Raw genomic sequence first — 130,759 nt, 5'->3', positions numbered from 1 at the left:
TAGGCTCCTGAGAGGCCAGGGTCTGGCTCCCGGGCTCAGGGCAGGCACCCTGCCCTCCCGGGTCAGGAACAGGTCCTCTCAGACCCCCCATCTGCCTGTCCCCCTGAGACCCAGGGAGCAGCGCCTGGTCTGCCAGGACTGGGCAACTCAGCGCTCAGTGGGTGCCAGGAGGAGCCTCACCACCCCCATGTCCAGCACATACCCACCACCTGGAGGGCAGAGATGGCCCAGCCGGCACTGCTGACCACACGCAGGGCCAAGCTCAGAGCAGAGCGGAGGGGTGCAGAGGGCACAGAGGGGTTCCTGGTGCCTGTGGGATGCCCCCTCTTGCTCCCGTCCCCAGCCTACGTCCTGCACAGCCCCAGGGGAAGGGAAGAAAGGGGCAGAAATCTTGCAGGAGATGCCAGCAATGGCCCATCCCTACCTGGACCTGGCAAAAGGTGAATCATCGGCCCTTGGGGGGCTGATGCCAGGTGTCCCCATCAATAGGCCTCTCAGGGGGACCCCTCCTCCACCTGCCGGGCCCAGCAGCTGCCCAGGCACCCACTTCCTGGGCCCTGAAATCGTGCCCTGGATCCTCTGCAGCTGGGCCAGGCCCAAGCCCCCACTCAACCCCAGTCTGCTCAGGGTCCCCTGGAGCCCGAGTTCCAGGAGGACTGGGTAAGGGGCTGCAGGGGCACCTGAGGGAGAGCCCGGGAGGGAGGGAGGAGTCCAGGGCCCCAGCCTCAGCCCAGCCCTGCCCACGGAAGGCCCCATCGCTGCAAAGGGGTTCCCAGGGCAGCCCAGGGGCAGTGCAAGGTCCAGGCAGCCGTCCCCACTCCTGCCTGCTCTGAGGGACTGTCCCCGCACAGCCTAGAGCATGAACAGTGCCTGAGGGGAGGGAGCTGACGGGAGGCCAAGCCAGAGGGGCGGGGGTCTCAGGCCCGCCTCCGCCCCCTGCCCTGCACCGTTGCCCTCCTTACCTCCCCCCCATCCCCCATCACACTACCCCCCCCACAGGTGCCTCCTAGCTCTCTCTGCCCCACCCCTTCATGTTGGCCTCTTCCTGGTACCCCAAAGGCTCCCACAGCCCCAGCACCAGTGAGAAAGCAGGAGACCCTCTGCACGGCACTGCCCACCCAGCGGATCCCCCAGGCAGCCCTGCTGATGGAGCTCCCTGGTGCCCCCACTCCAGGAAACCCGAGTCTGTGCTCCCAGACCCCTGGGCCACTGGGGAGGGGCGACAAAGGGCGGTACACGCCGGCCTCACAGCCCCAGCGAGGGGTCCAGCCAGGGCTGAGGTGCAGGCACCCTGACCTCACCAGGACCCCCGTGGGCCTAACGCCCACCCTCCTGCCCCCACTAGGTGGGTGGCAGGGCCCATGCTGGTCCCATTCAGGCAGTTGACCTGACCCACACCTCCCCCTGGATTATTTCCGGCCAGCCTTGGGGCCATTCCAAAGCCCGAGGCCAGGGCTGCCAAGAATCCAGCTCCCGGGCGGAAGGTGCCAGGCGCTGGGACAGGAGCCTGCACCCTGCAGGGAGCTGGGCCTGTGTCTGGGGATGACCAGCCCCTGTCCCCTCACTGGCCACAGCTGCGTCCCCTCTGTGTCTGCACCACACACGGGACCTCCTTCCCCAGCTTCATCCCTCCCAACCCGTACCCCAGATACTCGCACCCACCCCACTCACCGTTGCTCAGAGACGTTGACCCCACTCAGTCCTGTGCTGAGGCCCCGGCTGGCCTGGCGTGGCCTTGGACAGGACCAGGGGGACAGGTGACACTTGCCAGATTTGAACAGGGCCCGGGACCCCATCAACCCAGAGAGGCCTCTGAAGGGAGGCGGCCCTCTCTGTAAGGTGGGCAGGTACGCTCTCATCCACTGCCACTGGGGGAGGTACCAGCCTCAGCACCCCAGGTAACAGGACTGGCTGAGCTCCACAGGGTGGGCGGGACTGGTGCAGGCGGGGATGCGCAGTGCGGGGGATGGGCCTACACCCAAGGCCAGAGGGGCCCTGGGCTGAAAGAGGTGCCCAGGGGGCCCTCAGCCAGAGCCCCGACAGCTGGCCATTGGGGGAAGCTGTGCCCAGCGCACCTGGCCCTCGGTCTCTGCTTCGGAGGCAGATTTGGCTTCTTTATCTTGGCCCAAGTTTCCCGTCGCCCCCGGGCCTGCTGGGCCTTTCAGGATCAAACTCATAGAGTGCAAACGGGGCCTCGCTTCCCCTCCCAGCGTCACCAGGCTTGGAGACAGAACAGTGGTAGGGCTTCAGGGGCGGCGGGGGGGTTCCCAGTCCCCGGTGGGAAGTGACCAGAGGCCCCAGAGGCAGGGCAGCACCGAGGCTCTTGCCCCCTGCCCCCATCCAGGCTGCTGCGGCGGGTCTTTCTGGGACTGGAAAAAGGACCAGCCACGCAGGGGCCTCTGACTGCCCACCCCCGCTCACCCTGCTGGGGCAGCGCCCAGGCCTGTCGTAGTCAGTGCCTCTTACATAAGCAGCCCTGTGGGGGGCTCAGCTGCCGCTGGGCTCAGCTGCCCTGTCCTGCCCCCAGCATCACGAGCCTCCAGTGGGCTGTCCTTGTGCCCTGGGTGGAGGCCAAGCCAGGCCCATAAATAGGGGTCTCCCCGGTGGCCTCCGCGCCTCCTGCCCGCCTCTCTGCCTGCACTGCCTGCTCGGCTCTGGGAGAATGGCCGCTCTGAACATGCTGTGGACAGGGCTGGCCCTGCTGGGGATCCTGGGGGTCCTGCCGATTCCAACCCAGGCCCAGGCCGCCCTGCAGCCCGACTTCCAAGAGGACAAGGTGAGGGGCTCCTTGCCTGGTCCCCAGGGCGGGGCAGGGCCGTGTAGGGAGCAGGGTGCTCCCTGGGGCCCAACTTTCTCCCTGGGAAGGGGGTGCTGAAGGGAAGGAGGGCTGGACCGGCAGGAGGAGGCTGACCATGAGAGGCCTTCCCGGGCAATTCGCCAACCAAGATCTGGGTACATTACCCCCGACTGGCAGGGAAGAACCTGTGTCCGCGAGCGCCCACACGGCACATGCAGACATGCGGATCACCTGCGTGCCCGTCATCCCTGACCCAACATCTTTAGCCCAACGAGCTCACGATGCCCAGGGAAAACAGGCACACCTTCCACACCTGGGTCCTAGGACACACCTCCGTGCGCGAGAGCGAAGATGGGGATGCTGCACAGGGCGGCGCCAGGGGATGGCCACAGCAACCGAGCGCGCGCATTCGCCACCCTCCCTTCCACTCCCCGCGCGCGCACGCGCACGCACACACACAGCCACACACAGCCACACACACACACACACACACACACAGCCGGCGGCGCGCTCCCCCTCAGGGGGCTGCGGGAACAGTCAGAGTGGGTCTCCCAGCCCCGCGCCCTGCTCAGACCCCTCCAGGGAAGGCCCCAGCGCCCTCTGGTGCCAGCTCCTCGGCCAGGCAAGGCCGGACCCAGCGGAGGGGGCGGGGCCAGGCTGGAGGGGAGGGGAGGGGGAGGGGAGGGGAAGGGAGGGGAGGGGGGAGGGGAGGGGAGGGGAGGGGGAGGGGAGGGGGAGGGGAGGGGGGAGGGGAGGGGGAGGGGAGGGGGAGGGGAGGGGAGGGGAGGGGAGGGGAGGGGAGGGGGAGGGGGAGGAGGAGGGGGCGCCCACCATGACGCGTCCGGGAGGGTCCCGGCTGACCAGGGTGGGGGCCGTTCGCCGCAGTTCCTGGGGCTCTGGTTCACCTCGGGCCTCGCCTCCAACTCGAGCTGGTTCCTGGAGAAGAAGAAGGTGCTGTCCATGTGCAAGTCGGTGGTGGCCCCCGCGGCGGACGGTGGCCTCAATCTCACGTCTACCTTCCTCAGGTGGGCGGCGGGGCGGGCTTACTGGGGCCGAGAGCTCCCTGCCCATGGTCGCGGTCTAGGGACAGCCCCCACCCCCGCCTGACCCCTGACCCGAGGGTGACCTACCCACAGGAAAGACCAGTGTGAGACCCGGACTCTGCTGCTGCGTCCTGCAGGCCCCCCAGGCTGCTACAGCTATACCAGTCCCCGTGAGTGGGGCCCCTCGCCAGACCCAGGGTCAACTCAGGAGTGACACCTGCTGGTCGGGGACTCTGGGTGACCCCCTGCCCAGCACTATATGGTGGGGGGGGTGACGGCTGCTCTGCCAGGGTCGGCCTGGATCTGCCCCGGGATGGAATCTCCCCAGCTGTCTCCTGATGCCCCCGCGGCTTCCCCCACACCCTCCGCAGCTCTCCGCCCCGGGACCTTGGCCCTCCTCACTCCCTTCCCGGGAACGACCTCCCCACTGCGAATCTCTCCTCCTCCCGAGAGGAGTTTGGCTGCAGAGTTTGTGGCTGTCCCATGAACTCCCGATTTTCTGAGCCTGTGTGTTTGCTGGGCCCCCAGGACTTCTGGTTTGGGGACTCTGGACTGTGTGAGGGCTGTGCTGACAGGAAGCAGGGGGCTGGGGAGGGGCAGGGAAGGCAGCTAGACAGAGGGTGGAGCATCCAGGGCCCCCTCCCACGCCAGCCCACAGAGGGCGCCCCTCCCCAAGGGTCCCCGACCAACCAGGGTTGTCTCCTGGGCTCCCAGACTGGAGCAGCAACCACGAGGTGTCGGTGGTGGAGACCGACTACGAGGCCTACGCCCTGCTCTACACCGAGAGCTTCCGAGGCCCGGGCCAGGACTTCTGCATGGCCACGCTCTACAGTATGTGCCCCACGCCAGCTCCCACCGCCCAGCCTGAGGCCTGACCCACGGGGCAGCTCGGGGACTCCCCAAGCCTCGGGGGTGGGGGCCGAGCAGGGGTCTCCCAGATGGAGGCCAGCGGCTTCTCCTTCTGCCCCAGGCCGCACCCAGGCCCCCAAAGCTGAGATCAAGGAGAAATTCGCCACCTTCGCCAAGGCCCAGGGCTTCACAGAGGATGGCATTGTCTTCCTGCCACAGACTGGTGAGGGGCTGCTAATCTGACGGGAGGGGATTAAGGTCAGATTAGAGGCAGACACACAGTCTCCTGATTCGGGGGTGGCTGAGGCCTGGGTTTCATCCGGCCGACTGCCCACTGACCAGTACACAGCCTCCAGAGTGTGGGTGGTCTGTCCTCAACACCATGACCTTGGCCTGCAGCCCCTGGGCCGGGCACAAGAAGGTACTCCTCCAGGAAACACCCCCTCCCCGGGTTCACCATGCACCCACTGTGTGCCAGGCCCCGGGTCGGCCCCCAGGATACATAGGTCCCCAGCCTGGTGTGTGGCAAGCCCTAGAAATAAAACCCGCGGGGTGGGTGTGCCCATGGGGACACAGGGACAAGCGCACTGGGGCTCAGCACGGGCTCCCCAAAGTCTCAGCACCCACAGCCTCCCTGGGGCAGGCAGCCTGCTCTGGACCCAGGGAGAGACGGGACCCCCTCTTTGTTTGGAGGAGCAGGGTGGGGGTGGGTGTGATGCCATCAGCAGTTTGAGGGTCAACCAAGACGCTCTCCAGGGCTGCAGGGGTTAGCGACAGGTGGGGCAGGGGAGGTGGCCCGGCCTGGGGCACTGACCGCCGTCCCGGGCTTTTCTTGGCAGACAAGTGCATGGAGGAGCACACGTAGGTGAGTGGGGAGCTGGGGGCTGCCTTCACCCAGCAGTGCCCACCCATACGTTCCTTCACTCACTTGGTCACTCGGTGCACGCTCACCACAGCCCCGCCCACCATGCAAGGCTGGTCCAGGCCCACGGGGCTGCTCCGAGGAGGAGGGGGCTCCACCGGGGTTCCGCGAGGTCGCTGGGGTAGGAGGGGCTGGCGGCTGGGACAGGAACCGGGAGGGGAGGGGAGGGCAGGGCGGGGAGGCCCCCATCAGGGGGTGGGGCCCTGGGGCGGCCATTCCCCTGTGGCCTGCAGCCGGAGGGGCCTGGGGGCCTGGGACCGGGAGTGCGGTGTTGCCTGTCACACCGACAGGTCCTGCTCTCTTGGCAGGTGACCCCAGCCCTCAGGACCTGGCCATGCTGCCCTGCTTGCCTTTTCCTTCAACACCCCCAAGACCCCAGCCCCGGTTCCTGCGCCACTGGCCCTGCCCCCTCGGGCTTTATCCCAGCTCTGAGAATAAACTCCGGAAGCAAGTCAGCAGCCTGGCCTCTGTCTGTCTGTCCTGCAGTCATTGCCCACCTGGGCCTGGCTTTGGCAGGCCCCTGGGGACCTGACCGCCGCCCTCTTGGGTCTCCCTTCCCCCTCTGTAAAATTTTGGAGGCTGGCTCTACATGACACCCCCAAGGGGTGAGCAAGGGCCCGCTAGCCTTGCTCGTGGTGGAGTGGAAGACACGGCTGTGTCAGAAGCCAGGACAGCTCAGGGGAAGCGCCGACGCGTCCCTCACCCACTCCACTCGGGGCCCTGATCTCACCACAGCCCCTCAAGGCCCAGCGGCAGCTGAGCCGGTTCTGGTCAGGTGCCCACAGCCTGCCCCTGCCCCCCATCCAGGAGAGGCCCGAGGCCCAGGGCAGTTTTTGAAGGCGTGGGATTAGTGCACTCAGGCTGGGCAGAGATACGGCTTTGTGGGGACAAAGAGGAAGGTGGCCGGAGTGTCCGTGCCCCCCTGGACTGAGACAGACTGACTGAGTGGGCTGGAGACAGGCCACCCTCCCATCTCCCATGGCTACCTGAGAGCCCCCAGTCCCCTGGCCTCTGGCCTGAGCCTCAAGGGCACGGCCCTGCCCGTTCGCCAGGCCTCTGGCACCAAAGCTGAGCCAGAGCCCCGGAGCATGGTCTCCCCTCCCCACAGTCCCTCACCTTCTGCTAGCCCCCGGATTCCCGGCCGGCGTGGCCATTCTCAGGCCCCTGTCCTGGGCCCTCCTGGCTCACAATGTGCAGTGCCCACTGCAGCCTGCCCACCAGGCCCCACCCAGGCAGACCTCAGCCAGGCCCTGCCCAGGCACCAAGGGTTGTGAGGCTCAGAGGTGAGGGTGAACTTCTGGGACGCTTCCTGGAGGAGGGGGCCTGAGGCTGTGCCTCGGCCAAGGACTGGGGGCCACGTCCCAGAGGGCCTGCCGGGCCTTTGCCTCCCCTTGCTTCGGGGCATACGGCCCCTCCCCAGGAGGAAACACCTGGGCTGGCCAGGTTGGCCGGAGGCCACTGGGCCAAGGTGCTTCAGGGTGCACCCCGATCGTGAGCCCATCACAGCAGGCTCTGTCCCAGCATGCCAGCGCCCCAGGGTGTCTTGGGGGCCTAAAGGCTCAGTGGGAGAGGCCACCTCAACTCTCCTCCCCTGTCCCTGAGCCCGTGCAGTCGACGAGAGACACCCCACCACGCTGCAGATGCTGCTGATTGGCCGGACCCTCGCGCTGCTCGCGGCATCCCCAGGCCGGGCCCAGGTCCCCACCCAGGCCAACTTTGACACCAGCCAGGTGTGTCCAGACTTCCCTAGGCCAGACCTGTTCCTCACAGACAGCCTCTTTCTGGCTGCGTTCTACCCAGAGAGGCCAGAGGGCTGGGGTAGCCCAGCCCAGCCCTGCCCATACCCTCTCTGGCCCAAGCTTAGCTCAAGTCTGGGGACAGGGAACAGAGCTCGCGTCCGTCTGCTCGTCCAGCTTGGGGTGGGTGTGCTGTGGAGGACAGCAGGCCCCTCAGCCCCGCCTCTGGGTTGTGCTCACTGCCAACCCCAAGGCCTCAGACCAGATGAGTGGCAGCTGCCCCCACCCCCCGATTCCAGGTCAGGGAGGCTGTGGCATAGGGGCTGCCCCCCAGCTCTCCCTGTCCCCTCCCTGCAGTTCCAGGGTATCTGGTACACGGTTGGGGCGGTGTCAGGTGACCAGGGCTTCCTGGACTCCAAGGACAGCATGAAGATGCCCGTGGTCTTGGTGACCCCCTTGGCCAACAGTGACCTGGGCCTCAAGTTTGGGTACCCCGTGTAAGGGATCCCAGGAGCCCCACCTTGGACTGGCTGTAGTCCCGGCCAGCGTGAGGTCAGATGTGAGCCAGGAGGAGCCAGAGGTGTCCCTGACCCGTCAGGGAGCCAGAGCCAGGCCCGACCCTGGTCCTGCGCCAGGCTGCCAGGGCTGTTAAAGCAGCAGCTGCAGCTCGCCTGATCCCCAGAGGGGCCTAACTGAGGCCTGGGCGTGGAGGAGCAGCGTCCTTGTGCGCGTGTGCGTGTGCGTGCGTGCGTGCGTGCGTGCGTGTGTGCGTGCGTGTGAGCGTGTGTGTGTGTCTGGAGGGGAGACCGGAAGGCCCCACAGACCCCGCAACCCCTGGCTGTGTCCCCTTGCCCCCCAGGGTGTCTCCTGACCTGCAAGTGAATTATAAAGCACCTGTGTGATTAAGCATCGATGTGAAGGCGGGGACAGGTGGACACCACGGCCCATGCGTGGCCGTCAGCAGCACCTAAGTGGCAGCCGTTTGTGTCATGGTCGGGCAGCGTCCTCAGGGGCTGGGGGCTGGCCCGGACCCTCCCCCTCAGGGGGCCCAGCGGGGCCACAGCGGCCTGGCAGGGGCTGCTGGCGGGTGCCAGAAGATGGACGCGACCTTCCCCAAGGCTGCTGTGGACGGGCAGTTCAGCAGTGCAGCTGAGGAGGGCAGTGCCGGGAGGGAGACAGAGGGTGGGCAGCGGCAGGTCTGGCTCGGCCAGGGCCGTGCAGAGGGGACGGGGCGTCCTGCGCCGGCGCCCAGCTCAGCAGGCTCTCGCTTCCCCAGCCACGGCCCAGCCACGGCCCAGACCAACATCTGGGTGGCTTTCACCAACTACAAACACTTCGCCGTGTTGTACTCCGAGACGCAGAAGGGGGATGTTAGGAACGTCTGGCTGCAGCTCTACAGTGGGTGATGGGTGGAGGGTGACCCAGCTTGAGGGGCAGCACTCCTGACGCGCCCCTCAGCCCATCACGGCCTTCTCTGGGGGCCAGGTGCAGTTTGGTCTGTAGTGCCCACGTGCCCTTCGCAGCAAGCTCTGACTTGGTGGCAGGTGGAACCACCATCTCCCAGTGTCTCCTTGGGGTCCCTCCCCACCCCTTGCTCCCCACTCCCCCCCCCCACCTCCCAGCCCTGCCCCTCCGCTCACCGGCCCTCCCTGCTCTCAGCCCGGGCCCCAGAGCTATTTCCTGAAGATGCCCAAAAGATGCAGCACCTGGCACCCCAAGTGGGCTTGAACCCCAGCCAGGGCGCCCTGCTGCCCATGTCAGGTGAGCACTGTCCCCACTCCGGCTCAGGGCTGCAGGAGCTGAAAGACCCTAGACCCTGACGGGGGGGTCGGGGGGAGCCAGGTCCCAAGCCTCACTCCACTGGCCCCGGACCCAGAACAGGAGGACCACGGGAGGGTGGGCGGTGCCCTTGCCGGTGCCCCTCAGGAGGGGGTCACAGGCCAGGAGGCTTGGCTACTCCGGGGAGGGTGTGGAGCCTCCGGCCGGGGAGGGGGCACTGGGTGTTTCCTCGGGCCCTGCTCTCTTCCACAGACCAGTGTGCCGGCGCCCTCGCCTAGGTGAGTGCATGGGGCTGGCCCGGACCCAGCGCCCTGCTGACCCAGGGAGGCCCCTCCCGGCCAGAGGGCTGCACTCTGGGGGTCCTCCGTCCTGGGGCAGCGGCGGGGAGGGACAGAGTGGGGCCCCGGGGCACGGGCCCAGGGAGGGCGGGAGGAGGTGAGAGGAGCCTGCCCCCCCCCCACAAATGCTGCCCCGTTGGTGTGCAGTGAGGGACCCAGCCGAGGGGTTGGAGCAGAGGGACGTGATGCCGGGGCTCCGGGTACCCAGCCCTCCTCAGGAGGGTTCAGAGCGGCAGCCTCCCTCCACCCCCAGGCCCCAGCACCATAAACTGTCTCGAAAAGCCAGCGCTGTGCTTTTCTTGGGTGGGGTCAGGAATAGGGGGATGGGGCAAAGGAGCCGTGTGGACCGGGGCAGGGGCGCTCTGGGTCCCCCTGAGGCCTGGGACCCGCCTGGAGAGGGACAGTGCGGGGCTCAGGCTCCAACCCCACAGGGCGGCCCCTCCATGGCCGGTTCCGGGGACCCAGAGGGACTGGAGCGGAACCCCTCGCCAGGACAACGCTGCCCGGCCACCCAGGCAGGCGTTAGGCCTGGGAGGGGCCGAGGCTTAGCCCCACGGGTGGTAGGATCCTCCATCGGTCGGACAGGGCATCACAGTGGCTCCCCTGGGACCCCCGCTGACCCCGGGCGCCAGGCCAGGGGTGCTGCCCTCGCTCCGCGGCACAGACCTGCGTGCAGTTGCCCGACAGAGCCGTGCCCGACCCACACCCAGCGCGCGCCTGGGCTCCAAAGGCCTTGGGGTCCTCCCAAACCGCAGCCCGAGGGGGGTCTGCGCCGCTTCCCACCCCAGGCGGCCTTCCAGCACCCCTTCTCCCTTGACCTCCCCCCGCCAGGCAGAGCTCTGTCCTGCCGTTGTGTTTATGAGGGAAATAGCGCAGTCCTTCAAGAACTGGTCCTGAAGAATTTGAGGGTAAAATGGCATAATATCTCACGTAACTAGTTCAGAAAAAAATCATACCAGATGTAAATACGTCAAAATGTTGATCATGGTTCCATCTGGGTGATGGTTTGTTATACTATCATTTCTGCTCTTCAGTTGGTTAGACAGCTTTCCTTAGAAACACAGCCCTGTCCTAGCAGACGGCGAGGTCACCGGGATAAAGAGCCCCGCATCCCAGGGACCGCAGACAGCCCCTCCACACCTGCACCCAACACCTGGAGGCCCTGCCGCCGCCCCTGCCGCCTGGCCCACCTGCCAGCCTCTGGCCCTCTGTAGACACTACAAGGGCAGGGTCTCCCCCCTCCCCCGAGCCTGACACCAGTCCCACTATGTGGTAGCAGGTGGGAAGGCCCAGAGGTCCAGCACCTCCCACCCAAGATGCCACCTGCCAACCAGCAGAGGCATCCGCAGAGAGAAACTGGTGATGAACCATTCATCCAGTCAACTTGCTTTTTTTTTTCTGCCCTTGGCAGCGCCGTGTGGCTTGTGGGATCTCTCTTCCCCAACCAGGTATCAAAGCGGGGGCCCCCGGCAGTGCAAGTGCCGAGTCCTAACCACTGGACCGCCAGGGAATTCCCAGTTGATCTATTGATCAACTGATCTATCGGTTGTCATTCAGCTTCCACGTGGAACAAGAGAAGACGTGGTGGAAATTGCCCAAGAGCAGGGATCTAAGGCGGGGCGGGGTGGGGGGAAGACTCTCCAGCAGGCTCTTGGCCCCTTCCTTCCCCACTAACTCGTCCCTCCCATGTCCCCTGGGAAGGATCTGGAGTGAGGAGATGCAGTTTTCCCTGCACGGCCCATTGGGGTGCAGCCCCCCAGGGCCCCTCTGGACCCAGGAAGGGTCATGCCCCTGGCAGCTGCGGATCAGCCCAGTCCTGCATGCCCTGCTCCGGCCACACGGGGGCAGACTTCAGCCAGTTCTCCACCCGGAAGCCCAGGGCAGCTTGTGTTAAGATCTGTCAGCTGGCACCCTCCTCTGCTCACAATTGCTCCAGTGGGTCCCATCTCACTGAGAGTAAAAGCCAAAGTCCTTAGGTGGCCAACAAAGTCCCCCCGATCGGCCTTCTTCTGACCCCACCACTATGACTGCAAAGAGCAGGGTCACTGGAAAAAAGATTGTCCCAAACCCAGGTGCTTCCGGTGCCTTCAGCCCGCGGACCAGCCTTTCCAACGCCCTCCTGACCCCCAGAGACGGGGCTCCGAGGAACCACGGGGTCTCTTCCCAAACCCCCCCCCCCTTTTTTTTTTCTTAAACTGTGTCTTTCTTTCCAACCCTCCCTCTTAATCAGCTGAGGTTGGTTACTGATTATTTACATTGACGAGAGGAAGAGACAAGTTTTGTTTGAGCTAAACTGAGGACTGCAGAGCAGGAGACCCAGATTCAAGAAGCACTTGAACTGTGTTCCCCAGGCTACAAAATGGGGGAGGCTTATACAAGCAAAAACTGCAAAGTTACATAAATTGTCAAGAATTAGGACTGGAGCTGGCAATGAGAAAGGTGCTTATAAAGCAAGAATTTCTTGGGCTCCAAAATGCAGTTACCAGGAGGGATCTTGAGATCATACGGCTGCTGGTGGCAGCAACTAGCAGATACTATTTTGAGAACAGTTGGTCATGACCTTGTGTCTGATACAGTTTAGAAAATTCAAGTTCCCAGTGATGCAGGAACTGTCTGAAACCACATCCACAATGGCCACCCGGCTCCAATTTGGATGCCTGAACCACAGTTTAATATCTTGTCAGAACAACAAACATCAAACACGACAAGGGTCCATTTCTTCAAGTTTTCAAAACAGATTAGCAGGTACACAGCAGGTCAGCATGACCTTGGCGTCTGGGAAGGGAATCTCATCTTCGAAGGAATATTGGCATTGGTGTTGCTGGGGAGGGAGCAGCAGGCAGCATTTATCCCTGTATTCAAAGTGGACATTCTAAGCAATCAGGTAATGCATTTTTCTCCTTTTCCTCCTTATTTTTATTTATTTATTTATTTATTTTTCCTTCCATACGTGGGCCTCTCACTGTTGTGGCCTCTCCCGTTGCAGAGCGCAGGCTCCGGACACACAGGCTCAGAGGCCATGGCTCACGGGCCCAGCAGCTCCACGGCATGTGGGATCTTCCCGGACTGGGGCACGAACCCGTGTCCCCTGCTTCGGCAGGTGGACTCTCAACCACTGCGCCACCAGGGAAGCCCTTCTCCTTATTTTTTAATGGTTAAAGCAGATATACAGTTTATGTTTGACAGGCCATAAGACAGACTGTTCTAATTAGCATAAAGTTCAAGCCAAAGTATGTATAATCCAGAATAACTTCCCCATACCGTAATATGTGAAAATTTCTTTCATCAACTGTGTCTTCCCAAAGTGCTTGTTTAATTCTTCCTGTGTTGAGTGTGCTCTTGCTGTTTTCGCTGTTCTAAGACACAAACCTTAGATGGGAAATTCCTGAGAGATCTCTCTCCTACCCCGCCTTGTTACGTGAATGTGACCTCAGTAGGTTTCCAATATGTGCACTCTCCCTTCCACATGGGACAGGACACACCCAGGAAAGGCCCTCCCTGGCATCAAGGGACAAAAGTTGCTGAATCTGTAAAAAAAACCTGACCATTGATCAGCAATGTTTTTAGAGAAAGCATGTAAAGATTAATAAACAGAAACCTTATTTAAAATAGAGTCAGGAGGCCACAAGGGGGAGACCTCACCCCCTACTGTGCAGCCTCAGTTGCAGACCAACAGGAAGGTTACTACTTACTACCCAGCAGGAGGAAGGAAGATTTTTTCTTCCGACCCAGCAACAGCCCAGCCAATGAGAGACCAGCACAGTTCAGCCAATGAAAAAGCCACCACACTTCCAACTCCCAGTTTCTTCCAATGGACTCTTAGTTTAGAACACCCCCACCATTCCCTTTTCTCCTCTATAAAAGAGTTTCCTGTCGTTTGTTCTTCATATTTGCCTGTGGTTTCCCCTAGATTGCGTGTGCTGAATTGTGATTCTTTGCTGTTCCCAAATAAACCCACTTTGCTGGCAAAATAACTGGCTGTTTTATCGTTTTAGGTCAACACATACAAGATAACACTCACAAGTCCAGGGATTAAGGACCTGATATCTTTAGAGGTCATTATTCAGGCTACCACATTCTACCTAGAAAGAACTTCCTAGAGCCTGAGCACTGTGCCTGGAGGGACTAATGTTTAAGGCTGTCCCAGGGGCTGGTGACTCCACACTCACATCTCTGGGCCTGATCCTCTAGACTAGAGTCTTGTGTACACAACAGCTTTCATTCATCTCCATCAGACATACAGCCATATCAAGAACTCCTAAGACAAAGGAGAGGCCCCCATGTCCTCTCCAATCCTGCCTTAGCCCAATCATCTTCGAAAGGGCACTTCTTTTTTTTTTTTTTTTTTTGGCTGCATCAGGTCTTAGTTGCAGCACGCGGATCTTTCTTTGCAGCACATGGGCTTCTCTCTAGCTGTGGCATGCGGGTTTTCTCTCTAGTTGTGGCGCATGGGCTTAGTTGCCCCTCAGCATGTGGGATCTTAGTTCCCCAACCAGGGATCGAACCCGCATCCCCTGCATTGGAAGGTGGATTCTTTACCACTTGAGCACTGGGGAAGTCCCGGGAAGGGCATTTCTACTCTTTCTAAATGCAGGGGTCATCCCTGATCCCTTCCCTCCTCCCCCGCACCTCTCTCCAACTCCACTCTGAGCCCCTGGCACAGCCTTCATCAGCTCCGTCCTGAGGAACTCAGCAGCCCTCTACTATTCTCCCTGCCCCCCTGACCTCCACTCCCACAGCCCTTCATCCCCTCACCTCATGGCATTCAACATGGGCTTTATACACATAAATCAGAAGTGCCACTCCCCACCCCACCCCCACTTAAACCCTCCAAAGGCTCCCCACTCTGCATTCATTCCCTTACATATTTATTGAATATCTCTATGTGCCAGCCACTGTTTAGACACTGAGGATACCGTGGCAAATCAAACAGACAGAATGTCCTGCCCTTGTGGGCCTCGTGGGGAACATTGGCGATAAACAGGATAAATCACTGTATTCGTCACCCACTGCTGAAGACCAGATTACCCCAACACTCAGTGGCTTAGAACAACAGCATGTATTGTCTCCCGGCGTCTGAGGGTCAGGAATCCGGTCCTGGGTGCTCTGGACCCTCTGGCACAAAGTCCCTCGTGGGACTGCAGGCGAGCCGCCGGCTGGGGCTGTGTCCTCATCAGAAGGCTCAGCTGGGAAGGGGTCTGTGTCTCAGCTCCCTCACTGGGTGCTGGCCAGGCCTTGGTCCAAGCCGCTGGCTCGGCCCAGCCCACACTCAGAGGGGGGCAACACAGAGGTGCGGACGCAGGAGGCACCTGCTTGGGGCCATCCTAGAGGCTGCTATCCCAACACGTAAATCAGAATGTACCGTATAGAGTGACAAGCTGGGAAACAGACAGATAAAAGAGGAGAGGGGACATGAGGTGTGGGGCAGGGTGCTGAAACCGGATATAAAACAATAGGGAAGGCCTCACCGAGAAGGTGGCTTTTGAGTAAAGACCTGAAGGGAGTGAGTGACTCTGGGGAAAGGGAGTGCCGGGCAGAGACAACAGCGAATGCAGAGGTCCTGAGGCAGGAGCCTCGTGGGAAGGGGGCTGAGGGCTGTCGAATAGTAGAAAGTAGGCGACGAGGCAGGCCTGGCTGCAGCCATACTTGAAATACATTAGCACTGCCTACAAACCCACCTGCCGCCCTCCTACGCCGCGGCGCGGGCACCCTGGCCTTCTTGCAAAGCCCTGAGAAGAACTGCTCTGTGTCCACCATGGGGCTTCTGCAGAGGCGGCCCCCTCTGCCTGGTACCCTTTCCTGGCATGCTCCATCCCTCTCTTCTTCCAGGTCACAGGCACTTGGCACGACCTGAGGATTGCATGTTTTGTTTGTTTGTTTGTCCATCCCATGAGCTCTCACAAGCTCCAGGAAATCGGAGACTTTGTCTCTTGATCAAGGTGTGCCCAAGGCCTGGGACAACACGAGGCAAAGAAGAGGTGCTGGGTAAACACTGTGGAATGCATGAACGAGTGGCGGAAGCCTGTTGCACCGGTTACCGTACTTTATTCACTTTTGTATTTTGACTTGTTTCACTTGACAATAGGAAGCTGGGTGCGAGGGGGAGGCCGCAGCGATCAGCGAGGGGGTCAAAGCAGTCTGAGGCCAGAGCAGTGGCCGGCGCGGCCTGCGCCCAGTCAGGGTTTGTTTGCGCGAAGGGGGGAAACCCCGGACTCAGCGGGGACAGCGCAGGGTGTAAGGCTCAAAGAGAACCCCAAGTGTGCGCGGGGTCCCGAGTCCCGGACCGCGCTGCACAGCCCTTGTCCCGGAAAACAACGCTCAGGACACGCCAGCCCAGCCCGGGAGCCCCGCCCTACGCACGAAGCTCCGCCCCCACGGGTGCAGGCACCGTCCCTTGACTAAGCCCCGCCCCGCGCAGGCCCCTTGGGCACTGCTCGGCTCTGCCCCCCACCTCCAGCCCGCCCACTGGCACGGGCCCCGTCCCCGCTCCGGAAGCCTTCCGCCCGCGCAGGCGCCCTAGGTCCCGAGGCGGCCCTAGGTTTCGAGGCGGTCCTAGGTCCCGAGGCGGCCCTGGGTCCGCCTGGTCCCTCCGCCTGCCGAGGTGCCATGGTGCCGCCGCCGCTGTCGCCGCCGCTCTGCACGCTGCCGCCCGGCCCCGGACCCCCGCGCTTCGTGTGTTACTGCGAGGGGGAGGGCAGTGGGACGTGGGAACGCGGCGGCTTCAACCTCTAGTGAGTAGCGGGTCCGCAGGGCTGCGAGGGGCGCGGGCGGCTCTGCGGGCGGTCCTGCCTGACAGCCCCTCCCCCGCAGTGTGACGGACGCCGCGGAGCTTTGGAGCACCTGCTTCACGCCGGACAGCCTGGCGGCCTTCGTGGGTAACAGGGCTCCTGGGCGGCCGGCAGCCTCCAGCACCCCACGCCTGCAGCGCGGACCACGCGTGGGATCGAAGGGGGCGGCCTGGGATTCCCCGGAAGGGTCAAGACACCCTTCCCACGGCTCTGTAGCTGTCGTCCTAAGATTGGCCCCGGGTGGCTCTGGGTCGGGCAGGTTTGGGGTGTCCCCAGTAGTCCTAGGGTGTCAGGCACCTGGTGACCAGTCCCTGTGCCCTGTAGAAAGCCCGTTTTGGCCTGAGTGCGGCTGAAGACATCACCCCCCGCTTCAGGTGAGCCCCTGAGCAGGGAGGCAGGAGGGATGGGGAGCGAGCGGCGAGTGGGTCTGGTCACAGCGCTCAGCCCGCCTCCTTTCCCAGGGCAGCCTGCCAGCAGCAAGCTGTGACTCTCACCCTGCAGGAGGACAGAGCATCCCTGACCCTTTCGGGGGGGCCCTCTGCGCTGGAATTTGACCTCTCCAAGGTGCCGGGCCCAGAGGCAGCCTCCAGGTTGCAGGCAGTGACACTGGGCCTGGCAGAGCGCGTGTGCAGCTTGGAGCGGCGACTGGCAGGTAGGGTGGGGGTAGGCATCTCACACCCTCCCTGGGGTCCCCCTGCTGGGGCCTCCATTCCTGCTTTCTCCGCAGCTGCTGCAGAGGAGACAGCTGCCAGCCCCAGAAAGAGCTCCCGGCAGGTGGTCCCTCTGCTCTTCTTACCGGGTAAGGCCTGTCACCTGTGACTTGGGTTGGGTGACTCGGTTTCCCCAGAACAAGCCTCAAGCTCCAGAGAGAGGATCTGTCTGTGTGGAGAAGGGGTTGTGGCCCTGCTAGATTCAGGAGCCCCCCGCCCTCATCCTGTTTTCCCCAGACCCGGATCCTCAGAGAGGTGGCCCTGGACCTGGGGTCAAGAGGCGGTGTCCGGGAGAGTCTCTCATCAACCCTGGCTTCAAGAGGTGCCCACCCCCTCCCCCTCCCTCTTGTGCCCAGGATCCATCCCTGGACCCTGCCCGCCCTTCCACACCCCCATGGTGTCATTCCCTCTTCTCTCCCAGCAAGAAACCAGCTGGTGGTGTAGACTTCGACGACCCCTGAAGGTGCAGCAAAAAGTGTGACCGTCGGGAGGCTGCTTGCCAGGGGAGGGGCAGCCCCTGGGACCCTCCCACTGGCACCTGCCCATCCCGCTGCCAGGCAGGAACAAGCCTGCTCCTCCAGCCCCTTCCCCATCAAATAAACATCTTCCTCTGGCGGAGGTCACAGAGGTCACGGCCAGGCTCTGGTTCCTGGGGGCTGGCTCCAGGAGAGGGGGCTCGGGGATTGCCAGGCCTACGGTCTGGGTGGGCGTGGGGCTGCATCCGGCTCTGCCCTCCATGGTGGAGCTGCCCGGCTCTCCCGACCCGCCCAGCTGTCCCTGCCTGGCCAGCCCAGGAGCCAAGAAGGTTGTGTGAGCTGGGGCTGGGGCTGGGGCTCTGAGAGGCTAGAACTCTTCTCCTGTCCCTCCGGGCACACGCCTCCCTTGTGCAAACCCCACGTGATGACCAGGGAGATGGGGGTGGCCTGCCTGCCACCTGGGGCAGAGCTGAGGCATGTGGGCCCGTCCTCCGGCCCGGAGACCCGAGTTGCCCACACGGGGCTCTGCCCCCCACCCTCCCCAGCCATCCTGCCACCCCGCCCTGGCCTGAGTGGTTTGGGAGCCCAATCCAGTCCCGCCATCCCTGAGGAGTGGGGGGATGGACCGCGCCCCGCCCACTGGGCTATCATCTGGAGCTGAGCGTCTCACGGTAGGAGTTTGGGGGTGGCACAAATTGCGGGGCCTCTGGTCCTCGGATGTCCGTACCCGCTCACTGGGGCTGCAGACGAGCGGGCCGGTGGCGGGGGAGGCGGGCACGCTAGTGGGGGCACACGGCGGGCTAGGCCGCCAGGATCTCGGCGCTGTGTGGACACGTGTAGTTTTGTTTTTAATTTATTTATTTATTTATCTTTGGCTGCGTTGAGTCTTCTTTGCTGCGCGCAGGCTTTCTCTAGTTGCAGCGAGCGGGGGCTACTCTTTTTTTTTTTTTTTGGCTGTGTTGGGTCTTCATTTCTGTGCGAGGGCTTTCGCTAGTTGCGGCGAGCGGGGGCCACTTTTCATCGCGGTGCGCGGGCCTCTTACCGTCGCGGCCTCTCTCGTTGCGGAGCACAGGCTCCAGACGCGCAGGCTCAGTGGTTGTGGCGCACGGGCTTAGTTGCTCCGCGGCATGTGGGAGCTTCCCAGACCAGGGCTCGAACCCGTGTCCCCTGCATTGGTAGGCGGATTCTCAACCACTGCGCCACCAGGGAAGCCCGACACGTGTAGTTGAACTCGTCTCCTGCAGGGCGTTGTCCAGGTAGAGGCGGACGCAGCGCAGCTCAGCGGGGATGGGCGCCTGGCGGAAGTGCGCGCACACCGTCTACGGGCGAGGGGCGCGGTCGGGGTCTCCTCGAGGGTCCGCCTTGCCCCGCCCGGCCCGGCGCTCACGTTCACGACGTGCAGCGTGGGCAGCAGCCCGCAATCAGCCAGCGTGAGCTGGTCGCCGTCCACACAGCGGCGGCGTCACTCGCGCAGCTGCGGCTCCCGCGCCAGCTCGTGCTCCAGGGGCGCGCGCAGGTAGCTGTCCGGCTTGGCGAGGGCGCGCAGCAGATGCTGCTACAGGGCTGGGGGCGGGGAGCGCGGTGAGGAGCCGGCCGGGGGCGCCACTCCCCCCAGCCTCGCCGCGTCTCCGGACCCTCCTCACCATCGTTCAGCGCGGGCACCGGGTTCTTGATGAAGGCTGAGAATCTGTGAAAGACGTCATTGCCCGCCGCGGTGGACTCCCTGTATCTGGACGCTAGGCTGGGGAATCTGAGGGTGGAGGGGTTTGGGGTCAGACCCTTGCTGCCCCCTGCGGGGCCCCGGGTTCTGTCCTGGGGGTGTCCTGCCTGAGGGCCCCATCTTGCTCCTCCCACCGCACCCGGCCGTCACTCGGGGGGCCCAGCGTCTCCTCCAGAAACTCCTCAATCTGCAGCGTGTCCGTTTTGGCGCCGCCGTCATAGAGCAGGATGGGCAGCTTCGAGCCCGGGGCAAAGTCCTTCAGCACATCTGGGGACCTGTGGGCACAAGGCAGGGGGCAAGCGGCTGGCCCGAGGAGGGCCAAAGTCAGCGAGGGGTTCCCAGGACGGGTTCCCGGGGCAGGGGCTCACCTGCGGGGGTCCGCGGGGGCGAGTGTGAAGGACATGCCCTTGAGAAGCAGGATCGTGGGGCCTCTGACGAGAAGGGCGGTGACCCACGCTCTCACTGTCCTCGCTCGCCCGGGTGGGAGGAGAAGAGGGGCGTCGGAGCAGGGAGCACACCCAGGAGCCCCGCGGCCTCCCACTGCCAAGAGGTTGGAGCAAGGCCAGGGCTCCAACTCAGTTGGGCACGGCCTGGACAAGCGGCCGCGAGGGCCCTTCACTCGGTCCCTGGGAGGCGGGGAGGGCTGCAGCGCTGCTGAGAGCCTGGAGGCTGGGCCAGGGCACCGCGGTGAGGGGTGCAGAGGCGGGAGCCTGGCTCTGGAGCTTGGTCCCTCGGCCCGTATCTTCAGAGCCTGGGCTGAGGCCATGCCCCTGGGCACCAGGCCCTGCAGGCTGGTCACAAGGGTGGAGTGGGACAAGTCAGCTGTTTTCGGAGTGATTCACCTTGCTGCACCGGGTACCTCGCTGCCCCGGGCTTCAAGGGTGGGAGGAGGCCAGGCCCTAGCAGCCCCTCACTGGGGTCGGCAGATCTAGGCACGGAGGGCTGCCTGGCACAGCTCCTCTTCTGATTTATTGAGCCCAGCCTCCACCGGGCTTCGGCCACTGCTCCTTGCCTGCTACATCCCCCCTGCCCCCCAGGGGCTTTTCCTTCAGGAGGGCTGGGCTGTGCCGGGGAGTCAAGGCTGGGAGTCAGGGTGAGGCCACCCCAAGCCCTTTGGGAATGGTTCACTGGCGCTCCCCCCTTCGCTGCCCCAAAGGACAGCCCGAGCCCAGCGCAGGGCAAGGGGTGTGGACCCTGCCGCAGAGACCCACCCTTCAGACGTCCCCGCAGCCCGGCCAGCCCGGCACCTTGACAAACAGCTGGAGCTTGGCGGTCTCAGCCATGGTGGGGAGCTTCGGGCGGCGTCAGGGCCTGGGCGGGGACCTGCGGAGCTCCCTTTAAGGTTCCCTGAGCGCCCCACCCTCCCAGGCCCGGGAGCCCACCCTGTGGAGTCACCTAGGTGGCGCACAGGCAGCCAGGGCTTAGTGCCAGCGTGAGGGTGTGACCGTGGAAAACTGCTCGGAGCTGGAGCGGGGGCGCCACGGCTCAGGGGGTGGAGTGGTGGAGGAGGCCAGTGCACTGGCAGTCGGGGAAAGAGGGGTGCCGACCTGGGAGGGGGCAGCTCTGGATCAGGACCACCCCCACCGTGAGCCCAACAGCCCTCCCTGCAGTGGACACCCCCACCGCCTGTGAGGGTTCCCAGCCCAGAAAGCCGAGGAGCGGGAGGAGATGAACAGCCCGGCCACAGCCTGTTTCCGCATCTGCCGACCAGGGCACTACAGGAGTGATAAACCGCTTGGGAGGGAAGCCCCCTTCCCACCTACTGATCTCCGTTAGATAGACCCCCCCCCCAGGGCAGGGCCCACATTCCAAACGTGCCCAAAGGGGACGGGCCGGGCTCAGGTGTCTTTACCCGGCCGACCCCACATCCCTGCTCCTCCGTTGTGGGCTCAGGGCGGGTTTCTCCCTGCTCTTAACCTTTAAAAGAAAGAACGCTTGGGGTTAGAAGTCACAGTCTTCTGAGCCACGGGGACCTACCCCGCCACACACACCTCCCCACCCTGGACTGGAAGGAGGCCAGAGGAGGCTGGGGGAGTTGGCAGCCTCACAGGTGTGCGCCTGCCGTCCCGCCCCGATAGGGGCCACTCACCGGACGTCCCCCACTGGGGCCCAGCGCCTGGGGTGAGGGGGGCTTAGGGAGGAGCCATCGTGGTGCAGCGCCACCTAGTGGCAGCCAGTGGGATCTGCACGGCGCCTTCCACTCCAAGCCCAGGGCCTCGTTCCCCCCACCCCACCCCACCCCACCCCACCCCGGTCCAGGCCCCCAGCCCAACAGACCCTCTCCGGAAGCAACAGTGGTCAGGGCTCCTGGCAGAGGCCCCCTGAGCCTGGGGCTGACCTCGACATACTGTGGAGTTGGGGCCTGGGCCTCCGGACCACCTGCCACCACCACGGGGCTGCTCCTCAACAACTGGGGGGGGGGTCACCCCGCTCCCTTCCTGCTTCCCTGCCACACAAACTGCCACCCTGGAGAAAGGCTGAGGCCCCTCCACACCTGCGCCTGTTCACCAGATGTCCTGTGTGTAAAGGCACCCTTACATGTCCGTTAGAAAAATGGTGACATGGACAAATGAACAGGTGGTTCAGAAAAAAGGAAATAAAACACCAACAGAATACATGACAGTGTGTTTCATTGTACACGTATTCCAAGAACAAATGAGAATAACATACATATGGTTTGTGGTTACAACGGGCAGAAATGTGGCAACCATATTCTTGGCAAGTGTGTGGGGAAACGCACTCTGGGGGCGTCCCTGGTAAACAGCAGCTGCCATCGAGTCGTCCCCGTAAGTACACAAGGGACAAATGGGTGTGCAGTCCCCCAGGGCGTGGCAGAGTCCTGGTGCGTCCACAGGAGCGGACGGAGGAGGTGGGTCTCACTAGCCTGAGATTTACTGGTGTTACGGGCTGAACTGTGTCCCCTCCAAATTCATATGAAGTCCTCCTCCCCAAGCCCCCACTCCTCAGAATGTGACCATATTTGGAGATGGGGTCTTTACAGAAGTAATCAAGTTAAGATGAGGTCATTACGATGGGCCCTAACCCAACATGACTGTCCTTATAAAAAGGGGAGGGACTTACCTGGTGGTCCAGTGGTTAAGAATCTGCCTTCCAAAGGAGGGGACGCGGGTTCGATCCCTGGTCGGGGAACTAAGATCCCACATGCTGCGGGGCAACTAAGCCTGTGCGCCACAACTACTAAGCATGCAGGCCACAACTAGAGAGAAGCACACGCACTGCAACGGAGACCCCGAATACCGCAACTAAGACTCGACACAGCCAAAAATAAATAAATGTTTTAAATATATATATATACATATAAAAAAGGGGGAGATGTGGACACACACACACACACACAGAGGGAGAGCCCTGTGTGGAGGCGGAGGCAGAGATGGGGGTGATGCTTCCAAAGCCAGAGGCCCCAAAGAAAACCACCAGCACCTGGGAGGGCAGGGAGCAGACCGTCCCTCACAGCCTCGGGAGGCTCCAACCTGCCGACACCTCGATCTTGGACTTCTGACCTCCAGACGGTGAGAGTAAATGTCCGGTGTTTAAGGCACCCCGGTTGTGGTACTTTTGTTATGGCAGCCCTAGCAAACCAGGCCAAGTGGGAGAGAGAAACCCAGCAAACTGAAAAACTACCCATTAGTGTATGTCCCTCTGAGCCTATGCTTGTGTGTACCCTGCAGGCTGACCTCTGACGTGTACAAACACAGACATTCAATTTGTGTTTTCTATCCACTTGCACTGTATGAAATTTCCACCGTTTCAAAAATGTTTTTAAAGTGAGAACAAACCTATGGTCACCAACATTAACCAGACCACACCTACCCCAGCCACTTGGATTGTCCCTAACCAACCCTCCCCACCGCCCCTGCCATATCCACAGAGCAGCCCCCGGAGGGCCCTTGGGGGCTGCCCGCCCTCCTCCACAGTCCCTGCGGGGCGGGCTCGGCCCAAGGTCCCAGGGCTGCTGTCCTTGACCTCATCCCTGTGTTGGAAACTCTTCTCTCCTGAGCCCCCGGCCTGCAGGGGGAGGAGCCCACCCCTCCTCCAGGCTGACCCAGTCACCCTCCCCCACCCTGAGCCCGGCCTACGGGGCAGGGGCTGTACCTTGGCATCCAGCGGGCCCACCTTCACCCCACACCCCACCCTACACACGCAAGCTGGCGTGAACTTCTTTGTTTATTTATTTAAAACAAACATCTGTGCGCTCCGTACGGGTCTGGCTCCCGGGTGGGCGGGCAGGGGGCCAAGCTGGGTGGGAGAGCAATGGCAGCTGGAGGGGGTGGGGAGGGGGTCCGGCCCCTCACCTGGCCGGTGGGGCCAGCTTCTCCATTCCTGCTACCCAGCCCGCTGCCCCGTGACAGCCCCCTCCCCGGCCCACGACAACGGCTCCCTGTGGGAAACCAGGGTGACGAGGCTCGTCCTAAAGCAAAATGAACAGGTGCCTTGGGTGGGACCTAACCCCGCCCCACAGTCCCAGGCTGGCAGCAGCCACATCCAAACTGGGTGTAAGAGAACAGCCCATTGAGGAGGGCAGGGGTCACCAGGAGAAGTCGGGCGGTACCTGGCAGCCCGGGTCACCCCGTGGCCCTGGGGGTGGTGGGCAGAGCTGGGCAGGGGCAAGGGGCTGGCCAGACCCCAAGGCTTTAAGGCAGAGCAGGGTGAGGGTGTGCGCAGCCCGGGGCCGGGCCAGCCTTTGGCACAGTGAGAGGAGGGCGGGGCTGGCGGGGCCTGACGCCCTTGGTCCTGGACCTCCCACTCCAGGGCCCTGGCAGGCGGGCACTGGGGGCACAGGGTGGGGCCTCAGCCACCGCCCGACTTCCGTTCCCACAGCATGACCTTGACCCACTCCGGCAGTCAGCAGAGCGTGTCCGTGTTGAAGGAGAGCTGGGCCTGGGGGACAGGGACAGGCCTGGCTCGGGCGTCTGGCCCCGCGCCTGCCCCAGGCCGGCCCGCACGCAGGCTCTCCCACCTCTGTCCGCCCTGAGCTTCCTCTCAGTGGTCAGCTCCCCGCGTGGCCTGTCTCTGCCAGGCCGGTGGCTGCTGTCCCCAGGCTGTGCTCCCCCCCACCTCCACTCTGCCTGTCTCTGAAACGCCCTCCGTTTCCAAGCTGTTCTGGGGTCTGTGTGGGTCTGTCTCCTCTGCCTGTGCTCGGGCCTCCTGTGTCCGCTACGGTCCTGAGCATCAGGCGAGTCCCTCTGTTCCCGTGAGCTCAGGACAGCAGGGGTGCCGGGGCCACCCCCCAGCCGCACCCCCAGCCCGAGCCTGGGCTCTCCGGCCGGCTTGGCTGCCCTGACTCTAGGACCCTGCTCACCCTCTCCTCCTCGAAGCTGATGAGGCCCTCGTCCTCCGTGTCCAGGTCCTCGGGCTCGTCGGCCACGAGCGCCCGCAGCTCAGTGGTGGGGGGCCGAGGCCGGAACAAGCTGAGCAGGCGGCCCAGCGGAGACTGCAGCGCCGAGGGGGGCTCTGTCTCCTGCGGCTCCAGGTTGTCACTCTGCTTCTTGGCGAAGTTCACGAACACCTGGCGGGGAAGGGACAGGGGGGTGGGTGTGGGCCAGCCCAGGTGGGCCTGGCGGCCCCGGCCCGGGCACTCACGTTGTCCAGGGTGGTCTGGCTGACGGAGTAGTCCTCGAGGCCCAGCACGCCCACCACCTGCTCCATCTTGCCGAACACCTGCGCCAGCGAGACGTGCTCCGACTTGAGCTGGTACTGCACCTTTGTGTGGTGTCGCTCCTGGCGGGGCACAGAAGTCAGGGGCTGCTCAGGCAGGGCTGCCACTCCCCTGCCCCGCGCCCCGGGGCCCCGCCCACCTTGAGCACGGCCTCTGGGAAGTTCCTGTTGAAGAACCGCACCACGTCCTTCACGTTCTGGCTGCTCTTGGTCCTCACCGTGATCATGTAGCCATCCCCGAACCTGTGGGACAGGCCCTTGGCCCCAGCCCGGCCGCCAGGGGAGCCCAGCTTCCACCCGCCGCGGCCCACAGCCCACCATCCCTGCCGCCCCTGCTGCTCACCGGTTCTTCAGATGCTGGATGCTGCCCAGACAGCGCAGGCGCCCGTTCACCATGATGGCCAGCCGCGTGCACAGTGCCTCGCACTCCTCCATGCTGAGGGCGAGACGCACAGGCTGGCACGGGAGGTGGGGAGGGCCCGATGTGTGGGGGCGGGGGGGGGGGCGTGGGGGCGAGCGGACCTGTGCGAAGTCAGCACCACCGAGCGCCCTGTCTTGATGAGGTCCAAAATGAGGTTCCAGAGGAAGCGCCGAGCCTTAGGGTCCATGCCTGTGGTGGGCTCGTCCTGGGGGCGGTGCCAGGCTCAGCTGCTGTGCCCGTTCACCCAGCTACCCCGCCAGCTGCTTCCTGCCCGGCCCCCCAGAAAAACAAAGGCGGGGCACCCGACCCCCATCCCACCCCCGGGCTCACCAGGAAGACAAAGGCGGGGCACCTGACCCCCATCCCACCCCCGGGCTCACCAGGAAGATGAAGGCGGGGCCCTGACCCCCATCCCACCCCCGGGCCCCCCAGAAAGATAAAGGTAGGGCACTTGACCCCCATCCCACCCCCGGGCTCACCAGGAAGATGAAGGCGGGGCCCTGACCCCCATCCCACCCCCAGGCGCCCCAGAAAAACAAAGGCGGGGCACTTGACCCCCACCCCACCCCGCGGCTCACCAGGAAGATGAAGGCAGGGTACCCGATGAGGGCAATGGCTGTCGACAGCTTCCGCTTGTTGCCTCCGCTGTAGGTGCCGGCAGGCTTGTCAGCGTACTTGGTCAGCTCCAGCTTCTCCAGGGCCCACTTCACCACCTGGGAGGGAGAACGATGTCAGGGGCCCACGCTACACACCAGCCCCTCCCCCACCGGGCGACCCTCACCCGGGCCTCATCCTTCCAGGGGATGCCGCGGAGCCGCGTGTACAGCTGCAGGTGCTCCCGGGCCGTGAGCTCATCGAACAGGGCGTCGAACTGTGGGCAGTAGCCCAGGCTCTGCTGCACCTGGAGCAGCTCCTTGAGCACACTGGGGACACAGCGCCGTCAGCACCAGTCACTGCCGTCGCCCCGCCCACCCAGACACCGCCCGCCCACACCTGTGCCCCACACCTGTGCCCACACCTGTGCCCGTTGACAAAGGCCTCGCCCCCCGTCGTGCTCTCGTCGCCCGTCAGCATCTTGAAGGTGCTGGTCTTGCCCGCGCCATTGACACCCAGGAGGCCAAAGCACTCGCCAGGACGCACGCCCAGGCACAGGCGGTCCACGGCCAGGATGCGTCCGATCTTCCGCGACTTGTACACCTGGCAGAGGTGAGGGGGTGGCCCACTCAGCGGGGCAGGCGGGCCGGCCACCCGGCCCCTGGGCCCCACCCTACCCCGAGCCCCACCCCCGCCCGCCCAGGGCCCACCTTGGTCAGGTTCTCGATTTTGACCATGTCGTTGTCAGCATCCCCCCGCAGCACTCGCTGCCGCTCGCTGGCCACGTCCACGTCGTCCTCCACGGGCTTCGTCGACACGGGCATGCGCCTGGGAGGACAAGGAGGGCAGTGCCCGGCCGGGACCCCCGCCATCGCCCAGTGCTCCCCCCCACCGTGAGTTGCCCGGCGCGCCCCCACTCACTGCGGCTGCCGCAGGAAGTTGTACTGGCACATGATGGTGAGGAGGAAGCCCACGAAGCCCTCGACCGTCATGGCCACCAGGCCCCTGGTGACAATGTCCCACTCGAACGGGGACTTCATCTTGTCAAACTGGCCTGTGGTGTGGGGCAGCTGGTTCAGGGCTGGGCCTGGGGCCTCAGGAGCCCCCGTTCGCTCCCAGGCCTGGAAGCCCCCTCTGCCTCCCCACCCAGGAGCGCACGCTGTCGCCCCCCACCGGCCTCACCGATCTTGGCGTAGTACTCATTGATGTACTCGTTGTAGGCCATCTCCATGAGTCCGTGGCCCAGGTTGTAGTTGGGGAAGATGAGGAAGCAGCTTTTCAGGTAACTGTTGACAACCTTCAGGTCCTGGAGGGTCACGGGGGTCAGGGCACAGCCTCAGCCCCGCTGCGCCGCCCTCCCATCACCCTGCCGTCCCGCCCCACCTTGTCACGCTCAAAGAGCTGCAGTAGGAAGGTGGCCACGGTGGCCGTGATGCCGATGAAAAGGTTGATGACAATAAGAAACACATAGGCCGAGCTGGGGACCTCGAACCAGAAGGAGGCCGGGTACATGATGGGGGTGATGGACCACCTGCGGGTGGCAGGCGGGCAGAGGTCACTGGGTGGCCCGAGCCTGCCCTGCGCCCACTCCCCCCACCCACCCACTCCCCCTTACCCGTAGAGCAGGAAGAGGGAGAGCACGGCGGGGAAGTTGGTGGGTGACGTGTAGGCCGGCAAGTCAAACACAAATAGGATGATGACGCAGCAGGTGGCCGGGACCAGGTAGTTGAGCTACCAGAGCAGGGGTGGCAGGTGAGGGGCCAGGGAGGGGGTGAGGCCTGGGGGTGGGGGGCCCGGGGGCAGAACCGGGGGCCCAGCAGGGGGCGGGGGGACGGGACAGCCAGGGGTCTGGGGGCACACCATGTCCCACACGTAGTTAGCCAGCCAGTAGATGACAGGGTTGCAGCCGCTGACGAACTGCAGGTGCTTGGCCTTGGTGGACTTCTCGGCCACCAGAAAGACCACGAAGCTGGCCGGCACGAAGGACATGGCCACGATGATGAAGATGGCGATGACCACATCCGTGCCCTGCAGCCTGGGGGCAAGGCGGCCCTCAGCCCTGCGCAGCACGCAGTCCCACAGCGGCCCCCCCGCCCCCGCCCGCCCCGGCACCTACAGGTAATCCAGGGAGAGGCTAGCGCTCGTCTTGTTCATGGGGTGGTTGGTGACGGTGATGCCTGCGGCACAGGGAGGGCAGCCTCAGGGGCCTGCTCTGCGCCCGGCCTGGCCCGCCCCCCGCCCCGGCTCACCCACCATAGGCCGCAGGGCTGCCCTTGCTCTTCGGCAGGTTGGCACGCAGGATGGCATTGTTGAGGCTGTTGAGGTAGGTGGGCATGCTGTGGTAGCCCTTGTTGTTATAGAAGACCTGCGGGGAGTACACAGAGACCCCGAGAGCCACGTCGGTCCCTGCAGACCCTGGGCGAGGGCCGGAAGGGACGGGGCCCGGGGCTAAGTGCCGCTCACCTGGGCTGCCCGCCGCACCGCGATCCTCCGCACCATGGCCGGGGCCCGGGCGCCAAACGAGGCTGGGATGGACTTCTGGACGTTGCCGAAGGTGATGGCCCCGTACCTGGGCAGCAAGCCGAGGACCGGTGAGCCAGGCGGGGGACGGGTGTCTGCTCCTTGCCCACGGCCGGCGCGCCCCTCCCGCCCGGCTCACCGGTGCAGCCGGAAGCGGTCGGAAGTGAAGAGCAGGTACTCAGAGACGTTATGGCCGGTGATGTCGGTCAGGATGTCACCCGTGACCACCCGCATCTGGGGCGGGTGCCCGCCCACACTGCCGGGGCAGGAGAAGCCGGTGCCCTGCCCAGAGCAGGTGCAGCGGACGGGCTCCCGCACCAGGCGTGGCAGGGAGGGTGCCGACGTCCAGTTCTCTGTGGGCACAGCGGGCAGAGTCAGCCCAGCCCGTGCTGCCCCGAGCCCCTGGCATCCCCACCAGCCAGTACCTGGAGAGGAGGTGGGCGGCAGGGAGGTGTTCCAGGCCTGCGGCGGGTCCTCGTCCAGGGACACGGGGGAGTCAGACGGGGCAGGCGAGGGTGGGGGCGGCACGAAGTTGGACAGCGGCAGCCCCTGCGTGAAGGACTCTAGGCACATGCTGTCGAAGAACCGCGTGGCCAGCAGGCGCGACTCACCGCTGCTCAGGTTCAGCGTGGGCCCCAGCGAGCCGTTAGCCGGAGACTTAAGCACACACGTGGCGCCCACGCCTGACGGCAGCCGGAAAGTACTCACCAGCTGCTGGGGGCCGGCGTCGGGGGACAGCCGCAATCTGGGAGAGCACAGAGCCAGTCTGGGTTCGGGGACGGGACCCCCCACTCCCAGCTCTCGCACCGGCCCCCGTCCCGCAGGGCAGCCCGTCCCACGGCCTCACCGGTACTCCCGGCGCTCCTCGTTGGCATAGGGTATGAAGTTGCCGCGGGGCTGGGTGTAGTTGTGGTACTGGGAGGGGGACAGGACCAGTGGGGGCAGGTCACCTGGTGGGGTGCACGGGGAAGCCTGAGCAGGTTCCTATGGCCTGCCAGCATCTCCCAGGCCCGGGTCCCCTCTTCCCAATACCCACAGGGCCCAAGCTTGGGGTCTGGACCCCAAGGAGGCAGGAATCCCAGATGAGCCTAGGAGCATGCCCGCCAGCCTCAGGCGCAGCGCCCAGGGCCAGAGCAAGTGCGGGTTCCCCCCATGGCTCCCAAGCAGGGCGGACATCCTGATGCCTGGCCGGGCGGCCGTACCGATCTCTGGGACGGAGAGTGCCACCGTCATAGCCACGCAGACAAAGAAGGCAGGGAGCAGGATCTGAGAGGATAGCGCCTTGGAGTTGCGTCGAGCACAGTGGAAGCGCTTCACCAGGAGCCCGTGGAACTGGCGCACCTTCAGCCACCAGCCCTCCAGCTTGCGGCTGCCCTGGCCGACCCGCAAGAGGGTCTCCGCCTCGGCCTCTGCACGGGAGGGGTTGCTGAGCAGGGGGCCCTAACCACCCTCCAGGGACCCTGCGGCCCCACTTGGACGCCTCCCACCTTGCAAGCTGACGTTGTCAGGGTCCTGCAAGTTGTCACAGAGGGGGCGGTAGTCGCCACAGACGTCGGTGTAGCCGGTCCCCTCGTCACCACGGGCAGAGCCCACCGAGGATGCAGACTGCAGCGACACCTGTGACTGTGCCAGCTCTGCGCACCGGGCCAGGTTGCCAGCGTGACCGTCCCTCGACAATGAGTCCACGGCCCCAGGCAGCACATCTTTCCTGGACTCTTTCACGTCTGCAGCAGCAGAGAAGCCACGGAAGGGGATATGGGGCTCAAGGCTGCCTGCCACCTGCAGGCCTGTTGGGGACCCCAGCCTCCACACTCACCCACCCACACAGGGCCCCAGATCCAGTCTGACCCTGGGGAGATCTGGATCCTTATTCCCACCTAAAACCCTTGGCCCCCACAGACAGAGGAAGAGGGAGGCCCAACTTCGGACCCGGTGGAGTAGGGTGGTGGGGGCGGGGGCAGAGCTGGTCAGTAGCTCCAGAGCCTCTCACCGGCCTCGCTGTTCTCCAGCGACTGGTCCTCCTCCGATACCTTAAGGAACACCTCCTCCAGTGTCGTGTCCATCAGCCCAAAGCTGCTCAGGTGCAGGGCATCCAGACTGCGCTCCAGGTGCTGTGAAAGAGCTGGGTGAGGCCCACCTCAGGGTGGGAGGGGGGACCCCACAGGGAGGGTTGGGCCCACCTCCCCTTCAGCCCCGCCTCCTCCACTGGCCCCACCCCTGAGCCCAGCCCCGCCTCCTCCAACAGTCCCACCTCCTCTTCAGCCCCGCCTCCTCCACTGGTCCCACCCCTGAGCCCAGCCCCGCCTCCTCCAACAGTCCCACCTCCTCTTCAGCCCCGCCTCCTCCCCTGGTCCCACCCCTGAGCCCAGCCCCGCCTCCTCCAACAGTCCCACCTCCTCTTCAGCCCCGCCTCCTCCACTGGCCCCACCACTGAACCCAGCCCCGCCTCCTCCAACAGTCCCACCTCCTCTTCAGCCCCGCCTCCTCCACTGGCCCCACCCCTGAGCCCAGCCCCGCCTCCTCCAACAGTCCCACCTCCTCTTCAGCCCCGCCTCCTCCACTGGCCCCACCCCTGAGCCCAGCCCCGCCTCCTCCAACAGTCCCACCTCCTCTTCAGCCCCGCCTCCTCCATTGGCCCCCCCACTGAGCCCAGGCCCGCCTCCTCCAACAGTCCCACCTCCTCTTCAGCCCCGCCTCCTCCATTGGCCCCCCCACTGAGCCCAGGCCCGCCTCCTCCAGCACTCCCACTTCACCCTGCAGCCCCACCTCTGCTGGCCCTGCCCCTGAGCCCTACCCCGGCTCCGCCTCCTCTACCAGCCCCACGTCCTCTGCTGAACACACCTCCTGGGCAGCTCCACCTCCTACACTGACCTCTCCCCTGAGCCCCACCCCCTCCACCAGCCCAGCCCCACCCCCACACCTGAAAGAGGCGCTCAAAGGCTCCCTTCTTGGCGGCCTCGCTGGGCAGGATGTAAGAGAGCTCGGTGCTGGTGTCCGAGACCAGCAGGCAGGAGGCCACATGTTTGCGGATGAACTGGGAAACCTGGGGCTCGGAGCAGCTGCTCAGCTGGGCCCGACCTGGGGGGCTGGCTGTTGGCCCTGGCTCTGGGAGGGTAGGGAGGGCTTCACTCAGGGGCTGGCGGAGAGTGTGAGCCAGGCCCAACCAGCACCCTGGGCCCACTGGGGCAGCGGTGAGGGCCCAGCCCCTCAACCTCACTGGTCTTGGGAAGGGGTCCGGGGTAGGCAGCCTCAGCACAGACCTTGGGGGTCCCCGGGCTCGGCAGGCTGCTTGACCAGCGTGAGGCGGTAGCCGTCCCCGTAAGCACCCTTGAGAAAGAGCGGGGAGCCACAGCACTTGAGCTTCCCGTGGGAGATGATGGCGATACGGTCCCCAAGCAGGTCGGCCTCGTCCATGTGGTGGGTGGACAGGAGGATGGTGCGGCCTGCGGGAGGTCAAGATTGGGGTCGGGGGGGCGGCAGGGCTGGGCACGGGGCTGCTCACACCCACCCCGCGCCCCGCTCACCTGGCTTGTACTTCAGGATGAGGTCCCAGATGGCGCGGCGTGCGTAGGGGTCCACGCCGGCCGTGGGCTCATCCAGGATGATGGCACGGGAGCCGCCCACGAAGGCGATGGCCACGGAGAGCTTGCGTTTCATGCCGCCGGACAGCGTCTGCACCAGCGAGTGCCGCTTGTTGGAGAGCTCCAGGTCCTCGATCATCCTGAGGGCAGGACAGGGGGTCGGAGCAGCCCGCGGGGAGCCAGCGCCTCTGCCTGCGGCCTCGCCTCCCACCCGAGCCCCACCCACTTGTCCATCTCCTTGCGGATCTCCTCCTGGGCCATGCTCTTGAGCCTCGAGTAGAACCAGAGGTGCTCCTCCACCGTAAGCCGGTCGAAGAGCACGTTGTGCTGGGGACACATGCCCAGGTTCTTGCGGATCTCGTCCATCTCCGTGCGGATGTCGTGCCCGTAGATGGTGGCCGAACCCGATGTCGGTGGGAACAGGCCGGTGAGGATAGACCTGGGCGGGGAGGCGGGGTCACGGTCCCCACCTCCTGCAGGGAGCCCTCCCTGCCGCCCGCTCCGCAGGAGCTCCGGGCCGCGACCCCCCCATACTCACATGGTAGTGGTCTTGCCAGCCCCGTTGTGGCCCAGGAAGGACACCACCTGGTTCTCATAGAGGTTCAGGCTCAGCCTGTTCAAGGCCAGCTTTTTGTCGTTCTTGTAGACCTTGGTAAGCTTGTCCACGCAGACCACCAGCGGCAGGTGGGTGGGCTCCTCTTCCATGCCCCGCGTCTCCTCTGCACCAGGGCCGAGGGTCAGCGCCAGGGGTGCCTCCGGCCGCTGAAGCTCAGCCACTGCCCGTCCCCGCCTTGGTGCCCACTCACCCAAGCGCCGGCTCTCCATGGCACAGGCCTGGTCCTCCTCCATGACGCTGAGGCGGGGCGCGCGAGCCCACGGCCAGCTCCACTCCCACGCTTCTGTCCGCCCGCTGCCCAGCCAGTAGGACTTCTGCAGTGGGAAGTACCAGGGCCGGGGCAGCCCGTACATGCCTATCGGGTAGAGGGGAGGCTGACCCAGGGTCTGGGGTCGCTGTCTACCCCAGGCCATGGGTCCCCCTAGAGACAGCCTCCTCCTCCCCTCCCCCACCCCTCCAAAGGGCTGGTACCTGGGTGCACGGCCTCAATGTACCACGTGAGCACACCGTAGATGACTGCGTCTGCCATCAGCATGGTGACAGCCAGGAGCAGGTTGAAGTCATCCCCTTCCACGGGCGACTGGCTAAACGTGTGCCACTGGATGCCCACGCCTGCCACCTCGTACAGGGCGAAGTACTTGGAGCCCAGGCCAAAGGCTGTCGTGGACATCAGGGACTGAGGAGAACACGGTGGTGTCAGTGGGGGAGAGGAGGCTGGACATCCCCAACCCTGGCCCACCCCCCATGACCCTCACCGCGATGCACTTCTCGAAGGCGGTGATCTTGTCGTGGGCCACCTCCTCACGGATCGCCACGTACATGTAGGGCACGTAGCTCAGGAAGTAGATGATGCCGCCGCAGGCCGAGGCCAGCTTGGCCTTGGAGTACAGCACGGACACCAGGAAACTGGGGGCACGCAGGGCCACAGGCTGTCAGCCACACCTGAAATCTCAGAGCCACACTCGAGGCCCACCCTCCAGCCCGCTGCCAGCCACACAACGCTCACCAGAACATGATGGTGGCCACGGCGTAGACGGCCAGGAAGAGCCAGATGATGATTACGTGGCTGTGCATGAGGACCTTGCCGTACTTGAGGATGGCGGTCAGCGCCGTCACCGAGATGGAGAGCTGCACGAAGCCCGTGATGAACCAGGCCACCCAGTGCACAGCATTGTTCAGGCCCATGGTCTTCATCACCTGTGGGCAGGTGGGGGGGGCATGAGGCCTTGGGACAGGGGCACCAGGAAGGAACACCCTGCCCCTGCCTTGCCAGCCCAGGTCCGGGGAGGGAGGGCTGCCCACAGCTACCCCCCTCACCTAGTCCTCCCCCTTCTCTAACCTCTATCTTTTTTTTTTTTTTTTTTTTTGCGGTATGCGGGCCTCTCACTGTTGTGGCCTCTCCCGTTGTGGAGCACAGGCTCCAGACGCGCAGGCTCAGCGGCCATGGCTCACGGGCCCAGCCGCTCCGCGGCATGTGGGACCTTCCCGGACCGGGGCACGAACCCGCGTCCTCTGCATCGGCAGGTGGACTCTCAACCACTGCGCCACCAGGGAAGCCCTAACCTCTGTCTTTATCGCCCCCATTCCCCACCTCCATCCCTTCTCTCTTCTCCCCTCCCCCATCTCCCCCCTCCATCCCTTTCCCCTCCCCATCTCCCCCACCCCTTCCCCCTCCTTCTCCATGTCTCCTTGCTTGCATCCCTCCCTCCTCCCCCCTCCATCCCTCCCCTCTTCTCCCTCTCCTTCATCTCTTCCGCTCCAACCCCCCACCTCCTTCAGCCGATGCTCCTTCTCCGCCACAATGTGCTGGATGGTCATGGCCACAGAGTAGACCCAGGAAATCACCATGCAGAGCGGCATCATGTGCTCGATGACAAACAGAAAGCTGGGGAGGGGGAGGGGAGGGGCGTGAGGGTGGGGCTCCGCGCCAGCCCCAGGCACCCAGCACTTGGTCCACACTCACTCGTCCCGTGTGTAGCAGGGGTAGGGGAACATCTGCACGTAGTTGCCTGGCTCCACCACGTCGTGGCCCACGAAGGTGTCGATGATGGCACGCTCCATCATGTCTGCAGTGGGCGGCAGTGGTCAGCGGAGGCCGCGCCCCTCCCCCCACGGCCCCAGGGCCGGCCCTCACCCTGGATCCAGACGAAGCCATACAGGAAGTAGAAGCGGCCGCCGGTGTTGGGCCCCGGCCGCCAGTAGGCCCGGCGGATCTCATTGGTTTTCTCGGTGAAGCTGGAGTTCTGGCGGATCTTGTAGTGCACGTGGGGCGGCAGGGAGCCGTCCTTTCGGGTCTGGAAGATCACGCCTGGGACGAGGGGCGGGGCCGAGGAAGGGGACAGGTGAGGGGCGGGGCCGAGGCCCGGGGGCCAAGGGGTGTGGGGCGGGGAGGGACTAGGGAGGGGGGAGGCGGAGGAGCAGGGCCGGGACCTGCCCAGGGGACTGGCTCACTGGCGAACACAGTGACGTTGTCCTGGTAAGCCTGGTTGAGGGTGTAGTTGACAATGCTCTCCTCATCGGGAAAACCCTTGAAGATGTCCACGCTCACCTGCGGGGAGGGAAGGGGCATCCTCAGAGCCCACCCCAGGCACCAGCGGACCGCGGGGCTCGCCCACTCACCTTGGACATGAACTGGATCCAGCCGCAGGCCGCGTTGTCGATGGTGTCCAGCTGCTGCAGGAGGACCGAGCCATTGGGCAGGGAGAAGTTGTCCTGGCGCAGGGCAGGCGGCAGCTCCTCTGGCGACAGGCTCAGTGCCTCCGGGTGCAGCCGCAGCTCTGCCACATACTGGGGGGTGAAGGAGGCCAGCTCAGAGGGTGGCCTGAGGACGGAGTGGGCTCCGGGCCACCCCCACCCCAGCCCAGCACCCCCAGCACCTGCTGCAGCCAGCGCAGGTGTTGCTGCAGCCGGCCCTGCTCCAGGTAGCTGCGGATCTCAGCTGAGATGTTGAGCCAGACCTGGGCGTAGTGAGTCACGTTGCCTACAAGGGCGAAGGTCTCGTTGGCCTGCAGAGGGTGAGGGCAGAGCATGGGACTCGTTCAAGGACCCCGGCCAGCAAGGAGGTTCTTACTCCTTGCCTCCTCCCATGGCTGGGGGCCAGCCACTGGCCAGTCCCCACCAAGCACTAATCTTGGTCTGGCCAGATTCTACCTGGAAGCTCCAAGCCCTCCCCCTCCAGGCCTCTCTTCAGCGCCTCCCCTGAAAGCCCCTCTGCCCAGCTACCAGAGAAGCACGGCCTCCGGTTCCCCCCCAACATACCTTCCCTGCTCCTTTGGGGGACCCCCTCCACGCATCTCTTGGGCAGCCCTGACACTTGGTCCTCATCTTCCCCCATGGTCATCCTAGGGACCCCCTCCACAGCCTCTCCCCTTCCTGGGCCATTTCCAGCCCTGGTTTCTACTACTTCCAGACAGGACCTCTACCCTGGGATGGCCACAGACACCATGCTCTCAGCTGGCCCCAAACCACCCAGCTGCCCCACCCAAATCTCACCCACTGGATGCTGCTCTGGACGGTTTCTGCATGCGGCCCCTCCTCTATCCTCACCAGCACTGCCTGGCCCTGGCCATGTCCAGCCAGGCCAGGACCCTGCACCACACCAGCCATCCAGCGCCTCCCCAAGGCAGCCTCCAAAATGTCCCTGCACCTTGAACCTGCCTACAGGTCCCCTCCCCCACAGAGCCAAGCTGGAGCTGGAGAGCCAGGGCTGCACCCCTCCCATGCCAATTCTACGAACCACACCACCTGCCCCCTTCTGCTCAGGGGTCCCCGGCCTGCAGAACCCTCTGCCCAACTCCTCCAGTTCCTGTTCCAGACGACACATGCAGGCCAAGTACATCACACAGTGGATGCACGCACCTTGAGGATGACGCGATCTGCCTCGGAGCCCGCCGGCGCGTACAGGATCTTGGGGTTGCTGGTCATGAGGTGCACGAGGAGGCCCAGGTTCCGCTGCTCCTTGCTCGTGAAGCCCAGGGAGCTCATGTTGCCCCTCCGCAGCGCCTCAGGCTCGATGGTGCTGGGTGGGTGGTGGGTGAGACCTCAGGGTGGAGCGGGGCGTTGGCGGGGAGGGGCGTGGGGCGGGGCTTCAGAGCAGGTCTGAGTGTCAGTTGACGGAGGTGGAGTGGGGGCAGTGGACCGAGCCCAGGGAGGGGGCGTCAGAAGCAGGCCTGGGGTCAGGCCCCGCCCCCACCTGTCTTCCTCCCAACCCCCCCTTCTCCTGCCACCCACCTACCGGTTGTTGCCACACAGGATGGGCTGCAGGCCCGCCCAGAGCTGCACAAAGGCTGAGCACTGGCCCTGCAGCACGTCCGAGGAGGAGGCCGTGGCTGCAGCGGACGGGGCACCCTCCTCGGACGTGGTGTTGGCGCCCAGGCCTGCCCCAGCCCCGGTGCCGTTGGCCGCCCCGCCAGGGCCGTTGGCCTGGGGCCCAGGAGGCCGGCCCGTGCAGGCACCCTGGGGCAGCAGCAGGGCCAGGGCCGAGAGCACGTCCACGTCCTGCAGAACCGTTTGGGCGTCCAACAGGTCTTCCAGCAGCACCTGCAGCCGCCGGGGAGGGGCTGGCTGCGGCTGGGGGGCCGAGCCGTTGGGGGCATCCAGGCCCAGCTGAGGGGAAACGGGGCAAGTGGGGAAACACAGGCCCAGGGAAGGGAACAGCGTCTGGGGGCTGATCTGCAGATGCGTGACTGAGGTCAGGGTAGACTGAGGAGGACACCCTCAGGGGACACGAGCTGGGAGGAGGGGAGCAGCCTGGGGGGCAGGGGAGCACTGGCCAGGGGCCAGGAGACAGACCGGGGCGAAGGCCTGGAGCAGGGCAGGGGGCACAAGGCACAGCATTCGTAGGGCCACCCACGCACAGCCTCAGGCCAAGGGGTGCCCTGTGACGCCGAGGAGCCCTGGCACCTCCTCCAGCCCAGGCAGCAGATCTGTGGGCCAGCTGGCAGGCAGGGCCTCACCTGCTGGGCGATCTTGGCCACATCCAGTTGGTTCCGGAGCTCAGCGGCCAGCCCAGAAAAGTGCTGGGCACGCACTGCAGCCTGACCTCTGCAGATGGCGTCCCGGTAGCCCTGCAGCACTGTCTCCTGACCCTGGGGCACCGTGAGGATCCGGCCCAACTCCCTGGAGCCTGGCGTGCAAGTGAGCTGCTCCAGGAGGGCAGGGGTCAACAGCAGCTCCTGGGGCAGGGCGCAGGGGAACAGCTGAGAAGGAGCCCCAACCAAGAGGAAACCAAGGGCCTAGCCCAAGATGGGGACCTTGCCCCACCCACTGTGCCAGGTCTGAGACCACCCAGGTTCTACAACAACAGGCTGGGGGTGGGGGGGCGGGTGGGTAGGGATGGAGACGCATCACCATCCCCTCCCCGTGCCAACCACAAACTCCTGGGGACTCTCCCTCACCCCCAAGGGGGCCCCTATCTTACCCACCCAAGCAGAGACACTCACCCAGAAGCAGGCAACGTGTCTCCCATCCCACTAAAACTCCCCCTCACCTCCATCCGGAATAGGGGATTGCTGCCCCGGCGGCTCCAGGGCTCCGGATCCCTGGGGATGCCTGACCCCGCATCCAGGGCAGGTGAAGAGCCAAAAAGCAGGCGATACACCTAGAGCGTGCGGGGGTCATGGCTCAGGCTGGGGGCTCAGGCTGGGGGCCCTGCATTCCCCACCCGAAACCAGGGGAGGGCAGAGCGGAGCGGCCAGGGCTGGGAGCTTCCCCAGGAGCAGACACCTCACCTCGGGCAGGTCCACCTGGGCGGCCAGGAGAGCCTGGGCTGTGCCATCAGGCAGCGACAGGTTCTGTGTCAGGAAATGCCAGAGCTCCCGTGGGTCCCTGACCACCGAGTCCAGAGAGAAGGAGGACACTGGACAGGTAGAAGGATGGAGCTGAAGGCCAGCCCTGCCTGGGGCCGAGGTGCCCTGGACAGCCTCAGAGTTGAGCTCCCGGCACCACAGCTTGGTCACAGTGGCGGGCGGCTCGCCAGGCCCCAAGCACGTGCACCCTGAGAACTCAGAGCCAGCGTGTAGGTAGCAGGACCCGAGGCACACGCAGGCCCAGGGCAGGAAGTGAACGAGCTGGGCTTCAAACCCAGCTGACACTAGAGCTCGGCGCTTGGCTGCCCCCAGCACACGCACTGCCCCACCCACCCAGGGCGCACCTGCAGGTCGATCCAGGTGGCTCTCCCAGGTGTCCAGGCCGGATCTGAGGGCCTCCAGGTGCTGGCGCAGCGCCTCGAGCTCCGAGCCCAGGCTGGGCCTCGCGGGGTCAAACAGGTTGCCCTCCTCCACCACGCGGTTGAGACGCTCCAACAGCTGCGTGACCCTGCACCGCCACCACTGGACGTCATCCGCAGGTCACCAGGCCTGGGATGGGGGGCAGCCGGGGTCCGGGGGGACACTCACGTGGAGTTGGCGTACTGAAGGAAGCCGAACTCGTCCCGCTGGCCATCCGGGCACAGCGACTGCATGACGGGCAGGATGCCGGCGGAGGTGAGGGGTGCTGCTGTGTAGAAGGCTGGGGGGGCCAGGCAGGTGAGAGGGCCCAGGGCGGGGTGGGGGGGAGAGAGGGAGGAATCAAGAAGGGGGAGGGAGACAGAGGCCAAGAAAAGAGATTTAGAGAAAGTCAGGAAGGTAAAGCAGCTTCAGGCAGCAGACGAGAAACAGAGGGCCAAGAGTTCTAGTGCAAATGACCCAGCAGGTCAGAGGTCAAAGGGCATCTCACCATCCCTTCCTGACAACTCCCAGAGCGCCCCCCTTCCCTCAGCCAGTCAAGGCCAAAATGCTCTGACACCTTTCCCGAGAATTCGGATGCGGCACTGCCCACAGGGCCCAGGGGGAGCACGGCGGCCCCTCCTGGGCAGCGACCTCTGACCTCTCTGGCCAGCTGGTTAGCAGAGTGAATGCAGGCGCCCACAAGGGTCTGAGTGGAGAGTGGCCAGGCGCCCCAGCCCAGCAAGGCGGGACCAGGCAACCCCACAGACAGAGGGTTGACCCCGAGGAGCTTGACCTGGGAGCCACTGTGGTCCAGGGGCCTCCACCCTTGACCTCCCCCCACCCCCACCCACCGAGAGCCAGCCGCTCCTGACAGCGGGCAGGGGGCCCTGCAGGACCCAGCTGGCCAGGAGGGGCTGTTAATGCAAGCGAGCGCGTGGGGGAGGGCTCAAGCCGCACCAGGAGGCCCCGCAGGGCTCCCGTGGCTGCCGCCCGGGCCAGCCAGGAGGCGGCGGCCGCGCACTTACAGACTGCATGCAGGCCCGGGAGGAGGACACAGACCGTGCGGGGGAGGGGCAGAACAGAACAGAGGAGAACAGTGAGAAACGGGCGCCTCGGTCACCTCGCAGGTCACCTCGCAGCCGCGTGGCCAGCCACGTCCTCCAGCCCGGCCAGGAGGCATGGCCAGGGCCTGCGCCGGGGGACGGGCACTCAGACTGCACCGGGACGAGCTGTGGGAGCCGGCTGACGCGCGTGCGGTCACGTGCACACGGGACATGCGTGTGTGCTGCAGTGAGGGCCTGCCCTCCCCGCCCATCCGGATGTGCCCGGGCCCCTCCCCCTCCCCCCCAGGACCCTCACCTTCCTTCACAGAGATGGTTGGCTTCTTCTGCCGAAGCCCCAGCAGGATGAAGAAGAGGACCAGAGGGATGAAAATCTCGAAGGCCAAGACCCACTGGAAAGGGCAGGCTGAGTGAGGCCACCTGCCCAGGGCTGGACAGGACAAAGCCAAACCCTCCTCTCCCTACCAGACAGACGTCACCCTCCCCGCAGGGCCAGCCCAGCCCAGCCCGGACCCTCCATGCTCCCCCAGGGGCCACAGAAGGTCAAGCCAGGCCCCCCCAGGGCCACAGAGATCACAGCCCCTTCTTTCCAGGACCTCTTTGAAGAGTGAGAGGGTCAGTGTCATCCGGCTCAAGCAAATCAGGTCTCCCACCCCCAGCCCAGATGCTGCTTGTCACGCTGAAGGCCAGCAGAGACAAATCAGCCAGCTTGTGGTCCACTCGGACCCATGTGTCTGCCCAGCTCATCTTCTCTCCCATCTGCAGGGGCTCCTGGGGAAGATCTCGAGGCAGTCTCTGGACTGGCCTGCAGCTCCCACACTCCCCCAGGGTCAGCCCTCCTTCCCGCCACTATGGTGCCATCACACCCCCACGCAAGGGCCTAGGGGGTGAGGCCTGGCGGCGGGGGAGGCCTGGCTGTAGCCCAGGGCCCCGAGCCTCCCGGAGGACCTGGTCAGGGGTCTGACAGCCCCCAGACCCTGAGGCACAGGTCCCTCCTTCTGCCCTGGCCCCTCTCCCTCAGCCCAGGTGGCTCAGGCGGGCGCGGCGGCCCTGCCTGCCTGGGGCATCAGCTCAGGGCTCCCAGGGCAGTTCCTGCTGCTCCAGGCTGGGTACCAAGGTGAGCCCTGCTCGGAGCTGCTCGGAGTGGCAGAGAAGTACCAGGGTTCCCAGGGGCCCAGACTTCTCTCTGTCTCACTTGGAAAATGGAAGGACTTCGCCATTCTTACCTCCACCTCTCCTGGCTCGGGCAGGGAGGAGTGCAAGGGGGAGGAGGACTTCGGGCCGGCTGCTCTTTGGGGGACCACCCCCCCACCCAACTCTTCCCAGAAGCACCAGTGTTGCTTCACCCTCACCCCCCACCCCAAACAGACTTCAGAGCCCCCAGTCAGTGGCGTTCCCTCTGGCCCAGGGCCCGAGCCCCGGTGCCCCGGGATGGGGGCAGCTGCTGCCCTGTTTACTGGGCTTTGACAATAGAGCTCTGTGGTCTGGAACACCCCGCTGTGTGTCTGCGCCCCACGCCCGCGCCAGCCCGCACCAGCCTCCACCCCCACCCGGAGCCAGGATCCAGCCCAGGGCCAGCCAAGGAGGCACTGTGGACTGGGAGAGGCGCCTGCCACACACACACAGCGCGAGGGTGGCTGTGTGCAAGCGGCACGCGGGAGGCCAGGGTCATGGCCGCGGGGCCAGCCCCAGCTGCACCCGCCCTGCCACCGGGCACCTCCACCAGTAACTGCAGCAACAGGCCTCACTGCCTCCTCATTGCTATAGCAACGGCCGCGCACGCGCTGCTGGGAGGAGGGAGGCCTGCTTGGCGGGCGGGCGGGCAGCCAGAAGGGCATCTGGTTACGGCAGGCAGTACAGGTTCAGCCCCACCTGGGCGCCCCACCCAGCGGCCTGCAAGGTGGTCAAACCCCTGTTCCGCCATGCTGTCCCGCTCTGGGCCCCTCCTCCTGCGTCAAGGGGAGAATAGGTGAGGCCTGAGGGTGGAGGTGCTACCTCCCACTCCAGGGACTTGGTGACAGTGATCTGGTCCCCCCACCAGGAGTAGCCTATGGCCCCAGGGTAGAACGATGTCCGGCTAAGAGGGCACAGGCCACACGGACAGATGGAGAAACCGAGGCACAGAGCTTGGGAAGAGGGAGCAAGCAGGGCACAGAGATCCTTGGTTTCTACTCTCCAGACCAAGCTTTCCACAGGATACAACCCCTCCTCAGCAAGGCACACAGCACGCAGGGTAAAACCTCTGCCAGCCAAGCCCAGGGGTCCAAGTGTGAAGCCCAAGACCCTCCCAGAAAAGTGGGGGACGGTGTCCGACATCTAGCCGGCCCCAGCCCATGGCGTGGGCCCAGCAAGGCCTCAGCCACCCTGGAGGAGGAATTTCTGGTTTGCTGTGGCCACACACCGAGAAGCTCCAGACGCCTAACCATGCCCTGGGAGTGCTGCGGGGCAGGGGCGAGGAAAGTTCTGGGGGAGGTCCAACCTGGCATGCGGGGACGACTCCTGGGTGTAGGTCAGTGGGCACCTCCCACCTGCTTGCCAGGTACCCAAGGAGCCACTCCTCCCTTCCCTGAGCCTTGGGGTCCCCAGTGGACGCTGGGGCCATCACTGGAGCCTCTGCTCCCAGCCCCCAGGGGTGCTTCCTGCCAAGAACTCTGGGGCTGATGCTAGTGCATGCCCGTGTCCCAATGCCCCTTCATCCCCGGATCCCTGCCCCGCTTGTCCCCAGTGACCCAGAACCTGAGGTGGAGGAAGCTGCGCCAGAGGCTGCCCGAGGCTGCAGGACTGATCCATGGAACCCGGTGCCAGGCAGCCCCAGGCGCCCGGGGCAGGGAGCGTACACAACCCTGGCTCCCTGCCAGGGCCAGGTGCCCAGGGGAATCCTGCCAGGCCATGGTGACGATGGCCACCCTGCCCATCTGCAGGCCTGGGTTTCCCACTGTGCACTTCAGAACCCCTCTCAAGGAGGGACCCAGGCAGGAGCTGGTCAGCCCAAGGGGTCCCGGGGCCAGGGGGGACAGGAGCCTCCCAGACCCCAGACGGGCAAGAGGATGCCTCCGCCTCAAGCTCCATCTCCAGACCCTGACCTGCTCTGGGCCCCAGCCTGGAAAATCCCCAGGGCCCAGTCAGGAACCCGAGCTGCCCAGGCCTCTCTGGTGTGTGGCTGCTGCCGGTTGGGCAGGCCAGCAGGAGAGGCCCCGTCCTTCCCAGGGCCAGAGCAGTGACGGTCAGCATGATGACATCCATACCACCCGGCACCGCTCCTCACGGGGGCTTCTGCCCCCGACAGCTGCTATGCCCTGCAACTTCAGGCAGAGGGGAGAGAGCTGGGGTGGTCACAGCTCCAAACAGCAGGGCCCAGTCCCCAGAGGAGGTTGGGTGGGGGAGATCAGAGAGCGCACTAGCTTCAGGGAGGATGGCCCCAAAGGACAAAAGGATGCAGGGACTCGGACTGGCTGAGGCTAGCACAGCAAGGACACTGCCGGTGGTGAGAAAGCAGGAGCAAGGGCTACTGGATGTGGGCGGGGGGGGGGGGGCGGGGGGGGCGGGGAGGTGCCTGCCGAAGGACAGAGGGCTGCTGCACGGAGGGGAGGGACAGGGTCCCTGCAGGGGCGCCAGGGGGCTGGGCCCAGAGACCACAAAGCCTCTGCCCCGGATCCATACACCCAGCCAGCCCTCTGCCCCGGGAAGCAGGGCCTCTCAAGACCCCAGGGTCCCAGGGCCACCTCCCACCCCCGAAGCAGGCCCCGGAGAGCGCGTTGTGGAGGACGCCCGCCCCGTGACTCATCCGAGCACCACGAATGTCAGCGGACGCGGGCGGCGGGCCGGGCACTGCCGAGCCCCCTCCCCGGAGGCCGGAGCGCGACCAGGGGCGGGGGCGGGTGAGGGGTCTCCGGCCCTCCGCCCCGCCTGTCTGGGGTCTGCGCGTGCCCGGCCGGGCCGCCGCACGTGCTCGCAGGGAGCGCGCCGCTGGCCCCGGTGCGCGCAGCCTCCCGCTCCCGCAGGCCCGCGGCGCGCGGGGTCGCTCACCGGGCTCCGGCGCTTCAGCGTCACGTTCTTCCAGAGCAGCAGCTGCAGCTGGTGCAGGAAGCCCATGGCGGGGCCGCGCTCCGGCCGCCTCCGCGCCGCGGCCCGCTCCTCTGCGCGCCCCGCCGCCCGCCACCCGCCGCGCTGCTCGGCATCGCCCGCGCGGGGCGGCGTCTCGGGCGTCCGGGACCGGTTCGGCGCTGGCTCCGCCCCGGCGGCCGTGGCGACAGCCGCTCGCGCCCGCCCCCCTCCTGCGGCGCCCCCGCTTAAAGGGGCCGCCCGGTGCCCGCCGCTCGGGTCCCCCGCCCGCCCCCGTCCGGGCCGTTCCTGGATCTCTGACCCGCCAAGAGTGGCTTTCTGGTCGCCCCCCACCTCGCTAGGCGTTGAAGTGACGCGCCCAAGAGCCCACATCTAAACCGAGACCCCCGACTCACTCCCTTCCAGGGCGCTCTTCTCCCAGGGGCGCCAGGCCCGCGCGCAGCGCCCCACCCCCTTGAAACCCTCCTCCCACAGAGGCACCCCAAGGTCGTCACTGGCCCTGGCCGAGGGCGCCCTGAGGGGATGCTGGGAGCGGTCGTCCCCCACCAGGTCCCCACCTCTACCTTGCCCTCCCCGCAGAAGGGCTGATGGCAGGAATTTCATCTGGACCCAAGAGACAGGTCCCAGTGCCCAGGGCACTTGGGGCCTGGAGGGAGGCAGCCGCCCACCCTTGGGGAGGGGAGCTCCGCCTTGCATGCAGATCCCACCTGTGCACAGGGCGGGCCTTGCTCTCACCGCTTCAAGACTCAGTTTTCCTGCCCCACTGGGTGCAGCCCCGACCTGCACCCCTTACGAGGGGGTGGGGCTGGTGAGAGGGGCTGCAGGTGGGCTGCCCTACCCCTGTAAGAGTCTCCTGCGTTCCTTGTGAATGAGCCGCTTGGTGACCAAGTAGCAGGACTGGCCTGGCTGGGCTCGGCCGGGGCTGCAGCTCCCTGGGCCCAGCGAGGAAGGGAAGGGACCCAGAGAGAGAACTGCTCCCTGCAGCCAGGGTAGGCCGGAGTTCGGGGAGACAGAGGCTGCTCCCTCTGTGAGTGGCTCATTTTTCTCCCTATATGCGAGAGTGAGTCTGGCCTCTGCACAGGGAGTCTGGGGTCCAGTGAATTCCCCAGAGGTGGTTTGGTGCCTGCCAGAGCCAAGCGGCGGGACAGACGACGGCCGGGTCTGAGCCGGGTGGGGAGGTCCATTCCCAGGGAGGCCAGCAGAGGGCAGGCCAGCCCCTGCGGGGAACGGAGGCCTGGCGGTGGGTTCTGATGGCTCTTCCCAGCCTCAGTTTTCCAACTTGGGAACGGGAGGGGCAAGCTGAGTGGTGTCCAGTGTCTGGGCTGCACAGAGAAGTCGCATCCTAAACTGAGTGGCAGATCTGGGGGGCCGCACCTCCCCACCCCGTCCCAGCTCCTTCCTTACAGTTCGAGGAGAAGCAGTCCCAGGAAGAGGGGCAGATCACAATCCCCCAACCACTCCACCCTGCAGCCTGAGGACACTTCCTTCTCCTCGGCCAGTACCAGGGCTAGGGCAGGGCAGGAAGTCACCGGTGGGCCTTTCCCACAAGCCACTGCCAAGGGGGCGGGCAGCTTCCTGCCTCCACCTGCTGCCCACCCCACCTGGGGCAGGGGCGAATGCGCTCCTGGGGCCCTGTCAGCACCACCCAGAGGCTCACGGTCAGCCTCCCCTCCCCCCGCACAGCCTGCCACAAGGGCTTCCTTGGCTGCAGCAGTAACCTTGGCACCTCCTCGAGGCCCATGCTGCCACCAGCCACCAGACAGAGGGAACCACACATCAAAAACCTCGTCACACCCCAGACACCCTGCAGCCTGAGAGTGAAATCCCAAGGCCTTCGACATGGGGCACCTTCCCCCGCCCCAGCCGCGTTTCTGTCCTTGGCCGCTGCTCTCCGCCCCTCGGCCTTTGTGGGGTCGGGGAAGGCTCTCTGCTGCGGTGCCATTCAGTGTGGCTGAAGGAAGCTGGGAGGACAGAGGCCTGGGATGGAGAGGGCGGGATGCGGCCAGGACAAAGGCCTGTGTGGCCAGGGTGGCAGGGGGAAGCAGACTCGACACGTGTCATGCCATTCGTGCCCTTTGTTTCTTTATTGATTGGTGTCCCTTCCCCCAGGGGACTGACTGCAGGCTGTCAAAAGCCCAAGAAGCTGGTTGGCTGTCTCGGGTCCGGGCCACACAGGTCTGTACGCGGGGCTCCATCCTGCACATTCCAGACGAGGGGACCGTGGCTACAGAGGTCGGGGGCCCAGGTTTTGCCCCCACAGACCTCAGGAGGACAGCCTTGACCGGCCCAAGATATGATCAAGGTGGGGAGGGAGGGCCTCTGTAGCCTCTCATCTCTGATGGGCCCCAGCGACATGCACCCCCATTGCTCCCTCCCTGCTCGCACCTCTGCCCCCAAATAGTGGCTCCAGTGCCCACCCGCCTCCACCTCCGGGCAGCCTGCCAAGGCTACCCCTGCTTCCTGGCCTCCGTCCCCAGCACCCAAGTCAGCCTGTGGGTTGCCCATGGGGGTTGGTCGGATGCCGGTGGGTTGGATTTCAACACCCAGGCCTCTGCCCACACCTCCGGCTCCCAGCCACCCTCCCCTGCCTCCTCCAGCCGGCAGAGTTCAGGCCTGGAACCAGCCCTCGAGGTCCTGGTAGGCCTGGCCACGGGGCAGGTGGGGGTAGCGGGCGCAGATGGCGCAGAAGCGTTCCCGCCAGTCGCCGAACAGCCGCACTCGGAGCCGGTCTCTCCAGGCGAAGTAGCGCCGATAGCGGGTCTCGTTCATGCCGGCGAGGAAGGCGGCCAGCTCGTGGGCCGAGCCGAAGTCGTCCACGTGCACAAAGGCATCAGGTGGGGCAAAGGCCTCGTAGGTGACCCTCGAGGGGCCCAGGACCACGGGCACCGTGCCGGCCAGCAGCGCGTTGCGCCAGAACTTCTCAGTGATGTAGTCTCGGTGCTGGGAGTTCTCGAAGGACAGGTAGAAGAGGTACCGGGCCACGGTGGGCAGCAGGCAGTCGGCACACAGGGGCTGCTTGCTGGCACGGCCGAACACATCCACCGGCAGGTGGGGCACCAGCTGCCGGTACAGCTGCACGCGCCGCTGCCGCTCCTGGAAGTTGCTGACCACCCAGGCGGCCACCCTGCTCTTGGCCGGCAGCGGCGGTGCAGGCCCCTCACGGGGCTCCAGGCGGCCATACGGCACGAAGATGTCTGAGTCACGCCGGTAGCTCAGCACCCAGTTGAAGACCCCACGGAGGCGGCCGAGGCCGCGGGTGTGGCTGGGCGACTCCATGGAGGCCCACACCCAGGGCTGCCCTTGCGGCCGCTCGGCCAGGGGCAGGCGGGCCTGCCGGGTCTGCAGCTCTCGGTGGTGGAAGACCACGGCGTTGGCGCTGGCCAGCAGGCTGCGGTTGGTGGTCAGGTGGCAGTGGGCCACACCGTAGCTGGTGCAGGTATTGCTGGGCAGCTCTGGGGGCTGGCTGGCGAAGGGCCAGTGCCAGATGAGGATGGTGATCGTGGGCTGGGGTGCCGGAGCTCCCGCAGGGGCCGACCTGAGCAGCCACAGGAGCCAGAGGGCCGAGAAAAGAGCCGCTACCGCCAGGCCCCCCAAAGCCCGAAGCCTCGGAGTGGGGCTGACCCCTGCACAGGACACAGGAAGAGAGGCTGTCTCCTCGGGCTCGCCCCAGGCCCCATCCTCCCAGCCCAAGCTTCCCCGAAGACCACACACTCACCGGCATTATGCATTGGCAGCTCCCAGATTAATTACTCGAGAGGCTGGAGGTTCTCAAATCACAGCTGCGGCTGCACGGGGATGCCCTGAAATCACGGCTGCGCCCCTGCACCCAGCCCCACCTGGAAACGCTGTCCTTTCATCTGCTCAGGAGGAGGGCAACCAGGGTACCTTCCCGCTCCTGTCCCGCCCTCGCCCCCGCCCTGAGGTGACCTTTGGCATCACCGCCATCCTCACCCCGCCTCCCCCTCTGGCTGCTGAGGGGAGGCGGCTACAGGAAGGGTGCCCAGCCAGGGTCCAGGACCGTGTCCCCCACCCCTGCTGGCCTCTGGAAAGGCCTGGAGGTGACGCACGGGGCAGGCATGGGAGGCAGGAGGAGGAGAGGGCCCGCGTGACCTCAGGGAAAGGGAGGCCATCCTGAGCGGAGGTGGCCCCTGCCCCAGAAGGGTGGCCCAGCCATTGAGCACCCAGCTATTGCCTGCTGCCCAGGCTTGGGGTGCCCGTGGAGAGCAGGCATGCTTCCCTCGGAGGCCAGCCGAGCCCAGGCCAGCACCACCTCCCCCAGTGCTGTGTCATCACCCACTTCCCCTGCTCACCGCCCGCTCAACTCCGCCGTGGGCTCCCAGACCCTCTTGCCGCAGATGTGCTGCACTCAGCTGTTTGCCAGGAGGCTGAAGTCTCTCCTATTCTTTGCTTCTAATTGGGCCACTCCACCCCACCCCACCCCACCCCTGCTGTCTCTAGGACACCTTTGTCCCGGAGCCCAGATTCCCAGAGAGGGGTTCCGTCCAGGGGTCCTAGGAGTGTCTGCACACACAAGGCCCCAGCACATGTCCATGGTGGGCAGGTGCCAGGCTGGGCCTGGCCCCGGGGTGGGCTGTGGGGCTGCCACGCCTTCTTTCCCCTCCCAAGGACCCGTGTCTGCGGAAGCCCCGGCTGAGGGGCCCCAGGTTCTGGCCGGCCGGGAAGAGCTGCAGGAACCTGGGGTGGGAGGCCTGCTCTTGGGGGCTCCAGGTCTCTTCTTCCAGGTCCCACAGCCCAGGGTGGGAGTGGGGGCAGGGAGGGGGCTTTCCAGGCTGGAAAGGGAAGGAGTCGCTCTGTCCCTGACGTGGGCAGGGGGCTGGCACCCGCTCCAGGAAAAGGAAGGCTGAAGTCCAGAGTCCCTCTCCTCCCCCGCCGTCCGGCCAGCCCTGGAGGCCCAGGCATGGAGGTCCAGTTCCTTCCCCTTTTGCTCTGGTTCCTCGGAGCTGGACAGCCCTGGCTCCGGCCTGTACCCTGTGCTCAGCCATCAGCTTCCTTCAACGTGGCTGGACGTGGCTGGGCGAGGCCCAGCCCTCATGCTAGTGTCCTAAAGGCCTCAAGCCAGTCCAGTGTTTGGAGGCTGCGGGCTGGGTGTCGTGGAAGGAACAGCAACCAGGAACCGTTGGTTGGATCTGCCGCCCACGCCGTCCTGGGCGCCTCCCATCACCCCGAAGTCCCTGTCCTGTTCCACTCGGGCTCCCGGGGCTGCTGGCCTCCCCCAACTCCTGCCCTCCAGTGAGGACCAGACTGCCCTCAGGGCAGGAACTGGGGAGCTGGCAGCAAACCCGTGGAGGGGGACAGAGGCAAGTCCAGGAGAAGGGGGGCACTTTGGCCCCTCTGAGGCTCCCCACCCCCTGCATAACCTCTGAGCTGCGGTGAGGCCTTGTGCAACATCGGCGGGGGGGCGGAGCGGGGGCTGCGGGATCTGTCGGAAGCCATCTGGTGGCCTAAGGTGTGGATGCAGCCGCCAGGCCTGGCTCCCAGGGGCCAGCAACGTCAGGCCCTGACCGGAGCGGACAGCTGCTGCCACCCCACCCTTCCGGCACCCAGCATTTAGGGGGAGGACCACAGTGGCACTGGGCCTTTGGTCCCATGCAGGCATCTCTTCCCTGGCACGGGGGCCCTGGAGGAGACCACCCCCTCTCCCTGTGGCAGGCGCCCCTTGGGCGGCGGGGGAGAGCAGGAAGGAGCTGATCCTACCACAGCCTGCTAGTGACCTGGCTCCTGGCTGCCAGAGCCTCTGCCCTTCCTGTTTGCACTGCCAGGCTGGCTGGGGCCCTGCCACCCGTCTCACCCACACCCGCAGCCCGCTCCCTTCCTGGGTGGACTTGAACCTCCCCCACCCTTACGCGAGGTCTGCTGCTCCTAGGGGCCCCTGGCATGCCTGCCAGTCGCTGGGGCCCCCCTCTTCGTGAGAACCTGCTGGCTGGGAAATGGGGCTCCAAGGTTGGCCCAGAGATGGGTCAGAACGAGAGGTTCTCAGAGGAAAAAAGAAAAGGTGAGAGAGTCTGAGTCAAAGGGAAAGTGGGGCCTCCTCCTGCCAGCTCAGCCCTGGGCCTCGGAGTCACTGGGATGCAGGCGGGCACCCACCTCCAGCTTAGCAGCCCGTGAGCATCTGGGACCCAGGAACACAGGCTCACTCCCGCAGCTGAGCACAGGGCTGCTCCATGGCCAGCCTCCTGGCAGGCACCGATTGAAGGGCCCCCCACCTGTCCCCAGGGTCCCTGCTTCCCACTGCCCAGGGCCCAAGAGAAGAGGATCCCCCCTCCGGTGGCCTCCGCTATGAGATAGGGGCCAGCGGACTGGGTCAGGGAAGGGGGGGCAGGGGCTTGGGGTCCCCCAGGGAGGAGGGCCTCCCTCAGCCCACTCACCGGGCGCAAGGCCCCGAGGAGTTCCATGCCCGCTCCCCATCTGGCTTTTTGACTTCCACTGGCCCCAGGCGAGCTCAGCAGAGCCGGCCCCTGCTCTTGGTCAAATCCTCAACCACCCTTCCTTTCACAGGCCCTGGGGTGCAGGGGGCTGCCCTGGGGCTGGAGCTGCTGCTCCCGTCCCCAGCCCAGGTGCCCTGCCCACGAGCACTTTTCCTGGCCACCCCACCAGGAGCCCTGAGCCCACCTGGGACTCTCGCAGGCCCCGCCTCTGGCAGCCCTCAACCCACCTCCACCCAGTTCTCACTAGGGGGGGGGGGCGGGGCCGGTGATGCATGTGTGTCTCCGCTCTTAGGAAGCTTCCCTGGCCTGGTGTCCTCCCGAGTGTAGGTGCCAGAGGGTGACACCGCCACAGCCCAGCATAGACCCTGGGGCTAAGATGGTGCTTGGCACAGACCGCGGGGTGGGGTGGCCCCCTAGTCAAGAGCCTAGGCAGTGGGAACCTCCCCAGCTGCAGACCCCAGGAGGAGATGTCCTCCCGCTGCTGCTCAGATTGGTCCTCCTGCCAGCCTGGGTGGCTGGGATGCTCCGGGGTTCCGAGTCCCCATCCTGCACCCCCCACCCAGGGCCCTGGAGGAGCCCCCAGCAGGTCCTGGAGCTTCCCCTGGACAGGATGTGGCCATGCTCCCCAGCCTGGGCAGGAAGGGAAGGAGGGCTGGAGGGGCTGGTGGCCTCCAGGTGGTCCACGGGGAGGCTGAAGGCTGCCGCCTGCTGTGACTGCCCTCCGGCACTGCCCTCGTGCTGTTCCCGCAGCTGCACCCCCAACCTGGGGTGCCCTTGGCCACCTGCCAGCCTGGGCACCCACCTTCCCAAAGGCACTCCCTGAGCCCTTGCCTCACCCTCTCTCTGGGAGTAAAGGCTGTGCGGGCTCCCTCTGCTGCCTTCAGCCCGCTCCTGCAAGAGCCGGTGGCTGGGAGCATGGCCACCAGGGGGCCTTCTGGGCACGTGTCTGGACTTGGCTCTGCTCAGGCCCACCCTTGGGGCAGACAGCTGCGCAGCCAGGCTCTGGCCCTCTCTCCCTGAGGCGCCCCTCGGGCTGGGGCTGCGTGCTCCCCACTCCTGCTGCCTAGGTGCTGTCGTCTGGAAGGTGACAGTGGTCAGCATGTAGGGTGGCTGCTCTCTGCCCAGGTCAGGTCAGCACGAGGTGGGAAAGCAAAGTGCCAGGAGCCCAGGGACTGACCCCAGGGCTCCAGGGGAACCGCTGGCCCTGGGTCTGCAGGGTCCAGCTGGCGAGACAGACTGGCCTGGGCCGGATCAGCCTGGGTGCCTTGCCCTTGAGTGAGAATTTAATCTCTCTGCCCCCCAGTTTTCTTCGTGGCTACTTCCCCTCATGATATAGATTAAACGACAGTGGACGGCGGTACTCGTCGCCCTGCCTGCATCCCACCCTACCTTCATTCCCAGCTCCCTGTACCCGGCCCATTTCATCTCCCACACCAGTGCATCAAAGGAAAACTGAGGCTTCCTGCTGAGGGCCAGCCCAAGGCCACAGCCCAGGAGTCAGGGGTGGGCTCTAGCCCCAGAAACATACCGCTTTAGGACAAGCCATTAGCTCTAAGCAGAGCCAACCCCATTTCCCCGGCCCAGCCCCACCTCAGGGATCTGACTGTCCTCCCCATTCACGGCTGCCCCCATCCATCTAGGAGCCAGAGGTCCAGCATTCTCTGGACGCCCCACCCCTAGGAATCACTAAGGGGCTTCTGAACCCAACCCATCCCTCATCCCCAGCCTTGGTGAGGCAGACAGGTCTGATACCCACACCCTGTGTGCACCAGGCCCCCACTGCCCCTGGACCCCAGAAACCCCTCTGCCAGGCCCAGTCCTGGCACTTCTGACCATGAAGTTCGGCCACCACTCTGGGCCTTCAGCTGGAGGTCACCCTCCCCCTCCACTGGCCTCCTTGCTCCTTGGCGGGGGATTGGGGTGGACCAAGACCCAGCTCCTGACACTCAGGGCCCCTGCCACCTCTGTCCCCTAACCTGGTCCACCCACCTGTGTGCAGCCTGTGTCCCTCTGCCTGGCATGCCCCCCACATAGGCTGCAGGGGCCCACAGTCAAGTCCTGCATGCCGTCCCTCCCCGCCCTCCAGCCCACGTGGACACAGGGCAGGAATGGAGGCCTGGGGTGCCCGCTCCCAGCCCTTTTTATCACACAAGAGGACGGGGTCTTGGGGGAGGGGCACCAACTTCAGACTGGCCTGGCCCTGCGCCGCACTCCTCCCCTCCCCGGCTCTGGGGCACAAGTGTTGGTGGGGGGAGGCCTGGAGGAGAAAGAGGTTAGGGTGGTCCTGTCTAGGAAAAATAAAGCATCCCTTCCCCAGCAGGCGGTGACAGGGTCTTCCCACGAAGGGCACAGAGATCCCACCTCTCTAGGGGTGCGGAAGGAAGCCTGAGGCCCACTCCAGGGTCCCTCCACCTTGGCCCCCAGTTGGGGGGAGGGGGAGGTCAGTCTCCAGCACACCCAGCCAAAGTTTTGAAATGTACTTTAATTGGCTTGTCTCCGGGATTCCCAATCCATGCCTTGTCTCTCGGGTTGTCTTCCTCCCCTCGACTGGGGGTGTCCAGATGTGAGGGGGCGTCCAGATGTGAGGGGTCAGACGCAAGGAGGAGCAGAGAAGGTCCCTGGCAGCAGGGCGAGTCTCCCCGCAAGGGGTTCCCAGCCGCCCCGGGGCCCCAGCCACAAGCACACGAGTGTCAGGACACAGTCTCTTTAATGGGAAAGGCTGGGCCCTGCCCCGCCCCACCCGTGGGCGGCGCGTCCACGAGAGGGTGGGCATCAGCCTTCGGGTCACTGCAGCGGGGGCGCGGACAGCGAGGCGTGGTCGAACAGTGGGTTCCGCACCTCCATCTCTCCAGTCTGCGAACGCTGGCGTTAGGTGGGTCCAGGGCAGGGGAGGGACACCCGCCGCCCACCCCCGCACTCACCGGGGCCAGGCCGGGGCACTCGTACACCGTAAAGTCGCCGTCTTCGTTCTCTTCGTCGGAGGAGGCAGAGGCCAGCTCCTTGGGGGGCTCCTTATGCCTGGGTGGGCGCAGGGTCGTCGGGTCCTCCCTCACCCTCCAGGGGCCAGTGGCTCGGGATAGGGGCGGGAGCAGCGGGCCGGGGTAGGGGTGGCTGGGCCTGGGGTGGGCGGGGCGGGTGGGGCTTCTCACCGCTCCAGGCACCGCATCTGCTGCCTCTGGTGCTGGTAGTGGTACATCTCCGCGCTGTGCGCCAGCCGCTGGTCCCCGGGCTGCTGCGGGAGTGGGGAGTCAGGGTCAGGCCGAGGCAGAGGGGCGGAGCGGGACGGGGCGGGCGGGGCGGGGCCGGGCGCGGTCACACACCGAGATCCTGGGCGTGGCTGGGGAGCTGGGCGCCTGCGGGGCCGCGTAGTCGGCTTTCTGGGTCAGGCGAACGTCTCGCTGCAGCCTGCGGGGGGAGTGGAGACACCACACCTGAGACCCGCGGGGTCGCCACCCGGCCGCCCGGCCGCCCGGCCGCCCCCAGCCCGGCCCCATGCTCACCGACACCAGCAGAGAATGGCCACGGCAAGGGCGGCCGCGCCGGCCACGGAGCACGCCACGATCAGCACTGCAGGGAGGGGGCGCAGTGAGGGCAGCCTTTCGGGCAGGACCCTCCCTCCCCGCCCGGCCAGACTTACGGAGGGCAAGGCCGTCACCGCGCCCGCCCCGCGGCTCCAGCGGGGACATGTGCACAGGCCCAGATGACACGGTGGAGCGCAGGGAGGAGGTTCGGGGCGTGGGCGCTCCCCGCGTGGAGGGGAGGCCCAGGTTGGGGCCCCGGCCACGCTCTGAGAGCCCCAGGGTGGATGCTGCAGAGGGAAGGCAAGTTAAACAGCAAGACCAGGCTGGGGTCAAGGGTGGTGGGGAGCTGGACAGGGGAAGGGGGCGGGGTCTCACCAGCCTCCGGGAGCCTCTGTCGCCCCTCAGGCTGGGGTGCGGCCGTGAGCCTGGAGTGCCCCGCCTCCTGCCGGGCTAGCTCCTGGGCCAGGAAGTCGATCTCATCTTCCAGTCTGGGCTGGGGCAAGCCCTCCCCTGGGGAGGGTGAAGGGCCATCAGGTGGAGAGGCCCCCAGCCCCTCCCTGGCAACACCAGCTACAGGGAGCCTTCCGAGAGGGAGAGAGGGAGAGGCCCATCTGGGAGCCAGTCCCCAGGCCGAGGCCTCCTTCTCCATCCAGGCTCCTCCCAGGCACCTGTAGCCAGAGGACCAGGTACCAGCCTGCCTGCTCCTGGCCATCCCGGTTGCCATGGTGACAAATAAGGGAGCTCTGTGTGAGCACCAGCGTTCCCAGGAGAGCGGGCAGGGGGTGGAGGTGCTATGGGAACGTGCAGAGGCCAGGAGGAGAAGGGCAGGGGTCCTGCCCCACACCCCGCGCATTACCCACAAAGCAGTGGGAGGAGCACAGCACGGGGACAATGCGTCACCTGGCCCACCGCCTCCGCTGTCAAGACGAGCAGGACCCCCCAAGGAATGCGGAGAAGGCCCATTCTGTACCCCCGCCCCCACCAGGTCATCAGGAGGAAGGGAGGGCAGCTGCTGGGGCGGGGCCGTGGCTGGGTCCCCCTCGTCCCTGCTGTGGGCACCACAGTCCGGACAGAGGCTCCAAGTAGACACCCCCGCTCAGCACCCAGAGCGCAGAGCATGCGCCTTCTGCAGCAGGCCCCCGCCCCACTCGCTGCCAGGAACATGCTCCTCCAGGAAGCCCCTCCCAGCCCACCCGACTCTTCAGCCCCCAGAGCACCCTCTGCAATGCCCCATCACACCTGGAGTCACTCTGGCTGGCACCATCCCGACAGACTCTGGGTTCAGGCCGGCGGGCAGGGCACCGCCAGCGCAATCAAGCAGACAGGACAGGTGAGTGATGGAGAGAGAGGGGTCGCTGGGCAAGGAGCAGGGGCGGCCCAGCGGGTGGAGAAGTGGGTGCCTGAGGGGTTTGGGACCAACCCTGCGGAGACCCAAGCCTGGGGAACTCTGAGCCTGCCTCTCCCAGAATCACCCCAGCACACTGGATACCTCTTGCCCTGGGAGGGACTAACTGCCCCAGGCCTCAGCCCACCACCCAGCTCTGGGCTGGTGCCATCTGGAAAGGATCACCAGGCCACTTGGAGGGTGACTTGAGAGTCCCTGGCACCCCACAAAGCGCAGGAGACCTGAGAGCTGAGGCTGGGGTCAAATGTACCAGGTGGGGGAGGGAGGAAGCCATACCCAGAGGCTGGTGCATCCTGGGCACACAGAGCCCCTGCTGGTCCTCCTGGAAGGGCTGAAGGCAAGGCCCACAGACACGTGTACCCGGTGGGCACCGCGCCCGCCTCTTCAGGGCACAGTCCAGGCTCCCAGGACAGACGGCTGCATCTGAGAAGAAAGCAGAGGCAGAACAGGGTCACGGCCAGCCTGACTCAGCCCCTGCACAGTAAGTAGGACTGTCCTGGCCACCCCAACCCCTCCCTACAGAGCTGGCCAAGCCTGGCTCCGGCCATTGTTCTGGGTAGGCCCTTCCTCCCCTGCACCGGGGATCAGAACCAGGAAGACAAACAGTCCTAACACTTATCGGAACTCTCTTGCCTCACCCCCTCCCCAGAGTCCACTTCCCAGACCTGAGCCAGCTCTCCGCACAGGAACTGTCCCCTACCATCCAGAGAACACTGAGCTCTCCGGGTTAGGGCCTTGCAGCGCTCCAAGTCCCATCTCCAGTCTCAACCTGTCCTAGAGCGAGTCTCTCACCCCTGCCCAACCTGGGAGCCCCAAAGCGGGGGCCCAGGTCGCTCCCTCCCACCACCTCGGGGCTGTCTCCTATTTCAGGGCTGCCCCCCCCACACACCACAAACCTCATCATGACATCCTACAGCCCTAGAGGGCCAAGCTGGGAGACAGCAGAGGTCGAGTCACTGCCCCCACATCTAACCTCTGGCTTGTCCCCAGGGCACAGCCGAGCCGCTGGGGCTAGGGATACTTGGGACGGAGTCTGCCAGTCTCACTTGCTTCGGAAACAGAAACCAGGCCCGGGTCACTCCTGCAGCCACCACTGCCAGGGACTGGGGAGGGCCTGGGACTACAGGCCAGGCCATTTCTAATTTGGGGCTCAGACCTCAGTGTCCTGTACACGTGACCAAGGCTCCCATCTTGATGCTGGGGGGTGGAGGGTGGTGGCCCTCTCTGCCTCAGTTTCCTCTCTGCATGCAGCAGGTGAGTTGCCTCAAAGCTGGGGAATGTCTTGGGCTTCCCTAGTGGTGCAGTGGTTGAGGGTCTGCCTGCCGATGCAGGGGACACGGGTTCGTGCCCCGGTCTGGGAAGATCCCACATGCCGCGGAGCAGCTGGGCCCGTGAGCCATGGCCGCTGAGCCTGCACGTTCGGAGACTATGCTCCGCAACGGGAGAGGTCACAACAGTGAGAGGCCTGAGTATCACAAAAAAAAAAAAAAAAAAAAAAAAAAGCCGGGGAATGTCTCAAGACCTGGGACACTAGCCCCATTCACGGGACAGCAGAGCCAGTGGAGCCAGGGGGAGACCCAGCAGAACCGTCAGTGGTGTCTGGGGAGGTGGGGGTGGGCGCATCTCGGAGAACCAGGACCAGTCCCTGCTGCAGGAGGGTGACATGGGGCATCCGGGAATGCCGGCTCTGTCCTTCTCCAGACTTTGGCTGGCCTGGCTTGGTTTCCTTGGTAACCTGACACCCACAGCCTCTTGGCTGTAGGCATCCCTTCAAGGAAGTTCCAGCAGCTCCTACAGCAGGTGGGCAAGTGGGCTGAGATTCCCATCCCAGGGATCCCCCCTCCAGCACAACCTGGGTTGGCAGGCACCCATATCAGTGAGCTGGGCCCAGGGCTTGGGCTAGTTAAACATTAAGCCTGTGCCAGCTGGTCCGTCTGGACCCTACCCGCCAGCCGGGCACCTGGGGAGCCATGCAGTCCCGGCACCTAGTGCAGAGAACCCAGAGTGTGCCAGAGCAAGGGTAGGGGCCTGAGTTCCAGAGCTGGCTCTGGGTTCTGGGTTCCAGGGGCCTCCCGCCACTCCCAGTCCCCCACCCCGGGAGGATGTGGCTGCTGCCCATTTAGCCCTGGGAAGGCCCCTGCTCCAGACTCAGGGTGAGGGAGGAGGTCCCAGGAACAGCAGCAGCTGGAGAGTGCCTGGCACCCTGCCCCGCATCTGGGCGCACACAAAGCTGATGAGCAGCTGGGGCGGCACCTGCCCACCCCAGAGGCTCAGTACAGGGACTATAATCCATTTCCTCAGGAGGCCCCACCCTGTATGCCCTGGAGCCAGGCCATCAGCAGGCAGCCCCCACCATCCCTGGCCAGCCATGCTCTGGCGCTTAGGCCTCCTTGGGAGCCTCCCCTAGTGGTGCCAGGCCTCTGTCCAGGGGTGCTGTGGCCAGGAGGACGCCTGCCCTGCTCTGGCCTCTTGAGGTCACACATGCAGACCACACGCACTGCCCAGGTTAGCATCCCAGCGGCATCATACAGTGGTCAATTCTCTGTGCCTCAGTTTCCTCATCTGTAAAATGGGCTAAGAACACTTCTCCTATGGGGCTGCCAGGAAAAATGGGTGAAGTCATGGGTACGAAGTCTCCCAATTCTGCCACCTGGCAGAGTGCATTTTGGGTTCTGGGTTCCTGCAGACCTTTGGAACCTCAGTGCCCACCTGGGGAGCCAGGAGCATCTCCCAGAACCCTGGGCTCATCCCTCTCTGCCTCAGTCTACCTTGGGGGGTGCCCTCCAACCCCAAGCACAGAAGACAGAATGGAGGGGCCCTGCAGAGCAGAGGGTGAGTGTGGAAGCAGAGACTGTAAGCTCCTCCTGTCCCCACTGAGGCCAGAGCAAAACCCTAAGCCTGGGACAAGCTGTCAGATGCCCAAGAAAACTTCAGACCCCACCATGGCAGCAAAGCAAGGCGCATGTCCACCACCCGAGGCATAGGGACCGACCAGCACTGCGACTCCGACTCCAGGACGGACACCGGCAGTAAGGCCGGCAGGCACCCAGGGCCGGGCCCACACCCGCGATGCCCGAGACGCGCACACACAGAAACGCCCACGGGGCAGACTCCAGGCCGCGGGGCGACGCAGAGAGAGCCCTCCTGAGAAACCGACCCACCAGGCTCACGGACCCAGACAAAGACAAGAATCGAATCAACTTCAGGCTCGCCTCCAAGAAGCCGGGAGAAGCCCCATCCAGTGGACCCCTCGGCGGCCCGGTGCCGCGCCCTCCCCTCTAGGCCTGTTTACCCGGCTCTCGAGAGGCGGGGCCGGCGCGGTGGCTCGCGGGCTGGGCCTGCGGGGCCTGCGGGGCCTGCGAGGCCTGAGGGCCCTGGCGAGGGCGGCGAGGGCGACTGCGGCGCCGCGCGGCCGGACCCCCGCCCAGCGATCCCCGGCCCCGGGGCGCCCCGCGCGCGCAGCCTGCGCCCAGTGCACTCGCTCACCCGGGCGGCGGGCGGCCGCACCACGCAAGGCCGCGCCGAGGACGAGGCCAGAGAGCAGCAGCCGCAGCAGCCGCAGGTGCCGCGGGGAGGGTGGAGGGACAGGCGTCGCCATCCTTCAGCGCCGCCGCCGGGGCAGCATGGCACCGCGCGGCCCGGGGCTGGGCACAGGCTCCGGGCGCCGCGTCGGGGGAGGGGGAGGCGGCGGCGGCGGAGGAGGAGGAAGAGGAGGCAGAGGCCGAGGAGGCGGAGGATGAGGAAAAGAGGCGGCGGCGGCGCTGACGCTGCGGCAAAGGATCCGGGACGGAGGCTAGGCAGCGAGAGGCGCGCGTGCCGGGAGTGCGCCTGCGCGCTCCACCTGCGGGGGCGGGACGGCGCCGGGAGGCTGCGCCCCCTCTCCCTCCCTCCAGTTCTGCTCCCCCTTCCACCCACCCATCCAGCCAGTCCTCCGGGTGCCTCAACCACTGCCGCCTGTGCTGCCGGGGATCTTCTCTAGGCTAGGGACTGGTTGGGGATGGGTTTCCCCTGGACGCGCTTCCCCCGGGCCCCGTCCCTCTCGGGCTGCCAACTCCCACCCCACCCCCACCCTCCTGGAAAGGAGGACCTGCCTGGACCTGGAAGGACACCAGGCGCACACAGCTGGACAGGTGCACAGAGATGCCCAGGTATGCGCAAAGACCCACCAGGCATTCAGACACACTGTGAAGGCAAACACACACGCACAGAACTAGGTCGGTGCCGGTGGCCACTGTGGTTGCAGTGGGACGGCCGCTCTCAGTGAGGCCACCAGGGGGCAAGAGTGACCTGGAGGTACTGATGACAGCCAGCTGAGAGCTGTCCACGGTGCCCAGGTGACAGCCTTTTAGCTCCGGGGTGACCCACGACAGCAAGCACTGTGATGCCCCCTCTTACCCCCCACCGGCTGCCTCCTGAGAGCACCCGCACCCCATCCCACCTGGAAACCTCCCAGGCTCACGTTACTGAGAGAACAAGTGCGGGGGGGCGGGGGCCCAGCACGGTGCTTCCTTTCAGCCCTTTGTGTTTCAAAACTTCGAAGACGGGGCTGGCTGCCCTCAGGTTTGTGAAATGGCTCAGACACCAGCAGAAGTGTGCGTGGTGCGTGCGTTGGGCAGGGGGTTGATGAGCGAACAAGGACCGCCATCCTCCCACACAAGGCATGACCAGACAGAAATAGTGTCTGAGCTCACTTCCCAGAAAGGGGGAGGCGGCGGGGAGATGCAGCCAAGACCACGCGTTCCCACGCTGGAGAAAACAGCGCTTAGGAAAGGGGGGTTGCAGGAGCGGCAGGTCGGGGTGGCTGATGTCTCTTGAGGATGCGGAAAACAGCACCTGGGCAGCAGGGACGCGACGTTTGGTGTGACTGCACGGCTTGGCGCCAGAGCCAGGCTCTTGCCAAGGGTCATCCTTCTGAGCAATGGGCCCTTCGTCCCTCTTGACCCTGATCTCCACATCCCCCGACACCACCTCCTGTTGAGGGTTTGGCCCCCGCAGATCTTGAGCACTGCCTGCACCCTAGGCAGCTGCCTTGCCCACTCACTCTCCTGCCTGCCATTTGCACCCGCACCCCAGGCCAGCTCGAGGCCAGGGCCCAGACTCCAGTCTGGCCTAGGTCACTGCTACAGATCTGCCATTGCTGCAGGGGCTCTGCTGGCCAGAGAAGACTCAAGGGACTCAGGGACTCTTTTAGGCCAGCCAACTGGCAGCTACTCCAGGCCACAACCGTGGAGCAAGAGACCAGGGTCAGTCAACACCATCCCAGGTCTGGGCCCAGAGAGGAAGGAAGTAGAAACAACCGGGGTCCTCCCTCAGGACCAGGAGGGGACCTGAGCAGCCAACACAACTGTGGGGAGGGCATCCTTGGTGGCACAGTGGTTAAGAATCCGCCTGCCAATGCAGGGGACATGGGTTTGAGCCCTGGTCCCGGAAGATCCCACATGCCGCGGAGCAACTAAGCCCGCACACCACAACTACTGAAGCCCGCGCACCTAGAGCCCATGCTCTGCAACAAGAGAAGCCACCACAGTGAGAAGCCCGCGCACCACAACGAAGAGTAGCCCCCGCTCGCCGCAACTAGAGAAAGCCCGTGCGCAGCAACGAAGACCCAACGCGGCCAAAAAATTTTTTTTAAACTGTGGAGAGGGTGGGCCGGCAACAGCAGAGACGCCCCACCCCACGGATATTCTCTCCACTGCTCTATGAAAAACTTTTTACTACAAAATTTTTACAAGTAGGCGCTGGGCTTGCTCCCAGCTTGTGGGTTCTGACCCTCCCCCTAAAACCTAAGACTGGGGGTGGGAAGGGACTCTCAGGACTCCATTCCCTGGGGACCCAACCCTGCATTCACAGGCTGAGGGCTGCGGGGTGCCTGAATCCCCACCCCCATTAAGAGGAGGAGGAGCACTAGGCCTTGCGATGAAGCCAAGGCTGGAGTGGGCAGGAGGGGGCTGGAGTCGGTTCCCTTCATCTCTCCGGGCCAAATGTGGGCGTGGGCGCTAGAGTCTTGCTCCCGGGCTTCATTAGGGACAGAGATGTTGAGAGTGGGGTGGCGTGAGGCATAGGGGACTTAGGGCTGGGGCAGCTGCCCCCAACCCGCCCCTAGATGGCGCTCGGCGACTTGGCAGAGCACGCCCGGTGCAGCAGAAGGACGGACGCAGCCAGGGGCATGGCGGCGAAGAGCAGAAGGAGGACGACCCAAGAGCTGAAGTCTGTGCCCTTGCGCAGCCCGGGCGGGTCGGCGGGGATCAAGTTGGTCAGGTTCAGCATGTAGCCAAGCGCCCAGCCGACCGCGGTGTCCCCGGCCTACGGGTGGGAGGGGCGGCCTCAGCCTCGGCGCAGCCTGGGAGGCCCCGCCCCTCCGCGCTCGGCCCCGCCCCCCTGCGCGCGGGCCCACCGGCTCCCACCTTCTTCTGGAAGGTCACGCCTCCGAAAGCGCGCTCGTCGAAGCCGTAGCCGCGGCACAGCAGCTGCTGCACGAATGTGGCCCCAGCGCAGTAGTCGGGCAGGCGAGCCCGCTCCCCAGGCGCCCGAGCCTGCAGCTGGAATGCAGGTGGGAGACTGTAGGGCCAGCGGCCACCGGGAGGTCTCTGCCCCACCAGACACAGAAAGGCAATGCAGGGCTGGAGACCCCACCGCAGGTCCCAGAAAGAACGAGGCTGAGGGAGCCACCCCCAGGCAGAGCTCTTTCCTCAGGGAAGAGCAGCGTGACTTCTGGATGGCAGCAAGCACCTGTGCCTGGGAGGGGGACCTCCAGGGGACAGCAGGGATGGCCACGCAGGGGGCAGAGGGCTGCAGCAAACTTGGCGATGGTCGGGGTAACAGGAGAAGCTCTAGGCTTGACCCCAGGCCCCTGGGCTTGCCTCCCGATCCGCACTTTCCCAGCACCCCCAAGTCTGTCTGAGACTAGCCACGAAGAGGACAGGATGGGGCCTCCGTCACCACTGAGCCCCACTCCAGAGACACTCCAGTGCCTCTCTTGGAGTCACCTCTTCCTCTGCATGCGCGAACCCCTCCATCCTTCACCTGGAGCCAGTGTCCGGTCCATGGTGGCAGCCAGAAACCTGGGGGTTTCTCACTCCCCCACCCCCAGTTCTATCTGCTAAGTCTCCCCTGAGTCCTCTGCTGCTCCCCTGCTTGGCTGTTCTCCCCCACACTCTCCCAGCTACACTCCTCCCCACCCTGTCCACTCCATGCTCCCTGCTGCCCCAGGGCCTTTGCACTGGCTGTTCCCTCTGCCCTCCTGATCTTGGTTCTAGGGTCAGGCCTCAGGGAGGCTTCTGCAATCTCATCTGGCTCCCGGCCTCCTTGCCGTAGCCTGGCCACTTTTCAAGTATGATTAACAGTGTATCCCCCACTGCAGTGGGCATTCTGAGAGGCCTAAGACCCCCTCTACTCGTAGAGCAAATGAATGATCGGGACACGTGACGCTGGCTGGCTGAGCCCCCTGCACAGCCCTGGAGGAGGGGGGTGCAGGCCTCACCTCACTCCACGTCTGGTTGCAGATGGTGACCACGGCCGCCTCTAGTTGCTGCAGGGTTGCCACGGGCAGCCCCATCACAGTTCTCAGGAAGTCCACCGTGTAGAAGAAAGCAGAGAAGGCCTGGGAGGGGGGTACAGTCACACCGTGACCAGACCCCAAGCACTTCAGGGCACGCCCCCGGCCCCCCACCCCCAGTCCTCTGGACTCACAATGAACTTTCCAGCCAGAGGGGGCTGGAAGATGCCGTTGAAGGAGCATCTAGAGAAGCGGCAGGAGGAGAAGTTAAAGAGCTCAGAGATGAGGCCACGGCACAGGGCAGGGTCGCTGCTTCCCGACAGGCTGACCTTGGCGCTTCTGTTGAAAGTCTGGGGCCGCTGGGCTGCAGTGCATGGCGACTCATACACATCCTGGAGCAGCACATGAGTGGAATAGCCCTTCGGCCAGCAGGGGTGGAAGCCATGGGTCTGGGCAGATGGCAAGGGTGTGTGTGGCAACACCGCCACTCCAAGCACTGCCCACCATCCCCACCCTAAGACCCTAGGAGGGCCTCCCCAGAGGACCAGCTGATAAATCTCCCACAAGTTCCACTTTGGCAACATCACTTCTGAGCTCAGGAGCAATCCATGGCTCCCCCTTCTTGCTGGACAAAAACCAACCCCCTTAGGCAGGCGGTCCAGGTCCTCTGAGATCTGGCCCTGGCCCTCCTTTCTCCCCAGCCAGCCAGTCACCAGGCTTACCTCCAGCCCCTGGGCCTTTGCCCATGCTGGATCCCTGCCCACCTGTCCTTACAGCTGATGAAAGCCCGACGTTGGTTCCTGGAGAAGCCCCCCTCAGTATGGCTGCTGTTCAGGCTCTGCTCTGGGCCCTTGGTCCCCACTCCCCCTGGCTCCCTACCTCCAGAAGGACTCAGTGGAGGGTACCTGGAGTGCACTGGCCAGCAGCCTCCAGAGGACCTGGTCACGGCCGTAGCAGAGGAAGCTGTGGGTGTAGACGCGGTAGTGCTGGCCGTAGAGCCGCAGCTGGACCTCATTGGCCGGATCCTCAGCTGGGCTGGCCGTCTCGAAGGTGATCTGTGTGGAGGCGCCCCCCAGGTCCATGGCCCCCAGCGTCCCCTTCCTTGGCCGGAACCACTGGCCCACCCAGCCATACTGTGGGAAGTGGAGGTTGAGGTCAGCCAGTGGGTGGGTGCCCACACCCCCGGCTCATCGGGCTGGCCACCGGGCCCACCTTGATAAAGTTCTCTAGCAGGTAGTTGGCGGTCACCCAGCCAAACACCCCCTCATCCTGGGCCGAGAGGATGCGGGCACCACGGAAGTCAAAGGGATACTGGGTCAGCGTCTGCGTCGCGGCCGCGAGCACGTTGGCCGAAGCCTCTGGACTGGTTAGGCTGTGACACAGGGAGGACTCTGAGGGGCATCTTCCCCAGGTGGCCGTGATCCTGCTGCTGGAGTGCACAGCCAGCCGATGGGGCTCCAGCCCAGGGCTGCTGCTGGGGTGCGCAGCCAGCCGAGGGGGCCCCAGCCCAGGGCTGCTGCTGGGGTGCGCAGCCAGCCGAGGGGGCCCCAGCCCAGGGCTGCTGCTGGGGTGCGCAGCCAGCCGAGGGGGCCCCAGCCCAGGGCTGCTGCGGGGGACATGCGGGGCCCACCCTGTGCTGAGGCTGTCGTGGTCCCCGGGGCCAGGAGGTCAGGGGATGGCACACTCACTTGAGCAGGCGCATGCCCGCTGTGGCTCCCAGGTAGAGGGGCGTGCCTGCGTGTCTCTCCTTGGGCACATCCCGAAGTGCCTGATTCAGGCATTCCACAAGACTCTGCCCAGCCCCAGAAGGGTTGTCAGCGTAGCTAGAGATGCCCCCACCTAGAGGGAGGCAGCAAGATGGGCCTAAGCCTGGTGGGCAGCCTCTAGGCGGACCATAGGCCAGCAGGGCGGGGGCGGGGGGGGAGGGGCTTGTGCTCCTAAACCAGGTGGCAGCTGAGACCAGTTCAGAGACAAAAGGGCCCACCCGTGTGCCACCCACAGTCTCTGAGCTGCCACCTGCCCAGTGGATGTGCACACAGGTGCCAGGACAAAGCACTGGCTATTGTCAACACAGCCTAGCCTGCCCAGGGGCCTGCCTGGGTGTGCCCACTGGCTCCTCGGAACCCCTTCTGCCCCACCTGGGATGTAGAGGCCAGTCTTGGGCCAGGGAGGGCCCAAACCTTCCAACTGTTTCCTGGGGCTTCTTTTCTAGGAAAAGAAGGGACCCAGCCTGTCTTTGGGGGAGCTCCTGCAGCTCCTGCCTGGACTGGGCCCCACCTGGCGTCAAGCAGAGGGTTCTGATGGCTGGTGTCTGCAAAGGCTACGGCCAGAGAGGGCTCCTGAGGCCCTACAGTGAGTGGGTATCCAGGCCAGGGACGCCTAGTGCTCAGGGGACCCTTACCACGCACATCACAGGAGCTGTGCTGGCCCACGATGCCTGTGTCGTTCTCTTTGTCCGCTGGCCACTTGTAGATGAACATGGATGTGTGGGAAGAGCCAGCATCCAGAACGATGCCATACTGGGGGTGGGGGGAAGGTCAGCCTCAGGAGGGGGGCGGGGCCCTGAAGCCATGCCCTTTGACTCTCTTAGCTCTCCAGCCCACCCCACCGCACCCCACCCTGTGTCAAGGGTGGAAGCTTCAGAATGAAGTTCTGAGGCTCAGAGAAGGCCAGGGACAATCACTGTGACACAGCTTGGTTGGGGGGAGGATGGGAGTGGAGGTGGATGGCCCTCTGACTGCAGGAGTCTTCCTGGCAAGGGCAAACTGAGGGGCAGGATCAGAGTCAGGGGTCCCGGGACGACCCTTGGAAACTTGCCCGGGGGGCATGAGGTCCCCAGGCTGCAGGAGAAAAGCTACAGCTTCAAGAAGCGCCCCTTCGGGTCAGCTCTTCCTTCCTCCCCTCTGTCCCTATCTCTCTGACCTCAGCCCAACCTGAGGATGTGGAAGTGAGGGCCCCAGGGGGAAGGCTGGACTGAGGCTGAGCGTGGGCCTGCGATAAGCAGACACCCCCTCCCTGGGCCTCAAAGGCAGGGCCACAGAGAGCTGCCCCGGCACCACACGGGCCTTCCAGGCAGGTCGGGCGGGTGAAGGGGCCGCTCTGGTCCTCTCCCTGACACAGGAAACTCCAGCAGCAGCAGGCCAAGTGGCCCGCCCCACCGCACCCCTACCGGGTGGTCGCCCTTGACTACAGGACATCCACCCCAGCGATCTCCATTCTGGGCTCCTGGGCCTTAGAGCACCCACCACCCACCCACGCACCAAGCCAGCTCACAAGCCCAATAGAGGGTTAGGGAGGGCGGGCTCCTGGAGGCTGAGTCTGGCGGGGATGCGTGCGGGGATCAGGCCTAGCCCGCTCCGACCCCTTCAGGACCAGCCAGGGCTGCCCCCGCACTGTGGGAGCCACCGGAGAGGCTGGGGAGGAGTCCCTGGGCCCCAGCGCCTGTTGCACCCCATCTGGGCCAAACCCCGAAGCGATGCCTCCCTGGAGGCCGAACGTGTTGGGGGCGCGGGCCGGGCCGCGGCCTGGGGCGCCCCGGGGGTGCGGAGAGACGCCCCTCGGCCGCGCCGCGAAACGCTCCGCGGCGGGCGCGGCGAGCGGCGAGCTCCCGGGACTTCGGCCTCCCGCACCGCGTCCCCCGGAAGCGGCGCTGCCGCGCCCTGGACCGGGACCCGGAGCGCTGGTGAGGGGCCTGCGACCTCATCCCGCCGGGCCGGGAGCGGAGCGCGCGGGGTCCCGGCTGCCACGCGGGCGCAGCCTGGCCCTGCTCGGTCCGAGCCTCCCCGCCCGGCGCCCCGGCCCAGCCAGCAGCTCCCGGACTGCGCCGGGTGGCCAGGGCGCTCCAGCGTGCACCTTGAGGGCGGGCGGCTCCCGGATGTCGCGGGTGGGGACACACAGCAGCAGGAGGCCGGCGAGGCCCGCCGCGGCCAGCAGCAGCGGCGGCAGCAGCGACAGCGCCTTCCCGGCCATGGGGGCGCGGGGTGGACGAGGCGTTGACGGCGCGGCGGCGGGGAGCCGAGAGGCGGAGGTCCCGGGACCGCGGGGTAGGCGCCTGGGGCGGGGCGCGGACCCGGTCCACGGCTGCCACGCCCACTGGCGGGCCGCCCCGCCCACCTCCCGCTTGGCTCCGGAGCACAGGTGAGAGACGCGGCGGCTGAGTCACCCGCGCTGCCCCTCCCGGCGCCGTGGTCTCAGCCCAGGCGCCTTGAGGCTATGTCCCACCTTCCTCCTTCCTGTCCGCTCAGCCCCAAAGATTCACCCCTTCTGACCTGTCCCCCTGACCTGTAAGTGCCTGACGACCACGCTCTGCCTCTGGGCACTCCGCTCCAGCAGGACCTAGAGAGCCCCCAGCCCCTCCGGCCTTAGGGCACGGCGGCAGAAGGCCTGGCCTGGGGGTGGGCTGGGCTGCCTCCCAGGCAGGCTTGTTCCAAGGGTCATGCCGCTGCAGAGCTGGCTTTCCCCTGGCCTGGTCCTGAAGGAAGGAGGCAACGCCAGCTACAGGAACCACGTGGGCTCCCTGCTGGGTCCCTGCCATGCCCTCCCGGCAAGAAAGGGCTGACCAGCCTGCGATGCTGACCCAGTCCTGGGCTGCATGGCAGGGCACCGCCCTGGTCACCCCCCAGGACACTGAGCTGACCCAGGCTGAGCCTGCTCTGGAGGTGCTGAGACCTCAAAGCTGAGTGCCAAGCAGGGTGAAGCCAGACCTACTCCACACAGTTCCAAGGTGACAGATGAGAGCACAGGCAGAGAGAGGGACAGGATGGCCACAGCCACACCATGCCCAGAAACAAGAGAACCCACGCTCAGGCTGGCCCAGCCCCATCCCGGTGGCCCCCTTTGCCTGGGGGACCCAGAAGCCTGGACTGGGGAGGCCAGAGGCTTCCCAAGGAGGGAGGGGGAGCCTCTGCACACAGAGCCTCATCCTGCGGATGAGGGAGAGGGTCCCCCAGGCCGGGCTTGTCAGCGCCCACGTCCCTGTGCACTGGGCTAAGTGCTCAGCTGGTCGCAGGACCCAGCTCTGCCCTTCCACCCCATGAAATGCCTGGCCGCTATGCTTGGAATCCCCATGGGCCCTGTGTGCCACCCTGGCCAAGCATCACCCCTTTCTCTGGCCAGGGGCCACCCCCATTTTGTGCAAAATAGGAATTCCAGCAGCAGGGAGCCATGTGGCAAGACCACCCAGGAGAGCCAGCAGATGGGGGCGGGGTGGGGGCGGGGTTAGGGGACCAAAAGGACAGCCTTTGATGGGCACAGGGTCTGGGCAACGGCCCGGCCGGCTGGAACCGGCAGGGACAATTGGGATCGCTGGGACGGCTGCCCAGGCTGAGGGTCTGGTGTCCCAGGCCCAGCAAAGGAGCCTTTCTTCCAGCTCAGGACCCCAGTGGGAAGGGTGGGAGACCTGGGACGTTGCTGGGCCTCCCCAGCCCCACCGGGGCGGGCCCCAGCAGAGAGACACTGGGTGTGGCAGGCCAGCACAGGGCTCCAGGCCCCGTTATCCTGCCAGCTCTCCTCCCCCTCCCACAGGCCCTTTCTTCCACCCCAGAAAGTTCAGAGGAGCCAGAGGCCTGCAGTTTAGGCTAAAACATAAGAGACAAAGGCGGTCCAGAGAGAGGCCAGCACATGAAAGGGCAGCAGACACTGGTGCTGCTGGCCGGCCCCTGCCCCCTCCTCACCCCTCTAGGCCCAAGGGAGCCCCGCCAGGCCTGAGAGGAGGGGTCCTGGAGAACAGAGAACTGGACCCTGCCCTGGTGCTCATGGCAGGGGCCCAGACTAGCCTGGGAAGAGAAGAAGGGAAGAAGGCAGGGGACATGGAACAGCCACGGCGAAGACTGGGAGTGAGTTCTCTCCCAGGGAGACCAGGGCGGGAGTGCCCCTCTTGGCCCAGAGACTTCCTTCGATGGGACCCTGGAAACTGGGCTGGGGGACAGGCGACAGGGAGGCCCTGGCAGGAGCCCACCAGCAGGAGGGGGCTCTGGCGGGGCAGCCCCAGGCCTTGGGCCTCCGGGAACCTCAGCAGGGGTGGGGCTCCAGATGCACTGCACATGGCTTGGCCCTGGCTCCAAGCAGAGGCATGTGGCTGCAGAGAGGTGCCAGGAGAGGGGTCCTCAGAACCCTCCTCCCCCCGACAGGATCCAGACCTCCCAGGGAGGCCGGTTAAGGTCTTGGCTGCCCCTGGCTCAGTCTCTCCATCGGAAGCCGCAGTGTCTTGTGGCTGAAACATCTCCTTCACTCACTGCGCCCTTTCTACAAGTGCTCATCAAGTCATTCAACAGACGTTTGCCGAGCACCTCCTATGGGGCCAGAGGCATACCAGGCTCCCTGCAGGCACAGTGAACGAGGGATGCTCACGGACTCCATGGTATGTGGGGGGACCCACCATCGGTCCAGGGGAGAGCAGGCTTGTCAGAGGCTCCCTGGGTTGGGGGAGGCCCGTGCTGCCTCGTGAGATGCAGCAGACAGACAGGAGAGCAAGTGCAGCACACATGTCCTGTGGAAAGAATCACAGGACAGGAACAGGCATATCACAGAGGCTTCGCTCGTCCTGACCAGAGGTATCTACTCTCCTGACTTCTGTACTTGCTACTCTCTTGCGGTTCTTTATAGTTTTCCATCTTTCTAAATAATATATTGTGCTGTTTCTCCTGTTTTTTTTTTTTTTTTAGAATTTTATCTTTTATTTATTTTTGGCTGCGTTGGGTCTTCGTTGCTGCACGCGGGCTTTCTCTAGTTGTGGTGAGCAGGGGCTACTCTTGGTTGTGGTGCATGGGCTTCTCATTGCGGTGGCTTCTCTTGTTGCGGAGCACGGGCTCTAGGCGCGTGGGCTTCAGTAGTTGTGGCACACAGGCTTAGTAGTTGTGGCGTGCAGGCTCAGTAGCTTTGCGGCATGTGGGATCCTCCCGGACCAGGGCTCGAACCTGTGTCCCCTGCATTGGCATGCGGATTCTTAACCACTGCGCCACCAGGGAAGTCCTTTTCTTTCTTTTTCTCTTCTTTTTTTTATACTGGAATACTGTTCTGGAATTTGCTTCTTTCACTCCCATTGTATTTTTGAGATTCAGCATGCTGACTTGTGAAGCTGTAGGTGGTCCGCCCTGTTGCCGCGTTGTCCTCTGCTGTGAGTGTTGCAAAGCTCACATTTCCTCTGTGAGTGTGTCGGGGGTCCTGGCTTCAGGCTGTTTTCACTAAGATTGCTCCTGTGCACATTTGCACACGGGCAAGCCTTTCCCTGGGGAATAGCCTAGGAGCTGGTAGCCAGAGCGCACCTGTGTGTTCAGGTTCACCTGCAAATAACTGTACTGTTTTCAGGATGGTGGCGCCACCTGGTGACCTCAAGAGCACACACCACCATTTTGGTTGGTATTGTGCAACTCTTGGATTTTGGAGAAGCCGGTGAAAAAGAAATCACTTTGAGCTTTTTTTTTTTTTTTTTTGGCTGCGTTGGGTCCTTGTTGCTGCACGCAGGCTTTCTCTAGTTGCGGTGGGCAGGGGCTACTCTTCGCTGTGGTGCGCAGGCTTCTCACTGCAGTGGCTTCTCTTTTTGCAGAGCACAGGCTCTAGGGCATGCGGGCTTCAGTAGTTGTGGTTCGCGGGCTTCAGTAGTTGTGGCTCGTGGGCTCTGGAGCACAGGCTCAGTAGTTGTGGCGCACGGGCTTTGTTGCTCCGCGGCATGGGGGATCTTCCCGGACCAGGGCTCAAACCCGTGTCCGCTGCATTGGCAGGCGGATTCTTAACCACTGTGCCACCAGGGAAGTCCTCTCTTTGAGCTTTTAATGTCATTTCTTTGATTACTAAAGAAATGGAGTCTTTCCTGTCTTCCATGAGGCATCTTTTCAAATCTTTGTTCATTCTCTAGGGATTGTTTATCTCTTCCTTATAGATTTGCAGGAATTCTTTATGTATACTGGGGACATGAGTCCTTTGCAGTGAAATCATGGAAGTGCTTGATTAGTCCAGATGTATCCGTTTTCTGCTCTATCATTTGCTCCTTTGGGGTCCTGTATGCGTAATCTATCATGAGGTATTTATCCACCGCTAATGGATTGGCATAATCTTGTTTAAAATATCCTGTTAGTGGGAATTCCCCAGTGGTCCAGTGGTTAGGACTCCACGCTTCCACTGCAGGGAGCACGGGTTCAGTCTCTGGTCGGGGAACTAAGATACTGCATACAGTGCAGCAGGGCAAAAAAAAAAAAAAAAAAATCCTGTTAGCATCTGCTTAATTTCTGCAGCATATGTTGTTATTTTTTTAATTGCTAACATCATTTTATTTCTGCCTTATCTCTTTTATTATTCACTAATCCAGGCAGATGTTTCTGCACTTCGTTAGTTTTCTCAATCTAGTTTTTGCCTTTATGGATGTTTTCTATAAAGCATGTTTGTTTTCTATTTCACTAATTTCTCCTGTAACCTTTATTATTCTTACTCAAATATAACTTTATGTGAGCAGGAGTTTTCATGTCTCTTTTGTTCGGATGTTCCCCAGCATCAAGAAAAGTGTCAGGGGCTTCCCTGGTGGTGCAGTGGTTGAGAGTCCACCTGCCGATGCAGGGGACACGGGTTCGTGCCCCGGTCTGGGAAGATCCCACATGCTGTGGAGCGGCTGGGCCCGTGATCCATGGCCGCGCAGCCTGCGCGTCTGGAGCCTGTGCTCCGCAACGGGAGAGGCCACAACAGTGAGAGGCCCGTGTACCAGAAAAAAAAAAGTGTCAGGGAATTCCCTGGTGGTCCAGTGGTTAGGACTCCACACTTTCACTGCCCTCATTCAATCCCTGGTGGGGAAACTAGGATCCCACAAGCCACGTGGCATGGCCAAAAAAAAAGTTTAAAAAAAAGTGTCAGGTATATATATACACTCAATAAAAATATTTTAATATAATGTGTTATGATTTCTTTTTTCTATATTCTTTGTATTTATTTCTGCTATTTCTTTTTCCAACTTCTGAAGTTCAATGCTTAGTTCATTACTTACAAGGCTTTCTTCTTTCCTAATGTATCTGAGTGTCTATATAAATTTCCCTCTGGTCTCTGCTTTTTTTTTTTTTTTTTTTTGCGGTACACGGGCCTCTCACTGTTGTGGCCTCTCCCGTTGCGGAGCACAGGCTCCGGACGCGCAGGCTCAGAGGCCATGGCTCACGGGCCCAGCCGCTCTGCGGCATGTGGGATCTTCCTGGATGGAGGCACGAACCCGTGTCCCCTGCATCGGCAGGTGGACTCTCAACCACTGCGCCACCGGGGAAGCCCTGGTCTCTGCTTTTGATGCACACTCTTTTTATTTTCATTTAGATAATTATTTTTCATTTTCATTGTGATTTCTTATTTGACGTATGAATTGTTTAGATGTGGGTGTGGGTTTTTTCCTTTTTTTAAATTTATTTTTTCCTGTTTTTTGTTTTTTATTTTTTTTGTTTTTTCTCCCCCCTGCCCCCCTTTTTTGTTGTTGTTTCTTTTTGCTTTTGTTTCTTTTGGTTTTGGTTTTTGGCTTTTTGGGGGAGGTGTGTGTGCTTTAATATCCAAAAGTCTGGGCTTTTTTCTGAGGTACCTGCATCGTGGTTACATCACGTAGTCTGCATGAGAGCAATCTTCTGATATTTGTTGGATTGCCTTTTGGGCCCAGCATGTGGTCATAAATAGTTATAGATGCTCCCCGTGTGCTTGCGAAGAATGTGTATTCTCCAATTAGTGAGTGTCTTGGTCTGGATTTGTCCATTAGATCAACATTACCAATAATGTTTAAATCTACTATATCCTATTGATTATCAAGAGATATATGTTAAAATTTCTCACTGTGATGGTGAGTTTGTCAATTTTTCTTTATAGTTCTGATAAGTCTTGCCGTATATATATATATATATTTTTTCTAACATGTCGTACAATAGCAAAACCAAGAAATTGACATTGGTACAACCTAAGGAGCTTACTTCTATTTCACTGGTTTTACTTGCACTCATTTGTGTGTGTAGCTCTCTGCAATTTTACCACATGTGTAGCCTTATGGAACCACCACGACAACCCAGAAATTCAATTGAACCATCCCCACGAGACCCCTCACACTGCCCTTTAGCCAACCCACACCCTCCATCTCCATAATCATGTTATTTCCCAGTTGGTACATGAATGGGTCACACATAATGTATCCTTTTGAGATTGGCTCTTAATACCCAGCATAATTTCCCTGAGGTGCATCCATGTTGTTGTGTTATCCATAGTTCCTTCCTTTCATTGCTGATTTGTATCCTGTGGTGTGGATGGACCATAGTTTGTTCAAACAGTCACCCATAGAAGGAAGGACATTTGAGCAGTATCTAGTTGGGAGCTACTACCAGTGAAGCTGCTACGAACAATCATGTACATGTTCCTGCGTGAAAATACGTCTTCGTTTCTCTGGGATAAATGCCCAAGAATGCAATCGCTGTGTGTATGATGTGTTAGGGTGCTCCAGAGAAAGGAAGGAAAACCAACAGGAATATATATATGGGAGTGGCAGGGAGGAGAGAGGGAGAGAGGGAGAGAAACAGATTCATTTTAAGGAATTGGCTCATGCGGTTGTAGGAGCTGGCAAGTCTGAAGTCTGCAAAGCAGGTCAGCAGGTTGGAACCCAGGGAAGACTGGATGTAGCAGTCTTGAGCGCAAAAGCAGTCTGCAGACCGACTTCCTTCCTTTCGGGGGATCTTAGTCTTTTTTCTTAAGGCCTTCAACTGAGTGGATGAGGCCTACCCACACTATAGGGAACAATCTGCTTTACTCAAAGCCCACTGGTGTAAACGTCAATCATATCTAAAACATACCTTCACAGCAACTTCTGTGTTTGACCAAAGGATTGGGCACCATATCCTAGCCAAGCTGACACATGAAATTAACCATCATACGTGGTAAGTCAATTTTATTTTATTTTATTTTATTGTTTTTTAAAATAAATTTATTTATTTTTGGCTGCATTGGGTCTTCATTACTGCGTGCGGGCTTTCTCTAGTTGCGGCACACGGGGGATACTCTTCCTTGCAACGCGCGGGCTTCTCATTGGGCGGCTTCTCTTATGGTGGAGCACGGGCTCTAGGCGCGCAGCCCTCAGTAGGTGCGACACTCGGGCTCAGTAGTTGTGGCTCGCGGGCTCTAGAGCGCAGGCTCAGTAGTTGTGGCGCACGGGCTCCGTTGCTCCACGGCATGTGGGATCTTCCCGGACCAGAGCTCAAACCCATGTCCGCTGCATTAGCAGGCGGATTCTTAACCACTGAGCCACCAGGGAAGCTCCTCAATTTTAGTTTTAAAAGGAATTGCCAAATTATTTTCCAGAGTGGTTGTAGCATTCAACATTCCCACCAATACTGTGTGAGTGACCCGGTTTCTCCCCATCCTCACCAGCACACTCTTATCAGTGTTTCACGTTAGCCGCTCTCATTGGGGTGTAGCCCTTCTCACTGTAGTTTTAACTGGCATTTTTCTAATGGCTAATGACACTGAACATTTTCTCACATGCTTATACGCCATCAGTATATCCTCCTCGGTGAAATGTCTGCATATCTCTGTGATTTATATTTTGGTATTGGGTGATTACAACTTTAGGGTTGCTATACCTTCCTGGTAAATTAAACTTTTTATTATTAGATAGTTACTCTCTTCAACACTACTAATGTTTCTTGCCTTAAAATCTATTCTGTGGGCTTCCCTGGTGGCTCAGTGGTTGAGAGTCCGCCTGCCGATGCAGGGGACGCAGGTTCGTGCCCCGGTCTGGGAGGATCCCACATGCCGCGGAGCGGCTGGGCCCGTGAGCCATGGCCGCTGAGCCTGTGCGTCTGGACCCTGCGCTACACAACGGGAGAGGCCACAGCGGTGAGAGGCCCGTGTACCGCAAAAACAAACAAACAAACAAAAAAAAACCTCCCACTGAATCCACAACAGAAACGAACACATATACTAAATGCAAGCATGGACTAAACATGAGTTCTCTTAATCAGATATATTCAAGGCTAGTAGATGTTAAAATTTTCAAGCATCAACTGCCTAAGAACAGCAGACCAGCGCTTTGCCAGACCTAGCTAAGAAAGAAAGTCTACAATTTTATTTCTTAAGGTGACTTGGTATATAATATCCCAAGACAATGATTACCTTTCTCATTTTACATGAAAGGTGGCTGTATTTCAGGTATGTTTTATATCTTAGGTCAGGCTTTATGAATAGCTTCCAGCTCCTAAAATTTTCAAAACAATTATACCTACCATTCTGCACTGTCCATTTTCTTTTATTTTTTTAACTGCAGAGTACTTTTATATTTACTGTCAATTTGACCCTCACTCCAACTGAGACTGGCACAAGTATTATCTTTACCAAGTCTCCCTTCAGCTATGCTGAAATTTTCCATCTGAAGTCCATTTGAGTTTTAAATTTTTATATATATTATAAATTCCTGGTTCTGTTAGATTCTTTTTCATGCTATCAGTCACCTTTATAGAAGAGATTACACTTTTTTAAAACAGAATAAGAAACTATAAAGACTATTCCTTGTTCATATTTTCAAGGATCTTTTATTTCTTCAGGCATACAAAACATAGCCATTTTATGTTCTCTGATTATTGAATATCTGAAATGGCTACAGAATCTGTCGTTTCTGCTGGCTCTCATGGTAGATTCTTTCCTTGTGGTGTTTGTGAAATGCTTTTTAAGCTGGAGATGCTCATTTTCCTTGGAACTTGGTCTGTAGGAAATCCTTGAGGCCTGGTGGAGTTGCATTGCTCTAGAGCAGAGATGTTCAGCTAAGGGCAACTTTGCCCCCTGGGCACTGGCAATGTCCATTGACATTTTGGTCATCACAACTGACTGTGCGTGTTGCTGGCATCTAGTGGATAGAGGCCAGGGATGGTAATAAACATCCTACGGTGCACGGACAGCTCCCCCAAGACTTAACACGGCCCCAAACATCCCCCGCGCACGGCTAAGAAACACTCGCTGCTCTAGCGAGGATGTTTGGCTTCCGCCAGCCGCCTGGGCCCCGCCAACCTGGGGCCACTTACAATTCTCCCCTTGGGGTCTCTAGGGCCACACAGGCAGCCTGATTTCAGACTGCTGATGAATAGGATGCGTTTTCCGCCCTGCACGGAAAGCCAGTGCCACGAGGCCTCTCCCTGAGTCGCGGGTTTCTTCCACACTCACCCTGCGGCTGAAGGGTCCGCCTTCTGTGGGCAGTACCCCTGGGGCAGACACCGGGTTCTGGTCCTGCCTCCCAAGTTCCGTGAAGATCTCAGGGGGAAAGCAGACACCCTCAGGGCAAAGGCTACCCCCTTTGCCGTTTCAGCCTCTGCAGGTTCGTTCCCTCTATATCCAAGGTGCAGGGCTGGGCAGGAGCCAGTCAGGTGAAGCAGGAAGTGGGTGTTCCCAGGGACGGAACAGCACTTGCAAAGCCCAGAGACGGGAGAGCCCGGGCCGGCAGGGCTGGGGGCGGGGGATGTGGAGGTTGAACGCTGCTTGGGGCCTGGGTCTGCCCTGCGTCATGAGGAGGTGCAGCAAGGATTCGGAGCAGGGGAGGGACAGTTTTCCGTTCTGGAATTCTCCAGGGCTGTGTTTGAGGGTCTGCGAGCAGAGGGACTCCTAGTGAGGGTGGGCTCAGGGTCTGGGCAGGTAGGGGGAGTGGTCACGGGGTTGCAGTGGGCAACGGGAGGGGGAATCAGGAAAGGGGCGGCCTTGGGGAGGTCCTGGTGGGCGGGCCCCTGACGGCTGGGAGGATGCCTCCTCAGCGGGCACTGGTCCAGTCACCACACCACACGTAGGCTTCGGTGCTGGAGGCCCGATCTGGCCCTTCAGGACCAGCCCCCCTTCCATCTCAGGGAACCTGCCCAGGAGGTCTAAGTCCAGGGGCGCTTGGGCCTGCAGGAGAACCCCCCCATCCTCTGAGGGCCGCTTGTGTGCTGGGCGGATTCGGGCCTGACCTGGGACAACCACGCACCCAGAGCTCCGCGCCCACTGGCCCCGAGTGTGGTGTAGGGACGGACTCCGGCCAGGTCGCTGCTGGTGTGGTGGAGCTGGGCCCGGCGGGGAGTAGCTGCCTGCACCTGGGAGCCCTCCTCTGTGGTCAGGCCACGCCCCCCCCCCCCCCCCCGGGCTGTGTGAAGCTGTGCACACAACCCCTCCAGGCCGCAGGTCCCACGCTCCATCCGGGGCCCCTGACCACTCAGCCTGCCTGTAATGCCCCTGTATGCTCAGCTGGGGGCCGGCGGGGGAAGACAGCGAGGAGCATGGAGCCCCTCTCGGGGTTGTCACAGGCCTAGCTGAGCAGGGGGTCTCCCTTAGAGCAGGAAAGGACCCCCAACGGGGCCCACTGACGGCCTCTTCCTAAGTCCTGCGGGCCCCCCTTCCTGTGATCCAGACCCAGGGCCAAGCTGGGGTGGGGGGATGGAGGGTGTGCAGGTCCCCATACCGGGGGAACCTTGGATCTGGTGAAGAGCCTGGCAAGGCTGCTGGACCTACAAGGCCCCTTGGAGCATGTCTGGGAGGCCCAGGCTGACCCCCTTCCTGGGAACAGGGCCCTCCCCAGGGAGGGGCACACTTAAGCCACCCTGGTAACCACAGCCCTGGCCAGGTCACCTGGTAGGCCCAAGGCTCTGGGCCTGGGTCACAGGCTGCTTGGTGGAGTCTGGGCCAGGAGGGATGAAGGCCAACCCGTTTGTTTAGCATCTAAGGTCCGTGGGGAGGACCAAGCAGGCCAGCTTTGGCCCAGGCATGAATCCAGTGAATCCCCAACACCGTGCCCTCGGGGCTCCTCTGGAACTGGACACAAGCAGACCCCCCTTCTTAGAGGCCACCCTCCATCTGCTCCTGGCTGAGCGACAGCCGCCTAGTCTTGAGCGGGGCAAGACGCCCTTGGACCCCCGGGGCCAATCACCCACTGGACCTGCAGGTGTCCCAGCCCGCCCCAGGTTCCCCTACTCCAGGCCCCATCTGAGACACCACAGCGGGGCCTCCAAGGCCCCAGTCACCGGTGCATGTGGCGCCCTCTGCTGGCCATCCTTGGGAACGCAGCCTAGTGTGATCAGTTGGAGACCCCAGGTGGGAGGGGAGGCACACCAGCTGCAAACCCGGGGGCAGGCCTGCCCAGGGCTGCCCAGATCTGGTGAACACGAAGGGGTGCCCCCCACTGTCCACTGACAGTGGCAGGAGCAGCTTCACGCTGTGTGTTGGCATGATGAAGTCCCACCCCAGGTCAGGCCCCCAAGACCAAGATGGAGTCAATGTCTGGGGTCTCAGAACATCCTGGGGTTAGGGGAGCCCAGACTGGAAGGGAGGAAGGAGGGTGGTGCTCGGGCTGGCCAGGGCGCCTTCAGCCTCAGAGGTGGGGCTCAAGGAAGTGCCCGCCCAGGGCTGAGTGCCGGGCCGCGAGGCCCCACATCCGTGCCTGGGGCCGTCTAGATGAAGGTGGAGTCCAGGGGCCCAGCGTCCTGCTGGCTGAGGGCACGGGCCTCAAACAGCTGCTTGATGAGGGCGGACTTCTCCTGCTCCAGCTGTGTGATACGCTCGCTCTTGTGGGTCACCTCCTGGGCGGGCAGGAGGGCCGTCAGGGCCTGCCCGGCCTCCAGCCCCCGGCCACACGCCCCGCCCGCAGCTCACCTGGGTGAGAAGGCGGTTCTGCTCCTTCAGCACGAGAATGGTCTGCTGCTGCCAGCCGGGGACCGAGGGCGAGGCGGGGGCCAGGGCAGGGCCCAGGGGCCCTGAGGAGGACGAGGGCAGAGCCTACAGGAGGGCACGGTCAGGCAGGCCTGGCAGGCCTGGCACAGCCTCTAGGACAAGGGTGAGGGCGGCACTGAGCTGGTCTGTGGAGCACTCACCCTTCCGGCACAGGCCGCGGCCAGCAGTTCCCCCAGGCATCGGGCCACCTCCTGCACCTTGGGCAGCAGCTGCCCCAGCAGGCGGGGGCTCCCCTCAGCCCCGAAGCCCTGGGAGGAGAGTGGGGGAGGGGTGGTCAGAGAGCAGGGCCGGCCGGGGTCAGCCCCAATGCCTCGAGGGGGGTCCGCATGGGTGGGAGGAAGTCACTGCTCAGAGCTGAGGGAGCCCAGGGGTGTCGCAGCAGGTGGGGAATATCACGGGGGGGGGGCTCAGGGCCCAGCACTCTGGGTGGAGGGACAGCCACTGTGCCCAGCTGGGGGTGCCCGGGTTTGGGTGGGTGATCACTGTGTGTTGGGGGAGGGCCACTCTGCCTGGGGGTGGGGGGCAGCCTAGCCCTGGGCAGCGTTACTCACGGCACTGGCCCTGCTTTGGCCCAGGCGGCGCTGGCGCTCCTGCACACGCTGCAGCTGCTGCTGGTACCAGTCCCGGCCCCGCGCCATCATCTCCAGGCCCTGCAGTAGAACCTCCTGCTCCTGTTCCAGCTCCTTCATCTGCTTCAGCTGCGACACACGGGCACGCACCATGCCAACGGGTGCGACAGCGGGTGCCGCCTGCACCTGTCTACGTCTGCAGCTCACACCAGCCCGCACAGGAACGGACCCGCCGGCCCGTGCGCACACCCGTACTCGCGTGAGCCCTCCTGCGCTGGGAAGCACAGCCCCCCTCCTCCTCCAGGGGCCCCTGGCCTTCCTCGGGCCCTCCACGCAGCCCTCCCCAGGGGAACCTCCCCCTCTCTTTACGGAGAGTGGTAGGCCCCCGGCTGGTGGGCTGGCCTACCATAGCAGGGAAGCAGGCAGGGGCCGGCGCAGTGCTGGGGAGGGGGCCAAACTTTCCCCCCAAAGGCCTTCCTGACCTGGCCGTGGGCCGGCCCGCAAGGGGATTCAAAGCAGGATGGGGAGAGAGGGTTAGAACTGCCGACGGTCCTGCCACAGAATCCCCCAGAACCCGAAACCAGCTGCCCCCTCCCGGGCAGGGGCTGGTCCAGGAGGCCACTTCTGGGGGCCAAGGACAAACCCAGGCAAGATGGAGAGCCCCCCCAGAGCCCCCCGGGCCCTTACTCACCAGGTCACAGTCCACACCGTTGGTGATGGTGTGTCTCCGACGCTCCCCTCGGGCACGGGGGCCCCACCGGGCGTCCCCCACGCCCAGCTCCCGGGCCCTGCAGGCCACTGCATCTGCAGCAGAGGCGAGGGCCTGGCTCACTTCCAGGCCTGCCAAGTCAAGCTCGACTCCCCCAGCCCCGCAAAGACCCATCCCGGATCCCCTGCCAACCAACCCCAGCCATGCAGAGCCAGGTGTGCCGGCCTGCATGCCTCGGGATTCCTCAGCAATTCAGAACCTCCGCACCCTGCCGGTGCCAGGCTGGGGTCTGGTCCTCACTCGACCTCCACAAGCTCCCCTCACACCTGCCTTGGGGACAGCCGTGTGGCCGCTGAGGCTGCATGTTTGCACACACACCGGACACATGCCTTAGGCGTGAGCTCCCTGAGGGCAGGGGCTTCCTCTGGCTCATCTGTGCACACCCAGGGCCCACACCTCGGGGGCTCAAAGGCTGCTAGGTACAGAGCCAGCAAGGCGACCTCTGGATTCCACTCCTGTCTCCTTGTCCGCCCAGGCCCTTTAAGGGTGACTGGAGTTCACGCAGGAGAAACGTGGGGCATGGGTGGCAGAGACCTGACTTCTCCCGGGAAGGTGACTGCAGCATAAAGTTAGTTCCCTGCATGTGTGCACCAGCCGTGCCCTCAGCAGGCAACTCCTACAGCAAATGTGGCCAGCTGCAGTCGGCTTGGGGCCGGAAAGCCAGGTACTTCCCTGCGAGAGCCTCCTGGAGGGCCAGCAGGCTTTCCTGGGCGATGGGGGAGTATGTGAAGGGCTGCCCAGGAGGGCAGGAGTGGGGTGCAGGTGAGGAGGGCACCCTCTACTGGCTCCCTAGCCCTATGCCCCGCCCGGCACAGTGGTGGGCGGCTGGTGCAAGAAGGGGGCACAGGTATGCCTGCTAGGGACACGTCCAGAGGGCTGGCACCAGGTGGCCATGCAGGCCACCAGCCAGCCCTGGCAGACAGGCTCCAAGCAGGCCGAGTTCACGTTCCAACCTGCCCAGCTGCCCGGCAAGCAGAGAAGGCACAGCGGGGGAAGGGGGACAGGACACCCTGGAACACCTGGGCTAGTTTGCATTGTCAGGTCTGCAGGGCAGACCTGGAGCCTCCAGATGACGGCACGCTGGACGCCCAGCGGCGACCAGCAGGCAGAGGCATCATCACCCGTGTCTGGGTCTGATAGAACAGCTTGTACTTATGGAGCTCAGGCCGGCCTGGCGTGTACTCTGAGCCCCAAGAGGGAACAGGAAGCAGGACCTGGACCTCTGAGAGGCTTTGGGAAGCTGTGAACATGGAGGGCTTTCTCTTCCTGGGGTGCTGGGGGGCTCTTGGAGCTCAAGGTTTGGCACCCAAAGAGTATGCCACACGCCCTGGCTGGGCCTCTGCCTATAAAAGGTGACAGCGAGAGCCCTGGCCTGAAGCCTAGAGAGGGACTGGTGTGAACTCTGCCCCGTGGTGGGCAACAGCCAAGTGCCCGACCCCGGACCTGGACCTCAGAGGGCTGCAGTGAGGGACCCCATGTCACACAGGGCACCAGGGCAAAGCCGGGTGGGATGACAGGACTGAGGCCCCCAAACCCCAATCCCATGGCTGATTTCCAACTGTGTGCAGCCACATGGATTGCACCAGCCCTGAACTCAGGCCAAGCACACCCAGAAGCCCACTCCCCCTACACACACCTTGGGGACAGGGAGGTTGGGCAGTGAGGCGCCTGTGTGCGGGAACCCTCAGCCTCGGGTGGGCTGCTGGATTAGCTCACCAGGGAGGCTAGGGGGTCACCGCAGCTCCAACTGGCAGTCTTGGGCTGGGGAATATGTCCGAGCCTGGGCGGGGGGGTCCAGCGAAGCTGGCAGAGCGGTGGGCAGCACAGAAAGAGCTGGCAGCTGCCCGGGTGGAAGGCCTGCACCTGCACAGGCTGAATGGGCTGAGGGGCCCAGCCCCCGCCCACAGCCATAAAGCAGGTCTTGTTCCCAGGGCAGACTCTGGGGGACAAACAGGGGACCATTCAGCCATCTCCTGTCCCTGCCAAGTGGACCGGATGCCAGGCCATCCCCAGGGGCTGTGGTTGGTCCCTCCCAGGTGTCAGAGGTGCCACGGCTCCAGGCCTGGAAAACTGGGCTGGAGACCACCCACCCCTCTGCCTTTCCTGGCAGCTACGCCAGGTCCTCCTCCACCACCTCTGGCAGCTCCTGCCTGCCCTGGCCTCCGAGGGGGCAGTGGGCCCAGGCCTCTCGGCGGAGCTGTCAGACTGAGAGGCACCCAAGAAGGCAGCAGGGGCACTTCACAGTCTGGGGGTCCTCCCTCTACACCAGTGAGAACTGCCTCTAAGTCACCAGGTGAGCCCAAGGGCCCAGGTGTCCCCAGGTGTGGGCAGTTACTGGAGGTGGAGAGCCCCTCATACTGGACAGGTTCCCCGGTGCCCCGCTAGGATTTGGTACAGAGTGGGTTCTGACCAGCCCCTTGGCCCGGGTCCCTGAGCACACCGGGATGGGGACGAGGCTTCTTCCTCTCCGGGCCGCCAGGTGTGTTCCAGGCTCAGAAGCCGACGAAGAGCTGCCCGCTCTCGTCCCCCCGCTGGGGGATGCTCGGGCAGCACCTCTCCGGTGCGCCGGCGAGGGGAGCTACGAGGCGGGGCCGGGGTCCGCCCCGCACTCACCAGCGTCCATGTTCGGGCTCCGCTCCAGCGCCGCGCCCTGGGGCCGTTCGGGCTCCTCCGGGCCGGGCGCCGCCTCCGCCGGGCTGCACAGCTTCTCTAGGCTCCGGGCCGCGCCACCCGGGCCGGCCGGCGGGGGGCGCGCGCCCAGGGGCAGGGGCTTCCTCTCCAGGACCGTCCGCGGCTCGTCGGCCGGCGCGAACACCAGGCGCTGCGGCGGCGGCGGCTGCCCCCCGGGCCGCGCCGGGCAGCCTCCCCGGGCCGGGGCGCGCGCCGGGGCCCGCGTGCCGCCGTCGGCGCTCAGCAGTGAGGTGCGGAGGCCGGCCACGAAGCGCTCGAAGGTCAGGTAGCCGCTGGCCGGGGCCACCTGGCGCAGGCCCTCGAGCACGCCGCGGGGCAGCTCGCGAGCGTCGGCGCCCTGCCAGCGGGACTCGATCTCGCGCAGGTGAACGATGCCGCGCCGCCGGTCGTCCAGGATGTCGAAGAGGGTGCGCAGGCTCTGCAGGAAGGCGCGCGGCAGACCCTCCGTGCCGGGCGCGGGCGCGGAAGGCGGCCCGCGGCCGGGCTCGGCCATTGCGGCTCCGGCCATGGCGCCCGCCGGCACGCCTCGGTCCTCGGCCTGCCCCGGGCTGGTCCCCGCGTGGCCCAGAGTCTGTCCCCGCGCGGCCCGACGGCGGGCCCGGCGGCACCCAACCCGCCGCGACAATAGCTGCGACTTTTTGAATGGGCTTCCTCTCGGCGTCAACGCTCATTAGCATTCGCGGCGGCCATTGGCCGAGGCTGACCCATCTCCTCTCCGATTGGCTGAGAGGCCGGCAGCCCGGTTTGATTTTCGAGCGGAGGGGTCGGGGCCTCGCGCGCTCCCGCCGTGCCGGGAGGGACCGGGGGCGCGCGGAGGACCCCGGCTATTAGAAGGCTGGGTCCCCCAACTCTGCCTCCCTCCCGACCTCGCGGGTGGGGGAGGGACCCCTGAGCGGCGCCCTTATACTTCCCAACCCCCACCACACCAGCCCCCCCGCCGCGGTTCCGCCTTTGCCGGGTTTGGCCGCCCAACCCACCTCTCCGAAGGGCGGGGCCCGGCGCCCTGCAGAAAACCTGTCCCCAGGTGGCCTCCTGGGATAACGATGGGGAGCACAGCCCTCCAGACACCCACCTTCCCCCTCTAGCTCCCCTGGGCGCTCTTCGCTGAGGGTCCCCCGGCGCAACCCTGGGGCTCCTTTCTCTTGCGCCAGGCGGGCCCCAAGAGGTTTGTGGGCTCCAGCCAGCTGGGCGCTTCCCCTCACAGAGGCCTCTCTGTCCCCACTGCTGCTAGCTTCTCCTCTGGCCCCTGGGGATAGCCTGGCCTTTCCTGTCGGCTGCAGGACAAAGCCGCGTTTCCCGTGTCCCCAGATTCCCGTCTGCTCGCAAGATCCTCTGCTCTGGCCCCTTACTCTGGCTGGTCACTTCCTCCAGCTGCTCCTAGGGCTCTCATGGCCACCTCAGGCCAGCTAGGCAGCCATGTGTACCGCCACCACCACTGCCCCTGCTTCATTTCCAGCCAGAATGTGGTCACTCCGTCTGGTCAGTCTGGGAGGGGACAGGGCTTAGCCTGCAGTCCAGCTCTGGGAAGCCATGTCAGGACCAACCGGTGGAAGCCCTCCCCCAAACCCGGGAAGTACCCAAGATGCTGTCTGCCTGGGACCCCTGCCCTCACCACAGCCTGTCCTCAGACCCTGCCCTGCTCCCTCCCCACCCCTGACAGTTTTCTACATGCAGCTGGCACCTTGCCACTGAACACTGCACGTGTGTTATCTGCTGCTTTAGAAGCACACTGTCCACCTTCAGGGGTAAAACAGCAGAGTCACCAAACACCTCCTCCAGACAGGCTGCTGGCACAGGGCTCGGCTCCACCCTCTGGCTGGCCTGCCTACCTGGGTCTCTGTGTCCTTGGGCCCCAGGCACTGGTCTGTGTCTCAGGCTGTAAGGGCAGCTGCCCTGGCCGGGGAGTGTCCTCGGTCCATTTCTCCCCTGGGGTTACCCCTCAAATTGAGGACTCTTTTGTGGTAAGGAATCTGGGGGTTACCTAGAAAGCTGTGAGCCTGGAGTCACCCCATGGAGACTGGTCCGTCCCTGCCTTCCCAAAGTGGCAGGACCAGCCAAAGGCCCAGCGGGCATTCAAGCCATTTGTCCTACAGTTCATCTCCCCCCTCCTTCTCTGCTTCCAGCAACACCCACCCCCCACCCCAGTCCCCTATCCTTAGGGTACCGGCATTCCCTCACCTCTGGGCCTTTGCACTTGGTGGCTTTCCTACCAGGAACACCCTTCCTGTTGGCTCCCGGCTGAGCCCTGTGCTCTTTGGAACAGGGCCTGGTCCACAGCGGTGCTCAGTGGAAACCATCCTGGAGGTCGCAGCAGAAAGAGCATCTTTGTGTGGGATGCCAGGCCAGGGCGAGGCCTGTGCGAGGGGGAGGCCTGGGGACAGCTGTGTGTGGGTCAGTGTGGCTGTGGAGACCTGGGGACCGCTGTGCGGGGGTCAGTGTGGGTGTGGAGGCCTGGGGACAGCTGTGCGGGGGTCAGTGTGGGTGTGGAGGCCTGGGGACAGCTGTGTGGGGGTCAGTGTGGGTGTGGAGGCCTGGGGACCGCTGTGTGGGGGTCAGTGTGGGTGTGGAGGCCGGCGGCCAGCGGGCGGTGCTGCGGCCTCTCAGGGCCGCGAGACCAGCGGGACCCAGGCGAGACTAGGGCCCTTGTGAGCCTGCGCCCACTGTGTTGAGGAAGCAGAGGCCTCTCAGGGCATCTAGGGCTGTGGGGAAGGTGGTCCCCGCTGGCCCTTGGTCTGTGGGCTTTCCATGGCCCCGGGCTAGGCACTGGAGGAAGGCATGGAAGCAACTGGAATCAGTGCCAGCTCTGGGCGTGGGACTAAGACGTGGCCCCTGTGTCCTTCTTATCCTGAAGTCTGATCATTTCCTCCTTCCAAGCTGCTTTCCAGCCTGGCCCACTTTCCCAGCGGCAGCTTTCAGATTTGCTGTCACCTGGGGTGGCTTCCCAGAGCCCCAGGCAAGGCAGGTCCTCTGCGGCCCTTAAACTTTTTGAGGTAACCACCTCAGTTGTACCTTTCACTGTGCCAGCCTGGAGCTCCTTGGAGTGGGCAGGGGCCCTAGGCCCCTCTGTCCCCACCCAGCACGGGGTGTGGGAGGAGGGACGGGCACCTGCCTCCAGTCCGGAGTGAACCCCAGGACTCTCTGGCCTCCACTCCCACAGTGACAACCAGGAACCCTTGTTGGCCTTGGGGTCCTGCTCCCCCGAACCTTTTGGACTAGGCCCTAGGACAAAGGAAAGGTGGCTTCACGGCCACAAGCGCGCCCTCGGCAGAGGTCCGGGAAGTTGTCGCCCCCCTCTGCCTCCTTGCTACTCCCGCGTGTCTGCACCCCGGCTGCCCAGGTGGGTCAGCTCCCGTGCTCGTGGCCCTGCAGGTGCTTCTGGCTCCGCAGTCCCGATCGTCCCCGTCCTGCTGATCTCAGTTTCACCCATGCCTTGAGGTGGGATTTAGGGGTTACCCTGACCGAGATGGACCCCTGCCTCCCAGGGCACGTGTGCAGGGGCAGTAAGAGCTGGGTGGCCTCTGGCCTGGGGTGTGGAGCCTGCTCTGCCCCCTGCTTCCCTGCCCTCCACGTCCAGCTCCAGCATCTGCCCCGGGCCGCCCTTCACTGCCACAGGCTACAGGGGCAGACCATCCACTCATTCAGCACGTGCTCCCGAACCGTTGTGTGGCCCAGTCACTGTGCTAGGCTTGGGGTCCAACACGTTCACCCCGTTAACAAACACTGACTGAGTGTCCACTGCGTGCTGGGCGTGGACCTAAAGTGATGCTGAATCAGACAGCATCCAGCTCTCATGGGGTTTACTTCTCATGGGGAAGCCAGGCCGGGAGAATGTAGAAAGGCACGAAGGAACGGAAAAGGATGGGGAGGTCTCTCCAGCTGTGACTTGTGAGGAGAGATCTGGCAAAGTGGGGCAGGAAGTCATGTGACTTTCTGAGGAAGAGCCATTCAGGTGCAAAGGCCCTGAGGCTGGCTGACTTCTTTCAGGTCCAGGAGAAGGTACAGTGGGCCCCCAGGAGGCTGTGAAGCATCACCTACTAACCCAGAAAGGGTAGTGGAAGGGGTGGGGCTCTATGGACAGAACCTGCCTGCCGGGAGAGGCAACGGCCTTAACAGAGGTTCCCTGGGACAGGCTGGGGGAGATCTTACTTTTCATTTTGGGTCCTAAAGCACCATTTGAACTTGTTTTAACCATGGGCATGTATTACTTTCAGACTTAATAAAACTAGTTTCTAAAAGAAAGTTTTGTCTTCAAGTGGCTGAAGCTACTCTTTCATATTTTTCACAAGGGAGTTTGTAAACAGCAAGATGTTTAAAACCAGATAGTTAAGTAACAAGGCGGGGCGAGGGGCAGCTCCTGCGCGGTTCCAGTCACATGGCAAGGGGAAGGAGGGGGGATGTGAAGAAGGGAGCCCCCAAGGAGGCAGGGCGGCCTTCTGGGGGGCCTTGGTGACATCCAGACACCCGGCCCTGCTGGTGATCTGGCTCTGTCCTCCCCAGCCCAGCTGTGAGTCGGCTGGCCTCTTCACTGAGCCCCGGACTGTTGTCCCCGGCGCCAGGCGTCTTGGTAAATGCAAACAGGTCCACGGGCAGGGACAGACCCTAGCTTCTCCCTCGGGTGCCCCGCCCCCCAGGGCTGTGGGCAGGTTGGTGAATTAGAACTGAAGTCAGTCCTCCTGCGCCTGAGTGGGCAGGGGCGGGGCTCGGCGTGGCCTCCGGGGCCGAAGAGAGGCGGGGCGGGTAGGGGGCGGGACCGGGGCGGGATCGGGACAGAAAAGAGGCGGGGCGGGCGGGGGTTCGCGACCCGGCCGGGCTGGGCCTGGGCGGGGTCAAGGCGGGGCGCCCCGGGCCCGCCCAGCTGGGGTCCGTACCGCCCGCCGAGTCCCGTGACGCTAGTCCGAGAGCGCGGGTCACGAGTGCCAGCGCGGCCGACGGCGGCGGCGGCGGCGGCGACATGACCTCGGAGCTGGACGTGCGCGCCCGGCTGCAGCGCGCCGGCCAGGAGCACCTCCTGCGCTTCTGCGCCGAGCTGGCGCCGGGGCCGCGTGCCGCGCTGCTGGCCCAACTGGAGCCCCTGGAGCCCGAGGCGCTGCGCGAGCACTGCCGGCGCGCGGCCGCCGCCTGCGCGCGCCCCACGGGCCCCGCGCCTGACCTGGCCGCGCGCCTGCGGCCCCTGCCTCCCGAGCGCGTAGGCAGCGCGAGCGAGGTCGCCCCCCAGACGCGGCGGCTCTGGGAGGAGGAAGGTAGGCGGGGCGGGGGTCCAAGCGGCGGGCGCCACCGGCCTCCGGAAGGCGGCCTCGCCCACAGAGCGGGGCGACAGGGGAGGGGGTACTTGGAGTTCAGTTTGCCTTCTTCGTGAAATCGACGCTCTCACACGCACCAGCTCGGGGCTGGGGTTTGGAGCCCCCGAACGCTGCCATGCTGGCAGCCGCCCCTAGGCCGCACTCCCTGGGGAGAGTGCTTTGTGCTGGGCACGCCTGGATGGCCAGCTGCCCAGCCCACGTATTGACAACAGGGGACCCCTTAGACACTTGCACACGCTCCTTTTCACAACAGCGCCGGCGCAGCTGCGCTCTTTGCCTCTTGGCCTGGAGGTGAGGCAGTCGCTCCTCCAGGGGAGCCTGCCCAAGGCCCCTGCTGGACAACTCCGGCCAGGCCCACCCGGTGTTTCCTCTGAAGGACCTAGATTGGGAATGAACCCAGGAGGATACCGTCAGTACCTCGGCGGGGTCGGGGCAAGGTTAGGTTTGGGTGAGGCCCAGGCCAAATCAGAATGTTATCTGGATAGTTCTGTTCTGCTGCTATCAGACGTCTCACCATCCCAGGCACAAGTTTGGTTTGCTCTAAAGTGAAAGGGTGGTTGTGTGACGGGTTCCAGGCATCCCCTCATGGCGCCCCATGCCCCCAGGTTTCCACCAGATCGCCCTGAACAAGGTGGCCGTGCTGCTGCTGGCTGGTGGGCAGGGCACTCGCCTGGGCGTGACCTACCCCAAGGGCATGTATCAGGTGGGGCTGCCCAGCCAGAAGACCCTGTATCAGCTGCAGGCAGAACGGATTCGGCGGGTGGAGCAGCTGGCTGGCGAGCGCTATGGGACCCGCTGCACCGTGCCCTGGTGTGCCCTCCTGCGTTACCTTGGCCCCAGAGTGATCCGCCCCGTGTAGCCCTAGTCGTGCTCCACACCAAGACTTGAACCCCAACCCCAGCACAGCCCCGGACAGAGCCCAGCACCCACCCGGGCGGAGGCCTGACCGCTGCCCTAAGGCTGCACCCTGATGGCAGCCCATCTACCGGAGGGGCCAGGCCCTCCGAAAGCCTGGCTCAGGCTTGCCTCCCCTTGCAGGTACATCATGACCAGTGAGTTCACTCTGGGGCCCACAGCCAAGTTCTTCAAGGAGCATGACTTCTTTCACTTGGACCCCAACAACGTGGTCATGTTTGAACAGCGCATGCTGCCTGCCGTGACCTTCGATGGGAGGGCCATCCTGGAGCAGAAGGACAAGGTTGCCATGGCGCCAGGTACACCCCATCCCGGAGGCAGGGAGGGTCCGCCTGGCCTGGAATGTGGAGCTAGCTAGGGGTCAGGAGGCCTGGGGCAGAGGCCAAAATACGCTGCCCAGAGGCCGCATGGTTCTGAGCCAGTGGCCTTCCGTCTCTGGGCCTTGATTCCCATCTGTCACGTGGAACAGCCACAGGGCTACTTGGATGGCGACAGAGAGCGGCCTCAGGCACAAGGTCCAGCCCCGGGGGGCCTCGCCTGCCTCTAGCGCGCCCTCAACTAGCTGGCCGAGGCCGGCAGGAGCCCTTCCAAGACCCTTTGCTTTCTCCCTCTGCAGATGGCAACGGGGGCCTGTACTGCGCGCTGGCGGACCACCAGGTCTTAGAGGACATGGAGCGGCGCGGAGTAGAGTTTGTGCACGTGTACTGTGTGGACAACATCCTGGTGCGACTGGCCGACCCGGTCTTCATCGGCTTCTGCGTGCTGCGGGGTGCCGACTGTGGAGCCAAGGTGAGCCTGCCGCCCCCTCGCGTCGCCCTCGCCTCTCTTTTCGGCCCGCCCTCCACGCCCCGCCCTCCTCCCAGCCCCGGGCCCCGCCCCTTCCTCCCCGCACGCTGGGCCCCGCCCTAGTCAGCCCTCCCCGCCCCGTCCGGTCGTGGCCGCAGGTGGTGGAAAAGGCGTCCCCCGAGGAGCCGGTGGGCGTGGTGTGCCAGGTAGACGGCGTCCCGCAGGTGGTGGAGTACAGCGAGATCAGCCCCGAGACGGCCCGCCTGCGTGCGCCCGGAGGGGGCCTGCTCTACAACGCGGGCAACATCTGCAACCACTTCTTCACGCGAGACTTCCTCCAGACGGTCACCAGGTGTGCCGGGCGGCCAGCTGGGCCACACGGACTGGGGGCAGACCTGAGCCGGGTGGGGCTGTGGGGTGCAGTACGGAAAGGGTCTTGCGCTCAAACAAGCTGGAGGCAGCAGAGCGCTCCAGTATCTGGTACAAGGAGGCTCTGTGGCCGAGTGGGCGTGGCCCTGCTCCGAGGTGGGGCGGTGGGGGCCGTTGCCCTCAGGCACCACGTACACCCCGTGGCTTGCCAGTCGCCACTGGGCTTGGGCAGGGATGTGGCCGATGGTGCCCAGATCTCAGGCCGGGGAGTATGAGGATGCCTGGCCCTCCAGAGATAGGGCTCAGCCCCCACCGCCCTGTGCCTGCTGTGTCCATCTGTGCACCTGCCCAGGCTGGCCGGGCATGGGGGAGGTGGGCTGGGGCTCCAAGATGTCCCGTCTGAACTGTGTCTTTCCTCCCCTTGGCCTCCTGTCCGCCAGGGAGTTCGAGCCCTTGCTGAAGCCACACGTGGCTGTGAAGAAGGTCCCCTACGTGGACGAGGAGGGGAATCCAGTAAAGCCACTCGAGCCCAACGGGATAAAGATGGAGAAGTTCGTGTTTGATGTGCTCCCGTTTGCCAAGTTAGTGGAGAAGTCATTCGTTTTTTCCTCCTTCCCTTCCCTGACTTGGTGGTGGTTCTGAGGCCCAGCCAGGCAGGGAAGTGGAGGCTGGGGGCTTCACAGTGGGAGTGCCCTTTCGCTGGGGGTCGCAGGCGGGTCTCAGGGCAAGAACGCCAGAGGAAGCAGCCCCTGAGGTGGGAGCATAGGGAGTGTCCGGGGCAGTTGGAGCCCTTGGGGTTGTGGACTTTGGGGGACACCCATGTTCTCTCCTGAGCCCTCCATCTGCCCCTGGCCGGGAGCTAGGAAGCTGTTTCCAGGCAAGGTTGCTGGGGACTCCCAGGGTATGTGGCCCTCACCCTGGGGTCCCAGGTTCTGGGGGTGGGGTTCGTGGGAAGGGGAGGGAAGGGAGGACTGAGGGCAGCTCCGGGATCTCAGAAACAAAGACTCCTGCGGTGCCTGCGGGGCCCTCCCCAGCCTGCTGCCTGCAGGCCAGACCCCCCACGTAGTCCTTGTCACCCGGCCTAGCCTTCACTTGCCCAGGACCAGGGCGTCTGGGCTGGGAGGTTGGTCCCCAGCTGTCGTCCCTGCCACCCCAGGAACTTCGTGGCCTTCCAAGTGCTGCGGGGGGAGGAGTTCTCCCCTCTAAAGAACGCTGACTCGGCTGAGAGAGACAATCCCTCCACGGCGCGGCGGGCCCTGCTCGCTCAGCACCACCGGTGGGCCCTGCAGGCGGGAGCCCACTTCCTGGACGCACACGGGGCCCGGCTCCCCGAGCAGCCCAGGTGAGCGTGGGCTGCAGGGTGCGACCCGAAGGACAGGATGTCAGGGTGTTGTGGCCCAAGCCCCAGCCCCAGGGCCCTGCTGGCTGTGCTGTGGTCTGAGCTGGGGTGGGCGCTTCTTCCCCAGCACCACACCGAAGGCAGGTGGCTGTGTGCCCAGCCCTCAAGCTCTGCTTAGAGCCGCAGGGGACATGGGGGTCACACCTTCCCTGCTCATCAGAAGCTCTGAAGCCAAGACCCAGGCGTGACATCCAGAAAGCGGCAGGCAGGTCATTTTTCAGGGTGCGGAAAGAATAAGACCTTAGGTGTCTCCTTCTGTGATTGTCAACGGCCGCCCCCTGAGTCTGGTTGCCCAGGCTCTGTGTGAGATGCCTGCGAGGGGCGAGGAGGGTTTTCCAGCCCAAGTCAGAGCCTGCTGCTTGGGTGGGGTCAGTGCCCGGGCCCAGCTGTCCGCGAGGAGGGCGGCGGGTGTGATGGACAGCCCGGCCGGGCGGGGACTGGGCCAGCCAGTGTGGTGGGTGGTGCAGGGGAGGGCCCTGGGGTATGCACCCCGAGCAGATGCTGACAAGTGCACCCCCCAGCCCACCCGGCAGTGGAGAGCCTCCGGCCATCTGCGAGATCTCGCCCTTGGTGTCATACTCCGGAGAGGTGAGAGCCGCCAGGCCCATCTGGGGCTCTTCTGGGGTCGGGCTTGTGTGGTCGGAGGACGGGGGCGAGGTGGGAGCTTGGTGGGAAGTCACAGCTCTACCTTAGTCGACTAGCGGGGTAAACGGCCCTTAGTTGCAGAGGACTTTCTGAGACGTGGGCTGCGGTGAGGTGTCGAGAGGCCTCGGGGGGTCAGGGAGGACCAGCCAGGTTCATCAGAGCCTGGGGTTTGGGCCAGTGGGAACCTCGCTGGGGCAGGAGACCTGGATCTCCTTTCTCTGGAGAGTTCTGGCCTGCACTGTAGGAGGGCTTGCCCTGACCTGAGGTCTCAGGACATCCAAGCCTTGTTCCTAGAAGCCTCTCTACCTGCCCCTCGCTGACTCCAGGCTGACTCACCCGGAGCCCAGGGGCTGGATACCTGGTCATCATGACCTGCTTGTTTCCAGGGACTGGAGGTGTACCTGCGAGGCCGGGAGTTCGGGTCCCCGCTCATCCTGGACGTGGAGACGGCCAGGACACTGCAGGCCTGACTCCTTCCTAGACCTGCCAGCCCCGGGGTCCCCGAGGCTGAGGAAGCAGCCCTGGCCTGGGCTCCAAAGAGGAAAGCAGGCTGCTCTGAGTTTCTGACTGCAGAACATGGACCACAGAAGTAAGCATGCTGGTTCACTCCACGAGGGTGGGAACTGTCCCACCACCCGGTCCCCTGGACCCAAGTGACCCCAGGCCTGCTGTGGGCTCACTCGGCCTCTCCGGCTTTGCTCCTGCTGTGGGGTCCGGACCACAGGCAGAGGGACTCAGGACCTTGCGCAGTGGGGCTCAGAGGAGGCTGATGGGGGGCCCGAGGGAGTGTGGCATCATCGGCTGAGAGCCGCACCGGCCTGTCTGAGCTGAGACCTGATGGGACAGGACGGGGCAGGACGGCATGGTGGCTCCCCGGCCCCAGGCAAAGCCGCACGGTGAGAAGCAGCAGCAACCGCCCCCACGCTTTTCTGCAGAGATGAGGACAGTGTCGTCCCCTCACAGGGTGACAGGTTTGAAGCGGCTGCCCCTCCCTCCCTGGCAGCTGAACCTGGGGGCCGCCGCCCAGCCCCCTTCCCCGCCCGGCTGAGACCAACAGCAGGTCGGGATGGCTCTCCGGAAGCTTGGCCTGCGCGCCTGGCACTGAGTTCTCTCGAGTTCCGCCCGAGGCCTCAGCCCCCAGGAACCAGTGGGACCGATGCCGATGCTGGGGGCTCCCGTGGTGGCTGATTAGTCTGCAGTTTAACCAGGAGGAGAGCGCCGTCCCCACCCAGCCTGCCGGTGGCTTCTGACGGATCCTGGAGCTCACGCTCCGCCCCTGCTCTCTGGGGCCGTGGCCCCCTTGCCGCACCCCCGCAGCGTGGCCGAGGCAGGGAGAAACCAGCTGGCTCTGGTCTCTTGCTCCTGGCGTGGCTGCTCTAGGTCCCAGTGCCCACTTTCCCACCTGGAGAGCAACACAGCGGCACCTGCCTCTTTCTGCTGATGTGAAGAGCATCATAAAATGCAGCCTGCTGCTCAGCCGAGGCCGCCTGCCCCCTTGCCCCTCCACAGTCCATGTGCAGCCACGCTTTCCCCCGGGAAGGATGCTGCCCGGCGGTGGGTTCAGAGGCGGTGATCCCTCTAGCGACTTGGAGTGGACGGTGGCTGCGTCCACACCTCCCGACCTGGGTGTGATGGTGGGGTCAGGGCCACGCCCAAGGCCCACAGGACGACTTTGCATCCATCCAGGCTCTGCCACGCTTTTCAAGCCTCAGAATCGAACCTTGTGCCTTAGTTTCCTTCTCCCCACTGCTCCACAGGCGAGCAGAGGGTCTGGGGCAGAGGAGGGTCGCCAAGGTGGAGGCCGAGGTTGAGGCTTCCGCCGCGGCCCAGGGGCTCCTGACTGCCACACCGGGACACCCGGCAACCCTTTTTCTACACAAGTAGAGTTAGTTGGGTAAACTGTTGAAGCAGCTCACTTTTGAAAAACCTTTTTATTTTTACATGAATTTTCACACATAGCACAGAGGGGTCCGGGGTACCCTGCACCAAGTTTCCTGAAATGTTTGCATCTTCCGTGATGCTAGGAGATTGTGACCAGGAGACCTTGCTTGTGCTGAGCCCTTTCTCACAGGTGAGGCTCCCTGTGCCCGCTTTGCACTCTGGGGCAGCACGGTCGGTGGGTCCCTTCGCCACAAGGGCCTCCCTCCTGCTCCCTTGAGGGCCACACACCCCCACCATCTCTAACCCAGACGGCTGCTACTGAAGCAATTGAGTTGAAAGACGGCAGACCCTCGATTTTCCACAGAATGTGGGGATTTCCAATAAACATGAGGTGCTGTGATGCAGCCCAGCCTGTTGACTGCAGTTTCTGACCAACACGTGTGGGAGCAGTACCGGCTGGTCCCAGGGCTGCGTCCATCCAGGGGCTGCAGCCTGCTGGGCCCTGTGGGAACAAGAGCCCACAGGTTGTGCTGACCCCGCTCTGGACTACCCAGGAATGTGCCCCATGCTCCGTCTAGCTCTTTCCCAGGGTCTCAGGGGAGCCCCAGGTGACCTAGTGGGTCTGGCACCCTGGGGGCGGGCCCAGAACATGCCCTTTGAAGCAGCTCCTGTGCCCTCAGGTTTGACAGCCTGTGACTCACTTTGCTGCACATGCATCCTCCAGATGCCACCGTTTCCCTGGTAACTCATTGTGCAGGGAGGGGTGCATGAGGACAACGCTGGTACTGCCAGTAGAGGTGTGTGTGGGAGAAGACCCGAAGAGACCCCAGGGATGACCCCTAGGAGGGAAGGGGCAGGAGGGGAGGAGGGTCTTCCTGGAGCGGGTTCAGACCAGCCTAGGTGCTGAGCAGTAGGTGCACATGCTGGGGAGCCCTCCTGAGGCCCAGAAATGTCACGGCTGAGAAGGCAGGAAGCAGTGGGCTCCCCACGGAGGGAGTGGGCAGCCAGGCCTGGAAAGCACCAGGGAGGGGCCCTGTGCTGAGCGAGGCCTGAATGGGGAGCTTGCTTGCCCCTCGGCCCCCACTCATCCCTGGACAGGATGAAGGTGACAGCCCAGCCAAGGAGACTTGTCACCTTGAACTCTGTTTCCTCCCATGGACTTTCCCACAAGTGAAACGTCCCCTTTTCCTCCGCAAAGTAACGGTCCTGTGCTTGCTTCTCTGCACTTGCCTGTGGTTATAGCCGTAGTTTGCACGTCCTGAATTCTAATTCCTCTGCTGTTCCCAGATAAACTCATTTTGCTGGTAAAATAACTAGCGGCTTTACTTGTAAAGTGGACATTACTGGTGTCCAGACGTGGGGTCTGAAGGAGGAGAAGCCTGGGCACTGACGGCCCCGCCGCCCCGTGCCCTTGGCCAGTCTACTCTGGTATTCAGGACCTCCTGGTTGAGCTCTCTGGCTTTATCTGGGATCTATCTGTTCTGTTTTTTGGCTTTTGGGGAAGGCTCTGTCCTTTCGCTGAATACTTGTTTGTTCTCCTTATTGGAAACGTGCTGGAATTTTCGTAACACTCCTTTGGCGTCACGTTATTTAGGGTTTTCTCTTTTGCTCTCGAGAAAACCTCTGAGAAACGCGATCCCAGTCATCTCAACGCCGTAAGTGTGGCCCCCCGTCAGGAACCTCAGCTGGTTTCATGTTTAAAAACTATGGTCCCTTAGCCAGAAATAATTCAGAACACTAGTGGCCATTGTGGGGAATTTTGGTTTTCCCCAAACTTGTTTGTCTCAGAATCAACTCAGAAAGCTATGGCTCTAAAACTAAACAGACTGAGTGGGATTTTTTGTTTTTTTCCAGCCTGTGGGATCTTAGTTCCTCAGCCCAGGGATTGAACCCGTGCCCCATGCAGTGGAAGCACAGAGCCCTAACCACTGGATTGCCAGGGGACTTCTGGGATGCTTATTTTAATTTGTACCTTGAGGTTTCCAAACATATCCAAGACTCTAAAATTGCCTCTTTACAAAATACCACTTCTAAACTAACGAATGGGGGCGAGCAAACACTTGAAAGAACACGAAATGCCTTCTGAGGCCTTTCCCCTCCCCTCCTTGTGGCCCCAGCCCCGCCTTCCCTTCACCCTCTGCCATCCTCACCTCCTCTGGGCCTCCCACCCCCTCCTCTTAACCCTCCTGCTGAAACTCCCCTTTTTCTCAAAACCTCTGCCCACTTCCCCCTCCCCTGAACTTTATTAAAGTTAAACCTTCTGGGGGTCCAAATGCTAAATCCCTAGTTTTTTATGTTCCCCGAACTAAGTGAAGTTGAATTGTTGGCCATCCATAGTCAAAGATTTTCTGAAACTGAGAAACCCATAGGTTTGCTGAAGAATTTAACATTAGTGATTCAAACTTGTCAACCTGGCTTCTCAGATATGTATCAATTAGTCCACAGGCTTATTAGTGAAGGTCAGGCCCCACAGTGAACGAAACCAAGTGGGAAACTGGGAGGGATTTGGAAAAACAGACCCTGACTGTTGACAGGCCTGAGGACTTGCTGGAGACCTTTACTGAACATTTCAAAAGCTTTTCCTAAGCTTGTTGATGGGAACAGAATTCAGGCTGGCAGGCAACGACCTGACAAACGTGTTCACAACTATTATAGTTGATTTCAGGTTGTCCTTAAAGAAAATTCTGGTCTTCCTCTGGAGACCGAATCTGTAACCAAGCAGGACACTATGGGGCCTTCCCAGAACAGCCCCTCCCTCCACCATGTCCTCCACCTGCCTCTTGTCTGTAGAAAACCTTTAGTCTCCCAGGCCTTCCCCGGGTTCCAAGAGTACATTTAAGCAGAGAAGTGAGAAAATGCAGAAGAAAGGAAAACAAGCAATACCAAAAAACAATAGTTTAGCCATTAAAGCCAAGGACCTTTAGTTCCTCCTCAAGGGCTACAGATAATATTCTGAGCCATGTTCTTGAGCTGTGTTGCAGGTACTGAAACCTCCACCAGGTGGAAGAAGCTAACTGTAGGCTGTCGCTCCAGCATGTAGACCCCAGACTGGTTGGGACCAGAAGGTCCCAATAACCTCACCACCAACCAATCAGAAGAATGTCCAAACTTTCCTCCTGGCGCAGTGGTTAAGAATCCGCCTGCTGATGCAGGGGACACAGGTTCGAGCCCTGGTCCGGGAAGATCCCACGTGCTGCGGAGCAACTAAGCCCGTGTGCTACAACTACTGAGCCCGTGTGCCACAACTACTGAGCCCACGTGCCTAGAGCCCATGCTCCGCAACAAAGATGAGCCACTGCAATGAGAATCCCAAGCACTGCATCAAAGAGTAGCCCCCGCTCGCCGCAACTAGAGGAAGACCGCACGCAGCAGTGAAGACCCAACGTGCCCAAAAATAAATAAATATTTTTTTAAAAATCAGTAAAGTTATTTAAAAAAATGTCCACGAGCTGATCACACACCCCACAACCCTCCTCCCTCACCCTGTCTTTAAAAACCTTTACCTGAAAGACTTAAGGGAGTTTGGGTCTTTTGAGCACTAGCTGCGTGGACTCCTTGCTTAGCACCTGCAATAAACGCTGCACTTTCCTTCATCACACACTGGTGTCAGGAGATTGGCTTTACTGTATGGACGATCACACTCAAGTTTGCTTTGGTAACACATCCACTCAGGTAGCCTTTAACTCTGTGTTCATTAACAGGCGTAACTGGGATCCTTCCCTTCTAGATAAAAGGACCAGGGTTGAACCGGAAACCACGTCCACTCCAGACTTAGCTAATTTAGCCACCAACTCATCTGCACTCTAGACTATTCAACTGAAAGGAAGTCCACACAAATCCTTAACCTTCAACTCCAGCAAATGAAGGTCCCTAAAAAAACCCCAAATCCTCCTAGGTCCTGCTATTATGGCAAAAAGCCAGGACTTTGGGAAAAAGATTGTCACAAGTGTAAGTGCTTCAAGTGCCTTCAGCCCTCTAACCAGCCTTTCCAATGCCCTCCTGACCACCACCAACGGGCCTCTGAGGAACCACAGGGGTTCTTCCCAACCCTCCCTCTTCATCAGCTCAGAAAAACAACTCTCCAGATTGGGAATGAATCTCTTCTGGCACCAGAGCCACACTCTCAGTTCAACTGCGGTAAAGCAGCCCCTGCCTCGGAGCACGAAAGTGATCCAAATAGTGGGGGTCTCTGATGAACCTCAAGAGGGTCCTGTCTCTGAACCTGTTCCTTTTCGTTTAGGCCCCTGAGAGATACCCACACTTCCCTCCTTAGTCTCTCCGCCCCTATTCATTTATTGGGCCAAGACGGCTCAGAAAATATGCTGGAATTTCTTTCTCCCAAAAGGGGAAATTTCACAGTAACAGTCAAAATAGCCAACCAGGTGAATTAAGTGACCCTTCACTGTCTTTGCTTTGCTTTGTCTCTGATGGTCCTGGAGCTGATTCGGGAGACGCTGATCATTTGTCCCTACTGAGTCAGCTACCACCCTCCCTATGGGCAAAAAGTCTGCAACTGATACTGGCAAAATCCACAGTGCTCTTCCCATTAAGACTCAAATAGGTCCCTCGAAACCTCTCCCCAGAACTAATCAATACCCTATGAGTAAAGAAGCCCTTCAAGTTACAAAGCCCATAAGAGGATTCCAAGGCTCAGGGCCTCACCACCCCTTGCGCTAGTCCCTGTAATACTATTAAATACAACCTGTGAGAAAGCCCAATGGCTGAGGATGGAGGTCTGTCCAGGACCTGCAGGCAATAATCAACATTGCTGTCCCTCGACACCCTGTTGTTCTTAACCCCCATACTCTACTAGCACCCATTCCTACTGAAAGCAAATTTTTTCACTGTTATTAATCTATGCTGTGCATGCTTTGGTACAGGCACACCTCAGAGATATTGCGGGTTTGGTTCTAGACCATTACAAAAAAGCGAGTATCACAATAAAGCAAGTCACATGAATACTTTGGTCCCAGTGCATATAAAAGTTATGTTCGTACTCTTCTGCAGTTTATTAAATGTGCAATAGCGTTGTGTCTAAAAAGCAATATACGTACCTTAATTTAAAAATACTTTATTCCAAAAAATGCTAACCATCATCTGAGCCTTCAGCAAGTTTTAATATTTTGCAATAGTAACATCAAAGATCACTGACCACAGATCACCCTAACAAATATAAAAGTAATGAAAATGTTTGAAAAATTCCAAGAATTACCAAAATGTGACACAGAGACAGGAAGTGAACAGATGCTGTTGGAAAAATGGCGCCCACAGACTTGCTGGATGTAGGGTTGCCACAAACCTTAAATTTGAAAAAAAACAATATCTGCAAAGTGCAATAAACCAAAGTACAATAAAACGAGGTGTGCCTGAATTCCAGCTGATAAGGCTAGCTGAGGCCTTTTCAGGCTTCACTTGGGAAGGACAATACATCTGGACATTAATGCCCCAAGGTTTCACTGAAGTTCCTTCTTACTTTTCACAAGGCTTAAAGGCTGATGTGGATGATATGTTCCCTGCAGGCTCTACTTTGTTACAGTATGTGGATGATTAGCTGCTCTGCTTGCCTCCTCAAACCTCTTCACAGGAAGACATCATCCAACTGCTAAAACTTATGGTTTCAAAGGAGCATTAAAGCCTCCAAGGAAAAACTGCAGTTGCTCAAACTCAGGATCGCTATTTAGGGCACCGGATCTCGGGACAAGGAGGCATTAGGATCCAGGTAGGCTTCATGGCATTCTGAACTTCCCCAAACCTAACACTAAGCCCCACCTCCAATGAACTTTCATACAAAGCAGCCCTTCCCAACTTCCCTTTTCTCTCTGTAAAGTACTATTCCTTTCCCTGGTCTCTGGACATGGCTACTACAGGCTATATTTGCACACCCTTAACTGCAATTCCTCTGCCATTCCTGAATAAACTCATTTTGCTGGTAAAATAGCCAGCTATTTTTAAGGTTGATAGGTTCATGGATGAAAACTCCCAGAGCCTCTTACTCTGCAACGGGCCCCCCGTCCTCTCGCTGACCCCGGCCCCCCCAGGTCCCAGCCCCTCCAGGCTCAGGGGCACGCACCCGGGTCAAATCCACCTGGTGGGGGAGGGCGGGGTCGGGACCTGGGGTCCGGGGCGCAGAGGCACCCCGCCGACATGGCGGAGCGGTGGCACACCTGCCCGGTGTCAGCGCCAGCCCGAGAAGGCCCGGCCCATCCCACGGCCCACAGGCCCTGGGGAAGCCGCGCGGGGGCGCAATGACAGGGAAATCCCAGGGGAAGCGGCTCGAGCGGAAACCACACCAGCTGCGCAGCCACAGCAGCCAGATGTGCGCAGGAGCGAGCAGTGTCGGCGTGACGTCACCGCGCACGCACGGAGGCGCGCCGTGGGATGGAAGCCCGCACGCAGGAGCAGCGACGGCGGGCGCAGGCGCAGTGGGACTCCGAGGGCGCGGCAAAGGCGCATTGGCTCAGAGCGATGGGCGGGGAGTCGACGGCTCCGCGATGGCCGCCTACCGGCGGCGGGCCTGCCGGCCTCACTACACGGCTCGGAGCCGGGCCTCCTGACGACGCCGGAGGGCGAGGCTCCCCGGCCCGCTGCCGCTGCCGCTGTCATGTATCCGCCGCCGCCGCTGCCGCCGCGTCGGGACTTCATCTCGGTGACGCTGAGCCCCGGCCGGAGCTATGACGGCGGCCAGGGCCTGAGGCGGCGCTCGTTCTGGCGGGTGAGGGGCGGCCTGGGGGCCTCGCCGGGGCGAGCGCACGAGCGGGGCCGGCCCCGCGGCTCCCGGGGTCCCGGGCTGCAGGGCCGAGGCGAGGCTGGTGGAGCCTGAGCCAGCACACGCGGGCTGCCAGTCTTTCCCCGCTGCCCACGTGTCAGCCAGAAACGGTCTCCGCGTGGGTCTGCATCCTCCTCGAACGCGGGCCCTTGCGGTGTGTCCTCTACAGCAGTATCATCCCAGCCTGCGGCCCCTGCCGAGAGGCAACTTCCCCTGGTTCAAAAGCAGCAGAGCCCACGCTGGGCCTCCGGAATTCCTCGTCGTCCCCACGGAGTGTGTCACAGTGGGAGAGATTTCCAGCTGTGCCCTTTTCAGTAAAAAGCGTCACTGTCTGTCTCTCTCGCTCAGAAATGGAAGCAGCTGTCGAGGTTACAGCGGAACGTGGTCCTCTTCCTGCTGGCGTTCCTGATGCTCTGCGGCCTCCTGGCCTACATCAGTGTGGCCGACGAGTGGAAAGGTACCAGCTCCACGATTCCGCAGTGACCCGTGGGGGTTCCTGAGGGCGGACTCAGCGGCAGCAGCGCGATCTCGCGGCTGCAGGAGGCATAGACGTCAGCACATTGGCAGGAAGTCGAAATACAGAGAAGCCTAGAGTGTTCCCAAGCCCCGGCTAGGAGGTGGCTGTTAATTTGAGGTTGTGTGACTGTTTCCCAAATGTCTGCTGCGAGGACCGGCATCTCACCCTCTCTGTCTCACAGTGAGAGTCAGGTCCTGAGGCTGAATGCTGAGTCTGAACGTGTTGCGTGGACTTCCTCACACGCGCTACCGGGAGCTGGGAAGGGCCGGGCAGGGTGCCAGTGAGGAGGGGCAGGGTCCCTTCTGAATTGCTCTAGGATGGCTTCTTTGAGGAGGAAAGCTAAAGAGCCGCTGTAGGTTTGCTCCAGTAAATGGCCCGTGTGCCACCTTGTGCCCTTCCCGAAACGGAAATCATAAAGGCAGAGCAATGGGGATGTGGGTGGGGATACGGACAGAAACTGCCAGGTGCTTTGGGAAAGGTTTGATTCCCTTTGGCCATTCTCGAATTGCTCGAACTGCCCTCTTGGGAGGTCCCGCCGCGTTCCTTTACACGGAGTCATAGCTGTGTGGATGCTGTCTGGAGTGCACGTTGAATGTTCTCCAGGCTTTGTGGCGAAGTTGAGATAAAGTAGATTCTCTTGTTTAGCCGTGGACAGCAGGTCGGCAGAAGGGCCGAAGATGAGACCCGCAAATCCACCCGTCTTGCCAGCTCCTCGGAGAGCAGCAGCTGAGAAGCCGGAAACCTTCGCGGGGGCGTCACCTCAGGTACTTTGAATAAACTACACGCGGAGTTGTAACCCGGGCCCGTGCCAGAAGCACTTGGGAACAGTACGTGCTGTTTCAGACAGACTGGGAAGGGTTCTGTTTCTTACCGTTTGTTTGAGGTTTTAACCTCACACTCCTTACTCTGGGCTGCTTGGATGAAGGAGGCGGGGGGAAAGGAAGAGGGCCGTCCTGTCCTTCGTCTTTGTGCATCTGCTGTGCCGGATCCTTGGTAGGTGTGAACGAGAGCCATCCCTTTTCTCTGGGAGCTACTGGCGAGGGACACACTCAGGCGGGCGCTCCGCTCTGGACCTGCCCAGACCGAGTTGCTGGGGGCCCGAGCGTCAAGTCGGGCCTGGGAGAGAGGTTTCGGAGTACGCGGGTGCGTGGTGCCTGCTGTCCAGAAAGGGAGAGGGAGGGGCGCGGCCTAGTCCTGGGGCGCCTTCCTTGGGGGGTGTGGGGAGGATGTAGAGACTAGAGGGCACGGAGGAGTTGCCAGTCACGCGCACTGGTCAGGGCTGGCTGGGAGCCAGGAGGGGCGCTGCCCTCCCCGCAGCGCTCTGTCGCTGACCGGCCACCTCTGCCACACCCTTCCGAGGATGAAGCTGGGGAGTCCGGGCGCGGGCCTGCGACAGTAGTGTCATGGGGCCGTGCTGGCTGTCACCCTGCCGGCCCTGCTACCCTCAGGGTCTGACACCCGGAAACATGCCTGCCAGGGGCTTAACCCGCTGTCCACGGTGGCACTCGCCCTTTAGCAGAGCCTCCAGCCGGGTAGTCAGGGCCAGGAGCTGGCGAGCAAGGGGCTCCTCCCAGAGCTGCCTGTCGTACGAAAAATGAAAATAATTTCCTCTGGGAAATTGCAGCTACTCCGCCAGTCCACAGTGCTCCCTGCATGGGGCCGGGTCAGACTGGGGGCAGCGTCGCAGATGGACGATTGAATCATTTCACGAGTGACTCCTGTCTCTTCTCGTCTCTGTCCAGAAGCCTCCAAGGCATTTCCGACGGGGACCACCCAACCTGCAGATTAGAGCCCCCGATGGAGACGCCAAGGACAGGAGGCAGGATGAGGCCCAGAGGAGGGCAGAGGCAGCCGGTGAGGCTCGCCGGGAAGACAACACGCAGGGAAACCGCGTCAGGTACAGCAGAGATGGACTGAATGGAACGCAGGGGCCGTCAGGCATCTCTGTGGTGTTTCTTTTCCTGAAAAACAAAGAGAACCAGCCTGGTGCATAATGCGCCTTCTGGTTCCTGTTCCTGCAGACAGTGTGTGCCCCGTGGGGGGTGGGAGGGCGTGGAGGTCGAGACTGAGCCCAGCTCGGCTGCGACCTCGACCTCGACCTCGACCTCGACCTCGACCTCGGGGCCTCAGCACCTCTGCCCCTGCTCTGAGCGCTCTCTCTCCTCCCGCTCCAGCTGGAGGGGCACAGGGACCGAACCGGAGCAGGGCCCCCAGCTCCCTCCGAGAAAGGCAGAGGCCGCCCCCAGGCCTTCCCCACAGGCCCTCAGGACGAGGAACAGTCCAGGTAAGGTCCCGCCTGCGCCCTCTCGGGGGCCACCCCCCCCCCGCCCCGGGCACTCTGAGGAAGGGGGCGTGCGGACACGCACGAGAGCGGCGGGGCGGCGGGGGGCTCCTGCCGTCCCGTCCCAACGAGCGCTGCTCAGCCTTGGACACCCAGGTGCAAGGACGCGCGGGTCTCGGCGTCAGGCACCCCTTAGAGCTTTGCTGACGACGTGGGGCTCCTTGGCGGCTGTCGTCCGGTGGCCGGTGCTGCAGCTGCACAGGAACGTGTGTGCGGGAGGCTCGTTTCCTGCCTGTGTCCGGGCAGCCGGGGGCCTGGGTGCTGCGGTCCTCATGTCACCCCTTGAGGGGTCAGTCTGTCCTGTTCCCATTCCACGGACAGGAGAACTGAGTCTGGGTCCCCGCCGGGACCCTCTGCTCTCGGTGCTGGAGCCCCTAGGGAGGACAAGAGAGCCTGGAGTGGGGACTTGTGGCCACGCACGTGGGGACACGGGGCGACCGTGTGGGGTTAGAAATGGACGGCAGAGCCGTGAGTGTCAACACTGATGGGACGTGTGGTGAAGCCGTGGACACATGTGTTCCCTGCGCGGTAGCCCCATGTGTGCGCGTGGTCCTCCCTTGTGTGGCGGGAAGCAGCCTTTGGACGCGCCCTGAGGGCACCCTGGGGAGTGTCCGAGCGGCCTTGGTGGTGTCTGCTCCCCATTTTGTCCCTGTTGGAAGTGCCCCCAGCTGATCGGGCAGGACACGGCACTGCTAGACGAGGTATTTTTGTCTGGGTCACCATCGCCTGTCATGTTTGATGTCCCCCAACCAGAGTGCACATCACAGCCGTAGTGGTCCCACGGCCTCCGGTCCTTTGCTCTACAAGTGCTCACTGCCCCTCGGAGGGTGGTCTCCACTGGGCCCTGGTGGAGGCGGATGGGCCCGGGCCCGGCAGCGGGTCCTGCTCAGACCTTCACCGCAGCCCACGGTGCCCCCCGTCAGCCTCACTCGCCGTGGGGCCGCAGAACAGCTCTGTCCAAGTGCCCACGCCCCGCTTCCCTCCTCGCAGCCTCGCAGAACGAGCGCCAGAAGGCTGTGGTCGCTGCTTTCCGCCACGCGTGGGCCGGATACCGCAAGTTCGCCTGGGGCCACGACGAGCTGAAGCCCGTGTCCAAGTCCTTCAGTGAGTGGTTTGGCCTCGGCCTCACGCTGATCGACGCCCTGGACACCATGTGGATTTTGGGTCTGAAGAAAGGTATCTGCTCATCCCTAGCACGGGGGCCGAGCTCTCGTGCGTGACCCTCGGGCCTGAGCGAGCCTGGCCTGGGAGGTGACCATGTGCCGTGTCCCACTGGGCTGTGCCTCCCCTCGTCCTGGGTGCCAGGGTGGCCGTGCTGGCCGTGGGCAGTTCCTTTGTCCCCTCACGTCCAGGCAACCAGGGGATGCTCAGGACAGGCGTCCCCTGCGCCCCCTGCCGAGAGCTGAGTGAGGCTGTAGGTGGGCTTCCAGGGGCGTTCCCAGCCCGTGTTTCTGTTGCAGTCAGGCGGGGCCCAGTGGTGGGAGGTGACACGTGATCTGACGGAGCCGCCAGCGCCCCGAATCTCTCCCTAATGTCCTCCTGTGCCGCGCAGGTGGGGCTACGTTGGGATGGTGTGTCTCTAGGTGTTTCTAAACTGGCATTTAAAACATTTGCTTTAAGTTTTCTGATTGGGCTGAAGACCGCCTGCCACTCACTCACCCTCGTGGTCCTCTGTAGCGTGGCTGTGATTGTTGAGCACTTGACCTCGTGCTGCATGCATGGCCTTCCCCAAGCTGCACACTCGCTCGATTTTTTTTGCGGGATTGGAAGCCTTCAGGGTCCCCTCTTGCACTAGGAAGTGACGTTAAAACCCTGCAGGGGATGCATGTGGCCCCAGAGGGAGCCGTCAGGGAAACGCTTGGACTGTTAATTTGTTCCTGTATCTCTGCTGTTTCATGTGATAGAATTTGAAGAAGCCAGGAAGTGGGTGTCCCAGAGGTTATCATTTCAGAAAAATGTGGACGTCAACCTGTTTGAGAGCACCATCCGGATCCTGGGGGGTCTTCTGAGCGCCTTCCACTTGTCTGGGGATGTCCTCTTTCTGAAAAAGGCTGTGAGTGTCCCGGCACCAGCTCGTCTCACGTCCTGGCGGCACCGGGGTCTCGAGTGCCGCACAGTCGGTCCTTTTCTCGTGGGATCAGGGTGGGGAGGCGTGTGTTTGCAGTCTGCGCTCCCCTCCACGCGCTCGAGTCTGTTTCCGTGCACGTGCGTGGCTGAAGTGGCCCTGCCACCCGCAGGCATGGTCATTCAGAGCTGGTTGAGTCCAGCTCGGTTTTTGCAGCTCTTCAGGGGTGGGGCCACATGAAGCCAGCACACTCATCTCTCCACTGGATTAGATGGAAGCGGGTGACGGGTTAGCGTCATGCCATGGAGACGGGCTGCTCTGGGACACGGATCATTGACTGATCGCTGTGTTGTGTATCAGGAGGACTTCGGAAATCGGCTAATGCCTGCGTTCCAGACACCCTCGAAGATCCCGTACTCCGACGTGAACATCGGCACTGGAGTTGCCCACCCACCGCGTTGGACCTCTGACAGCACGGTGGCCGAGGTGACAAGCATTCAGCTGGAGTTCCGAGAGCTCTCTCGTCTCACGGGAGTTAAGAAATTTCAGGTACGGGGTGGGGCTGTGCTTCCAGCTGGAGCGGGTTTGCAGCGGGGCTGTCTCTGCTTCAGTGGGGCAGGTGCAGATCTGTGTGGTCATTGATCCTGGGGCCTGAGACCAGTGTCGTTTTTGGTTTTGTCCCACGTTTTTCCTGGTGAATCCCATTATCTCGTGATATCACAGGTGCAGGCATGAAAGGCACTGACTGGAGGGTGAGTCCTCCGCCCGGCCCCACCCCCGTGCAGTCCCGTGTCCTTAGGGTCCTGGCAGTGGACGTCTTGTTTGGCGCTCTGCGTGGCCCCGGGTCCACCTACTGTTGTCCGGGACACTTCTGAGCCAGCAGGGCGGCCAGCTCTGTCGTGGCTGCTGCCGTGGGATGTGTGGAGTTACCGGGTTTTGTAGCCAGTTCAGTGCAGATGACATCGTGGTCGTCCCAGCTGTGGCACCTGGACTGTGCCCACGCACATGCCTGGCACCTGGACTGTGCCCACGCACATGCCTGTCCTGGGCGGGCGGCTGGAGCGGTGTTGCTGGCATGGCTCCTGCTGTGTGGCGGGACCAGCAGGTGCACGTGGAACAGAGGGCTGACTTGTGGTTTTGTTCTTGGCTCTCCGTGTGTTACTGCCTCTAGCAGCGTCTGCTTGCCCGCTTTAGGCAGGGCCCCTCCTGTGGACGACGTCTCTGCTTGTGGGCCTTCCTCTAAGGTTGATTCTATTCCTTCAGCTTTTTTCCTCCCCCTCCTTTTTTTTTTTTTTTTAAGATGGCATTTTATTTGTTTCATTTTTTTTAAAATTAATTAATTACTTATTTTTGGCTGCGTTGGGTCTTCATAGCAGTGCATGGGCTTCTTATTGTGGTGGCTTCTCCTGTTGCAGAGCATGGGTTCTAGGCGTGCAGGCTTCAGTAGTTGTGGCTCCAGGGCTCAACAGTTGTGGCTTGCGGGCTCTAGAGCACAGACTCAGTAGGTGTGGCACACGGGCTTAGTTGCTCAACTGCCACGTGGGATTTCCCGGACCAGGGCTCGAACCCGTGGTCCCCGCATTGGCAGGTGGATTATTAACCACTGCGCCACCAGGGATGCCCTCCCTTTTGTATTTAATTGAGATTTAGTTTATATATCGAGAAATCCTGTCTTTTTCTGTGTACATTGCGTGTACTCACGTGTTTGTGACTGTCATTGTTATGTGATTCCAGAACAATTCCCTCACCCAGATTGTACCCAGCACTGTTTGCCGACCCCCTTTGGCAGCCGCACAGGGCTGGGCTCTGGCACGGGCCCCATTCTGGACAGTTCGTGTCCCTCCTGCAGTGACTGCAGTCTGGGCGTTGAGTGAGCATGGTGTCCTCAGGGTTGCAGGACTGGTCAGAATCCTTCCTTTCCGAGCGCAGACAGGCTTCATCGTGTGGGTTGACCGCGTGTCTGGACGGTCACCTGCTGAGCTTTGGCCTGTGTCCCACTGGGGATCTTGACAACACGGCTCCTGTCAGGTCCGGACCTGCACAGACGTCCTCGTGTGTTGTCCAGCCATACTTGTACCTGTTAGTGGGTGTGTGATTGTGTCTTGCTGGGTTAACTTTTCTGACAATCAGTGGTTCGTTTTCTGAGTTTGCGTGTTGGGCTGCTGTGTATCTTCTGTGTATAAGTGCGTCGTCAGGTCCCTTGCCCATCAGCGGACTGAAGGGGTCGTGTGCACGTTGTCAGGATGCATACACGCGCTACGGTGGCCACTTGCAGCTAAGATGTCCCCCAAGGGTGGGGGCTGAGAACCGTGGCGAGGGGTGTTCGGCCCTGTGTTCGGGCCCCGGGGCGGCAGCGTCCGAGGAGCGCAGCCCTCTGTGCAGCCCGCGCTGCTCACTGCCCTGCCCTCCCCTGCCCAGGAGGCCGTGGAGGAGGTGAGCAGGCGCGTGCACTCCCTGCGCGGGAAGAAGGACGGGCTGGTGCCCATGTTCATCAACACCGGCAACGGGCTCTTCACGCACCTGGGCGTGTTCACCCTGGGCGCCAGGGCCGACAGCTACTACGAGTACCTGCTGAAGCAGTGGATCCAGGGGGGGAAGAAGGAGACGCAGTGAGGCCCGGTTCTCAGCTCTCGGGGTGGCGGGAACCGGCAGCCGCGCCGGCCGGGGCCGGGCCGGTCCGCGGGGCGGGGCTCTCCTCACAGCCTGTGTGCAGAGCCAGGGCCCGGCCGGCCGCGGGGGTCCACGGCCCGTCAGTGCCGGGCAGCCGGGCTCTTCCTCGGGCCTGTGGCCGCCCCTCTGGCGTCCGCTCCCGCGGCAGGCACCTGGGCCTCCTCGAGCTTAGTGCCCTGACCCTGAAAACGCACGCTTTCCCGGGGAGCAGCGGTGGCTCCTTGTCCAGTTTGGAAAATAGAGATTAACCCTCACGAGGGTGCTGGGATCGCCTCAAGTCTCAGGCCCAGGGGTGACAGTGACCCAGAATCAGGGGCAGGGGCAGCTCCAGGCCATCACCCACGGGTGAGACGAGGGTGTCACCAACAGGGGAGCCCGTGGGCTGGTTCAGAGAACCGGGGTGAGCACGTCGGGGCCAGGGGCTCGGCGGAGACTGCTCTCTGGTGGCCCCTTGGGGCTGGTTGGGAGGCACGGGCCCTGGTGAGGGGCGGGGGCAGAAGCCCACGGGGCTGACGCGGGCCTCCACGCGGAGACTGGCGGGGCGCCACCCCAGACAGGGCAGCCACGAGAATGGGGACGGGAGCTCAGGGTCGTGCCCTTTCCCGGAACACGGGGGTTGTGTGCCCGCCTGGGCTGAGCACACAGGCCCTGCTGGTCTGCACAGGCTGCTGGAAGACTACCTCGAAGCCGTGGAGGGAATCAAAAAGCACCTGCTGCACAGATCTGAACCCGGCAAGCTGACCTTCGTGGGGGAACTCGCCCATGGCCGCTTCAGCGCCAAGATGGTGAGCAGGGGCCTGGTCTGACGCGGCCGAGTGGGGTCTTGGGGCTCCACCCTTTGTCCTTGACATCGGAGGGCTCTGAGACTCTGGACGTCGGAGGGAACCATGCGATTCTGGCCACGGAGTGTGAGCCGTCACGAGTGGACACGGGCTGCATGGCCTGGGCTGTCCCGTGACGGGGGGTCCTGAGGTCTTGGTGGTACCAGGGCCCCTTCCCCAGAACCCCCTCCTCCCCCCAGGGCCCCTCCCCTGCTCCAAGCCCCGCCTTCCATGCTCCTGGGGACCCCTGCCCCCAGCTCCCCCTTCCGCCGTTCTCCTGCTGGGGCTCCATCGGCCCTTTGGGGCAGGAGGTGAGGGAGACCCGGGTCAGCATGTGCTCCCCGGTAGGTGGTGGTCCTTCTAGCAGCTTCTGCCCTGCGCACGTGGGGCCCCCGGTGTGTGGCCTGCAGTTCAGTCCCCTGTTGGAGCCCTGCCGGCACTCAGGCCTGCTGGCTCCTGGGAACACGGGGGGCCTGATGATGCTGGACCCGTGTGGAGCCCGTGAGGCCGCAGGTCCAGGGTGGTGAGGTGACCCTCTGATTCCAGGACCACCTGGTGTGCTTCCTGCCAGGGACGCTAGCTCTGGGCGCCCACCACGGCCTGCCCGCCGACCACATGGAGCTGGCCCGGGCGCTCATGGACACCTGCTACCAGATGAACCGTCAGATGGAGACGGGGCTGAGCCCTGAAATCGTGCACTTCAACCTGCACCCCCAGAAGTCCCGTAAGGACGTGCAGGTCAAGGTGAGCCATGCTGGGGCCGGTGTGACTCACGGGCGCCAGGGCAGGGGCGTGGCAAGGCTAATCCTGAGCCCGCATTCCTCCCCAGGCGGCCGACAGACACAACCTGCTGCGGCCCGAGACGGTGGAGAGCCTGTTCTACCTGTACCGCCTCACGGGCGACCGCAAGTACCAGGACTGGGGCTGGGAGATCCTGCGCAGCTTCAACATGTACACGAGGGTGAGGGCCCGCCCGCCGCCTGGTCCTCGTCCCCAGCTCCTCGCCGCTGCCTGCCGCGTGGGCTGGCTGGGGGAGGGCCCACCCTGGCCGCGAGGGCCCAGCTGCCCAGCACTGCCCTCAAGGTGTACATGACCAGGGGGCCAGGGCATCCCTCCTTCCTGTCTCGGGGGGCCAGCCTGTGTGGGGAGGGTCCCTGCAGTGGCCCGAGGTGCACAGAGCGTGTCCCTTCTGGGTTGTTTGTGTGGCCTGGGCAGCACTTTCCCACCCGGAGGTGACTTCTGGGCCACTGCTCCCCAGGACGGGTGCCATGACCACCCCCCCACCCCCACCCCCGCTGTGCTCAGGCCCAGCCGCCCATCGTACAGCCGGGGCCATGGCTCAGAGAAGGTCCCGCCCTGCCCAGGGCCCGCTGCCCACCCCAGCAGAGCTGAGACTTGATTTTTGCCCTGTGGCACGTGAGGTGCTGGGTTGTACACCCCTTGGGGGATCTCCGGGCTTTTGCAAGACCTGCACAGGTCCTGGAGGTCGCACTTTCCATCTGGTCACTTGCAGGCTGCTGGCATCCCCCAGGGGGTCCCTGGAGGAACCACGGCTGACCTCCAGGGTGGCCAGTCCCCTTGTGGGCCTTGGTGTCCTCACCGCCCCAGACCCTGCCCTGGGGGGCCGTGTGTGCTGTGGTGGGGCAGGGGGCTCGGGAGGGTGCCTCTAGCCTGCAGCCCTTGAAAGGGCTGAGCCTGCATTGTGACGCTGTGGCCTTGGCTCTCGTGCAGGTCCCCTCGGGTGGCTATTCTTCCATCAGCAACGTCCAGGACCCCCGCAATCCCCAGCCCAGGGACAAGATGGAGAGCTTCTTTCTGGGGGAGACGCTCAAGTACCTGTATCTGCTCTTCTCCGACGACCCAGACCTGCTCAGCCTGGACACGTACGTGTTCAACACGGAGGCTCACCCCCTGCCCATCTGGGCCCCCTCCTAGGGCCGGACGGCTCCCGAGTGGGTGCTGCCCGGGGACTGATGAGTCCTGTCATGGAGGGTGCCTGTCGGCAAGACCCTAGCCCTGACCTTGGCTGTGTGGTGTCCTCCCAGCTGGCTGCAAGTGCTCCAGGCCGGGCTGATGACAGAGGCCAGCGGCCACTGGGCCAGGATGTTTTGGGGCCTCATAGCTGCTTGGGGTGGCCGCTGGGCTTCTGGTGCTCTGCCGCGGGTTCCGGGCTTCTCGCCTGGTTCTCATCGGGACACCGTTAGGAACAAGTAGGAATGAATCAGCGCTGTGATTTCGGGAGGTCCCGTCGACCCGGGGAGCCTCTTCCTTCTTCCTAAGAAAATCAAATCGCGACTACATTCCTGAAACCCGAATGCCCTGCTGGCCTTGCAGGGCTTCCTAGGGGTCCTGGGCCCTCTGGTCACCCTGGGCCACACTGGGTCCCCAGAGCCCATGATGAGATAAGAGATGAGCTGAGGGGACAGCCTGGGTACAGCTTAGCCTCGGGGCCTCACAGCCTGTGAACACACCCCAACCTGGGGTCTCAGGGCATCTGTGACCTCATGGGGATCCGGGCCCCTGGCTGGCTGTGGTGTCTACACATTGGACTCAGGGATCCTCTCCTTGCCCTTGCAGGGGCTGGGCGGGCAAGTTCACTGGCTCCCAGGCCAGCCCTGATTGATGGACTTTTCAGAGGAGATAAAAGTACATTTGTTCTAACTGGCACCTGCTGTGTCTTTGTTTCCGGAATCGCAACTGTGAAACGGGGAGGGGCGGCAGGGGCAGTGTTTGGGTCGGGTCTGACCTGTCCAGAGGTCAGCTTTGCCCCTGCCCCTGGGGGGAGATTTGGGAGTGTCAGCTCCATGGGGCAGGTGCTGGCCATAGCGGCACCCAGGGTGAGAATATGCCTGTGACGGCTGCCAGCGCCAGTGAGCATGGCGGGCCCCACCTGCTCTGCCCGCTTCCCTGGCGTGTGGGGTGGTCCGCACCTGGGGCTCCTCAGGGTGCCTGGTCAACCCATCTCATTACTTTTTTTAAAAAATAAATTTATTTTATTTAATTTTGGCTGCATTGGGTCTTCGTTGTGGTGTGCGGGCTTCTCGTTGCGGTGGCTTCTCGTTGTGGAGCATGGGCTCTGGGCATGCAGGCTTCAGTAGTTGCGGCATGCGGGCTCTGTAGTTGTGGCTCACGGGCTCTAAAGCGCAGGCTCAGTAGTTGTGGCGCACGGGCTTAGTTTCTCTGCGGCACGTGGGATCTTCCTGGAGCAGGGCTCGAACCCGTGTCCCCTGCATTGGCAGGCGAATTCCTAACCACTGCACCACAAGGGAAGCCCTCATTCCTTTTCTTTAGCCGGCTGCGCCCATGCCTTAGGACTGACCCTGGGGTGGCTTTCCAGAGAGAAGCCAGGATCCTGGGCTTCCGCTGGCCCTAGCTCCCAGGCCCTGGTGACCCTGTAGGACAGGCCAGCCCTTTCTCCGTGTTAAATGTGAGGAAACTTCGTTCTTGCTCCTAGAAGCCTCTACACAGGCACCGGACCCGGGGTCCGGCAGGGCCTGGCCCACCGCTGTGGCCCCTCCTCCGCTCGCACCTTCTGCACTCACCCTCAGGGCTGCCGCCCTCCACTTGCCCAGGGGCCCTGCGGGTCCCGTGCCCGGCAGGCGCCCAGCAGGTGTGCAGGGCCTGCGTCTCCGTCAGCCTCTTGCCCTGCTTCTCAGCTGTGGCTGCCTGCCCGGCGGGACCTCCCCAGCTAGAGGGTGTGTGGTGCTCCCTGTCGCCACCCTGCCCCCCGACCCCCATACCCCAGCGCAGGAGCCTCTTGGGCAGCGGTGGGTGTGGGACTCGGGACAGCAGGGTTCCCACACGGCGGGGCCTGAGTCTGCTGAGTGAAGCAGACTGGTCCCCCGGCCCCGCCCAGGGCTGGCCCCAAGCAGGGGCACTTGGGGGCTGCAGGGCTCCCCAGACGGACACTGCCGTGGTTGGGGACGAAGAGGATGAAGAGGACAACTGAGAAGGGAGGTGGAGACTCACTGGGGTGGCCCCTCGTGGTGGTGTGGGTTGGCCAGCTGTGGGAAAGGCCGGCATCCCCCGTCACCCAAGACACAGATGGGAGCCGAGGACCCTGCTTTATTTATCAGCTGAGTTTAGGAGGTGGTGTGAGCGCATTCACTGTGTCCAGGGCCTCAAGACAGGACAGGATATGGGACAGGACGTGCCTGACAGGCCACCAGTATTTGTCCGGCCTCTCGGGAAAGGCCCTGCCCACCCTGGCCGAGCTCCAGGTTCAGGAGGTTGGGCCGGGGCTCCTCCCCCCCTCACCCGCCTCAGGCTCCCAGCAAGTCCTCTCTGGTCCTGCAGGGGGAGCACCCCTCAGCCTCGGAGCCCGTGCTGTGCCAGCCGCAGCCGTTGCTCATGCCTGGCTGCCTCGACCCACTTGCCGATGAGGGTGGCCTCTAGCCTGCGCGCCTCCACGACAGATGCGGGGTCTTCTGGGTGGGACGCTCTGAGGAGCGGGCGTGGGGGGTACTCAGCAGGGCTGGCAGGCCCCGAGCCTCACACCACCCTTGGCCCACGTCCACCCATCGGCCCAGGCCAGGTACTGCACCCCCTCCCCAGGCAGGACTGCACCTGAGGTCCAGGTGATGCGCTCCCCCGTGGATGGTGATGGCGAGGACTGACATGCTCAGGTTGCTCTGAATCTGTATCATTGAAGGAGCCTCCGTGTCAGGGGTGCAGACTGGGCTCTGGGCCTCAGCCTCGCAGCACAACCTGCTGGGAGGCTGCATGTCCCGGCTTGTGGGGTGCAGTTAAAGCAGTAGTTAGAGGTGGCTGCACAGACCTGAACGGTCCCATTAGAAATGAAAGGTGAAGATTAATGAGCCAGAAGTCAGGTCGCCATAGGAAGTCAGGAATAGAACCAACAAAGGGAGAGGAGGGAACAATGGAGATGGGAACAAAAATCAAGGAGGTCCAGAGCCAAGAGTGCTGGGACCCACACGGGGGCAGGGACTTCCTGGCCGTGACTCACCCCTCCCCCTGCCCAGGGGTCCAGGTCACCGTTGGAGAAGATGATGTTGCTGGCAGCTGTGAGGTCTGAAACGGACAGAGCAAGCAGTAGTGGGGACCAGGTGGGGCCCCCCGAATTTGTGACCCAGGGACTGGATCAAACTCCAGCTATATCGAAGGAGTGTGGGAAACAGAGGCAGCTCAGTGTAGGGGGAAGGATGCCGCCCCCAACCCCGCCTTGAGCCTCACCGCCTCCCCCAAAGCTGGTTTGCAGCCAGTCCTGCCGGGGCCACACGCCCCACGTGTCCAGGCAGTACTGCTGGCGCAGGGCTTCAGTGAAGGGCAGGTCCGGGAAGATGTCCGACACGTTGTTGCTGGAAAACGTCAGGCTGATCTCAGTGCAGGCCTGCGGGACACCCGCACCACCATCAGGCCAGGGGGCCAGGACACCACATGTAGCACCCCATACCTGGCAGTCCCAGGCCCCCAGCTCCCCCATACCTGGCAGTCCCAGGCCCCCAGCTCCCCCATACCTGGCAGTCCCAGGCCCCCAGCTCCCCATACCTGGCAGTCCCAGGCCCCCAGCTCCCCCATACCTGGTAGTCCCAGGCCTTGGCATCAGGGCCCAAGCCGCAGCCCGTGGGGTCGGCACAGGCCTGGTACTGCAGGTAGACGTCATAGCAGGGCTCCGTGCCCGAGGAGTTGTACACCAGGCCTGGGGGGGAGGGGTCCTGGGGCTGGGCGCCTGGACGCCCACGCTGCCCCCTTGGACGGCTCCGGCAGGTGTCGGGGCCCCGGGTCCTGTGGCCGTGAGGGGCGCGGGGTGGCCGGAAGCTGTACTGTCAGCCCCTGTCCTGGCTGCTGGGCAGCCGGGCAGCCCGCCTGGACGTTCCCCCTCCCAGCAGGGTGGGCCCTTTGCACTGGGGGCCTCCCAGAAGGCCCTTGGGTTCACGCTCTCCAGGCTGGGCCACAACGGGGATGCCCACTTCCTGTCCCAGGGGCCAAGTGGAGGCTTCTGTGCTCCCCGCCCCCGCACAGCCCTCACTGCTGCCCGCCAACTCCTCGGCCCACCCTCTCCCCTGCCAACACCAAGCCCCTCACGCTCGACACCGGCCCAGGCAGGTGGGCAGACGCACCGGCCAACGAGCGGAGCCCCCTGATCCTCCGGCTCTCACTCAGCAGTCGGTCGCAGCCAACCTGTGGGTGCCAGCAGAGCCCCTCAGCCAGCCACCCACCTCGAGACCTTCCCTAGTCGCAGGTCCCAGAGTGGGTGCAAGGTCCTGGAGCTGGCCAGCCCTGACCACCCCAGGGCAGCCGGGCCCTTCCCTGTCCACAGGACACTGCCCTCCCCGGGTTCCCGCCAGCCAGGGGTGGGTGCCTCGCCTTGACAGGGTTGGCAGGAAGGTGTCCCACGAAGTCGGCAGGGTACGGGTAGTCCATCATAGCCAGCAGGGTGAAGGCATTCCGGGCAAACCCGAAGAGTTGGGTCAGGTCCCCCGGGCCAGAGAGTGGCCAGCAGGTGCCGAACTCCTGGCTGACCGTGTCATAGGCTGCCAGGAGGAGCAGGACAAGGGCCTTTGGAGTCTTCAGGCACACGTTGGGGAGGGGGAATGGGGGGCAGGGAGGCAGGGGGCAGCCTCCTCACCTCCCTGTAGGAACAAGTCCTTGATCTGCCGGAAGGCGTCCCGCACGGCCTGGGCACACTTGGGACTCTGGCCCTCAAAGTCCTGGAGGAAGGAAGGGTGTGGCTGCACCCGCCCCCTGGGCTGCCTGGGGGAGGGGTCGGGGGCCGGAGGCTTCACTTACCGCCGAGACATCCCGGAAGAACTGGTAGGGGTCACCGAGGCCTGCCACCGCGACGACGGGTGCGCTGGCCGCCAGTGCCCCCGCCACGAGGTGGGGGTACTTTATCCTCATGTAGGCGCTGAGCATCCCCCCATAGCTGGGCAGGGGCGCAGGGTTAGCTGGGTGGCTCCCCACGCCACCCCTGCAGCACCCCGCCCCCGCCGACCCCAGTGCGCCTCCGCGACGACACCTGCCTCCTCTCTCCTTTCCCAGAGCCCCCCACCCCATGCCTCCAAAGGACCCCAAACTTCTAAGACCCACAGAAATTCTGGCCGGGGCCAGGCTTGCATTTGTCCTGGGAGAGAAAGGAGACAAGGACGCACCTCCCGCCAAAGGCGATGGCGGGGGCGTCCTGGGCCCCAAGTTCCTGCCGAAGTGCCCGAAGCAGCCCCGCGTAGTCGGCCAGGGCCTGCTCCACCGTCAGCAGCTCCGTGTACCCGCGGCACCTGGACCGCTCACCGAACGGGAGAGACTTTCCGTAGTACCGCTGTGGGCAGGCGACCAGGCGTCACTGACCCCGCGCCCCGGTCTGGCCCCCACCCCCACCCCCAGCCGGTACCCACGTGCTCGGCAAAGACGACCAGGGCCCCCTGCTGCGCCGCCAGCTCCAGGATGAACCCTGAGTTGTTGGCGAAGGACCACACGTCCCCCTCGTTGCCCGTGTAGAAGAATATTGGCCCCTCGCCCCTCTTCCAGAACTTCTCTGTCGGATGGAGGCAAGGGGGCAGGTGAGGCGTGGGGTGCCCGTCCTCATCCCACAGCAGGAACTGTCCCCAGGGCGACCTCACCTGACAGCAGGAACCGCTGGCGGAAGGTCTTGTTCCCAAACCTCTCGAAGTTGAAATGGTCCAGGAGCTGCTCGAAGTAGGCCTCCTGAAAGTCAGGGTCCGTGGCTCTGTGGGCTGGAGGGCACAGCGCTCAGCGGAGGGGACCTGGGGGTGCCGAGTGGGGGGCCCGCGGGCCGGCACTCACCCCTGGCCTCCAGGCTGCGCAGCTGTAGGGCCAAAAACAGGGCCAGGGCCCAGGTCAGGGCCGCCTGGCGCGGGGAGCTCATGTTCACTTTCCCCGCCAGCTTCGGGTCAGGTGGGCGGGGTCACGTGACCAACAGGAAGCCCTCACGTGACGGCCTGGGCGGGGCTGTGAGCAGCACTGCCCTCTCCTCCCGGCAGCCAGCTTCCGGGTCCTCAAGCTTCTGGCACTCCCGTGTCACCATGAAGATGGTAGCTATGGGGGCACAGGAAGTGGGCTGAGGGCTCGAGGGCCCGGTGCTGGGGGCGGGGACGTGCCTGCCCAGTCACCCCTCCTCTAGCGGCCACTGCTTAGGGCCGGGCACCGTGCCACACACGCACTGGGCAGGAACTGACTGCCCCACTGCCCAGCCACCTCCTGGCCACACGGCGTTGTCCTGGGTCGGGCCCCCCAGCGGGCAGCCCCAGGGGAGGGTCACGCTCAAGGGCAGGGTTGGGGAAGGCCACCTCCTGAGCAGCTGCTCAGAACGACCCCTGAGAGGGAGGGAGGGAGCCTTAGGAGGATGGGGGTGGGGGCTCCGTCGAGGTCGGCCGCCCTGAAAGAAGAGCCTGTCCTGTCCGAGCAACAGTGAGGGCCCGTGTGGCTGGGCAGGGGGCGGGCGAGCGGGGGCCTCGGAGCCCAGGCAGGAGTTTGGGCGGCTCGTGGGGGTGGAGAAGGCTAGGAGGCCAAGCCTGGGATCTGGGACCCTCTCCCCTCCCCCTCAGGCCAGCCCCTTCACTGGCTCCGCAGTACCCACAGGACGGAAGGGCCACCTCTCCCCCGGTGCCAGTCCAGGGCCTGGTGAGGGGCCAGACAGGCCAAGCTGGGCGGCCCGCTCAGCACAGGTGGGGCCGTGCTGACCACAGTCTTGCTGGGGACGTGGGCAGTGAGCCAGGCCCAGAGCAGGTGGGGAAGTTGGCCCCGCCCCACGCAGCAGAGGGAAGGGGAGCCACCCATTCCCACTCCCAGGACTATCCCCGGCCAGCTCGACCCCCAGGCTCTGCCCAGGCCTGGACTGTCTGGTGCTGGGACGGCCCAGGCTGGGCTGGGGTCCTGGGCTCTGGTCACAACCAGGAAACCGGGCCAGCTGGCCCATTGGCTTTCCCTCACACAGTCCCAGGACTGTTGCTGTGGCAATCAGCATGGTGACAATGACTGTCCATCACATGACACCACCCTATGGGTGTAGTCACCCTGAGGTCACCCAGTGCCATACCACAATCATCCCACAGTCCCTGTCCCCATCCCATGTCCCTGTGTCCCCATCCCCATGTCATGTCCCTCATGTCTCCATGTCCCCACCTCCCTGTGTCCCCATCCCCATCCCCATGTCCCTATCCCTGTGTCCCTGTGTTCCTCATGTTCCCGTGTCCCCGACCCCGTGTTCCCATCCCATGTCCCCGTCCCTGTGTTCCCATGTCCCTATGTCCCCGTCCCTGTGGCACCATCCCTGTGACCCCATGTCCCCCACGGCCCCGTGTCCCCATCCCTGTGTGCCCACCTCCATGCCCCCGTCCTTGTGTCCCCATGCCCCCTTTTCCCCATCCCTGTGTCCCTGTGTGCCCAGGTTCCCATGTTCCTGTGTCCCTGTTCCTTGGTCCCCATCCCCGCACCTATGGATGCCTGTCCTGTGTTGGGAGAACTACACTTGAAGGCCCCCCCACGGCCTCTTCAGGGTGGGGGCCAGGACAAGACACAGGGACTCACAGCCCCTTCCCCTGGATGGCAGCCCCTCCCCAGGCTCCTCCCACTTGCATCTCTTCCTCTATCTGAAGCGGCCGTGGGCGAGTTCCCCCACGAAGGTCAGCTTGCCGGGTTCAGATCTGTGCAGCAGGTGCTTTTTGATTCCTTCCACGGCTTCGAGGTAGTCTTCCAGCAGCCTGTGCAGACCAGCGGGGCCCGTGTGCTCAGCCCAGGCGGGTGCACAGCCCCCGTGTTCCAGGAAAGGGCACGACCCTGAGCTCCCGTCCCCATTCTCGTGGCTGCCCTGTCTGGGGTGGCGCCCCGCCAGTCTCCGCGTGGAGGCCCGCGTCAGCCCCGTGGGCTTCTGCCCCCGCCCCTCACCAGGGCCCGTGCCTCCCAACCAGCCCCAAGGGGCCACCAGAGAGCAGTCTCCGCCGAGCCCCTGGCCCCGACGCGCTCACCCCGGTTCTCTGAACCAGCCCACGGGCTCCCCTGTTGGTGACACCCTCGTCTCACCCGTGGGTGATGGCCTGGAGCTGCCCCTGCCCCTGATTCTGGGTCACTGTCACCCCTGGGCCTGAGACTTGAGGCGATCCCAGCACCCTCGTGAGGGTTAATCTCTATTTTCCAAACTGGACAAGGAGCCACCGCTGCTCCCCGGGAAAGCGTGCGTTTTCAGGGTCAGGGCACTAAGCTCGAGGAGGCCCAGGTGCCTGCCGCGGGAGCGGACGCCAGAGGGGCGGCCACAGGCCCGAGGAAGAGCCCGGCTGCCCGGCACTGACGGGCCGTGGACCCCCGCGGCCGGCCGGGCCCTGGCTCTGCACACAGGCTGTGAGGAGAGCCCCGCCCCGCGGACCGGCCCGGCCCCGGCCGGCGCGGCTGCCGGTTCCCGCCACCCCGAGAGCTGAGAACCGGGCCTCACTGCGTCTCCTTCTTCCCCCCCTGGATCCACTGCTTCAGCAGGTACTCGTAGTAGCTGTCGGCCCTGGCGCCCAGGGTGAACACGCCCAGGTGCGTGAAGAGCCCGTTGCCGGTGTTGATGAACATGGGCACCAGCCCGTCCTTCTTCCCGCGCAGGGAGTGCACGCGCCTGCTCACCTCCTCCACGGCCTCCTGGGCAGGGGAGGGCAGGGCAGTGAGCAGCGCGGGCTGCACAGAGGGCTGCGCTCCTCGGACGCTGCTGCCCCGGGGCCCGAACACAGGGCCGAACCCCCCCTCGCCACGGTTCTCAGCCCCCACCCTTGGGGGACAGTGTCTGAAGGCCACAGCTGTGGCCCCGGACCACCTGCCCAGGATGGCTGTGTGCTCCCGCTTCCTGCAGGGGAGCCAGGCACGTCTGCTTCCGAGCCCGGGGTTGCTGCTGATGGTAACAACTGCCCCCATGTTCTCAGCCACCTGGGGAATCTCCTATTCACTCCTCATGACCCAACCAACCTGGGCTCCCCTGAGCTCACCTGTCCGGCCCGGGCGGCACATGTGTCTGTGTCCCCACAGCTCGGTGCACATTTTATCAAATTCCTCAGGATCCAACACACACACTCGTGTCAATTCATACACTTCCCTGGGGTGAGCTGCCTTATTCCTCTTTGTTCTCTTGCAACTGCCAAGACATGGCAACATGGGTGCCTGGCAAGTGACTCTTACGAGCAAGTGGCTCATTTCAGGCAGAATTACAGAACTGCCCTCACGTGTGTGGGAACCTATATGAATGGTGTGTGTTCCCTTCCATCATTAACGCATGCTCGCTGTCCTAGGGCAGCACCTTATAGGCCACAGCTCAGTACAGGGGCTGGAATTCAACAGGGTGAAGCGCCCGTCCCACCTGCTCAGGTGCTGTCTGTTCTCTGCTCAGATGGCAAAAGGTCCCCGGGACATTCAAGGGACGCATTTGGGCACCAAAGGCGGCTTTGGTGAACAGAAGTTCACAACCAGAGGCAGCTTCCCGCCACACGCGGGGGGACCACGTGCACACACGGGGCTACCGCGCAGGGGAACACGTGTGTCCACGGCTTCACCACACGTCCTGTGTCGACACCCACGGCTCTGCCGTCCATTTCGAACCCCACACGGTTGCCCCGTGTCCCCACGTGCGTGGCCACAAGTCCCCACTCCAGGCTCTCTTGTTCTCCCTGGGGGCTCCAGCACCGAGAGCAGAGGGTCCCGGCGGGGACCCAGACTCAGTTCTCCTGTCCGTGGAATGGGAACAGGACAGACTGACCCCTCAAGGGGCGACATGAGGACCGCAGCACCCAGGCCCCCGGCTGCCCGGACACAGGCAGGAAACGAGCCTCCCGCACACACGTTCCTGTGCAGCTGCAGCACCGGCCACCGGATGACAGCCGCCAAGGAGCCCCACGTCGTCAGCAAAGCTCTAAGGGGTGCCTGACGCCGAGACCCGCGCGTCCTTGCACCTGGGTGTCCAAGGCTGAGCAGCGCTCGTTGGGACGGGACGGCAGGAGCCCCCCGCCGCCCCGCCGCTCTCGTGCGTGTCCGCACGCCCCCTTCCTCAGAGTGCCCGGGGGGGGTGTGGCCCCCGAGAGGGCGCAGGCGGGACCTTACCTGGACTGTTCCTCGTCCTGAGGGCCTGTGGGGAAGGCCTGGGGGCGGCCTCTGCCTTTCTCGGAGGGAGCTGGGGGCCCTGCTCCGGTTCGGTCCCTGTGCCCCTCCAGCTGGAGCGGGAGGAGAGAGAGCGCTCAGAGCAGGGGCAGAGGTGCTGAGGCCCCGAGGTCGAGGTCGAGGTCGCAGCCGAGCTGGGCTCAGACTCGGCCTCCACGCCCTCCCACCCCCCACGGGGCACACACTGTCTGCAGGAACAGGAACCAGAAGGCGCATTATGCACCAGGCTGGTTCTCTTTGTTTTTCAGGAAAAGAAACACCACAGAGATGCCTGACGGCCCCTGCGTTCCATTCAGTCCATCTCTGCTGTACCTGACGCGGTTTCCCTGCGTGTTGTCTTCCCGGCGAGCCTCACCGGCTGCCTCTGCCCTCCTCTGGGCCTCATCCTGCCTCCTGTCCTTGGCGTCTCCATCGGGGGCTCTAATCTGCAGGTTGGGTGGTCCCCGTCGGAAATGCCTTGGAGGCTTCTGGACAGAGACGAGAAGAGACAAGAGTCACTCGTGAAATGATTCAATCGTCCATCTGCGACGCTGCCCCCAGTCTGACCCGGCCCCATGCAGGGAGCACTGTGGACTGGCGGAGTAGCTGCAATTTCCCAGAGGAAATTATTTTCATTTTTCGTACGACAGGCAGCTCTGGGAGGAGCCCCTTGCTCGCCAGCTCCTGGCCCTGACTACCCGGCTGGAGGCTCTGCTAAAGGGCGAGTGCCACCGTGGGCAGCGGGTTAAGCCCCTGGCAGGCACGTTTCCGGGTGTCAGACCCTGAGGGTAGCAGGGCCGGCAGGGTGACAGCCAGCACGGCCCCATGACACTACTGTCGCAGGCCCGCGCCCGGACTCCCCAGCTTCATCCTCGGAAGGGTGTGGCAGAGGTGGCCGGTCAGCGACAGAGCGCTGCGGGGAGGGCAGCGCCCCTCCTGGCTCCCAGCCAGCCCTGACCAGTGCGCGTGACTGGCAACTCCTCCGTGCCCTCTAGTCTCTACATCCTCCCCACACCCCCCAAGGAAGGCGCCCCAGGACTAGGCCGCGCCCCTCCCTCTCCCTTTCTGGACAGCAGGCACCACGCACCCGCGTACTCCGAAACCTCTCTCCCAGGCCCGACTTGACGCTCGGGCCCCCAGCAACTCGGTCTGGGCAGGTCCAGAGCGGAGCGCCCGCCTGAGTGTGTCCCTCGCCAGTAGCTCCCAGAGAAAAGGGATGGCTCTCGTTCACACCTACCAAGGATCCGGCACAGCAGATGCACAAAGACGAAGGACAGGACGGCCCTCTTCCTTTCCCCTCGCCTCCTTCATCCAAGCAGCCCAGAGTAAGGAGTGTGAGGTTAAAACCTCAAACAAACGGTAAGAAACAGAACCCTTCCCAGTCTGTCTGAAACAGCACGTACTGTTCCCAAGTGCTTCTGGCACGGGCCCGGGTTACAACTCCGCGTGTAGTTTATTCAAAGTACCTGAGGTGACGCCCCCGCGAAGGTTTCCGGCTTCTCAGCTGCTGCTCTCCGAGGAGCTGGCAAGACGGGTGGATTTGCGGGTCTCATCTTCGGCCCTTCTGCCGACCTGCTGTCCATGGCTAAACAAGAGAATCTACTTTATCTCAACTTCGCCACAAAGCCTGGAGAACATTCAACGTGCACTCCAGACAGCATCCACACAGCTATGACTCCGTGTAAAGGAACGCGGCGGGACCTCCCAAGAGGGCAGTTCGAGCAATTCGAGAATGGCCAAAGGGAATCAAACCTTTCCCAAAGCACCTGGCAGTTTCTGTCCGTATCCCCACCCACATCCCCATTGCTCTGCCTTTATGATTTCCGTTTCGGGAAGGGCACAAGGTGGCACACGGGCCATTTACTGGAGCAAACCTACAGCGGCTCTTTAGCTTTCCTCCTCAAAGAAGCCATCCTAGAGCAATTCAGAAGGGACCCTGCCCCTCCTCACTGGCACCCTGCCCGGCCCTTCCCAGCTCCCGGTAGCGCGTGTGAGGAAGTCCACGCAACACGTTCAGACTCAGCATTCAGCCTCAGGACCTGACTCTCACTGTGAGACAGAGAGGGTGAGATGCCGGTCCTCGCAGCAGACATTTGGGAAACAGTCACACAACCTCAAATTAACAGCCACCTCCTAGCCGGGGCTTGGGAACACTCTAGGCTTCTCTGTATTTCGACTTCCTGCCAATGTGCTGACGTCTATGCCTCCTGCAGCCGCGAGATCGCGCTGCTGCCGCTGAGTCCGCCCTCAGGAACCCCCACGGGTCACTGCGGAATCGTGGAGCTGGTACCTTTCCACTCGTCGGCCACACTGATGTAGGCCAGGAGGCCGCAGAGCATCAGGAACGCCAGCAGGAAGAGGACCACGTTCCGCTGTAACCTCGACAGCTGCTTCCATTTCTGAGCGAGAGAGACAGACAGTGACGCTTTTTACTGAAAAGGGCACAGCTGGAAATCTCTCCCACTGTGACACACTCCGTGGGGACGACGAGGAATTCCGGAGGCCCAGCGTGGGCTCTGCTGCTTTTGAACCAGGGGAAGTTGCCTCTCGGCAGGGGCCGCAGGCTGGGATGATACTGCTGTAGAGGACACACCGCACGGGCCCGCGTTCGAGGAGGATGCAGACTCACGCGGAGACCGTTTCTGGCTGACACGTGGGCAGCGGGGAAAGACTGGCAGCCCGCGTGTGCTGGCTCAGGCTCCACCAGCCTCGCCTCGGCCCTGCAGCCCGGGACCCCGGGAGCCGCGGAGCCGGCCCCGCTCGTGCCTTCTGCCCCTCCATATGTATAAGTTCTTTGTGCGGCATTAAAGAACTCCTGAGAAAAAAAGGTCCAACTGAGAATTTCCTGGCAGTCCAGTGGTTAGGACTCCACGCTTCCAGTGCAGGGGGCATGGGTTCGATCTCTGGTCGGGGAACTAAGATCCTGCGTGTTGCCTGGTTCGGCCAAAAAAAAGACCTCCTGAAAAGCAGGTTCAGAACAAACTGAAGAGGAGAAACTGACTATGGTCATTGCCCCGGGAGACTCCTGACCCACCAGGCCTTGTAATATGACCACAGTGACTGCAGCAGGCACATTTAGAATTTTTTTTAAATTTTATTTGTTTCATTTATTTATTTTTGGCTGCGTTGGGTGTTCGTTGCTGCACGCAGTCTTTTTCTAGTTGTGGCGAGTGGGGGCTACTCTTCGTTGCGTTGCGCGGGCTTCTCATTGCAGTGGCTTCTCTTGTTGCAGAGCACGGGCTCTAGGCGCACAGGTTTCAGTAGTTGTGGCTCGCGGGCGCTACAGCACAGACTCAGTAGTTGTGGCGCACGGGCTTAGTTGCTCCGCGGCATGTGGGATCTTCCTGGACCAGGGCTCGAACCCGTGTCCCCTGCACTGGCAGGCGGACTCTTAACCACTGAGCCACCAGGGAAACCCCTAGCAGGCACATTTATTGAAGTGAGGTAAAGTTCAATGTTCACAACTTAAGTTCGGGATCAGAGATGTGAAAGAAACAAGAACCAGAAGGGACCTCTTGCAGGGTCTGTCTGGGGAAAACGCATAAGAGTTTTGTTTTTCCTTAATTTTCATGAGACCATGAGAGTCAGAAATTACAGAATGAAGGTAAGGAAGATCATATTAATTGTTTTTTTTTTTTTCTCCTTTGGTCTCCTATCAGTGGCTGGACAAAAACCTCCTGATTCTAGGCAGAAGTAAAAGAAAAGCAGCATTTGGGACATACACCCGAATCAGAGGAAGAAGTCCTTATAAAGTTTTAAATGGTGACGCGGGCAAAGTTTATCCAAAGGAAATGGGTTTGAGAAGAAACCTTCTGAATGTCTTAGCTCAAGAGACCAGCTTGAGGAAGGACAGACGACTGAAGACATGAGAAAGCAGACAGGCAGACAAAGCATTAGGTAGCAGATGTCAGCGGCCAGAAAGAAAATTCCACCTAATTAAAATATAAATCTAATCAGAAAACCAAAACCCCACTGAGGGAGTTATTCCTGGAAACCACCCCCCCAGACTCAAGGCTGAGGGTGTCAATGAAATACCAGAGTTCAGTTCAGCGTGAACGTACTTCCCATTCAAGGGCAGGTGGCTCCTCGGACAGACAGAGGCACAGGGGGTCTCAGATGGGCCCGCCGTTGCCGAGCCCAGGGTCCCAGTCCAAGGTCCTTGTGCCAAAACCCACCACAGACAACCGTGCTTAACAAGATGGGGTCATTACTCCAGGGACCGCGGGGACTTGGGGGGGCGGTCTCGGGAGGAGGATGCCAGGAAGAAACCGTTAGGGGAGCGGAGCTCTGGTCGGGGGTCTGGGGAGAGGGTCTTGCTCTAGACCGGACGCCGGCGGAGGGTGGCGGCGAGCCTGCCTGGGGTCCTGCGCGGTGCCAGAGCGGCCTCCGCGTTCAGCGGCAGTGGGAACGCCCCGCCTCGTCTCTCCTCACGGTCTCAGATGCCCGTGTCCGAGGCTGGGTCCCAGGCGTCCCGTCCCGGGGAGGCTGTCGCGGCCCGGCTGTCACACGCCGAGACTCGGGCTCGGCGCCGCCGGACGCTCACCCGCCAGCACCAGCAGTGCCGCCAGCAGCCGCCGTCCGGGCTCCGGCCCGGGCTCCGAGTCAGCGCCAAGGCGCCCCCAGGCGGGACGGGCCGCGGACACGTAAAAGCGAGCGGGCGCTGGCGGCGTCAGGAAGCCGGGCCCCCGGAGACGCAGCGCGCTCGGCGGGCCTGACGCCCCCACGCGGCTGTCGCGCAGCAGTCAACGACCAACCTTCGCGGGCGCAGCGCGCGTGCGCAGAAACGGGACCTGCGGCGCTTGGCGGCGGCGTCCCTCTGCGCATGCGCCGGCCGTTGCCTAGCTGGGCGGTGGCCAACGCAACAGGAGGAGCTGGCTTCCGGTCGAGCAGGTCTCGCCGGGGTCCGCGGCTTTGCGTCCAGTTGCGCCCCGTCCGGCTCCCCCAGGGCCTGTGAGCAGTGGGGATCGGCCAGGCCCTCTCGGTTGGCTCTAACCCTGAGCAGGTGTCCCACCGCTCCGCCACGTCGGCGGGGAGCTCCTGTGCCCCAAACCCCAGGTCTCGATCCGGAGGCCTGCCCGAGGGCCTGGAGGGGCTGGGGCCTGGGAGGCAGGGCTCAGCGAGGACGGAGGGCCCGCTGTAGGGTCATTGGCAGGCGGGCTCTTGGGTTCTTCATCCATTGGACCTGTGAAAAGTAATAAAGGGAACCCTCACTAAACTGCAGTCAGGAGGCCAGAAGGGGGCGCTCTCACACCCCACCGCGCAGCCTTAATTGCAGACCCAACAGGAAGGTTACTACTTAACTACCCAGCAGGAGGAAGGAAGATTTTGCTCCCAGCAACAGCCCAGCCAATGAGAGACCATCACAGTGCAGCCAATGAAAAGCCACCACACTTCCAACTCCCAGTTTCTTCCAATGGATTCTTTGTTTAGAACAGCCCCTTGCAACTCCCACTTCTCCTCTATAAAAGAGTCTCTGCTTTGTTCTCGGCACGTGCTTGTGTTTCACCTTAGATTGCTTGTTCTGCTTTCCAATTCTTTACTGTTCCTGAATAAACCCATGTTACTGGTAAAATAATTGGCTGCTATCTTGCTGCAGGTCAACAGTCAATTACGAACTACAACGGAAGAATCATAACAGGGAAGAATCGTCTATCAAAGGCCCCAGCAGGAAAAGATGCACACTGCATCTTGTACAAGAAATCAACTACCTCAGCAACTTAGCCAATGAGAAACCATCCTCACCCTGAACTCTCACTTTTTTCCAAAGGGCTTTCATAAAAAACAAACAAACCAAAAAACAACAGCAACGAAAAACAAAACCCACACAAACCTCTCAACTTCCTCATTTTTCTCTGTAAAATAACCATTCCTCTCCTTTTTTTGTTGGACTTACCTATGGCTTTTGCTATAGCTTGCTTGTCCCAAATCGCAATTCCTCTGATGTTCCCAAATAAATCCACTTTTGCTCATTCTTAAGGTCAACAGACTCGATAGTCTTCAGGATGTACTAAAGATCACTGCACTGGGACCTCCCTGGTGGTCCAGTGGTTAAGCCTCCTCGCTCCCAACGCAGGGGGCCGGGTTCAATCCTTGGTCAGGGAACTAGACCCTGCGTGCATGCTGCAACTAACAGCCTGCATGCCACAACTAAAAGATCCTGCAAGCTGCAAAGAAGATCCCATGTGCAGCAACTAAGAGCTGGCACAGCCAAATAAATAAATATTTTTTAAAAATAAGAAGAAAAGACTTAAAAAAAATAAAGATCACTGCACTTTGCTGTGAGCATATTTCCCCTCAATAAACAAGGCAAAGCAGTTCTGTACTGCCCAGGATTGCTCAGCTCACGGCCCTACCCAGTGTTCTCTGCTGGTAAACCTCAAACTTGGCCCCTCCCTAGGGCTTTCCAGGCCCCAACTGCCCACTCCCTCCGTGGGGAGCCCACTGCTTCCTGCCTTCTCAGCTGTGACATTTCTGGGCCTCAGGAGGGCTCCCAGCACGTGCACCTACTGCTCAGCACCTAGGCTGGTCTGAACCCGCTCCAGGAAGACCCTCCTCCCCTCCTGCCCCTTCCCTCCTAGGGGTCATCCCTGGGGTCTCTTCGGGTCTTCTCCCACACACACCTCTACTGGCAGTACCAGCGTTGTCCTCATGCACCCCTCCCTGCACAATGAGTTACCAGGGAAACGGTGGCATCTGGAGGATGCATGTGCAGCAAAGTGAGTCACAGGCTGTCAAACCTGAGGGCACAGGAGCTGCTTCAAAGGGCATGTTCTGGGCCCGCCCCCAGGGTGCCAGACCCACTAGGTCACCTGGGGCTCCCCTGAGACCCTGGAAAAGAGCTAGACGGAGCATGGGGCACATTCCTGGGTAGTCCAGAGCGGGGTCAGCACAACCTGTGGGCTCTTGTTCCCACAGGGCCCAGCATGCTGCAGCCCCTGGATGGACGCAGCCCTGGGACCAGCCGGTACTGCTCCCACACGTGTTGGTCAGAAACTGCAGTCAACAGACCGGGCTGCATCACAGCACCTCGTGTTTATTGGAAATCCCCACATTCTGTGGAAAATCGAGGGTCTGCCGTCTTTCAACTCAATTGCTTCACTAGCAGCCGTCTGGGTTAGAGATGGTGGGGGCATGTGGCCCTCAGGGGAGCAGGAGGGAGGCCCTTGTGGCGAAGGGAACCACCGACCGTGCTGCCCCCGTGTGCAAAGCAGGCACAGGGAGCCTCACCTGTGAGAAAGGGCTCAGCACAAGCAGGGTCTCCTGGTCATAGTATCCTAGCATCACGGAAGACGCAAACATTGCAGGAAAATCAGTGCAGGGTACCCCGGACCCCTCTGTGCTATGTGTGAAACTTCACGTAAAAATAAAAAGGTTTTTCAAAAGTGAGCTGCTTCAACAGTTTACCCAACTAACTCTACTTGTGTAGAAAAAGGGTTGCCGGGTGTCCCGGTGTGGCAGTCAGGAGCCACTGGGCCGTGGCGGAAGCCTCAACCTCGGCCTCCACCTTGGCGACCCTCCTCTGCCCCAGACCCTCTGCTCGCCTGTGGAGCAGTGGGGAGAAGGAAACTAAGGCACAAGGTTCGATTCTGAGGCTTGAAAAGCGTGGCAGAGCCTGGATGGATGCAAAGTCGTCCTGTGGGCCTTCGGCGTGGCCCTGACCCCGCCATCACACCCAGGTCGGGAGGCGTGGACGCAGCCACCGTCCACTCCAAGTCGCTAGAGGGATCACCGCCTCTGAACCCACCGCCGGGCAGCATCCTTCCCGGGGGAAAGCGTGGCTGCACATGGACTGTGGAGGGGCAAGGGGGCAGGCGGCCTCGGCTGAGCAGCAGGCTGCATTTTATGATGCTCTTCACATCAGCAGAAAGAGGCAGGTGCCGCTGTGTTGCTCTCCAGGTGGGAAAGTGGGCACTGGGACCTAGAGCAGCCACGCCAGGAGCAAGAGACCAGAGCCCGCTGGTTTCTCCCTGCCTCGGCCAGGCTGCAGGGGTGCGGCAAGGGGGCCACGGCCCCAGAGAGCAGGGGCGGAGCGTGAGCTCCAGGATCCATCAGAAGCCACCGGCAGGCTGGGCGGGGACGGCGCTCCCCTCCTGGTTCAACTCCAGACTAATCAGCCGCCACAGGAGCCCCCAGCATCGACATCGGTCCCACTGGTTCCTGGGAGCTGAGGCCTCGGGCGGAACTCGAGAGAACTCAGTGCCAGGCATGCAGGCCAAGCTTCCGGAGAGCCATCCCGACCTGCTGTCGGTCTCAGCCGGGCGGGGCAGGGGGCTGGGCGGCAGCCCCCAGGTTCAGCTGCCAGGGAGGGAGGGGCAGCCGCTTCAAACCTGTCACCCTGTGAGGGGACGACACTGTCCTCATCTCTGCAGAAAAGCGCGGGGCGGTTGCTGCTGCTTCTCACCGTGCGGCTTTGCCTGGGGCCGGGGAGCCACCATGCCGTCCTGCCCCGTCCTGTCCCATCAGGTCTCAGCTCAGGCCGGTGTGGCTCTCAGCCGATGATGCCACACTCCCTCGGGCCCCCCATCAGCCTCCTCTGAGCCCCACTGCGCAAGGTCCTGAGTCCCTCTGCCTGCGGTCCGGACCCCACAGCAGGAGCAAAGCCGGAGAGGCCGAGTGAGCCCACAGCAGGCCTGGGGTCACTTGGGTCCAGGGGACCGGGTGGCGGGACAGTTCCCACCCTCGTGGAGTGAACCAGCATGCTTACTTCTGTGGTCCATGTTCTGCAGTCAGAAACCCAGAGCAGCCTGCTTTCCTCCTAGGAGCCCAGGCCAGTGCTGCTTCCTCAGCCTCGGGGACCCCGGGGCTGGCAGGTCTAGGAGGGAGTCAGGCCTGCAGTGTCCTGGCCATGTCCACGTCCAGGATGAGCGGGGACCCGAACCCTTGCCCTCTGGTGGCAGCCACACCAGTGCCCATGGAGTAGTGTGACCTGGTGGACAGTCATTGTTACTATGCTGATTGCCACAGTGACAGTCCTGGGACAGTGTGAGGGCCTCCAGAAGGCTTCCCAAATGGTTAGCCTTCCCCACTCAACCCTAGCCTGGGACCTTGGGTTTCCGGTCTGCAGCCAGAGTCCAGGACCCTAGCCCAGCCTGGGCCATCCCAGCACCAGACAGGCCAGGCCTGGGCAGACACTGGGGGTCATGCTCACAAGGGACAGTCTTTTTTTTTTTAAAGCCAGGACTAGGTTTTGTTTTTTTGTTGTTTTTTAAAAAAATTTGTTTATTTATTTTTTTCTGTGTTGGGTCTTCATTGCTGCACGCGGGCTTTCTCTAGGTGCAGTGAGCAGGGGCTACTCTTTGTTGCGGTGCACGGGCTCTAGGTGCTTAGGCTCAGTAGTTGTGGCTCGTGGGCTCTAGAACGCAGGCTCAGTAGTTGTGGCACAAGGGCTTAGTTGCTCCACGGCATGTGACATCTTCCCGGACCAGGGCTCGAACCGGCGTTCCCTGCATTGGCAGGCAGATTCTTAACCACTGGGCCACCAGGGAAGTCCCAAGGGACAGTCTTGGGAGTGTGGTGGGTGACTCCCCTTCCCCCTGTTGCCTGGGGTGGGCGCTGGCTCTGCTGCTGTGGCCCCTCACCGTGCCCTGGAGTGTACACTGGGGAAAAGGTAGCCCTTCTGTCCTCTGGTACTGGCACCCCTGGAGCCCCTCTCTCTCCATGAGGAACCACTGAAGGGACTGGCCTGAGGGAGAGGGGAGGGGGTCCCAGTTGAGACCGTATGCTGTGCCATAAAACAAGTCTACATAAAT

At 62.9% G+C, this 130,759-nt stretch overlaps 13 protein-coding genes across 26 annotated transcripts; 4 read left to right on the top strand and 9 right to left on the bottom strand.

The window, feature by feature from the left end:
- Positions 1-2,631: 2,631 nt before the first annotated feature.
- On the top strand, positions 2,632-6,055 carry PTGDS (prostaglandin D2 synthase). Its single transcript, XM_081236875.1, has 7 exons — positions 2,632-2,776; positions 3,683-3,822; positions 3,934-4,010; positions 4,555-4,671; positions 4,811-4,912; positions 5,529-5,554; positions 5,920-6,055. Exons 1-6 carry the CDS (start codon positions 2,663-2,665, stop codon positions 5,552-5,554), a joined length of 576 nt encoding a protein of 191 aa, XP_081093001.1. The 5' UTR covers positions 2,632-2,662; the 3' UTR covers positions 5,920-6,055.
- Positions 6,056-15,953: 9,898 nt separating this feature from the next.
- On the top strand, positions 15,954-17,580 carry PAXX (PAXX non-homologous end joining factor). Of its 4 annotated transcripts, none has more exons than XM_081236567.1 (7): positions 15,956-16,195; positions 16,275-16,335; positions 16,577-16,626; positions 16,714-16,904; positions 16,980-17,051; positions 17,200-17,284; positions 17,388-17,580. In XM_081236567.1, exons 1-7 carry the CDS (start codon positions 16,071-16,073, stop codon positions 17,404-17,406), a joined length of 603 nt encoding a protein of 200 aa, XP_081092693.1. In that variant the 5' UTR covers positions 15,956-16,070; the 3' UTR covers positions 17,407-17,580. The 4 variants fall into 4 exon arrangements, with proteins under 4 accessions (XP_081092691.1, XP_081092693.1, XP_081092694.1 ...); XM_081236566.1 differs by having other exon boundaries at positions 15,958-16,195; positions 17,384-17,580; XM_081236565.1 differs by having other exon boundaries at positions 15,954-16,195; positions 16,714-17,051; positions 17,384-17,580.
- A 138-nt stretch (positions 17,581-17,718) lies between these two features.
- CLIC3 (chloride intracellular channel 3) lies at positions 17,719-20,441 on the bottom strand (the record flags this gene model as incomplete). The annotated part of the gene is given in 11 exon segments (XM_081237069.1): positions 17,719-18,673; positions 18,676-18,757; positions 18,826-18,900; positions 18,904-18,993; positions 18,997-19,001; positions 19,082-19,188; positions 19,293-19,433; positions 19,527-19,583; positions 19,585-19,732; positions 19,778-19,949; positions 20,406-20,441. Coding segments are annotated over 11 exon segments (1,059 nt in total). The 3' UTR covers positions 17,719-18,527.
- Positions 20,442-23,325: 2,884 nt separating this feature from the next.
- Positions 23,326-44,015, bottom strand: ABCA2 (ATP binding cassette subfamily A member 2). Of its 2 annotated transcripts, XM_081238375.1 has the most exons (48): positions 43,860-43,956; positions 40,132-40,225; positions 38,962-39,073; positions 38,718-38,881; positions 38,296-38,423; positions 38,055-38,165; positions 37,522-37,740; positions 36,801-37,171; positions 36,425-36,584; positions 35,443-35,571; positions 35,186-35,353; positions 35,018-35,114; positions 34,701-34,874; positions 34,530-34,632; positions 34,337-34,451; positions 33,573-33,763; positions 33,322-33,472; positions 33,038-33,242; positions 32,757-32,921; positions 32,489-32,669; positions 32,177-32,389; positions 31,894-32,090; positions 31,630-31,812; positions 31,290-31,474; positions 30,360-30,480; positions 29,857-30,093; positions 29,572-29,778; positions 29,217-29,319; positions 28,795-29,114; positions 28,509-28,722; positions 28,313-28,418; positions 28,103-28,214; positions 27,966-28,026; positions 27,710-27,884; positions 27,465-27,580; positions 27,233-27,380; positions 27,032-27,155; positions 26,771-26,903; positions 26,560-26,677; positions 26,274-26,452; positions 26,037-26,178; positions 25,834-25,968; positions 25,357-25,460; positions 25,178-25,270; positions 24,975-25,077; positions 24,760-24,897; positions 24,479-24,685; positions 23,326-24,057 (listed from the first exon to the last, which is right to left on the bottom strand). In XM_081238375.1, exons 1-48 carry the CDS (start codon positions 43,923-43,925, stop codon positions 24,022-24,024), a joined length of 7,314 nt encoding a protein of 2,437 aa, XP_081094501.1. In that variant the 5' UTR covers positions 43,926-43,956; the 3' UTR covers positions 23,326-24,021. The 2 variants fall into 2 exon arrangements, with proteins under 2 accessions (XP_081094501.1, XP_081094502.1); XM_081238376.1 differs by having other exon boundaries at positions 28,509-29,114; positions 43,860-44,015.
- A 2,302-nt stretch (positions 44,016-46,317) lies between these two features.
- On the bottom strand, positions 46,318-47,745 carry FUT7 (fucosyltransferase 7). Its single transcript, XM_081238358.1, has 2 exons — positions 47,611-47,745; positions 46,318-47,518 (listed from the first exon to the last, which is right to left on the bottom strand). Exons 1-2 carry the CDS (start codon positions 47,621-47,623, stop codon positions 46,503-46,505), a joined length of 1,029 nt encoding a protein of 342 aa, XP_081094484.1. The 5' UTR covers positions 47,624-47,745; the 3' UTR covers positions 46,318-46,502.
- Positions 47,746-52,804: 5,059 nt separating this feature from the next.
- Positions 52,805-58,976, bottom strand: NPDC1 (neural proliferation, differentiation and control 1). 5 transcript variants are annotated; one of them, XM_081236341.1, is made up of 10 exons: positions 58,754-58,976; positions 55,544-55,690; positions 55,102-55,137; positions 54,238-54,372; positions 53,979-54,149; positions 53,842-53,908; positions 53,662-53,746; positions 53,491-53,573; positions 53,263-53,359; positions 52,805-53,194 (listed from the first exon to the last, which is right to left on the bottom strand). In XM_081236341.1, exons 1-10 carry the CDS (start codon positions 58,863-58,865, stop codon positions 53,126-53,128), a joined length of 1,002 nt encoding a protein of 333 aa, XP_081092467.1. In that variant the 5' UTR covers positions 58,866-58,976; the 3' UTR covers positions 52,805-53,125. The 5 variants fall into 5 exon arrangements, with proteins under 5 accessions (XP_081092467.1, XP_081092468.1, XP_081092469.1 ...); XM_081236342.1 differs by lacking the exon at positions 55,102-55,137; XM_081236343.1 differs by lacking the exon at positions 55,102-55,137 and having other exon boundaries at positions 53,491-53,570.
- A 2,390-nt stretch (positions 58,977-61,366) lies between these two features.
- ENTPD2 (ectonucleoside triphosphate diphosphohydrolase 2) lies at positions 61,367-66,731 on the bottom strand (the record flags this gene model as incomplete). Of its 2 annotated transcripts, none has more annotated exons than XM_081237098.1 (9): positions 61,367-61,570; positions 61,672-61,806; positions 62,748-62,867; positions 62,957-63,211; positions 63,668-63,895; positions 63,975-64,134; positions 64,451-64,601; positions 65,164-65,281; positions 66,615-66,731. In XM_081237098.1, the coding sequence occupies 9 exons, from the start codon at positions 66,729-66,731 to the stop codon at positions 61,367-61,369; spliced, it is 1,488 nt and encodes a 495-aa protein (XP_081093224.1). The 2 variants fall into 2 exon arrangements, with proteins under 2 accessions (XP_081093224.1, XP_081093225.1); XM_081237099.1 differs by having other exon boundaries at positions 61,672-61,737.
- Positions 66,732-75,257: 8,526 nt separating this feature from the next.
- On the bottom strand, positions 75,258-83,106 carry SAPCD2 (suppressor APC domain containing 2). 3 transcript variants are annotated; one of them, XM_081236896.1, is made up of 6 exons: positions 82,383-83,106; positions 79,692-79,804; positions 78,983-79,129; positions 78,572-78,679; positions 78,354-78,476; positions 75,258-78,280 (listed from the first exon to the last, which is right to left on the bottom strand). In XM_081236896.1, exons 1-6 carry the CDS (start codon positions 82,966-82,968, stop codon positions 78,152-78,154), a joined length of 1,206 nt encoding a protein of 401 aa, XP_081093022.1. In that variant the 5' UTR covers positions 82,969-83,106; the 3' UTR covers positions 75,258-78,151. The 3 variants fall into 3 exon arrangements, with proteins under 3 accessions (XP_081093022.1, XP_081093023.1, XP_081093021.1); XM_081236897.1 differs by having other exon boundaries at positions 78,983-79,081; XM_081236895.1 differs by having other exon boundaries at positions 75,258-78,476.
- Positions 83,107-87,354: 4,248 nt separating this feature from the next.
- UAP1L1 (UDP-N-acetylglucosamine pyrophosphorylase 1 like 1) lies at positions 87,355-94,159 on the top strand. Of its 3 annotated transcripts, none has more exons than XM_081237290.1 (9): positions 87,355-87,700; positions 88,366-88,570; positions 88,799-88,974; positions 89,292-89,464; positions 89,686-89,813; positions 90,271-90,411; positions 90,987-91,172; positions 91,751-91,817; positions 92,261-94,159. In XM_081237290.1, the coding sequence occupies exons 1-9, from the start codon at positions 87,412-87,414 to the stop codon at positions 92,342-92,344; spliced, it is 1,449 nt and encodes a 482-aa protein (XP_081093416.1). In that variant the 5' UTR covers positions 87,355-87,411; the 3' UTR covers positions 92,345-94,159. The 3 variants fall into 3 exon arrangements, with proteins under 3 accessions (XP_081093416.1, XP_081093417.1, XP_081093415.1); XM_081237291.1 differs by having other exon boundaries at positions 87,356-87,700; positions 89,620-89,813; positions 92,169-94,159; XM_081237289.1 differs by having other exon boundaries at positions 87,357-87,700; positions 89,620-89,813.
- A 5,014-nt stretch (positions 94,160-99,173) lies between these two features.
- LOC308618616 (endoplasmic reticulum mannosyl-oligosaccharide 1,2-alpha-mannosidase-like) lies at positions 99,174-111,936 on the top strand. The gene is made up of 13 exons (XM_081236731.1): positions 99,174-100,467; positions 100,870-100,978; positions 101,684-101,802; positions 102,781-102,935; positions 103,213-103,322; positions 104,370-104,555; positions 105,284-105,432; positions 105,805-105,993; positions 107,863-108,053; positions 108,779-108,899; positions 109,482-109,679; positions 109,765-109,896; positions 110,667-111,936. The coding sequence occupies exons 1-13, from the start codon at positions 99,721-99,723 to the stop codon at positions 110,868-110,870; spliced, it is 2,610 nt and encodes an 869-aa protein (XP_081092857.1). The 5' UTR covers positions 99,174-99,720; the 3' UTR covers positions 110,871-111,936.
- Positions 111,937-112,985: 1,049 nt separating this feature from the next.
- Positions 112,986-116,827, bottom strand: DPP7 (dipeptidyl peptidase 7). The gene is made up of 13 exons (XM_081236562.1): positions 116,697-116,827; positions 116,513-116,626; positions 116,288-116,427; positions 116,048-116,211; positions 115,686-115,821; positions 115,525-115,606; positions 115,263-115,429; positions 115,016-115,076; positions 114,476-114,594; positions 114,129-114,285; positions 113,902-113,966; positions 113,502-113,572; positions 112,986-113,376 (listed from the first exon to the last, which is right to left on the bottom strand). Exons 1-13 carry the CDS (start codon positions 116,776-116,778, stop codon positions 113,244-113,246), a joined length of 1,491 nt encoding a protein of 496 aa, XP_081092688.1. The 5' UTR covers positions 116,779-116,827; the 3' UTR covers positions 112,986-113,243.
- A 1,302-nt stretch (positions 116,828-118,129) lies between these two features.
- Positions 118,130-119,893, bottom strand: LOC308618550 (endoplasmic reticulum mannosyl-oligosaccharide 1,2-alpha-mannosidase-like). Its single transcript, XM_081236564.1, has 2 exons — positions 119,338-119,893; positions 118,130-118,612 (listed from the first exon to the last, which is right to left on the bottom strand). The coding sequence occupies exons 1-2, from the start codon at positions 119,796-119,798 to the stop codon at positions 118,498-118,500; spliced, it is 576 nt and encodes a 191-aa protein (XP_081092690.1). The 5' UTR covers positions 119,799-119,893; the 3' UTR covers positions 118,130-118,497.
- Positions 119,894-120,823: 930 nt separating this feature from the next.
- On the bottom strand, positions 120,824-126,187 carry LOC308618800 (endoplasmic reticulum mannosyl-oligosaccharide 1,2-alpha-mannosidase-like; the record flags this gene model as incomplete). Its single annotated transcript, XM_081237068.1, has 7 exons — positions 120,824-121,084; positions 121,344-121,498; positions 122,477-122,595; positions 123,301-123,409; positions 125,554-125,670; positions 125,765-125,826; positions 126,061-126,187. The coding sequence occupies 7 exons, from the start codon at positions 126,185-126,187 to the stop codon at positions 120,922-120,924; spliced, it is 852 nt and encodes a 283-aa protein (XP_081093194.1). The 3' UTR covers positions 120,824-120,921.
- Between the last annotated feature and the right edge of the window lie 4,572 nt (positions 126,188-130,759).

Source organism: Mesoplodon bidens (assembly GCF_964165515.1).
Source record: "Mesoplodon bidens genome assembly, chromosome: 6".
Lineage (NCBI taxonomy): Eukaryota > Metazoa > Chordata > Mammalia > Artiodactyla > Ziphiidae > Mesoplodon > Mesoplodon bidens.
The sequence above is the reverse complement of the archived record's forward strand: the minus strand, read 5'-3'. Positions and strand labels throughout refer to the sequence as shown.

Excerpts from the sequence above, each read along its gene's own strand:
- LOC308618616 (XM_081236731.1), top strand. The coding sequence starts at position 99,721 with ATGGATGAAAACTCCCAGAGCCTCTTACTCTGCAACGGGCCCCCCGTC. Across the intron at positions 108,054-108,778 it reads GGGGGGAAGAAGGAGACGCA|GCTGCTGGAAGACTACCTCG; the intron begins GTGAGGCCCGGT and ends TGGTCTGCACAG. Across the intron at positions 109,680-109,764 it reads GTAAGGACGTGCAGGTCAAG|GCGGCCGACAGACACAACCT; the intron begins GTGAGCCATGCT and ends ATTCCTCCCCAG.
- UAP1L1 (XM_081237291.1), top strand. The coding sequence starts at position 87,412 with ATGACCTCGGAGCTGGACGTGCGCGCCCGGCTGCAGCGCGCCGGCCAG. Across the intron at positions 88,571-88,798 it reads ACCCGCTGCACCGTGCCCTG|GTACATCATGACCAGTGAGT; the intron begins GTGTGCCCTCCT and ends CTCCCCTTGCAG. Across the intron at positions 90,412-90,986 it reads GATGTGCTCCCGTTTGCCAA|GAACTTCGTGGCCTTCCAAG; the intron begins GTTAGTGGAGAA and ends CTGCCACCCCAG.
- DPP7 (XM_081236562.1), bottom strand. The coding sequence starts at position 116,778 with ATGAGCTCCCCGCGCCAGGCGGCCCTGACCTGGGCCCTGGCCCTGTTT. Across the intron at positions 114,595-115,015 it reads GGGGCTCCGCTCGTTGGCCG|GCCTGGTGTACAACTCCTCG; the intron begins GTGCGTCTGCCC and ends CCTCCCCCCCAG. Across the intron at positions 113,967-114,128 it reads AACCAGCTTTGGGGGAGGCG|ACCTCACAGCTGCCAGCAAC; the intron begins GTGAGGCTCAAG and ends TGTCCGTTTCAG.
- NPDC1 (XM_081236339.1), bottom strand. The coding sequence starts at position 54,715 with ATGCGCGGGGTGTGGGGCAGGACCCCTGCCCTTCTCCTCCTGGCCTCT. Across the intron at positions 53,574-53,661 it reads CAGCCACGCCCAGGATCTCG|CAGCCCGGGGACCAGCGGCT; the intron begins GTGTGTGACCGC and ends CCACTCCCGCAG. Across the intron at positions 53,360-53,490 it reads CAGATGCGGTGCCTGGAGCG|GCATAAGGAGCCCCCCAAGG; the intron begins GTGAGAAGCCCC and ends GCGCCCACCCAG.
- ABCA2 (XM_081238376.1), bottom strand. The coding sequence starts at position 43,925 with ATGGGCTTCCTGCACCAGCTGCAGCTGCTGCTCTGGAAGAACGTGACG. Across the intron at positions 38,424-38,717 it reads CCACCTGGATCGACCTGCAG|TGTCCTCCTTCTCTCTGGAC; the intron begins GTGCGCCCTGGG and ends CTACCTGTCCAG. Across the intron at positions 25,271-25,356 it reads GTGGTGCTGACTTCGCACAG|CATGGAGGAGTGCGAGGCAC; the intron begins GTCCGCTCGCCC and ends TCTCGCCCTCAG.
- SAPCD2 (XM_081236895.1), bottom strand. The coding sequence starts at position 82,968 with ATGGCCGGAGCCGCAATGGCCGAGCCCGGCCGCGGGCCGCCTTCCGCG. Across the intron at positions 78,680-78,982 it reads GCCAAAGCAGGGCCAGTGCC|GGCTTCGGGGCTGAGGGGAG; the intron begins GTGAGTAACGCT and ends CTCTCCTCCCAG. Across the intron at positions 78,477-78,571 it reads CCGCGGCCTGTGCCGGAAGG|GCTCTGCCCTCGTCCTCCTC; the intron begins GTGAGTGCTCCA and ends GCCCTCCTGTAG.
- LOC308618550 (XM_081236564.1), bottom strand. The coding sequence starts at position 119,798 with ATGGGGGCAGTTGTTACCATCAGCAGCAACCCCGGGCTCGGAAGCAGA. Across the intron at positions 118,613-119,337 it reads GGGGGGAAGAAGGAGACGCA|GCTGCTGGAAGACTACCTCG; the intron begins GTGAGGCCCGGT and ends TGGTCTGCACAG.
- PTGDS (XM_081236875.1), top strand. The coding sequence starts at position 2,663 with ATGGCCGCTCTGAACATGCTGTGGACAGGGCTGGCCCTGCTGGGGATC. Across the intron at positions 2,777-3,682 it reads CCGACTTCCAAGAGGACAAG|TTCCTGGGGCTCTGGTTCAC; the intron begins GTGAGGGGCTCC and ends CGTTCGCCGCAG. Across the intron at positions 4,672-4,810 it reads CTGCATGGCCACGCTCTACA|GCCGCACCCAGGCCCCCAAA; the intron begins GTATGTGCCCCA and ends CTTCTGCCCCAG.
- PAXX (XM_081236565.1), top strand. The coding sequence starts at position 16,071 with ATGGTGCCGCCGCCGCTGTCGCCGCCGCTCTGCACGCTGCCGCCCGGC. Across the intron at positions 16,196-16,274 it reads CGCGGCGGCTTCAACCTCTA|TGTGACGGACGCCGCGGAGC; the intron begins GTGAGTAGCGGG and ends CCTCCCCCGCAG. Across the intron at positions 16,627-16,713 it reads GACATCACCCCCCGCTTCAG|GGCAGCCTGCCAGCAGCAAG; the intron begins GTGAGCCCCTGA and ends CTCCTTTCCCAG.